The 144179-nt window shown below is 40.0% G+C and overlaps 1 protein-coding gene across 2 annotated transcripts; it reads left to right on the top strand.

Annotated features, from left to right (window-relative positions):
* The first annotated feature begins 29724 nt into the window (after positions 1–29724).
* Positions 29725–104961, top strand: STAC (SH3 and cysteine rich domain). 2 transcript variants are annotated; one of them, XM_071560596.1, is made up of 12 exons: positions 29725–29825; positions 30348–30485; positions 55412–55688; positions 76537–76637; positions 78843–78924; positions 80631–80746; positions 84577–84658; positions 88539–88603; positions 89502–89590; positions 93223–93274; positions 93397–93534; positions 101903–104961. In XM_071560596.1, exons 2-12 carry the CDS (start codon positions 30369–30371, stop codon positions 101999–102001), a joined length of 1218 nt encoding a protein of 405 aa, XP_071416697.1. In that variant the 5' UTR covers positions 29725–29825; positions 30348–30368; the 3' UTR covers positions 102002–104961. The 2 variants fall into 2 exon arrangements, with proteins under 2 accessions (XP_071416697.1, XP_071416696.1); XM_071560595.1 differs by lacking the exon at positions 29725–29825 and having other exon boundaries at positions 29980–30485.
* The last annotated feature ends 39218 nt before the right edge of the window (positions 104962–144179 follow it).

The following is a 144179-nucleotide window of genomic DNA, read 5'->3' as shown; positions in this document are numbered from 1 at the left end:
ACAAATCAAAATAGCTTCTTTATGTAAACGAAGTTTTTTTTCTTATTGGAAAACCTTTAATTTTGCTGCCCCCCCCCTCCTGCCCTACCCGCTACAATTTCTGTCAAGAAGTTATTCAAGTCAAAAATTCCCTACTGGTTCTAATTAAGTAATCTAAATATAAAATTTAATGGACACATTAAGTAAAGTTTTCAATGTTTGTGGTGTCTTTGCCAGATCCACACAGTGTGCTCCATTTTAAGTGCAGAGATAATGCTAGAACTCGTAATACCCCTAAAATGGTAATGAACTAAAATGAACTCATTACAACATTGCTTATGGCAGGCAAATATGAACAAACCATAAGTCATTCAAAATGTTTAGGGGTTGTTTGGTTGTTTAGTTTGAGTTTTGATGGATGTTTGTTTTTGTTTTGGTGGCTTTTTTGGTTCCTCTTGGGTTTTGGGGAATTTTGGATTTTTTGGGGGGGAGGGATGGCTTGTTTTGGGGGTTTTTTTGGTGTCATATTTAGGAAAAGGAGAACAAAACCAAAAAGACCAGTCAGTTTTTTCAGTTGTGGATAACATATAACCTTGTGCCTCAAAACCAAAAAAAGCCAAGCAGCACATTTCCTGAAACTGGGAAAATGAGATTTCAGTACTTAAAAGAGCCTATGAAAAGGGAATATTAAAGCAATTTCTCATTTCATTTGCATAGCACATTTCTGCAGCTGTTGCTCTGCTATGTCAAAGCAGGAGTTTGTGGTGAATGTGGTATGGAAAAGGAGGTATTAGTTAGACTGAGGTGTGATTATTTGACCAGTAAGGCACTGGTGCTTTGTAGTCTGTCTGTGAGCCATAAACTAAACTCCCCTTTCCATGGAAGGCATACCAAAGGGACAGAACATAGAACAATATCCCCTTCTAAACTAGAGTTAAAATGCCACCAGGTGTAGCTTTCAGTTCTGGGAGGTGACTTACAGGGTTTACTTGCAAGTTTCTAGCCTCTTCTACACAAAAACAGGGCTAATACTTCCTTTGGCACCCTCTCCATCCTGTATGTGGGTGTACACTGAGGATTTTAAGGAAGTCTTCCTTATCTTCATAGCATGCAACAAAGTTTTTCAAGGCAGTAAATGTTGTCCATGTGGGTATTTCAAGTGGGCATTTTTATTGTAGGTGGTGTTCTTCCACATATTTTTTATTCATTGACTTTCCTGTTTGGGGACATTTTCTCCTGCAGATTTCAAAGGCAAGGAAGCCTGGGAATGGCAGATGTAGCCTGTGAAGCTGCTGAGATGTTTAGCCTAACTTATTGTGTTCAAGTAGCTAATACAGTTATTGAGGACAATTTTATGTATTTAAAGATTGTTATACAATATGCAAAAAAACCCCACTGCTATACTTTTCACCATCATTCTGTAGGAAAAAGTATGGATTTGGCACAGCTCCATTGCAGCACAGGTCCAGCTGATCCTTTGTGCCCTTTGTACTCTTGAAGAGAGCATGACCATTTTGCATTGCAAGAATCTCCTGTCTTTAACAAAGACAAAACTTCAATATCAAAGCACTCTGCCTGAGCACAAAAAGGGAGAGGTTTCCTTAGGCAGCTCTTCAGTCCTTAAGCAACAAATAAGTTGGCAGATTTTGGACAGCACTAAAAGAATCAAAATTGAGTTTCATACCAAAGATGAAGCACACAGAGGGATGAGGAATAGTTTCACTTAAGTCTTTGGCTGGAAGTATTGATTGTTAACATAACCAGTATTGATTGTTAACTAAACTAATAAAATCTTTGGCATTTACACCATTTTAGACTTAAGGGGAAGAAAGAGCTTTCCTTTTATTTCCTGACATTTTCAGATTTGCTCAAAAACTTGGAAAAAATTGTGAACAGCTTAGCCTCTTAAATTAATAAAGGCTCTGAGAGGAACGTTGATGTAAACCCATTCGGTGCCTTCTCTACCAACACTATGATCTTTTTAATTACAGCCACAGTATGTTTTATAAATATTTGTTTACAGCTTCCTGCATGATAACATGGTGAAAATATGGAAATAAATTTATATAACTACAGTTTAATGATTTGCATTTTAATTGAGATTTTTACCAAATAATTTCATAGGAAGACAGGAATGCTCTAATAATGCTGATGTATGTTTAGGCACCTAGGGTCCAAATTCTCCCACTTTGTTATATTAGGTACTGTGAGGGCGTGGAGACAGGGGCATTCAAATATTTCTAAATGTCAGAATTTTTTATCCTCACTTCTAGCTGCAATATTCTAGAAAAACATGTCTAATTTTCTGAACAGTCAAAGTGCATTACACAATGTTTTGAAGAAACACTTTCATTAAAGCTGATTATGAGGTCTTACATGTACTTGCAAAACACTTGGCTCTGCTGCTGTTACTCTCTGAGATGCCCTCTCCCTAATTCTACTTTGCTGAAAACAAAGCCACATTTTCTTGTTTTGCATTTTCCCAGCTCTTCAGTTTCTGCTCTATTTTCCCCACTGACTCTTACTTGACAGATATGGTTACAGATATTGTTATTTACCGAACAGAGTTAAGAATGAGGTAGTAGAACTTGCTGCCAGAACTTTTTCTGGGATAATTTATGATAGTGTGACAGTTGCAGTGTTGGCTAAGCAATCAGGAATTGAACCAAGATGTCTAATGTCCTGTGATACTGCTATTTAAGCCTTATTTGGAGCTGTAACAAACACCTCTCTGCAGTTGCTTTGGTCCAGAGGACAAGCATACCCTCAGAAATGCTAAAGTTAATACTTGACTCCATTAAATATCATCATTGAACAATTTTCTAGAGCTTTTTTGCTGCATTTCCTAGGCCAGCAAAGTGTTGACAATCACAAAGTTTGGCTACCAATCTCTTTTCATTCACTTATCCATGGTAACTTTGACACCATTAGCCAATATTAAACAAACTTGCCAAACATGGAACTTCTTTTCGTGACAACAAGCTGAGTGAGAGTGTCTCAGGTTTGTGATGCTCTGGGAGAGTTGGTACCTTTGCCCTCTCTTAGACGCATCTGTGTAGGTCCTCACTTGAGACTGAGATTTGCTAGAAATCAAGTCTTGATAGGTGAGGTTATTGACAAAGTAATTACCAATCCATGTTCTTCTGCTTTTATTGTAACTCTTTGTGTATCCATATTTCAGATTAAACACTGAGTATGATACAAAATGAATGCAGATCACTGTTTTCAAAGTGGTTCTCTCAAGTATTTCTTGTTTCCCTACTACTGTGTTCAGGGTTCTCAATTTGATTTTAAATTTTTTGTTCTTAGTATAAGAACAGTAAATCCAAATGTTCTTGGCAAGTGCAGAAAAGAAAAGTAAAGCTGTTTCTAACTTCAAGTATAAATAACTCAAATATATCTTTCTGGGCATGGTCCTTTTCCAGATGTGCAGAGGGATTGCTACCCTTTTGGATTTAAAAGATCACAACTGGGCACAAGACAAACTGGAAATGTATTGAAAATTGTGTTTCAGTTTGGTTCTGGCAGAGAGAAGGTTGTGATATTGTACCTTCTTATGTGCCATTTTCAGATTTCCCAGAAACCTTTTCCTTTTCAGTCTTACCTCCAATGGGTGTTACAATGTGCCTTTTCTCTTGTAAACTTTAATCCATTTAAACCAATAATCTTAGTCTATAGAGCTATAAACAAGAAATCAGAATATTGTCCCTTCTGTGCATTGAGATTTGCAATTTGTGAATATTTGCTGAGCTCTCCCAAGTCAGAGGACTCTTTATTTGAGTGCAAACTTGAGTTGTTGTCATGTACTGTTCTCATTTATAGTTAGATTTGGAAGAACCACCTGAGTCACATAAAGTACATGACGAGCAAAAAGCTCATGCTCATTTTACTTCAGATACTTTTCCAGCTGTGTGCATGTGTAAAAATAGGTTTTGTACTTACATTATGCATAGAAGTCATCCACAAATAACCTCATTTGCTTAAGATCCCCCATATAATACACACATTTCTCTCTTTTGCATATAGCTTTTGTAATCCATGCCTTGGATATTATCCTGTATCTAATTTGACTGAGTATCTTTCAAGTTAAATATCTTTTTAGCTTCATTATATTTCTCCATGCTTTGCCTTTTTTTGTAAGATAAGTTTTCTCTTCCAGGCACAATGCATAGCTGTCTCAAGGTAGATGGTAGCTGAGAGTCTCTGGCTTTCACTTCTTATGTTTCCTTTTTTTTAACCTGTCTTTTGACCGTGTATTCTGTGCTTTAACATATGCTAAGCAGCTAGACTGCCCAAAAAAACATGCATTCACAAAACAAACTGGTAGTTAAAACCAGGAAAATCAATGTTGCACTTAATTATCTGGACTCTCATTTAACCCTATCTGATATTCTATTAAGTTTTGATTGAAGCTTCCAGCAAGTGTGGATGCACCCCAGGAAACAATTAGTGGAGAGTAATACTGCATTCTTCACCACAATGAAAACACAATCTCATCACTGCAAATAATATTATTTACTATTGGTATTCCACCTCTGCTGACAAAAAAAATGCTCAGTATCGTTAGATGAAATTCAATATGTCATGAAGGTTCTACAGGTGAGTACCTTAGGAAGGCATTTTTCAAAGGACAAACTAGTCCCTAATATATATTTTTGTCTTTCTTTATATAAACCTAGTGATCAGTAATGGAAAAAAGATAATGGCATGGAGTTACTACTGCTGTGGTATCCTAAAGATAATTCATGTTGGATCAAATTTACGTGTAACAATTAAACTATTCTTCCTGTACTGAAATCAGTAGCAGAGTTTCCAATGAGAACTTAAGTCACTTACTGAAAGCTGTATTTTTTAGGAAAAAGAAAGAGCACTCAGACTATGATATTGTCCCACAACTAAATATAGGGAAAAACTAAGCCTATCTGTCTTCTTTGAACTATTGCAGAGTCGTGAAATTCTCAGGGGATGAAAAGGACAGATCTGAGCATGAAAGTGTGTGATATTTCCTAAGTGAAGGATGTTAGTTTCATGAATCTAAATATGGAGGGTGGACAGACTGCATCAGAGTCACAAACTCCTAAATTCATGTGAGGAAATTATAACCACCAGGAGTACAAAATTGCTGTTTGTGTAACATTAAAGGAGTCCTGACCTGTTTCAGAAAGAAAGAAAACAGGATTTTCAGTAAGTCTTATTATTCACTGACAGCAATGTAGGCAGAAGGATGTGTCCTGTTGTGTGAGAATGGATCTCCTACATAGAAGGTATATATGTATAGAACATGAGATGAAGAAAATATGCAACTTTTTTTTAGAAGCCAGGATTCCAAAGATTAACTGCAGAAAGTGAATGTAAACAAAAACCATTCCACTCCAAAACTGTCTTTATACAGAGACCTACACTGTATTCCAGAGTCTTTTAGACTATTTTTCACTTTTCTCCTTGACATGCATCTGCTGATACCAGGCATCACAGAGCAAATTTATCTTATTCTTCTCTTCCTCCTCTTCAGAGCAAGAATTAGTCTTCATGTTCTCTCATGCTGACTCTTGCATCTCCTTGGTTGTTTCTGGTTTCACACGGAGTGTTATAGGAAAGCTCAGGCAGGTTATTCAGAGAGTTCTGTGGGGAGGCATTCTGTGGCCTTTTGATTGCAAGAAGGCACTGTAACTTTGCACAGCTTCTTACCCAGGGTAAAATATTACAGAGAAGACCATAAAATCAGAAGTGATGAGTGTGAGAAACTCTGTTTCAGTCTAGAGGGAGGCCAGCTATTTTACAAGACAGTGGTCTTCCCTTTTGTTATGGCAACAATTATTTTTCTGCTACCAACACAAGAGAGAAAGCAGAACTGCTCCTGGACATGTATTGCTGTCCCCATTCATTTTTCATTCTGTGGGGAATCAGGCAAGAAGCTCTTGTCCCTCCCATTAAGAGTAGAATTTGTCTGCCCAGGGCTGAGTGGAGCGATGTTGCATTGAACACACCCCATTGCACCGATCCATTGCACTCAGGGAGGGCTGTTGAATTGTATCCCTTGGAAATAAAAACTTTGTTACCTTTCTACTGACTGGGATTTTTTCCAATACCACTATCATGGATTACTAGTAAGTTTTATGTGATTTGCTAGTTAAGGAACAGTTAGAGAGAATTATTTTCCTTGAGCGTAATTCAATTAAAAATCTTTTCAAATCAAAAAGCTGTGTGTGTCCTCTAGCACTCTAATATTTTTTAACCTTTAGTCATAAAATTAAAAATTAATGATGAAAAGCTAGAGGGGAAATATTGAGATGGTGAAGAAAATAATTTGATGGTCCTAATGAGTCATATCACTGCTTTGCTTACCATCTTTTCCGGTTTCTTATTAGCAGACAAATGGACATACACACAGGAACATTTCCTCACCATGGCTTACGGCAGAGCTCAAGATTCAGCTGTTTGTGATCCCTCAGCCAGTCATCTCCTCTGCCTTTGGATAGGTGACTCCTGAGGATGCTATTGCAATGCTTGGCCATCTCCAAAATTACCCCCTGGTGAATGTCCCTCAGTTTTTAAATGAGTCATTTCAAATTATGATTCACTGAGACGTGCTACCAGGGGAAGACAATAGCTCCAGTCATGGTTAAATTCATGAATAGAAAGCTATAAACCCAAGGCTTATAGAAACAGAATTCTAATTTGGTGAAATACTCTGAACCCCAAATGGAGAGCGAGGACAACAGCTGCCTTTGAGCAGCTTCTTGTCAAGCTGTTGTCTGTGGTTTGGGGTGTTGAGCTGCAAAGCCATCCTGTGCTGCTCTTAAGAAATGGAAGTTTTTGCCTTCTCTCCCACCCAGTGTTTAGCAAACCAAAGATGGGGCACTCACATCTCATGGGAAGCATTCAGACCTTGTTTATTTCCCAGCAGATGCAACCAGTACTGACACTGATGACCATGACTTGAATTTATATTTCAGGCATGGTCTTATGAGGTACCTTCTGCTATGATGCAGAAAGGACTCCCTTGCTTCTTAAACTCCTTCTCAGAGAGGAGTCCAGATGTGGATGAATCCAATCAGCCACAGACTATGTCAATGGTATAAATTTAAGGGATTACAGAAGTGAGATTGAACCACTTTTGTTCTGCAGGTTTTAATGATTGGAAAAATGAGAATATTTATATAAAAAGAATCATTTATTATTACAAGTGATCAGACAAAAGATCTTAATCAAAATTATTTACTATACAATATAAAAGCTAAAACTACTGTGGTGTAGTATAAGATAGGATAGTGCACCATATTGGAGCAATTATTAAAGCTAGGGAAATAAATAATTATTAAGCAGAGGTTTGATGTAACTTACCCAGGCCAGTGCTCATTGGGAGATCTCTTTCACTCAGCTTCGAGGAGTATCCTTGGAGGGCATCCCAAGAATCTCCACTCATACACCATGAGAAGGGCTATGTTAGAAGAACCCGATTGTATGAAAGGAGACTGGACTTTTATAGTATAAAGGGATTGACTGCTAGTCACAAATTTCCAGGCCAGTTACCAGCTTATCTGTCACATCCAGCTCAAAAAAACCAGGATGTGTGTTTGAAGTTTGGTGAACCAGGCTGGTTTTAGCATAATGCAACACCAAAATAGCATTATGGCACCAGTGGTAACTCAGCACAAAGAGCCTGCATGAGAGTTTGCACTGTTTCCATTCTCCAGTTGGATTTTAGGTCTAACCAGGGTAGGCCCTCCTGTCACAGTCATGGCAGACCATTTGGATTTCTGCTACACACCACTGTCCTTCAGCTTCATCAGTGAATTGCAGGTAAAGGCAGAGAAATGTCATCCTATTTAATTATTGGTTTATATGTGTATGTGTTTTTTTCAGGAGAAACACATTATGGTCTATTTGCCATAGAACATACAGCCAGGATACAGTTTTATAATTCTTTTTATTCTCTCTTCTTTTGATCACAAAAAACCATATGCTTACACATTAGTTTTCTATTTTGTCTTCTTTTTTCTTTTTCATCCCCTCCCAGCCATAGTGGGGCTATCTGCCCTGTTCCTAACTCTTTTATTAACTAGCTACATTTTTGTGCATCACTACATACAGGTTGTTTTACAGTCTTTTCCAGCATTGCAATTCTGTAGAAGTGGGTATTTTTTTCAGTCCTGGTAAAAAACCTTCTTAAAATGTCCCTAAATGACACTGTCACATTTTTAAAGTGTACAGAATGCTAAGTGTGGGCATCTGTCTGTAAGCATATTTTATAAATACATAACTGTGCATGGAGGAATATGTTTTTCCTCCATGATTACACATTTTTCATCTATGATAAATTACATTTAGAGGGACCTGAGGCCAATGGTGTTAATGACTGGTGGTGGGTGCTAGTAAAATCTAGGGAATGTGCAATCAGAAAAGACAAAAACTTTTAATACACTTCTTATAAATGTGTGATTACTGAAATAGATATGATTTAGTTGAATGTGCAATTACTGCTTGATTGAATGGCATATCTGATTTTACCTGTCTTAAAGTAAATGTTAAGAAATCTGGGAAGTAAATTATGAAATGAGGTTAGAATCACTGAACTGTTCTAAACAAAATTGGATGGAGTGTTAGATTAAAGCAAAACTTTTCAGTCATATTGTTTACTAGCTGGAAAATCAATTTTTGCATGACCTAAACAATCTCCCAGTGGGGAACTGAGTTCAAGAATAAAATTCCTTCAGGAAAATTGAAGACCTTATAATATTCTTTTTCATATTTCATACAAGCATTTTCAAAGTGAAAACATTTTTTCTTTTCAAATCCACATTTTTGATCATAATAAACAAAATTAAAATTTCAGAAACAGATATCCAATGCCAACAGAAAAGTGCAGCTTTGAATTTTAAAAAAATGTGTTTGCTTTTTCTTTAATCTACTGATGAGCAGAAGGAAATAATATAGTTCAGAGCACCTTATCCATACTAGGTTTTATTTGCTGCTGACTGGTTTATGGTTTTAGTCTCTAGCCCCAGATAATCAATTATTTCTGCAGACCCATCTTTCTGAGTGCTATGATGAAAAATAGGTTAAAATTTTTGAGACTTTCATTAATTATTTCTGCAACTCTGGACTTCTGCATTCATAAAGAACTCATGAAGTAGCAGAAGGACAGCTGACTGTCTTGCTTTTATGTATGTAACTAGAAGGATGAGTTTAGGAAACTCATGAGATGACCTATTTTTATCAGGCACAGAGAACTTGTTGAAGTTGACCAAAAGAAAAAAAAAAGGCAAAACCAAAAAAGCTGTAAGAGCTTCAGAGCTATGACTGATTCCTGAGCTTATGACAAACTAGGATTCTGAGAACCTTGTTTCATTTAAACAAAATAATCACCTCCCCTCCACCTCTCCCAAAAGGAATCAGCTGTAGGGAGAATATAAATTATTAGCTTGGTTTCAGCTTTTTTGAGCAGGAAGTTCAGATTAATTATTCTATGTGTTTTATCACATTCCTCAGGAACAGAAATGCCATTTAAGAATAGCATTCTTGATTCTAAAATGATAAAAAAATTGCTATATTAGGAAGTCTGATCTTTTAATCTTCTTTTTGTTGTTTTGGCCATCTTAAAGAAGAGGTAGAGAAAAAATTCAGTAACAGGAGTTTCTCATACAGTTTCCTTGTCAACATATTTAGAAATCAGTTATGAGCTTAAAAAAAAAATAAAAAGTAAAAAGTGGAAAAAAAACCACAAAAAAACACCCCCAATCAACCAACCAAAACCAATGTGCATTCATGCTAGCAAAAAAAATCCCTCAAAAAATACACTAGAAGAGCTTATCTAGGACTTTGCTGTTTATATCCTTGTGGCTGTGAATCTGTGGAAGTGAAAAGCACTTTGACATTTCATGGTAGTGACTGTGTCAACATTGTCCTGTAAAGACATCCCCAGTAGCGAGTTCAAGGCTGAACACCTCAGCTGTCTGTCTGCTGTGAAATTCTGGGAGCTGCCATGCAAGCCTATCCCCTGGCATGCCCACCAAGGATATTTTCAGCATGCCTTGCCCCTGCTGTGCTACAGTAGGAGTTGGTGTGCACAGCGTGGCTGAAGCTGACTGTGAACAGCCCTTACTCCTCCACCCTAGGGCTGTGAACTCCCAGAGCACAGCCACGGGGCACTGATTGTGTCCCTGCAGAAACCTTGGGCTGTGCCACCCTTTGCCTTACTGGGCAACCCTAGGGCTGTGGGGACACCAGGATTTCTGCTGGAGCTGTTGCCTTTTGCAGACGCCTTCCCTACTGCCCTGACCACAGAACAAACATGTCATATCCACATGTAATTCCTGAAATTGTTTTGCAGCTATTGCCCATGGGCAACAAACTACCCCAAAAAGGTCACCACTTTGAAGTCACCTTATGAAGTCACCGTTAGAAGGTGACTAACACACTTCTGAAGGCCTCTTTGCATGGCCATGGCAGCTGCCACCTCTGCCCTGCATCTCGCCCTTCTCATCCTCATCAGCAGACCCCAAACCAGATAGTCTTAATAGTTTCAAATAGTTTTGCTCCTGGCAAAGAGCTACAGAAAAGTTTAACCATTATGATCTTCTCTGACATGCAAGAAGTCCCTCTTTGTCCAAACTGGCAAATTTTTTTGTTTCTCGTTTCAGGGTTTAATGATATATTATTTAGTTTTTAAAGTGCTTATGTCTCTTGCCTGGTTTGGCCAGTGGTTCTTAAGATGTTTGTCTTTTCAAATCTAATCTGAGCACAAGTTAGGTGGTCTTCATATTCCAGGCCAGATTCTGCAAATTGGTTTAACTCACAGTAAGTATTTAGGCACCAGGATAAGAGGCTGGATTTTCAAAGAGCTCAACAAGTTGGATTGGGTAGATGCTTAAAATTCCACCACAAATGCTACAGCAGCAAGACATTGAGAGCACTTTAGTTTTCAAAACAACACAGAAACAAAAAACAAGTGATTTGTCTTGGTAAGGGAAGGGATAATTTGAAAAATCATCCTGTGTTTGCATACACTGATTCCTAGGAATGATACGGCAAATACTCTTGCATTGATTGTCCAACATATTTGGTGAAAACCCAGTTCTTCCTATCACTAATAGAGAATTGCAAGTCTTGTGTGTTCTGCTAGCAGAGAAAGTTTATATGCCTTTGTTGCCAAATTTTATAGGTTTTCTTTTTCAAAAGTAGAGTAAAACTTGTTTTGCAATCCAAAAATTGTTCAGGCCACTTCTAGTTTAATTGGAGGGTAGTGTGTCTAGTTGGCTTTGTTTGATGCATTTTTCAATTCCTTGAGGTTACAGTGGTTTGTGATGTCTTTTACTTGTAAGTAAAGACACAGTCAGCATACCAGCTTTTTTCCAGGCCTTATTACTTTGTTATAAAACCACCATGCTCATAAAGGAGTCACTGCCTGGTGGTGATGAGCAACAATTAGTACTGTTGTGGCGTAAAGTCAACCTCTTCTGCTTCCTATCTTTTCTTTTTGTCTTCAAAGTCCCCTTCTCTCTCCAAATATTCTGCTTGGGCTGAACAGTTGCTGGTGCTCAGGGAATACAGAAATAGTGAGGTTGGCCTACAAGGTCGGATGGATCTCTAATTCATCCCTGGGTGGGCAAAGCTTTAGCATAAGCCATGCCCAAGGTACAGGATTAGATTTGCTCTTGGGATTGTAGGCCAAAATGGTCCTAGTGGTGGCATATGTGGTTAAGGAAAAGCTGTGCAAGTGTTACTTCTGGCTGGAAAGGATGACTCACTTCTTTTCAAGCATGATGTGCCTCAGTCTGATGCTGTTTGCAGCATTTCCTGAGAGATCTCTTGATCTCAGATTTACTTTATAGACTTGTGGGTATTATGCCAACCGTCAAATAAAAATTGAGAGAATGGTTCTTCAATTCCACTTACAGAGGGGAAGGTTTCAGTTTTGTATTGAGGAAATGTATCCACAAAGAGGTAGCATTAAGCAAAGGTCTCCATCAAGCAACCAAAACATCCTGTATGCATTTGAGAAGGAATGAGGACTGAGGAAATGGAGAGGAAATGTAGATAATTGAATCAGAAGACTGTAAGTCCAGAACTGAAAACCAGTTTTTGTCCCTTTTTGCTAATTTAAAAAAGGTAATTTTGAAATCTCTAATTCCTTTCCATCTTTCCCCTTGAGAAGAATGAGTTGTTCTCACCTGCTCTTTTAGAGACTTTGTTCTCTTTCTGTGTAGTCTCTGACACATTCAGGACCCCTGCCTTTCATTCTTATAACTGACATTACCAACCATTTTTCAGGAATCTTCCTGTAGAGACATCCTCACAGAAGCACTCTAAGAAGTCTGCTGCTCAGGAGAGAATTGTCAAGCAGTGAGAACAGCACAGAAGGAAAGCATTTCAAAATGGAGTCAAAGCTGTAGTGAAACGTTTGCCTCAAGCTAAAATGAGCCAGGTAGAATAGAACTAAAACAATCACATGGTGCAGGAACGCGCTGAGTAGATGTAGCATCACTATTTTATCATAAAACCTTCTACACTTCACTGTGTATTCTAAACAAAACATGAGCTACTCATCACTACCATTCCCTACTCTCTCATGACAGATTAACACCATGTGCTGGCCCAGGGCTCCCCTGGTGTCATTCAGGTACATGTACTTAAAAAGCCACTCAGAGTGAACCTAATGCATGCTGGACTTATCAGACATACTGTTCATTTGAAGTCGATTCCACAGTGAATGCATCTGTGTTTCTATCATAATTTAGTCTATTAGATGGACATTTAGGTTACATACACCTGTCCTGGGCTAAGTCTTGCTCACCCAGAGCATCCAGGCTCTGTGTATGTGTGATGTACATGTGGCTGATGCCTGTAGAAGAGTTGTTCAGACCTCTGGATTTTGGGGAGCCCACTCAGACTTAGTGCCCCAAGAGGACATCTATGTGTGTGGAAAATCCCAGGGGAGTACCTAAATACCTTGTCTCTTCCTGAACTGAATATCTGAGGGACAAGAGGTCATGCCAGGAAAATGCAGACTTGTGGCAACTATACTAGGAGAAATAGGTTCATAATTTAATATACCCACATTATATTCACTATCATTCTGATTTCAGTGATTTTTTTAATCTTATTTTTAAGTTGCACTGCCTTCTACTATCTTCTATTTGTTTTTAAACAAAAGTATTGCTATAAGAATTTTGTCCAGTGTGCCCAACAAGGTAGCACAGGTGAAATATGCTCAGCTTTGGCTGCAATTAATAACAGGGCTTTTCATAGCAACAGGAGTCCTTGGATGCTTGTGTGGCTCCCCTTAGGAGTCCATGAACTGCATGGTGACTGTCAAACCAGAGCCCTGGAGTCTAATTCCTCACAAACAGTGGAAGGGCAATATTTTTATCTCCATTCGAAGCGCTCTCCTCTTCCTGTGTGAGGGCCTGTTGTGTGGGTGGTGAAAAGAGAAGAGAGTCCTGTTGCTCCTCCTGACTTCCTTAAGCACCCTGCTTCCCCTTCATAAAAGAGTAGTTTCTGAATAACCTAAAATATGAATTTCTCTTGTTGTCTGACCTACTCAACTGGCTGCTTTTGCAGGGAAGATAAGTGCAACGGAGAGGTGTCAAAAGGGTAGATGAGGTGTTTTTTCTTTTTTTTTTTTAGTTGGAAGTATAGAAGCATAATGGCATTTGATCTTTAAAAATGTCACCACCAGTTAGCCCTGGAGAGAAAAATTTGTGCAGTTTTATGGAAATATATATATACATATATATGATGATTTATTTGTGCATCAAAGGAGGAAAAAGTATATATTCATACCTACTTTTACCACTTCTAACCCTTCTGACCATTTATAAGTAGATGTTAACTTTTGAGAGCAATTGAACATATTCTGGTCATATTCAATATATATGAGAGTAGTAGTTGTTTCTTAGATTCCCATTCTTAAATGCTCCAGCAGTACTTGAAATGACTCAAAGTTTAGTGTAAATCTTACATGCTGGCTGCCCCATGTTGATATTACTGTGGCATATTTTCCAGTAGCAAAGTAAATAACTAGCACATGGGAAGTAATTATTTTGTTAATACACAGCATACAGTGCTAGTTCATGCAATATAAAACTATTGGACCTGCATGTCTAGGCAGCACAAATACTCCATGGGGTCATGTCCTCATACATTCCAATAATACAGCTAGGGTAAGGGTTGTTTCAAGTGGCTGGAAACCTGGAAAAATGCAGGAAGAGATGATTCTACAGTCATGTTTTTACCTCAAATTCACCAATTATCAAATTATCTGTAGGGGTTTATCTGCCTCTGGACATGCTGCCAGATAAATAACAGTTAAAACAAAGGCTCTAATGAACAACAGGCATACCATAGTCTCATATACTTTGCCATGAGAATGGAATTTCCTGTTCGTCCTGTCTCAAGTTCTTCTTCCAGTCAAACTGAACATGATACAGTCAATATCTCTGTAAATGGTGCAGACCAACCTGTCACATAAGAAAAGGTAGTTTAATTTACCAGATGATGCAGTGCAGCACCCTTAGGAAAAGTTTCCAAGCAAACCCTGTGGTACAGCTGGATTTGGCTGAACAGCTGGTCTCTAATCTCCTTGAGAAGAACTGAGGATCTGGCTTTTCATACAGGTGTCATTGAGAGGAGGAGATGGAGAGTGGAGCCCACCTGCCTGGCAGACCACCAGTCAAGTTCATTCTGTGAGTGCAAAGACAGAGACTTGACTATTGAGAGTAGGATGATAAGCCCTTTTAAATTAATTCACAGTGGTCTGGATAACATTAACAGAGATGTTTCAGCCCCTGAACTTCTTGCTACTTAATGGTGAAAAGACCAAAAGCACCAGCAAATTTGAAGAGGACCCAGAGTCCAATGAATCACACATGTTGAGTTGGCATTTCCTTAAATATGAGATGAGGAAGCGGGGAAGGTGTAATGGGATAGAAGTAAGGTTCAAAAGAAATGCATAAATTAAGATGACTCCTTTCTTTATCGGACCAGTGGGGGTAAATTTCCTTTTTCTTGAAGATGCAAATTTCTAGAATTTGTGACACACTCTTGATGGCTGGACTGGATGATCTTAGAGGTCTTTTCCAACTTAGACAATTCTATGATTCTTAGGCTGAGACTTTTTAGGAATGTTTCTCTTTCCTCTCATCTGTCATGCAGGTGTCAGATGAAAGTGTAGTTGCTGTGAGCTTGAAAGTGAAGTTTCCTTTGTCTTAAAAGTATTATATCTCACTCCTCTTTGTCATTTTTTGAATCACTGCAACACGCAAAACTTCTAACCTTAACTCTCCTTCTCCTAATTAGGCAACAGCATTAAAAGTCCTTATTAATGCCACCTCTCCCAGGTGGCTGCAGATATATATACGTTCACAGAGTAATTGTTTTCTGGTCCTCATTTTAATTGGAGACCGTGAGGGGCCTGTGGAATTCCACTGCCTTCATCTCCCACTGGCTCATTGTGCCCATGACACAAATTCAGAAACAGGAAACTACTTTCCACATCTGCATCTGAAAGAAAATCTACGTGAGGGATAAAAACCCAACCCCAATATTGCCGAGTTATAAAAGGAATTAGACTGAAAGAAAACAAGGTCTTTCAATTTGGTTCCTTGTTTAACTGGGAGAAAAACAAAAACAAAAACCAAATTAATGAGAAAGCTTTCCAGCATTTCTGTTGCCTGGCTTTTATCTAATGTGGTAAACCTTGTCACTAGATTAACCAGATCCTGAAGGAACTTAAAGACCATATAAGGCTAAGCTTAAATAACACCTATTTTGCAGAAATGGCCCACAGTTTAAGGGGTCCTTGTAGTCTCGTACAAAAAACATAACCCAAATATGAAAGGAACTGCATCTCCCAATTCAGATTTTGTCAACTTTAGCTTTAGAAAAAATGTTTTAGTTTTACTGAAAGTTCATATTTCTTTGTAAATGGACCCTTTTGAAGGAGCAAAAGAAATAATTCTCCAGAAGAAAATATTTCAGTCAAAGGAACTCCAACCAACCAACAAGATGGAAGAAGAATATATGTTCATGCTTGATTACACAGGATATAGTTATAGAAGGGTTTTGTGCTTAGAGAAATGCTTGGCTTTATGCTTCAACTTTTTGAGATATGGGCTTTAGCTAGATATTTCAAATTAAATGAATTGTAGTAAAATGGTAATAGTATTGCTTTTATATGTCTTCAGAGTTAATATGTGCTGAGGTGGAGGAACTAATTCATATGCATCCAAACTATTGTTTCAGGCAGTAACTGCAGACACTTCTACTCTGTATAGTGTTCCAATTAATGTTTTCTAAATTATAGTCATAATCATAAGGACTGGAAACTATAATTTTTCAAGAAAGTGTGCAGATACAACAGCATGAAAAGAAATTCTGTCTCATTTCAACGTTTTAAAATACACTTTGTTCAATTCTTTTTGCATTAAAACAGAAATAACTTCATAATACTGCAGGTATATAATTGCCTCTTTTGGAGCTTTTCATCCAACGTCTCACAGTTTTGACAGTTTTCAATTAATTCCTGTAGAATTTAATATCCATCCTTTGTTTTTCTTATTCTGTTTGCTCAGTAAATTGAGTTACTGGATTAGAGTTTCACCACAACCTTAAAATTCCCCTGTGCCCCCCACAAAGAGATAGACAAGGTTCTGCCCCTGAGTGTCAGTCTGTGGTAATTGTGGTACTAACTTTTTGCTTCTTGTCTCAGACAAAAGGCTGATTACTGTTGCCAGCTCTGTGCACAGCTGGGTGTTTCCAGAGAGGACAGTAGCCCCTCATCACATCTTTCTAATTAGGCTGATCGGTTCCCAGTGAAGCCAGCCGGATTGAGAGCTGTGCTTGGCTCAGTGTCCTTATTTCTAACTGCTTTTGCCTTGTGTTAAATGAACCTTTGCTGAGGCCCTTTGTGAGCCACTCTTCCAGCTAGAAGCAAAGATGCATGACCAATGGAATGCTGGAGAAGTAAAACCTGGCCTGCTGACGTGCTGTGAGAAAGCTACGCCACAAACACACAGGGGGTTTAGTTTTACATTGTGGCTGCACTGAGAGAAAGAAACAGCTGTGGAGTTCACAGATTAAGGATTTGGACAAACCTTCACGTAACAGTGATCTAAACATGGAGATTAGTGCAGGTTGAACTAATTCATTTTCCATTTAAAGGTAGTTTGGCCATCCCAGATTGCTTAAATCTGTATTGTAGATGGTATAAATAAAAAAGCATGAAAAAAATGGCCTTGTTTCAGAGGCTGTGAGTGTAAAGAAAATGTAGTTTTAGGCCCCAGTTCTTCCAGCTCCTTTGTAACTCAATTCTCTTCCAGGAACTGAGACATTTGCTTAGGATTATTGAACTCAAAAATGCAGCTTCCAGTGTTGCATAAAAATTTGATTTTTATTGTAGAAGCACCATGAAAACACATGAGGAGAGTGACAATATCTTACACTGGAGCAGCAAGAAGGATGAGACAGGGTTGTGCCTGGAATGAGCTGCATGGCTTCTGGTCAAGAGGAGAACAGGGGAGAGAAGAAGGTTGCATGGTGTGAAGAAAAATTCAGAGGTTGGTTGGTCTTTTACATCCGAAACAGAGATGTTTAGATTCATGAGATTTATTCACTCTGTAGTGGTGGCCCAGGACCTAATTTTCTGCTGGCTGTAATTTTTGTAATCAAAACAATTGTTTCAGCACACCTTGCCTAGACGAGCATTTGCAACATTTATATGTTTGTGTGTGCACATGTATATATGTCTATATGTAAAATTGGATTTTGAACTCTCTCCTAAACGTGCAATTGCTCTACTCTCAAAGAAACTGTAGCTCTTACATTACAGCCTTCAAATTATTCATTGACTTTGACAGTGACAGCAATCACAGGAATGCTGTGATATTTAATATGGGCTGTGAATTTAATATGGGCTGTGAATTTAATATGGGCAAATGTTCCTTTTTTTGTTGACTCTTGTAAGGAAAATGTCTCTAAGTGTCTGGAAACCTCAAATTATCAGGTGCACTACTGTGTGCAATTTCTGTTACAGTTCAGTAACAGTTAATGTCAAGGGCATCAAAATTTGAAGAAATCACATTCCTCTAAAACAGATGAACCACCTGACAGATTTACATCAAAATCACAGACACTTCTTGCAGTTTCATTTGATTGCGTGCAAGAGGGTTTCATAATCTGATGTTCTGCTGTGCAAATTTAGAGTTGCTGCCATTAGCTTTGAAAGCACTGCATTTCCACAAGCACACTCCTTCCTCCTTTCATGTATACACATGGCTTGATTAAGCTGTAGTGACTCACAAGTTTGAAAGGCTTTGTCCACATCATCAGAGATAAACGCTGGAGAGATTTGTCTGAAGAGATAAAACAGATTGTGCACAATTCTTGAAGTAAAAGGCTGCGGTAGAGTGTATTTGGGAAAGGGTAGTTTGTGCTGGTCTAAGACTGAGGGGGGTAGGGGATATGTTTGTTGTCTCAGTAGGTAATATGGGTATTAGCCTTCAGTCTATCACCTAGTCTTCATCCCTACATGACTTAGGACATTACAACTGAAAAGCTGGGCATATGAAAGGCTCAGCAGTCTTTGAGAGGATACTTCACATTGTTGAATTAGAATTTCAAGGAGTAAAAAGCCACTTATTTCTCTTCAATTTGAATAACATGCCCTCAGGCCAGCATCAAGCCAAACCAGCCACAATCAGCCACCAAAACAGTCTATGGTAGGTAGGAGTTCATTTCTAACAAATAGAAAGCAGTTTTACCTCTCCCCTCCATCAGCTAATCACTGACCAAACCCCAGCTTTCTCCTAAACATGTTCTGAAATCTGCCTGCAGTCCATTCCTGAGACCCCAGGGTGTGAACACAGGCACACAGGTTTTGGGTAGACAAATAATCCTGTAATTCCTTGCTGTTTCCTTCCCCACCTGTGGAAGAAGGGAAGATCCTCTGGCCACAGCTCAAAGGAGCACATTCACATACAGTCAGAACCTGCCCCCCAAGAAGCCTCACTGTTGATTGGTCTCTTTCAGGTCTGCAATGAGTCTTTAATAAAGGCCAAGACACCAGCAATGCTCTCAACTGAGCAGCAATTCACCTCCTCCACACTGGGAAAACTTATCCAACTGGTTACAATATTACCTGTGCTGGCAACCATACTTCTATACGTCAATAAATCCCAATAGAGATTATAGTGGTGTGGTATAAAAATATTAGATTAAATTTGTTGGAGACTCCTGACAAACCATTTGTTAGATAAGGCCCACAAAATAAAAACTATTCTTTCAGGAAATATATAAATCATTTACATGTCCAGGATTGATACAGGAATATGAGTTGATAACCAAGGTGACAAATTAAAATAGAAAATCCTTGTTTCCTGAATTAACATATAAAATTTGAAGGAAATTAATAAGAACCCCTGAGGCTGAAATAGGGACATGGCTTTTAAACTGTGCTGAAATTTATTGGAATAGTTACACTTCTTTGTCAGACAGACCATACAGAAAAATACAGAAAATAGGAATGTGTGTGCTAAAAACAGGCACTGTCCTTCCTGCCTCGGAATGTATGACAGCTAACACAGAATGGTTCAGCTTTGTCATTTAAAATAGTGACTTAGATTTTGGTAAGTTGTTCCCTCATGGGTAGATTCTTACAAAATGAGAGCGATGATTCCATTAATTTGTGTCTCTTCTGTGGTCCCAGGTGATGTAGTTAATATAGTTTCTGTAATGTCAAGTTAATACTTGTTCCTCCTTTTAGTGAATTCTTCTATAAATTTGCCCTCAGCTCATATTATACCTTCTGGTAGTAGAGAAGTTGAAAGTTGGGAGAAGAGACTTTAGGCTTGATCTGAAAAAAAATTTAAGATAATAAAAATGAAACTTCCACATATGTCTTCAGATGCAGCTTGGATTATGGCTTACCTGCCTCCCAATGGGGGCCAACCCAAAAACTGGACATTTGACAGAATTTTCCCTTTTCTTCCATTCATATTTGTTCCCACTTTCTGTGTGGAGAGCAGTCCCACAGCATCTTGACTCAAGAGGATGACAAGGTGTTTCAGCTGGAAACAGTGGGACAAAGTTGCCAAATGCAAATGTGCTGTTGACTTGCATGGTGCTTCCCAAGAGGCCTGGTCCTCAATCCAGGAAACCTCTAGGTGGAAGATGGGAAAAAGCCTCCTAATACGGGTCATCAGAACTTCTTGAATTAGATGAAACAAGATGGACATGTATGCAGAGAAAACATGTTTTCAGGAAGAAATTTCACCTAAAATTTAATTTCTGTTTTAAATATTAATCAGAATTGTTGAGCTTAACGGTTTAACTGAGAAGTTATTTATATTATTCCATGCCTTTAGGAATTTGTGAGTTGTCTTCTCTGAGTTAAAATGAATACTGGTGTAAAACTCTATTTCACAAAATAATTTTGTATGTTTCCAGGGATGCTTCTCTCATAGTGACTGAAAGGAAAAATAATCAGGGTAATTTGGTACAGTCAGATGGTACAAAAAGCACTGGGAAAAGGCAAGCACTTGAAAGTAATAAATCCAAGGACTGTTTTTTTCTATTTTTCCATTCCACTTGAAAAAATACCCAAAACAACATAGCTAAAATGGAGTCAGAACTGATGCTTATGTCTCAGGCTAACATCTCAATGAGTGAAAACTTCAGAGGAATTTGGCTCTATTCCAGTTTTTTTTCCAGTTCTCTGCCCTTTTAGGAATTTTACTTTTTCTTAGATAATTAGATCTCTGACATTAGACGCATATAATTAACAGGGAAAATGGCTTGCATGCTGACTATAATAGCACTCTCTGATCTGTTTGCCAGATAACTGTTATGACCTGTTTTTTTGGAATCATTTTATTCCCACAGATAGCAGCAGTCATGCCTAACTGGAACCACTTAAATTTGTTTGCAGAAATGAAATCCTGGGACTTTTTACTGATTCCAGTGGTCATAGGATTTTGCATGCATCCTCAAAATTTCCCTTTAAGATAATCTTCTTTCAAAATATTTATTCTTTTGATAGTCAAGTGTGAATGACTCCCCCTTGTCAATGGAATAATAGGACCAAAACTTCATGTGCAAAGCTGTTTTGCTCAGAGAAAATGTTTCTTAGAATTGGCACAGAAGCTTTTCCTGTAATTTTCAAAATGTGACTCTCTGGGTGGGGGAGAGATGATGTGATCCCTTGAAACTAAAATATTAGCTTTATCTGTCTGTTGTTAACTGAAGTTCAGAACTCGAGGGTCATTCATGCCTTTTGGAAAATTGTCCCCAAGTCTTTTTTAACAACCTATTTAACAGCTGCTGAGCAAACACCACCTAACAATAAAGGACTGGAAAATATTGTTTGGAGCCACTTGCTACCGTGTATTTTATGCTACTTACAACTTGCTCTTTGAATTTAGATCAGAATGAAGTTTGGTTCAATAAAATAAAGCTTTCAATCCTCATTTTTTAAGGAATAAACAATATGGACATGAGGTCTGTAAAGCTAGAACCATGTTACTTTTTATTTTTGTTTCTGAGCATGGGTTGTGGGAGTAATTTCTAAGAGTCTAATAATAAAAAAACTAACATAAGAAAATAGGCCTAAACTGTTTCGGAGCAAAGTGGTAGAATTTTCAGCTAAGTGCTTGATTATGGTCCAACTTTTGGCCCAGGTCAAAGGAAGGCAGCTTTCACATCTGTGGCAGAAGAGAAATGTCCATTAAGCATTTTTGAAAAATCCCACAATCTGAAAACAGTGTATTACAGTTTATAGATAAATGACTTTTAGGATATATTTCAAACATCCTTACAAATTCACTGGGTGCAATGTATGAAAAAAGTAGATCCCAAAGAATTCAAAATCTTTACCAGCTATCTGCAGTAAAGTGTATCATCCACAGCTCTCCACATTCTTTACTTTTTTGAGTGGAAGACAAAAATAGATTTCCTACACAAAGCTCACGTTAGAGGGTCACTCAAATACAGAGCAGACATTTATTTCTAAATCAGAACATTCTCTACATTGCTACTTTTGATGTATAGGTCCTTACTGCAATGGTTCTTTCCCTTTAATTCCTGAGTGTTACCCCCTATCACTGTCTATCTTTCAACATGGCTATGACACATGAAGCCATTACTGAGCTAAGTATGCAGCATATGAACATGTGTGTATATGCTTGTATATATAATTACTGTTTTGATTCCACCTTTTTATTTCAGTGTCTTTGCTTAGGCAAAAATTTGTTGGTTGTTTGGTTTTTTTTTAAAGATTTTATATTTCTTCCTACAGTTTCTAGTAATCAGTATAGACCAGCATACTGTTTATCATCATAGAATGAGAGGAGGGGAGCAGCAAAGAGAAATTTTTTGTGATAAAATTTTTCAATACAGTCAAATATTGCACGTTAGATTTACAGTACCATTGGGAATGAGTAGACATATATTTGCTTTTTAAAATGATTGTTTATTTTACTGTAATACCAGACAGAATCCCAGCCTATCTGCAATAGATGCTGTACGAACCCAAAACAGAAGAACAATACCTAGCTTGAAGAGCTCACAATTTGCATACAAATTTTCTGTGTTTGCAGGAGTTCACATCCCTTTGTGGAGACAACCTCCTCTGTATTCCACCTTGAGTACTAGTGTTTTCCTTTTCATATTTTCCCCTGCATCAAAGTCTTTTTCTGACAGAAGTCATCTTTTTCTATTATCTCGTCTCTTGAATGTTGAATGATCGTGTAGACTGCAGAGTCTGCTGGATCTCCCTGTATCTGGCCTTCCAGAGGAATGTCCTAGTTTGAAACAAACCCTTACATTAGGAGATGATGGCTCTCCCTTCTGCTATAAACTTTGGGCTTTTTTAATTGGTCTGTTGAGTTTACATACGTCAAACCACCTGTGCTCAGTTCTGTTGCTTCTGGTTTTGGCTAAATTTCAACAATCCTGATGCTCATTGCTCAGTTGTCTTTTCTTTCCTCATGGTCCAGGTAAAGAGGCTAATAAGATACAGAAGTATTATGGACTACAAAATGAAAACAGAATTTTGAAATTATAGAGAGATATGTTAGTTAAATCATCATTCATGTAACTTTAAGTGTCTCAGTTTTTTTATCAACATCAATGAATATGTATAAATCTACAACATAGTTCAGTAATCTTCTTATTCAAAGTCTGAAATCACAGAGCTCAGTTATTAGGCATGTGAATTTGAGATAACCCTTTCCATGGAAACAGCAGGAGAGATCCAGCTCTTACTGGATCTGGTGTGCAATCCCATTCTGCCTGAACACTTCAGACAATCTGAGGCATCAGAATGACAATTATTGAGTGGTATTGCAGCAGGTGGTATGACTAACAAACATAAGGAAACCTTGAGTGATTTTTTTCTTGATTCCAGTGAAGAATACAAATAGTTATGAATGTGGAAGGTAAAGGCACTCATACTTTGGATAATTTCTCCCTCATTCTCCTTTTATTTCTCCTCTTTTCTGGCCTTTGTACTTCTAAAATCTTGTCTATCTTTTTAAGTGAAATCATTTGTTCTTGCAGCTGAGTTTGACCCCTTTGAATAATGAGAGGCTGTGATGTGTAGCTATCAAAAGAAGCGGTGACTCCAGGACACTCTGCACTGAGATTTCACATGAGCGTGAGTGATCAAACTCTCTCCTATTGCTTTAAGCAACAAGATAATACAACTGTATGCAATGGAGCACCATAAAAAGTAGGTGTTATTTCTCTGAAGAAATTAGGTTTCCAAGGGTCTCAACTACAATGCTTAGCAGTTGAAACACTGTAGACTTAAGAATTTATTTTTTCTACTTAAAGTGATCTGAATACTTTAAAAATGGTATATTTCATAGGTTCATGGGACAGTGATTGTCTTGTCTTTACCAAGAAGACAAAATTGTCTTCTTATTATAATTTTGCTCTGAACTCTAAGACTTTTTATTGCTTTAAATAAAATAATACACATCATTACAGATAACATCTTACAGTGTTTTTAAGGTTTACTTTTTGCTCAATTAAAATTTTATTTCCACTTCTATTTTGAATTGGTAACTGTGTAGAGACCTAACAACCCAGCTACCATCAGTATCTTTCAAATTTTCCATCTTATCAATATTTCAGAAACAAACCCAATATATTTGGTCGGCAAGATATTCACTTTCTCATCCCATTTATAACAGCCTGAACATTTACTTTTTTTGTACTTGTTTCAGAGCTATGATAGATCACTGTATTAAGTTACATAATTGTGGGCAACCTTCATCATATACACTTCTATTTCAGTTGACACATGTACTAATCTGATAGAGTGAAATGTTAACCTTGAAAATGATAATTTCTGCTATTTCTACAAAGCTTTTCATCCTATAGAATCCAAAGGCATTTAAAAGATTTGCTGTATGCCATTGAGTTCTAGCAAAGCCTGTAGAAAAGCCTCCTTTCCTGGCCAAGGTCATTAACACACTGAGAAATCCTTTCGTCTTCCAATGCAAAATTTGTTAGTACAGCAGTTGCAGGTTTGCAGTCAACTGTGAGGTTCGTTTTGCATTCAGCATGCATGTTTGTGCCTAAATATTACAGTGACACTCATGCTGTAGCTACCTAACACAAGAAATACTGTGAATGCACAGCCTTTTAAAAATTGGTGCATATCCATAAGAGATCTGTAGCAAAAAAATAATATCATATATATATACACACACTTGTGTTCACCACTAGCTATGCTGGGAATGTTTGCCAGATCTTATTTTGGATTCTATTTACAGTCTAAGCAAAACATTGCTCTCAGTGCATTTTCACTGATATTAGTTAAGAAATAGCTCATGATGATGGTATTCAATACCACAGTAAATGGAAAAAACAGGAACCTGAAACAAATCCAATAAAGCTCTGCAAGCTCTAATACCCAGGTCATGCCTGGAAAGGCTAGCAACCATACAAAGGAAATTATGGGGTAATTCAGGTCAAGGAAGGTCTAGGAAGAAAGAAGTGATTCAAGCCCCCTTCTTTGAAAAACCCTTCAGAAAAAAATAAAAATAAGCCTGAGATCCAGCGTGTTTATCCCATGCAGGATTCCTCCTAGCACAACCTGGAAAATTATGGGAATAGGAGGGAGATGGACCTGGCTAAGATGGTATGATTATATGAGACCCTTCTGAGTAGTACTAAGAGCCTCCAGGAGGACCCTTAATGACTATCCAAGGAAACAGAAATGAGTAAAGCAAGTCCAGAAAGAGTGGAGGAGATTATGCTGACTATCACAATTGTATTGTCTCTCTAAATATTTGCAGGATGGATACCCTGAAAGGATTTAGTACATGGCTAAATCGCCACTGCAGCAACCCATTGAACCAGTTCAGGTCATTTCTGGTACAGTCATATTGGAACAAATCAGTAAATGGCTATTAAAAGGCAGGAATTTCTAGGACCATCTGTGAGCTGCAGGAAATGGTGCTACTGATTCTATGGGCCTCTTCTTTTTATATCGCATTCCTATAAAAAGTGAGAAGGAATCTTATTGCCAGCAGAGATGTAAAATCAGGTCAGGACTGTCACTGGTTATTTAAAGGTATTGCAATGCTTTTTGTAAGACTGAACATATTACATGCTGTATCTTGGCTAAATTCCATCTTTTATAATTACATCCTCTTCTCCCCTTCTCAAATATTTCTCGCTGTCACAGGAGGATGCAATGTTCTTCTTTTTCCTGGTCTAGATATCTGTGTAGCAGTGTTTCAATCTCGTCATGATCTCTCTGAAAGACAGATTCAAGTTGCCCAAGATGCAGCGTGACTTCTATATCACTCCCTATGGCATTGTTATGGATGGAGAGAAAGATGGTTTTAAAATTAATACTCAGGTGGAGTTTCCATTTTAATTCCCACTTAAGTACAAGCACAATTCTCTTGGTTTGGCTCCCTCCACGGTTACTCATTTGCTACACTCCCTAGAGCAGTGGGAGGCTTAATACTCTAACTCTAAAAAGTACTTTGAGATCATTTTAGTCAAAACGCAAACACCAGTATTCCATTAGTACTGGGAATGCTTTCAGAGCGCTGACCAGCTTGTGCTTCCAGCATGATGCTTGATGAGCTGATGATTGTAGCCTTTAGATGGCATTTAGATAAGCAGAATGCACAGGGGTTTATTAGTATGTTAGCTGCTCAATGGGCTGCCAAGATTATACTGAAAGCAAACAAGGGGTGTGTGACTCTAAACAAAAAAACTCAGCCACCTGATACTATTTTGATATAATTTTCTATGTGTGTCCAGTGTTTGCTGGTGAGAAGAGCCCATAAATCTGTCACTTGGAAACACAGAAAAATACTTCACTAGGGCAGTGGTTCTTATAGTCTGTTAGCCAGCTGCAGGTGAAGCAGATATTTGAGTGAAGACCCTAGTGAAGACATCCAGCCGTACATCTGGCAAAATGCACCATGACAAATGTAAAAGTCCCGTCACAGATGGCATTAAGTATGTATCCTGTTGCCAGTTTAAACAATGGCAAAATGTAATTGACAAAGAAACAAAAGCTAATTCCCACCTGGAACACTCTCAGATTGGACTGAGGGACTTGGGATGAGGCTTATCAAGTTTCACTGCAAGTGGCAGAACTATAACCTTTTTTCTGCACCTAATAGTTTTCTGTGGCTCTGTTTGCATCCTCTTGGAAGTTGAACTCTCGGTAGACTTAATTCCTCTTTCCTTCAAGCTTCTGCTTTAGAGGCAATCAGACTGCAGCAACCAGACTGATTCCTCACTGCTTTGCACATTTCTAGAGAGTGGTATGTAGTAATTTAAATTAGTGTCATGTATCAGCAGTATCATCTCTACATGTACCCTCATACATCTTTGCTCAGGAGCATGGGATGGTTCATGCACCAAGCAGTGAATAATGACACCTGTATCTCCCTCTTTCCTCCTCTTTTGTTATTTTTTTCCCTAGTAAATATGTGAGAGTCTAAACAGGAAAAATATGTTTTGTAAATACTGATTTTTGAAAAGGAAATAAAAACATGGCATGGGTCAGATGCCCTACATCAGATTCATCTCGCCACTGTGGAGCTCTGCAGGTAGGACTTGGAGGTACAGCAAGTGTGTATTTATGTATTTCTGTTGTCAGAAGCCTCTGGGATGCTCTTATCATACTGACTTCAGCCAGAGCTCAGGAAGTGCTCCTGCAGCCCCAGCACAGAGGGCTGCTCTACACCACACCCCATCACCTCTGTGTGTGGGGCCAGAGAGTGAGAGGGAAGGAAGGTGAACAAGGCATGGCACCCATGCAGACAGCATGAGACCACCCAGAGGCAGAATGCTTGGCAGTTACTCCAAGCAACACACAAGTGCCTTTACAGAGTGAAACAACTTCAGCTGGGGGCTGAGAATTGGCGCTCATGTTTTATTCATTCAAATTGCTTTTCCCCACTCCAGAAATCTACACTCATCTCTACACTACAGAAGCTGCTCAATTTCCTCTTGTTTAGCACCATGCTGGAGTGCTCACATTTCCACCGAGTACCTTCACTTAGAGACTGATCGGCAGCAATCACAAGTCCAACTTCTCAGGAGTGAAGCGTGGGAGAGAGATGTAGGTTCATCTAATTTGATCAGTCTGTTTTGTTGTACTGAATATTTGATCTTCAACAGCCAGCTCCTGTGGAAGGAAATGAAAATATGAGAAATCCAGTTTCTTTTTCTTTTTGCTTTTTTGGTAAAATTTTAGATTTGACTCATCTTTCTCAGGCTAATTGTCAAGAAACTGACAGATCCATCATGGTTGGTAAGTGAGTAATTGGGAGAAGAGAGGGAGTGCAGCAGGTGTCAGTACTAATTTGGTAAAACAACTAAAAAAAATTAGTAAAGAGTGGTATGATAGTCACTTACACAGTGATGACGTTACAAGCTCTTCATACAAACTGTGTGTGGGATTTTACAACACTTAGAGCATTAACTGTTAACCAACTACTCCATGTCCAACAAGTTCACCTTAAGAAGATGTTTTTGATCCTCTTAACAGGAAAGACAGGTTCTCAACACTGCTGGGGAAACAGGCAGAATTTATTTTCATGATTCTCATCTGCTTGATTGCTGGGCACACAGAACAGTCCTTGCAGGGTGCTGGCCCCATGTCTTGGCCATGGCTTAGCTGTTCTAGGCTGGACCATGAGGGAGGGATACCACTGCCAGAGCTGGAGCATTCAATTGTCATTGTCCTACCAAGATCTCCATTGCCCATAACTGCCCTAATTCTCCCACACTGTGACTGACCAATCCCTGCTCATTGTTAAGAGGATGATTTTACAGCAAAGCCCAAATCTTTCACTTGCTGAGTGGATGAAATGATCTTTGCTCCCGGAGAATTCCTCTGGCTCTGAAGAGAACATTCTAAGACTAATGTACTTTAGAAAGAAAACCTTGGGAAATAAATTCTTTTACTTACCTGCCAAATCTGCCCCTCTGAGCTCTTTATTTCCTTGCTTCAATCTCAGTTGTCACTGCTACTGCCTCAAGAGCAAGCAGTTTTCTCCTTTTGATCCCTGTAATAGTGTTAGCGACTACAGGCAAAATAATAGGGTCTGCTGGAACACCCCTAAGACACTCTATTGCTCTGAAGTAGCTGTACAAATAGCATTGCAGCTTTTCATCTCTATTGTCTACTAAAGAATTTGGTATCCTACATGCTCTATTTCAAAAGCATAAAGATTTTTCCACATCTGAGTTTCAGTCCTGAAAATTCACTGGGGATTCAAAGAAAGTTGATATTTTTTTCCTGGCTTCTGCATAGTTATTAAGAATACAGAGGCTGCAGGCCATTTTCTGCTCTGGCTTTCATCTGTTTAACCCCTACTATCTTGTAAACTTGCCTTCACTTTCAGACACTGATTATTTGAGTTGGAGGGGGGTCTGCAACGCAGGTCAAAGTAGCAGTTGGCTTTCTAACGGATGGAGATAGAGCTCTCCCAGAGCTGCAAGGTACTAAAGCTCATTTCTGACTCAGACCTCAGCAAATAACCTCCCAACACCTGTATAGACCACCTAAGAAACTATTTTTTTCCTTCTCACTTTCCAAGATGCAAGTATTGCTATTAGAAACATGTTTGGGTTGGTTTTTTCTGTTTTCTTTAAATGAAAGAGTCATCTCCACCAGCCATATGGAGTGGCTCCTGCTCAGCAAAGCATATCTGGTGGGAAGCACATCCCCTCAACCTTTCACAATACAGAGCTCAATTCAGCAGGGAAGAGAGCTGACAGGCACCTTTGCAGCAGATTTAAATCAGAGGCAAAACCTCAAGCAACATAAAGCAGCCTGAGCCAGCCAGCAAAGTCATGATGACCTTCTGCCGGTAGTACTGCAGACCCAAACGTGACTTCAGGTGCTGCATCCTCAGGAATGATGGCACCAGGGAAAACCAACAGGCTCTTCCCAAGAGCTGCCTTTGCTCTGTTGATGCCTGATGGATTATTATCACTATGACAACCTACAGGTATAGGAAGTGTGTGGTAGTGGGAGCTCCAGATGACCCAGATTGCATGTGCGTGGCTGGGAGCTGGGCTTCCCTGCCTGGGAGGGGAGCAAGGAACACGTGGATCCACAGGTATTTCTCTCCTGATTCTGTCCTGTCATTTGCTAGCAAGTTTGGGATGTAAGGTAAGGTGGGAGCTTTAGAGACACTGCGTAGCTAGGATTTTAAATAATCTTTGGGACAAGGAAAGGGAAGACTTATTTTTCTCCGCTGTTGCTAGAGCCTTTCTTCAGGGCTTCTTTTTCTCCAGGAAAGAATCGTGTAAGAATATATCAGTGCCCTTCAACTCTGCCTTCTCCAGCCTGTTAAAAGGTAAAATGCTTCAAAACCTCATTTCCACTGCCTGCCTCTGTGAGTCTGTGTGTGTGCATGAGCGCATTACTTTCTTTCACTACTATGACAGCACATGCTCCTGCACAGCTATTCACAGCATTAGAAATACAACTCCTCCCTCCAGTGCCCTGTGTGTGTCTGTGTGCGTGGCTTGGGCTTTCTGCTTCAGATCACTCCCTTCTGATTGTAGGGTGACGGTCACGACTCTGCTCCGCACCTCCAGGCTGCCTATGGAGGGGAGGAGTATCGGGGAAGAGCAGGCACACAACTGACCTACAGAGCCATCGATAACTTACTCCCTCGCAGCAGAATTGCATAGGGAAGGGGAGGGAGGAAGCAGGGGGAGGAGGAGGAGAAGGGGAAAAAAAGAAAATCCAGAGAATTCTAGTCTTGCAAATATAGTGAAACCAAGCTGTCGGAGTTCATTTGCTCTGGAAGAGCAGAGAAGAGGAGGTTAAATGAATACTAGCAATAACAGTCTGTAGCTTTCTTTCCTGATAGTGGCAGTGTTTTAGAGGTAAAATGATTCCTCCGAGCAGCACGACTGAAGTCAGCGTGGACAGTGTGGAGAAAGAGAATGAAGTGGAGAGCCCAGAGCAACCCCCCTCTCCAGCATCAACTACCAGCCAGGAATCAAAGGTACTCATAGAATGAGATTTCTTTTTTTTTTCCCCCACTCTTTCTTTGTTTTGAAAAGAGATGTGTTGCTTTGATTTGTATTTGGAGCCTGTGCCAACCCAGCCCAGCAGCAGAATGCAATGAGCCACCTCTGACTGCAGTGCCTGCTCTAACACTCCTACTTCTGAATTCTCTGTGGCATCTCAGGAGTCTGACCTGGGAAAATACCTGCCTTTTGAGATGTTTGGGTTTGGGGATTTTTGCTTGTGTTTCCTTCTATGTATTACAGTACGGTCCTGGTGTAGTGATGGGACTCAGGGAGGGGATCACTGTCAGTGGATGTTGTTAGCTATTTTCACATCAAGCATCTGATCACTTAAAGGGTTTGATTGGAAAAATTGATTTTACTAAAAGGTTCAAAGAAGAGAATTTTGTCTCGGGGCTTGGGGTATTTCACCTGACTTACATTCTCTGGCAGACTCATCAATGAACTCTCACCACTTAACGTGGCAGCAGTTGAAACAGGGTCTAAGTGACAGTTTTAACACAATGAATCTTATGTACACCACTCAGAAAAGGTTTGGGTATTTGTTTGTTTTCACAGCCTTTTTTTCTGTTTATGATTTTTTTTAATGTGGTTCAATTTACATTATTGAAAACCAACTTTCAACTCAAATGGCATGGCCTCTGAATTTTTAATTGACTTGCATATGACAAGTTTTTCGAAATGCCAGCTTGTTGCTTGGAAGACAGAGAGGTAAAGGGGCCTTACATAATTAAAGTTCCTTGCAGCTTACTTGGAGAATGTGCTTTTACTGATCCTCTATTACTTAGTTATGATTGATACCATGATAGCATCTGACAGATTTTTCTGCAAATTTCACAGTGATGCTGTGTGCTGTGTAAACATGTGAAAATAGAGGTCCTTGTCACTAGAAGCTTACAGGTGGGTAGAGCCTTAGGAGATACTCTGTAAGCAAAACAGCTGCTTGACAGGGCCAAGGTTTGTGCTGGCCTGAGTTTAAAGGCAGTGGCTGACTGGGTTTAACACAGAAAGACTGCTACATTTTTCTGAAATTATAGCTGGTTTTCTGGAGACTGAGTTGAAATTATCTGTCTGTGTGGGTAGAGTTCTGACGTGGGCTTTGGACGTTTTTTATGTATATTTATTTCAATGCCATACTCCAAGGAAACAGCTGAGGTATTCCCTATGTAATACAACCTCTTTAAAAGAAAAGAGCTCTTCCAGTAGCCATAGCATACAATATTCACTATACATATTCAGCACTACTGAGACAGTGCTGGAGTCCTGGTTCATGGGAAATGTAAATTAAATGGGTTACTGCTTTACCCCTAGGCTCTAAAAGGATATAGTTGATTGGTACCTACTTCCCACCCGCTGAGACCACTTTTCTGGAGCTGCTGAATTGTTATTTGCACAGTGAGGTCCCAAAAGTAACTGCAGCCTTCACTGTTCTCCAAATGTGCTGGGCTATGCACAGGGCCTGGTGGGTTGTGTTCTCCATGGGTTCCCAGCTATGGCCCTCTATCTGTGCTGGAATGGTTGAGGAGCTTCCTGTGCCACTTGGTAACAGTGGTGCTTGAGGGACTTTCCCACTGGATCACAGAATGCTGTTGAGCCCAAACAAACTGATCGGCATGGATTCAAAACTGACAGAAGGTGAAGAGCTGTACAGAGGGTTCCTTCTTGCTGTTTGTACACCCATGTGATTCCAAGAAAGACAACAGGATTAAGGCACATCTGGCCAGAGAACAAATAGGCTACAAAATAGTTTTATCATTAATTTTTTCAGTCTTGTGACATTTGAAGTGGTACACTAGAATAGACAAAAGCTCTGACCGTGCAGTTTATGCCATTACTTCCATACAGATAATTTTAGTAAGCAAATAATCTGTGTATTCTCATTTTAGAGCTGCAGATATGATCATATAACATGCTGTATTGTCGTTTCAGTAGATGGAGTCAAAAAAATGTTCTGATCACTGAGGTAATAAGAATTATGTTTTGGTCCAAGTAAATAGCAGGATAGAAAAATTCTGCAATTTCATAAAGATGTTTTTTATGCTTCAGGGTTTTTTATTTTCTAAGAGAATTGATGCACTTCAAAAACTAGAGACTGATAGAGGCATAAGTCAGTGCTTTTATCCTGTGGTGTCTCGTGCTGAGGGAGCTATCCAGTCATTCACAGAAAGCTAAGCATTTTTCATGTACTCTCTGCTGCCTAGGTTAACAAGTTCATGCTTCCTGCATTTATTGCAGAACAGTTTGTGCAATGTCTAATTACTCTACAATGACTTTTTTCTGTAGCACAACACTTTTATGACTCCAAATATAGGAACAGAACCAACATGGAAAATAGTAACCTACAAAATGCATTTGAAAACACTTCAGCAGAAAAGCAATTTTGAAAAAATAATGTAGAATCAATAGCAGCAAGCTTGCTTCCTGTCCAGTGTAATGATAGACAATTGTGGCACTTTGTAGTACCAAAGTCCAGGAAGGAGTTTCATCGAGCACCCTCCAGACACTACTCAGAAGATGACAGGGAGGACTTATTGCAATTTCTGACTAGCGTGAGTTTGAGACACAGAACTTTTGGCTGCTACCAAATAGCTGAAATTTGAAGGGATGACTCTCATGTGTTAGTCACACACCTCTGTCACAGGAAAACAGCTCAGACTTTAACAAATGATAAAGCCTCCCACCATCTTTTCCTATGGATTAGGAGCATATTGCAGGTGAGCACACCCAGCTGCTGAAAGCTGAAGGACTGCACTCTATTGCATGTCCACCTGGACAGCTGCTTAGAATGAGGAAATTCAAATAACTTTCAATTCACCACATTTCCTGGGTCCTAAGAGCAAATCCATTTATGTATTCTAAGTACATGTTTACCTTATGACATAGTACAGATATTGCTACATGATGTGACTGTGCCTTTTGGATTGTGTGCCCTCAGGTACATTACATATAATCCCTCCAGTGTAGTGTCTCACTGTTCAAATAGGTGTCTGAAGAGTAGCAGACATGCTGTAGCTGAGCCATCCTGTAGCAATATGTATATATGCTACTGTGCTAAAAACCCTACAGCTTGAATAGTTAAGGATGTTGCAAAACTAATATTTATTAAATTAATTTGTTGGCTCTTGAGCACATTTGCTTCACACATAAGTGTGATTTGAGTGGATACTTAAAGTTTACTGGGAAAAATAACTTTAGGGGGTACCATGAAATACATATAATTGCTCATTTTATTACATTCATATGTTTGTAGTTATGGCTCTCACCTGTTTGAGTTCTTTGCATCTGGTTTCCAAGAAGTCAAATTACCAGTTTGCCAAAGACTTTTGTAGATTTACAGCTCAGCAAGGGAGCAAGTAATTAGTTGATAAAACCCGAGGGAAAAATTCTTCGTGGTGGTAGCAATTATAGACACACTGCACACTTGTTCAATCACTAACTTAGCAATATAAGCAGAAATCTAGTGGAAGCAATCAGAGATCATATTTCTGATGTCTCTTATGTTAATGTACCTTGGTATTTAGGAAAGAAAACTAAAACTTGAAGGTATATGGGTCTAAGGAAGAGTCCTACACATGCCATTATTTCTTTATGTTTTGACAGATATAGCACATAACTCTGTTAACTTTACCCTTCTTTTATTTAATTGACATTTCTATATGAAGAGGAAAAACCCCATCTGTTAATTTCTTTAGGTGTGAGTCAAGTCTTTATTTCTCCACTGTGAATAATGGCTGAGGTTATTCATAGCCAATAGAGTTTATCTTTCAGAATTCCCTTACCGTTTTTAAGTCTTAGGGGAGGCCTGAGAATCTACTATGTTTGAACTAGAACCAGTAGGGTTGATCAGCACTGCTAGTTCTTCACGCTGTTGGTCTTCCATCTCTAGTATGTTAAACATCTTTCAGACTTTCTCATAAACCCCAAAAGGGCTATCAACTCCTGCCTATACACTTGCAGGCAATCTGTCATGTAAAAGTTACTTTTTTGTGAATATCAGTGGATTTCTGTGGAAATAGCTTTGCCCATCTTCACCTACTTTTTTTTTATAAAATCCAACTATAATTGCAATGTACTGCAGTCATGCATCTTTGGAGTGAATCAAAATTTTCCTCTGAACCACAAATTCATGGGCCTGAAAAATTGTGTGTGGTGAGGTGAGTTAGTTGAATAGGTAAAAAATTAAGGAAAAATGATAAATTGGTAAAAAATAAAGGAGAAATGATAAATTGGATCCCCAAATAGGTCATCTGGACTATGTATTTCACAAAATAATTGAGTCGGTTTCAGTCTGACACTTCCATACACTATCTAGTGATCAATATTCAGGGAAATGCAGATCTTTATATTCAAATTCAGGTATGAGAATTCAGAAGATGTAGCACAATTTTTCAAATATGAGTTAACCTGCTATGCAATACATAAAATGGAAATTTCTAAAGAGTAGCAAGTCAATAAAAGGATTACGTGTCGTCAAGATGTACACTTTATTTATGAATATCCCCACGTGGATCAAGAAGGTTGAACTTACATTCCTGTCCTCCTGGACCAGTAGAGCAATACTGCTTACCTGAGGTTTCAAAACCAGATGTTAATGGTAGATATTGAACCTGAACTTGAAACGCTTTGGATTTAACAGGATTGAGTGGAATTTAAATCACATAGGATTTATGCTATGCTGTTAAGCAGAGATCTTCCCCACTTAAAGAGTTAATACTTTATGAGGCTCCATAGATGGTTACTAATCGATTAATATTTTAAAAGGGCAGGGAGTATGGTGTATGGTTAGTGTTTCACCCTCTGCACCAGTGATAAATATACAGTATGTAAACTGCTGTAGTCTTCAAAGGAATACCAAACAGCTTAAAAACATCCCATGAAAAGAAACAATTCTCCTTATTGATCTTACCTCTATGCCCCTGTGTAAAATGGTGAGTACATGCAGTGAAGGTAAGACTGAGAGATTAAGTATTTTTTTGTGCTTTGATTAAATGTAACAAATTATATACAGGAAGACTTTATTAAAGCAGGAAAGTAATAGTCTATCCTATCAATAATTTCTTCAACAGACTCATTCTTGTGTTTACATTTATTTTGACTTTTCTCCTTTTCTTTCTCTTGTTCTGATTAAAACACTGATATTGTTTTCACTTCGACATATATGTCAGATCAGTTCCCAGGCACATTGAGATATCTGACAAAAAATAGAAATGCGATCAGTTCACTCTCATTTATCCACACTTTTAACAGTGCCAGAATGAAGAAAACATCTATTATTTTCAACAACTAAAGATAACTTGACTGGAATCTGGTGTGGTAAGAAAATGGATTTACTAAAAAGTGCAGATTTTCACTGAAGCAGGGCAAGTTGTTTTCACACCTGGAAGGGAGTCCGCTCCTACCATCTCTCTCTCTTATGCTGTATTCTTTTTCATAAAGCAATTCTGCTGAATTCAGGTTTTACCATCACTTTTTAAAAGTTCTCCAAATGCCTTTATGTACGAGTGGCAGGGTTGCCCTCTACCCTTCATCCTCTTCTAATTCTAGTCAAAGTTTAATTTTTACCAGCTTGCGTGGTATTGTAATTTTGATAATGTTGCTTTAGGTTAGACATCTCTTTTCTATTCTTGATACAGGTTTCCATCATGTAATAGAATTTTATATCTCTTATCAGCCTTTTATTTTCTATACTAAATAATCCTGAGTCATGTAAGATAAACTCTCCATTCTTCATCTCATTCTAATAGCAGATCCATGAATCTGACTCAGGATTGAATAACCTTTCTTGAAAAAGGGTGACTGAATTTTTGCATAGTATTCTATGTGAGACCTTGTACGGTATCACTATTGCTTCACTAACTTTCCCAGAAACCTTGATTCTGACGTCTGTGTCTCCTAGTCACCCCTTGGTGAAACAGAGGTCTCCATTCTATTATTCTGTAATTTCCTGTAGATCCAGGACACATTTGTCTGCCCTCATCTAGTGTGCTTTGAATCAGGTCTCAGGCACACAAACTTGCATTTCTACAGCTGAATTTCATCACATTTCCTGACTTCATTCTTCAAGGTCTAGACCTTCTTATATGTGCCAGTGCCTCCTACTGAACTGAGTTCCCAGCAGCCACTCTGGCCAGCACTCTCACACCACCTGAGCTGGTACAAAAGCCCCTTCCCAGCTGCACGCACCACACTCACACAGACCAGGTTTCCTTACTGAGTCAACCCCATATTTCCCATAGCAGAGTCTCAGGCATCTCAATCCTTAAAGCAATTTAGTCACGGAACAATAACAAAATCACAGCTTGAACTGGGTGCCTTCAAGGAGGAAATGCTGGGATTTTACACCCTTACAATCTAAGGGTGCAAAACTCTGGAGTCTTCTGGAGTCTTTGGCTCCTGCTGTGTCTCTGAGTGTCCAGTCCCCTGGCTGGATGACAGTCCCTGTGCCCTTTGCTATGCAAAGGGTCTGCAGTTCACAGCCTCTTGCCTGGTGTCCCACCACCCAGAGCTCAACCTGCAGCTGCACACCGAGCTGTCTGCACTAAATGTGTGTCAGCAGTGTTGGAATGAAATGGCCATATGACATGCATGGTCAAATGCAGTAATAAATGTAGAGAAAATAAAATTAACCCTAAGACTCAGTCACTGTTATTCTTTGATGAACTCCACCAATGGCCAATCTTCAGCCTCTCTTTTCAACAATAAGCATTTCCCACTGAACCTCCCATGAAACTTATTTACAACTTTCCTCTCTTGTATCTTGGCTAATAGAGTCCCTTCTAGTAGCATATTCAATAACTTTAACAAAATCCAAATAGCCACAATGTACCTTTGACCTAAAACATTTTCTGTATCTAGGAAATCATACATCTTTTTCATTACAACTGGTCTAGGAGGATTTATCATTTTTGGATTTGTTTTGTTTTTGTCAAATTCTCTTGAGGTCAGATCTGCAAATGTGTATTTGCTGGGATCATGTTTCCTGCTTCTTGACAGAGACCTCTGTTTCACTATGTATCATTTCTGTCTTGATAAAGCTTGTAAAGAAAACTTGTTTCTAGACTTTCAAAGTAAAATTTAGTAATAGAGTTTAACTCTTTCTTTTCTCCCTTTCACCTCAACAGACCCAAGAAAGGCTTTTTTAACATCATACCATAAATTTCTGCAACCTCTCTCCTATTATTCCTATTACTTTTCCCCAGGATCATGGTTCTGGGAAGAAAGTAAGCTGATGTGTTTACTGAAGTTCTGAGCTAACATTTTGTCCCATCCTTACTGAACCACAGCCTTTTTCTTCTTTTTCTTTTCCTAGCCTGAATCAATCCCTACTTCCTTAAATACTTTTTGGAAGGACTTGCTCAGCTTTTCTTGCAATTAAGATTCTTAGACCTAAGAGTAGTGCTTCAAAGTTCCAGTTTTATGTGCACACCATTTTTTTTCTTTCTCTTACTCCCATCTCCACCATTCTGTGTAGACTCTTCTTATTCCAAATTTCCTTTTTGAGGTAACATTTTCATGCAGTCTTCCAGGAGCACACATTCACAGAATCACCCAAGTGCATTCAAGCATCTGATAGGTTCTGATCAGTCATGTTTATCAATGAAGTCTGTCTCTGATACCTTAAAGATAGCAAAGGCCAAGGCTGTTCCACAAATGGCCATCTGGGTTCATCAGCACCCAGTAGTTGCTGAGAGCCAGCACTTGTTATTAGGTGCAGTGACTTCTTACACAGCTCTGCTGCTTTCCAGGCTGCTGTTGAAACATTCATACCTTCCTACAGATACTAGTTCAGGTCCTTCTGGGTCACATCCCAAAACGTGATGTGGTCTAAAATATATCCCTAGGTATCTGAGAGTGCTGAAGGCTTGAAATTTCTTCAAGGGAATGGAGCACATCAAAAGCTATCCTTTTGAAATCCAAAATGTGTCTTGGAGATTCTTTTTATCCCATGCAACTTGTTTAATTTAAATGAAAGTAAATTTTAATCACCTGATAGAAAACTGTAATTCTTTGTATGGCAAGTATTTCTCCTATTACCTACCCAAGCCATTGCTGTATATTGCTGATGGGTAGAAGATTGCATATTTGATGAATTTGTACTTATGTTTGCCAGGCAGAGGACTGGTCTTTCAGATGTGAGCACTAGTTGAATATTCTTAACACAGTGCTCAGTCCTGCACAAGTTCCAGTTGCATAGGCAAGTAGTCATTCAATGTTAAATGAGCACTGCCTCTCTCAGGCAAGTGCTGAAGCACAGGCAAGCTTTCCATGTTCATTAGCAGAGAGGACCAGCTGTGAAAATGAGAAATCTGTGTGTGAATGACTGAAATAATTTGATATTGTTTTCCTGCGGCATACACCTCTACTTGAGGAAACACCTTTGGTTCGGTAGGTCAGTTGATAAAGGAAATGCACCTTGTCAGGGGATTTAACTCAGGACCCCTGTAAAACATATTTACAATGAATGTCTGGAAAACAGACTTCTTGTGTCTTTGACATCAATAGTTAAATATGACATATAGCTTGCATATCTTCTTATTTATTAAAAAAAAGAGTTAGTTTCATGTCTGTAGTTTCACATAAATGTACTAGAGGCTCATTTAATTTTTCTCATTGACAGGTCAGTCTTTCTTAGCTGACCTGTTTTTAAGTGATGAGGGTAGTTTACTAAGCACTGTCAAATGGAAGAGTTACAATTTAGGGGCTGCAGTGGTGTCAAAAACACCATGACAAAAATAATTGTGAAAGAGAGAGGTATTTCCCAGCCATAGGAGGCTGCAAGTTCAATATGGAATTGCAGTCCTCTGGATGAATAACCATGACATCTTTAATGCTTTGGTTTTTCTGTAGACATAATATGCTCCATTTCTGAGTGCCATTTAAAAGCTTTATTAAAATGCCACACATGCACTGTTTTATTAATAAAGTTCATTATAGCAGACTAATGTTCTGAATAGAAAAGGAAAATACAGCTGACCTATAGTAACTGATGATTAGGCTTAACTAAGAAAGAAGCAAAATACTGGTATTCACAAAGCTATTAAAATATGCACTTTGAATATTTTCTTTAGCTTATTCATCAGAGTAAGAGAAAGAAATGTCTGCTTTAGATGTACCAGTCAGGTGAGAGAATGAATTCCACCTGACACATTGTTATAGCAAATACTGTTGAAAATCATCTTGGAGACAGGCTTGCATCACCATTACCCCAGTATTTAACTTCATTTGTTTTTTTCTACAAAAATTTCTCATGCATAGTGAAAGGAGGCATCAGCTTTTGTTGGCCAAGGGTCAGATTTCTGTCATGATGCAAACAAGTGACTTCCTAAAATATCACTTATATAGGTGAGCTATTCATCATTGATTTACCACTGTTTTCTCTGCCAGTTAAAATGCTGTGGTAGCGATTCTCAAAATCCATATACCTTGGGATTTAAATAAGAGGTTGAAAACCTTGACACAGCCTCAATTGCCTTTGTGCATGCACAGGGTGAGAAATGGTCCTGGACTGGGCATCTCTTTCCTCACAAGTAAACAAAACATACGAGACAAAATTCAACATGGTGACTGGTTGAGTGTCCCTGTCTTCCATGCAGCTAAGTTGAGAACCCAGTTGTTAAAATACTTCAGGTTCCTATGGGTTTTTAAAATACACCTAGTGTTATCAATCAGTATCAGTCAACCCAAGGATCCAGCATATACAATTTTTGTTGTATATCTTAGTGTACTTATAATGTTTGTAAGTGAGATTGGCTCATTTCTCATTTATGCTATCTTTTAACTTAAATCATCTAATTAAGGAATTATTTGCAAATAAAACATAAGGTGACTCATAATGATTTGCCAGATATTTCTGATAATGATCTTTCCAGTGAAATGTGTGCTTGTCGAGGGCTTTTTCTTTGCTTATTTTTCAGTGTCAGAACATCTGATTTTGAGGAATTGTTCAATTCCCTGGTTGCAGGGAAATTTACAGTCAAAAGAGGAGAAAAAAAATGCATCCTCTGTTACATTGTACAGCCTCACATGTAATTAGAGACCAACTATAGGGCGATAAGTTAGTAGTGCAGACTCCCTCTGTTATAAAATGGAACACAGACCTAAACTGTTTTATCAAACACTTATTTAGAGGAAGAGCCTGCATGATGTGATCTAAATTAACTCCTCTGAGGAGAAACTTCTTTCCAGTGACTATAGTAGACAGCTGCAGCTGAGTTAAAAGCTCAAATTTAAGTCAGGTGAACACCACTGTGATTCTGTCAAAGTGAGGTCTTGAACTTTGCCTGCAAAGACAGTTGTCAGTTCCCCTGGCTGGCCAGTCTGTCTGACTTTCTCCTCTTCTGCCCTCGGATCTCTCACAGACGTTCTGAAAATCTGCAGTTGTTTTTTATGCCAACATGGAACAAAATCATTCAAACTTTGAACATTTTTGCTGAGTGGAACTGCTGTTTTCCAGCCGGTCCTATAATGGAAAGTTATGCACCTATGACAAAAAGAGAGTAAAATGTGAGCCTATACAGGCTTCAAAATGTGAAGTGCTGCTATTAAACTGCAGCCATGAGATGAATCATGTACCAGTTTCATGAAGTATGGGCACACAGGAGTCTTTGGCAGGTTCACTGCAGTTAGATCTGTCTCCTGTAGTTAGTCATAATGACAAATGGACTTCATCCTCCTCACTGTTAAAGATCCAGGGAAACGAGTAACTTTTTTGCTAGCTCACCCACTCACTCTCTGCCTTTCAATGTTTCTCCTTTTCTTTCCTCTCTGTTCCTATTCTCACACAAATACTTTAATCCATGACCAGGCTCTCTGATACAATTAGTCTCTGCAGGAAAAATTTCCAGGTTTCCAAACTTAGCCAAGTTTAAAGATTACTGTTAAGAAAATGGATAGTGGTTCTTCTGTTAGGGGGAGGGACCTTTTATAAACACTGTGTGGTTGCTGGTACTTAATACCATAAGTACACTTGAAAAAAAAGCAACCCTCACAGTTTGCACTTTCCCTTTCACCTATACCCAAGCCATACTTGCTTTATTAATGAGAAAATTGCTTAAGTTGCATTTAATTTCCTCACATTGCCTGGTTTTATATGGTCTGTTCCTCGTGTGTGGATGTCTTTTTATCTCTTTGTATAACCTCATGGTGTCCTTATATATACATATATATATATGCAGAAAACTATACATAAATTTAAAGCCTAGGCAATGAAGTAATAGAAAACATTCCTTATAGAGGAGAAATGAAGGCATCTTCTAATCTCCCCATCTTGTCCCCTCCTTTCTGGGTAGGTAGCTGAAGACGAATGCAACTCAGAAGATCCTTTTCAAATGCACTGCCAGAGGAGGGCTTTTGATCTCCTGCTTCCCCCAGCAGTTCAGGGTTCCCACAGACTTCCTCAGGCTGTAATTCTGTGTCTCAACAGCACTGGCTTTTTTAGCAGTACTTGCTTGGCATCCAAGAAAAATGGCCTGGACCTCTTCCTTAGGGATTATCAAAGCTAAAATGAATGCCAATAGCTGTAATAGACCTGCTTGGGTCTTGCTAGAGGTAGACAAATTAAAGGCTTTTCACAAAGAAAAAAAACCTAGTCAAACCTTACATCAAAAATCTTGAGAGTGTGGTTTTCCTTTGGGGAGAATGCAGCTGTGACTAGATGCTGGCCATAAGAAATAGGCACTCAATCTAGTCAAAAAATATCAGTTCTGATTTAAACAAGATGAGAAAGCGAGTCTATTTTCTTTCTGGCACTGGAGAGAACACACTGTAATACGTACAATATTCCCAAAGTAGCAATAGAGGTAGTATCACTTGGTCTTTACTGCTAGCTGCCGAATTCCAGGAAAAAACCCTCCTTTTCACGAGTTAACATCCCCCCAGTACAGTCATGCTCATTGCCACTGCTTCATATAAAAAAACCCCAACTGATGGGAGAAAATTGATATAAATCTCAGAAGTTTGTGTTGTGCTTGCTCTTTGGTACAGCAGTAGGCAGTAGCTCTGTTTCTGCTGTAATATTTCACATGCCTTGTAAGTCAGTGCTACATGCTTATAGCAAGAATTGCACCTACTCTGACAATAGCATAGACTAGACCAAGTGAAGGTCTTCATGGAACTCCCTCTTACACAGGATTCATATTCTTTAAAACTATCTCTGTTCTAGCTTGACTTTCCTTTCCTCTTCCTTCTATTTCTCTGCTTTCCTTTCTGCCTGTATCCCTCATGCAGTCCCATGCAATATGCTCTTCCTGTTGAAGTCACTGATGTTATTTTTGTCAGACACGGCTTCACAGTTTCCCTAGATCGAGATCCATGATTTTCCTCCCAAATCAGTAACTCCCATTAAATCTGTTGTTAACTTGTGTCAATCCCAACAGCTCTTTCCTCTCTCAACGCCAAAATTATGAAGCTTCATTTATTAGGTGAGCACAAAATCATGATGGTATTATGGGCTTTTTTTTTCCTCAAAATCGCTGTTATTAGATGTTCATGTGCAGGATTTCATTAGCAATAGTTTAACTTTAGAAGATTCTGAGGAACTTAAAAGGAACTCTTAGCATGCAGAACAAAAATTGTGGTTCTTCAGAAAGAGTTATAAATTCTCTACCTTTCTATTTGCAGTGTTTTGTATGTAACTATCTTTTTACATGAAACCGACTATCTCTGTATAAAACCACATTTTTGCAGTTCAAACAGTCATTATAATCTTGAAATTTTGATAGAGGTAATTCCAGAAGGAAAGCTGTGCAGCTGGTGAGGATAAAAATAAAATGTTTTTTGCTCTGCAGGGTTGATCTTGGAACAATGGCTGGCTAAAGATATATTTAGCAGCTTGGAGGTTTAGGAAAGAATATAAAAGAAATGGATTAGCCTGAGGCAAAAGGAGTCAAATATATTGATAAATCTCATACATGACAACTCTTGTTAATTAACATCTCCAAATATATGTATTTACCTTTTTGAAGCAATATTTAGGCCTTCAAACCTCTCCACGAAGTTCCAAGTAACTGTGTGCCATATATATGACAATATCATCATCAAGTCAAACTGATTTTCCATGTGGAGAGTTGGCCTAGTCTTTATGTAGGACATTTAATGCAGTTTTTGCTGGGCATGACTAATGCATAATAACAAGAAGACAAAAGACAGGCTGAGATGAAAACTTTCTGTACTACTAAGAGATTCCTTGGAAACTGGTATTACAAGCATAATTTTCCCCAAAATTTTTGGAAGTACTTTTTGAAAATTAGAATGCTACTAGAGTAGATGTGTTGAAAAGGAAAAATGCATGTCCTAAGTTAAACTTCGAAAAGTTTAAATGTAAGGAAAATGTACCAGATCTGGACTGGATCTGGAAGTAAACAGATCTTTTTTCATGGTGAACTGCAAGATCAGTGGATGCAGAACAAATGACAAGGAAGACATTATCAAGGTAGGAAAAAAATTAATTGGCACGGCATATGTGGTAGCTACTATAGGACTTTATACAACATGAAGGAATTTCTGTGGGTACCAGGTGAAGCCTTGAGAAGCCCAGAGGGATTAACCGGTTTTGCTCCACCTCTGCTGTCATCTCTTCCCCCACAACCCAGAGCTTCATGCCAGAGTGGTGCCAGGGCAGTGATGTGGACTAGGATCGTATGGGTCCTGTTAGACTTGCGGTGTCAGAACAGGGATGGCCACATGCCTTGGCCTGCAGAGGGGCTGGAAAGAAGCAGCATTCACATAATGGGACAGTGTTAGTCTTCAGGAGGGATAAAAGGCAGCAAACTTGCTACTAGATTGCAAAAATATGTGCAAGAAGAGGAAGGGAATCATGAAAAAGAAAAACTGGAAGGGAACCAACAAACACTGCTAATATTCTGTAAGGCATAAGTTCGTATTCCATCTCCCACTGAGAATGATTTGAAATGGAAACATGGAAACAAGCTGTAAAATTTGGATCTGAATCTCTGTGGACAGGCAGCAAAGAAGGGAGTGCAGAAACCTGTGGGATCAAATAAGCCAAAATATCTGTGTGGGGGCTTCCTTTAAGCCAATAGGCCATACAGCACACAAATTCTAGCATTGTGTTCTGTTTTTTTCTCAGAATGAAAAACAAAGTAATATTATCTCAAAGTTAAAGCACAGCAGCTAAGCAAGAATCGGACAGAATTATTCACACAAAGTATGAGTCGAAACAAGTGTCTAGGAAAAACAAAAGCAGCTGAAGCATACGTGTCCCCTGGATCTATCTATATTTGGTGATGGAGGAGCAGAGATTTGTAAACCATTTTTGTCAAAGAGAGGATGGAATTGAAAAGTCAAATAAAGTCAGCCATGCAACAGAATGGCAGATGTGACCAGGTGTCTTTTTCATGCTGCATTCAGAAATCCTTTGGTTTTAATGCACAATGCAAAATATTTTTTAAAAGTTTAAATTGAAAACAAACAAACCAAAACCCCAAACTTTACTTGGGAAACTTGCTTTCTGGAGTCAGCAGGAATTAGCAGTAAGCAAAGACCTTAGGATTTGGCCCAGAGACAGTAACTTTGTTGTAGAGCTGAGCGCTTTTATGTTTTCATTGCAAAGCAATTTTAACAGTGTAAGTTTTGAACCTCAGAAGTAAGGGGAGAAACACTGACAGAATATTAACTATACCGACTCCCAGTAGATCGCAGTCTTCCTTTTTGTTATAAGATGATATAAATACAGAAATACAGTATGTGGGTTGTGGTGTTCATGTTAATTTGCACTGAGTTAGTGTCAGCCTCCCTGCCAGATGTATTTCCATATTTGCTTTAAGAGACATACTACCATTTAAAGTATTACAAATCAGCTAAGTTTAAAAAAAAAAAAAAAAGGAAAGAAAAGAAAAGGAAGGGGAAAAAAAGAAGGGGAAAAACAAAGAAAACCAAATGGGTAAAATAAATTAGTGGAAACTATTGCTATAGGTAGCCTAGCATTTTTAAGCAGAACATTTTTGTGGTTTTTTGGTTTTTTAAAATGTCCAAGGGTGTCATATTAAGCCATAAGATCAACAGTGGAGATACACACTTCATAGATGGACAGAGATGAGATACAGTCAAGGATGATTCATCTTACATTCACAATCACATTTGCTCCATATTATTCATTAGAAAGAAAAGAAGCAAAACTCAGGTCCACTTATTATCATACTTGAAGATTCTCAGCAGGTGGGTACCACTGTAGCTTCCTTCACCTCAGCAGGGCTGCCTGGATTTACATAGCTCTGAAACCTTGGCTTTTTAATCTCCAAATTTCATTGTGTCACTTCCACCACAGCAAAGATTAGTAAATGGCTGAATCAGGAGGCACCAAAGGGAAATCAGTGTTCTATTTTGAAGCTGAAATGGAAAAGAGCTGTCCAAAAAGAGCTGTAAAATGTGGGATTCCCAGAAGGGACCTCAGAGATAACAGTCCAAATGCCTTCTACATCAGGAGGCAGGAGATAACAACATCCTGATGGGGACAATGGATGGAGATGACCTGCTGCTTAGCAACCTGGTGCCTGAGGTGAACCCCAAAGCACAAAATGATGTTCTAAACACCTACCCATCTTGAAATTGAAACCACAGGCTGATTTTTAAAAAATTGAAGGAAGGACTCTTCTTAACCATATCTTGGTTCTTTCATGAGCTTTTCATTTGGTTTCAGGAGAAAAGACTGGAGACAGTTTGATTGTCAGACCATGAAAGGGAGACAGGAGCCTCGCAGAGGGCTGCACCAGACACCTTTCATAATCTGAATTACAAAGGACCTCCTGCAGCTGCTGACACCCATATTGGAATAGTTATTTAGCATCAAGAATATAATCCTGGATATAGATACAGGATTTGTAGTCTTTCCCTCTTCTTCTGAGAGAAGCAGCTCTTCTTTTTCTAGGTGAAGCAGGAGAGGCGATGAAAGGGACAAAACATTTTGCAACACCAATATAAAACAAGCAGCAGGCTTTTGTTATGACTGAAGGGACCCTTAATTTGATTTGTAAAGGGGTTCAGTCTATGTCCATGTTGGCAAAGGAGGAAGAATTGATCATCTTTCAGCTCAACACAGTGAACTCAGTAGATCTTGCTTTCAGACTGTTAATGTGATTTTCATTAATCAGATTGTAAAGTTTGGAAAGTTACAGTACAGCTTCTCTGAAAGATATGGTGAGTTGTTAGCTTGAAATACTGCGAATTTGAGAAATATTCTCTGCAGAAGCAGGCTGAACACAAAAAAAATCTTGAATAGAACCTGATAGGAAATTTAAAGAAATATTGATAGAGAATAGACCTTTCAGGAAGATAATGTAATACACACTCTTTTCGTTCTAATACAACCTGATTAAAAGAAATCAAAGGAATACACCAAAATAGAGCTGTTCAGAAACAGAGCAGCAAAAATGCTGTCAGATGCAAAATTTGAGTTTGGATGTTGATTTTACTTAGGTTTTGATTAAAAAGACTTACATTTTTCTGCATTTGCATCCATAGAAGTATCATTGCATTTATTTCTCATGTTTCATCCTTTTTATACTCTGGCTTAAACAGCTCAGGGTAAGTCACAATTGCAGTGTTTATTCTTATGCATTAGGACTGAGTAGAAAGTTCAGAACATAACAGGAATTGGAAAGGATTTCTATGCGTTTTGGTGACAATTACTATGATTAATAAGTTGTGTTTCCTCAAATCTATCACTCCCTGGACTGCATTACTTTATTCTGTCATGTCTTATGCTGAATTTTGAAGGTATATGAAGGAATTTGGAGCGCAAAGGAGACCTTTTCATGTTTTCAGGCCTTAAAACTTTGAGCACTTTATTTCACATTTGTCTCACATATTTGCTATTTCTGGTTCCTTGCAATATTAGAAGACGACTCACCCTAAAATGTGGGATAAGTTCCAACCAACTGCAGTAGCAATTGTTCAGAATTAGAGGTATTTTTCAGTTTGGTTTAAACCAAATCAGAGAGTCAAAAAAAATTAAAAGGCCTGCTGAGTGAATGCACTCTTTGGTTATGTGCACAGGCTACTGCAAATTTAGAGGTCTGCTAATTAGAGATGCAAATACACAGTTGGCAAGGACGTAGGACATCAGGAGAGGGCTGAGGACATGGGATACACAGTGACATTTGTGGGAGCAGTGACACCTGAGCATCCCTTCAGATTTCATGCTTTCAAACTCTGAACCTCTTTCAAGGATTTTTACTGCCGTGCTCTGGCATATCAATCAGAGAATTTCATTGTAGTTTAGGACTCTATTCCTCTATTTAGGAAATAAAATCAAAGAAAGAGCCCTGCCTGAACAGGTTTATATCCTAAATAGGTTTGAGGATCAGTGAATGAATTTAAAAAATAATATAGGACAGGGAAGAGAACCTGTAGAGGATGATAAGTGCAGTGAGAGCCAGCCAGAGTAGTTGTACATACCCCATGAATCACTAATAATATTATTGTTAGGTGTTGCAGAAAATCTTTGACAATTCCAATACAATATTCAAGCAGAGAGTTTGATTTATTTGCTTTTCACAACAGTAACAAATATATTTGTTTTGATGTGAGCTATGCAGTCTGTTGGGGAAAATACACAAACATATCACATAGCAGACTGCAATAATAAACACTCCTTCTTTGTCTGAAGTGGATTAAAAGGATACAGCTTCGAAGAAAGCTGGCTAGAGCAGACACAACTGCATTGCAGGATCAGTTTCTCAGACTGTATAAATCAGCTACAGTTGAAGTCAGTTTAGCTAATTGAGTTTGTACTAGTAGAGTATTTGAACTATTTATTATTTAGAAATAAGAAGCTAGAAAAGGAACCAGCTTTGTATCAAACTTTATCATTGGCGTTTTGCCAATAAAAATTATGAACCCCCTTAAGCATTAGAAATATCCTTTTATTTTGTTAATGCTATAAGACATGGCACTTCTCTCATCAGTAGGCAAATACACATATTGTTTATGAAATTGCATACTGCCTTTAGGTATGTTATAATCTTATTTTTCCTCATTAAAATGCCAAGACAGTGAATTTTCAAATCAAATCCAGTAAAAAAACCCACCCTTGTCTGTCCTTAAAAGTCACTCACTTTTGTATCCCTCAGTTTTGAAAAGAAAATTAGTAACCTTCATGCTCACAAAGAGTAAGCACTCCTATTTGAGCTGATTCCTTGTTTGCTCTGAATCAGTATGGCTATCTGAAGCCCAGCAGTGCCACCAGGATAGCTTACACCCTGGTAACATCCAGTCCTTCAATAAAGCCAGTAAACAACTGAAGTATGTTCTGAGACTTGCTAACACAACTTGAATGTTCCTTGACCCAGAAAATGGGCTGTACTCTGTGGATGAGATACCATTCATCAAGACTTTTGTTCTCTCCCTTATTTGAAAGGCTTTTGGTCTGCATCCCTTCTGGTAGTATCCCAGATACCTGACATGCTCTCTAGCAAATCTACACAACATTATCTGAGCTTTATGTGTTGTTCTTTTATAACAGTGTGAAAGTCAAATAATTGCAGATTTGCTCTAAGAAGCTGCAAGGAAGGAGAAGTGGTTCTTTACAAAAGGTGGATGTTTATCTCACAGCAGAGTGAAATCTGCTGACAGAGCATTTTTAGTCTTCATACTAAACAATTAGCTATATTTTATAAGAATTGCAGAATTCAGCCTGGCTTGATGGCTCATTCCAACCCTGTTAATAGCCTGTATTACCTGCAATGGATCTAATGGTATTGTTAACATCAGTGTAAAGAAAGGGATATAGAAGAGAAATCAATACTTTATTGCTAGCACAGTAACAACACAGCAGATAGCTGATGTCTGAAAATGAGGGCTTGGTTGTATGGTCAGTCTGCAAAGTTCAGCTGATACGTTTGCCTCATTTGCTCATTTCTTCTGGAAGATTGTTGAGGGTGGAAATGTATGAAAATAATCTCCCCACACTGCACAGGAGCTTCTGCTGCTGGCAAGGATGGTGAGCAGTGACTGAGAAGGCAAAAAGACCAAGCATGTTGGGAAATAAGCGGATGTGAGCAGATTCCATTAGGGTTGATCTGAATGGCAAAGCTCACAGCCAAAGCAAACATTATGATATGATATGGTATGATATAGTATGATATGATGTGATGCTGTGATGATATATGATATGATTGATATGATATGATTTATATTATATGATTGATATTATATGATTGATATGAATGATATTGTCTCGGTAGATATGATATGATGTACATTTGGACCTTCTTGTAAGTACCATTCACTGAAATCACTAAAGAGAGAGCTTCAGGAAGAGGTGTGAAGCATTTGTGTGGAGGGAGTGAGGCTTTCCCTGAGCTTTGAATGGTGAGAAGGTGTGATGAAGAAGTTGTGCTAAGAAATGATGAAGGCATAAGGGACACCCATCGTAGCATCTGACTTTGCTTTGGCAGTGTGTTGTCAAAGTAAATCTCCCAGTAGTTGCTGCTTACCTCACTTTTGTTCTTGCTGTGATGTGTTGAGCACAGGCTGCATCACCTGGATGTTTGCTTGTGCTCCAGGTATTCAACTAATGCATGTCAGTCCTGATGAGCTGGGATGGTTCAGAGTAAAGCACTCTGTACTCTGAAATGCATACAGTATGCATGCTGGGTGCTCCATAGCCCCTGCTTCATTCTCCAGATCTGCTCCTACAGAGCCACAGTGACTGTTAATGTAGGCAAACTGAAGAATCAAGGGAAAAAGAGTTTCTAGATATCAGGGAGCAGTTAGGAGCCTAAATAAAGTACTCTGTACAGTGGATGAATATCTTTGTCATTGCAAAGTTAGGGATTATAAAACAACTCAAATCACTGATATCTTTCTGACTTCCATGGGAAGTTCTTAAATGAAAATTGTAGAAGAGCATTGGGTGCTTCCAACTATAACATCAAATGAAGCCTTAGGGAGCTCGGGTGCAATTCCCATTCACAGCCAAAGCAGTGGCACCTACCTAACACTAAGAATGAATTTGAATAGCTGTTCTTTTTCTGTTTCCTGTTTTCTGCTTATAGCAGCTGAAGAGTTGTAGTATAGGGGAATTAGGAACAGAGGAGGTGCTGATAAGCTGTGATTTGTCAGAGCTTCCTGATCCCTTGAAGCTTGAACTTTCAGGGACTCGGATGAAAATTGAGATTATGCTGCAAGATACAGGGGGGAAAAAAGGGGCTAATCAGGCTCTGAGGCTGAGCTATTGCACTTATCTCTACTTTGCTTTTGGGGTTAGTGTGTGCAGTCACTGAGAGTCTGTGTGACTGATAAAAAGCTTTTAACTAAACATAAACTTTTTTTCCTTTACTCTAATTTCAATCCACAAGAACATCCTGGATTTAATAGCAAGGGTTCATGTTTCTGAAGCCTCAGTGTTGTGAAGTCTCCTGATGACACCACAAGTCTAGAAAAACTTCTGTGCTTCTGGAAATTTTATTTTTATTTAAATGCAACCTAATTTTTAACCTTGCTTTCAGAGGAGAAAATCTGAAAGTCTTAGGAGATTAAATTCAAATAAGTTTCTTAAAGCAGTTTTGTGCCTGGTTTAAGGTTTTATTTCATTCTCAATATGTGATTTTTCACTGAAGTGTTGAAGTAAGTACTGAGTGTAGAACAAATCTAGCCATAGGTTTTTCCCAAAGTTTGGTAATGATTTTTCCTAAGACTTGACTTTGAACTCATTCTCTCTGCAGAAAGAAAGTATAAAGAATAAAATTTGCCTACATTCCTCTCTATTGAAAGTTTTGATTCCTGCCTCAGGTGAATGCTGTAGTATCTCTATTAGGAGCCAGTGGCATCAAAAGTGCTTTAAATCAGTTTACAGCAGACCAAAATCAGCCACATAGGACATACTTGTATTTAATTACATTTAAAATCTTGCAATAAAAGAATAGGGCTAATCCACAGTAAATTTTAAAATGAGGAGATGGTGATATTTAAGTAAGGCAAGCAACGCTCACTTGATTGTGGCATAATAATCACTTAAACTTTTATGGTTTTATAGTTTACTCTAACTGTATAACAACCTGCCCTTGCCCTTACTCGGGCCAACTTTTCCTGAGTAAACAATCACATACCAGTAACGTATTTCAAATTCTCTCGTGGGCCTAATATGAGAAAGGAAAATTTGATCCAATTTTAAAACCTGATGCCAATTTTCTGTTGCCCTGCATAGTCTCACTTATGTATGAAGGTTATAAAACACGCTGATCCGAGAGGTACTTTTTTACAGTACTGACCAAAGTGTATAATTATCTGTGCAAAATGTTAAATATGGCCAGTATTCTGCATTTTTGCAGTCACTTCTGTACACATATAACCTGTCTGGGATATAATAGTCCAAGACTCCCATTGATGTTTTAGGTATGCAAAGCCAAACATGTAGGTGTCTTCCAGTCTGAGTGAAAATGAGAATAAAATCTGTATTTGTCTGGAAGTTATTTAACCACATGAACACAAGACTGTGCTCAGGGAATCCCAGAGAGGGCTATTAGCTTGTACAAAGATACCTACCAAATCTGTGAAGGGAACTTTGTCAACTCATGCTTGAATGTGTCCTCTGAACAGGCTGGATGGGGATGCCTGGAGTACACACAGTGTCACGCTCACCTTAGTGTTTATGTGTATGTTTCGGCATGAACAGCCCTAATGCCGGATCCCCTCCTTTGGAAAATTGGTGACTTTTCTGCCCGGGTGAGGAAAGGCTGCTGATACCTCTCTTGACTGGCAAATGGCTGTGCACAGTAAAATGGGATGAGGGCAATAAATGCAGAGCTTCTTAACATATAGAATCATGGAATCGATTGGGTTGGAAAAGACCTCCGAGATCATCAAGTCCAACCCTTGGTCCAACTCCAGTCCCTTTACCAGACCGTGGCACTCAGTGCCATGTCCAATCTGCATTTAAAAATCTCCAGGGATGGTGAATCCACCCCCTCTCTGGGCAGCCCATTCCAATGCCTGATTACTCTCTCTGGAAAGAATTTTTTCTGATATCCAACTTAAATTTCCCCTGGCAGAGCTTAAGCCTTTGCCCCCTTGTCCTATTGCTGAGTGCCTGGGAGAAGAGACCAACCCTCACCTGGCTATAACTTCCCTTCAGGTAGTTCTAGACAGTGCTGAGGTCACCTCTGACCCTCCTCTTCTCCAGGCTAAACACCCCCAGCTCCCTCGGCCTCTTCCCATAGGACTTATGTTCCAGTCCCTTCACCAGCCTTGTAGCTCTTCTCTGGACCCACTCCAGCACCTCAATATCCTTTCTGAACTGAAGGGCCCAGAACTGAACACAATTCTCAAGGTGTGGCCTCACCAACGCAGAGTACAGGGGAAGGGTCACTGCCCTGGTCCTGCTGGCCATGCTATTTTTGATACAGGACAGGATCCCATTGGCCTTCTTGGCCACCTGGGCACACTGTTGGCTCATGTTGAGCTTCCTGTCAATCAGACCCCCCAAGTGCCTTTCTGCCTGGCTGCTCTCCAGCCACTCTGTCCCCAGCCTGTAGCGCTGCAGGGGGTTGTTGTGGCCAAAGTGCAGGACCCGGCACTTGGCCTTGTTGAACTTCATCCCATTGGAATCAGTCCATCTCTCAAGTCTCTCCAGATCCCTCTGCAGAGCCCTCCTGCCTTCCAGCAGGTCGACACTCCCTCCCAACTTGGTGTCATCAGCAATTTTGCTGATGATGGACTCAATCCCCTCATCTAAATCATAAATGAAGATGTTAAACAGGACTGGACTCAACACAGACCCCTGGGTAACACCACTAGTGACCGGCCACCAGCTGGATGCAGGTCCATTCACCAGCACTCTCTGGGCCTGACCCTCCAGCCACCTGCATTGTCCAAACTAGCAGGACAGTTGTTTCATGATAAAACAAATACTGTATTGCACAGCTTAGTTTTCCTTCTTTGGCAGAAGGAGTGTTTTGGAATTTAATTAGCTTCAAGTGGCACTGTAGAAATGGATGGCAAATCAATAATGGATGCCATTTCAGTCACCTTGTGGTGTTGTAATTCTCTGTGTTTTGCTACACTAATTAGGTCTGACTTTAGTGAGAAGTGTTTCAGGAGCAAGGGGGTGAATTATTGCCGAGTTCCTGGCTGGCTCTGGGGAGATGAAGTAATCTCAGAACAGAATAACCTCAGTGATTTCAAGAGCTGGTAACTTTACATCCAAGCAGAAGACAGAAGATCTCACATTCTGATGGTGCAGTTATACAGTGATTTCTGGGATTAGTCAGTCCATGGCTTAGCCTTCAGCTGAAAGAGCTTCAAAACCCATAAATTGCATTTACCTCACAGATGGCATCTAATGACTTAATTGTTCTTATTTTCACATTCCCCTGGAGACTGAGAGTTTCTTGAAAATAGGTATTTCCTTCATTTGTAACCAGGGCTCCTCCCCTAAACCCAACGTGAGTTGTAGGTGGAAGTGGTGCATTGGGATGGGCCCTGGAGTCTGACCCCTCCTTAATCCCCAAGTCCCTGTGGAGGAACCACTCAGGAAGTGTCATACAGTTTGCTTCCATGTACCAAACCCCAGCACTGTTAACTGGGGGAATGGCAACTCCTTGTCCATTTATTTGACTCGGGGTGTTTATTTCAACATGTTGGGAAGAGAGGTGGTGTCTCCCTCTCCAGGAGCAAGCTGCTTGTTTTTGAAGATGGAAGAGAGGCTTCCCCCCAGGATGTCTTGACTCTCCTCAGTGTGATTTCAGTTGCATTGTGAAGAAAATGGATGGATTAGGAACAGAATCTAAGGAGCGCAAGTGCTCTGAGGCCACTAAGTCAGTGTGAAGGACCAGTGCCGTGTTTTTTGGGGAAAGCATGTGAACTCCTTCCCTTTATATTAGTGTGAATTATGGTTCCCAATCATCATTGCTTCCAACATAAACAGTTTCTAATAATATAAAACATTCCTGCTGGTTACTACAGACAGCCTGAGCAGCATGGAAAATATCAGTGGTTGTATTGCAGTCGCCCAGAGAATAGCAGTGATGAAATTATTTTGCAGTCATTAAAATAATGCTGAGTGAAAGGTGATGCAGAGTCATTGCCCTTCAGAGAGAGTAAATATGAAGGAGATACAGACCTGGTTTTCTTTTTGCTTGACTTCTACTTGTGGGCTGTTGGAATTGGCAAACCCGCAGACTTGTGTGGCTGAGATATCCTGATAGCTTTTGTGCCTCACCTAGTGCTCTTCTCAGCCTTATATAAAATTGGGGGGTGGAGGGAGGGGTGAAGGATAAGAGGATTGCTGATATGGCATAAGAGAGCTTACAGGTAAAGAGTTTGAGTTAGCAACTCTAAAATAATAATGCCTTATTGTGATTCTTCATAGTCTGATAAATAAAATATACAAGAATATATATGAATGTGTGTTAGTTACACTTCTGCTTACCCTTCATTCTTAAATAAAAAAATTGCGGTCAAAACTGCATAGAAACTGTGTTTCTGCTAAATTTGAGGAATTTAGGTATATCAAATATATTTACTGAATTCACTTGTCTTGTACTTCCATGTAACAGCTGTTCCTGTAATGACTTTACAGGCTGCTTAAGTACTATTATAGGATGATTAATGCTCAAGTTCCCTCATGCTTGAATGCACAGGATATATTCTCCAATGCATACAACTCATACCTGAAAAGTGAGGACCAATAGAAGCATTCATTAGGGCTATCAAGTTTATTGTCTATCAGAAAGCATGTGTAAAGTAGTTTGTTTTCTGGTTGGGTTCTACTTTCTTTACTCAAAAATTGCCATTTAAATTCTAAAGTCAGTTTAACTGTTCAGATGGTTCAAGGTCTGCAAGTGCCTCCCAGGTTCACTTGGCAACAGCACACCTGAAAACCAGGAGCCTTGCATTGCTTGTTAAGTAGGAAAAGTAGTAGTTATAACTGGCTTATTTGTTGCAGCTGCAGAAACTGAAGCGATCACTCTCCTTCAAGACGAAAAGCTTGCGGAGTAAAAGTGCAGACAATTTCTTCCAGAGGACGAATAGCGATGTGAAACTTCAGGTAGACCTGATGCCTGAGGTGAGCACAAGCACTGGACAGCTCCCCAGTTCAGAAAGCCAGGCATCTTCCCCCACCAGAGCCCAGCAGCTGCCAGAAAACAGCAAGTCTCACATCTTCCAGGAGCACATCTTCAAAAAACCCACCTTCTGTGATGTCTGCAACCATATGATTGTTGGTAAGAAACGATTTTTTAAATCTGTGTGGGTGTCTATGCTAGACCTTGCAGGATGACCTGTCTGTAACTTCTGTGAGCCCAAATGTCTGCCTGAGAATGTTCATGCAAGGAGGTTCTGGTCTTATGTCACATCTGCCACGGGTTATCACAGGTTCTATATTTGTTGACAGATGTCTTGCCTTGTAGGCACATACTTTTATCACAAATTACAGCTGGAGTCAAATTCCTCTGTCATTCAGGTTATACTGAGCACCAGGCAATGTGCTAGAATATACTAGAAGCAGCAGAAACCCAACTTGCAAATTTGTGTTTCCTATCCTCACTCTTTCCCACAGCATTAATTCTTACTCTCTCGCTCCTTGTGTCTGCCCTCACACCCTGCATTGCCCCCAGTTCCTTTTAAGGGTGGTGACCATGCCTACTTCCTCCAGCTGTGTCACATGTCACCTAAGATACAAGAAGTAGCATCTGTGGGGTGGGAGGTTCTGATCTGTTTTTGTGGGGCAAGGGGGATGTGGGGAGGTGTGGGTGTCCACGACACATATTCTGGGAGATCAGGTCAACAGAGCAAATAGAACAGCCAAATTTGCATTGCAGGCTTTCTTGGTGTCCTTCTTCCTGATCCCTGTTATGCACAGAACATCACACTGGCTTTACACCTTTGAAAGACAGGCCTGTCTGCTCTCTGAGTATGCAAGTTCCTGTCCATGAGTATGTAAGTTCCTACCAGGGACTGGCTGACTGTCACAGTAGAGCTAATTTTATTATTCTGTCTAGTGTGCAGAGAAAAAACTCCATACTGAGCTCTGGTTTTAAGGTAATTTGCAGTGCAGTGTGAAGACCTGAAAAGCTTCATGCAGCTCATCTACGGGCTGTGCAAGGACAGGTCAGGAAAGAAGTACAAGTGGCTGGAGGTGTAGAACATGCGCGGTTACCACTGCGGGAAGCTGCAGGAGTTGCTATCCAGAAATCTGATTCTAGAAATTCACATCCTTGTGGCTGGGGTGGCTATGATTTAGTTTTCTTGCCTACTTATCATCTAGTTGTTCCAGCACAGTAGATCAGGAAGAAATTCAGTTGCAGTTTACCAGTGTGAAAGTCAGTGATGCAATTTCCAAATTTTTAGTCAGGACAAGGAGTTAAAAACTGTTTTAGCTTCATGTAAAAGTGGTACAGGCCTTTGAGTACAAAATATTGTCTGTAATTTGGATAGCTTACTGTAAGAAACTTATTTCAGTTGACATGGAAGTCACTAACTTTCAGGTAATAGTACAGTACATTCTTAAAAGATGCTGATAGGATTGCTCACTGTTTTTCAGACGAGAGTGCTTGGTTCCCCACTTGTGTGAGGAACTCATGTTCCTTGGAAAAGGCAGCTGTGTACAGAACATGCAATCAGATGCAAGACAATCCTGCTTCCATAAATTAAATCACATCCTCTCTGCACCACAGCTGCACTGGATCAAAAAAAAACTGAGGAATTTTAATCCCAAGGTTTTGGTGTTATCTTCCAGTCTTTTAAGGTTTTTTCTACTTAAAGTGGTAGAATAAATGAAAGGGAGAAAGAGTAAAGCATCAGTATCAGGGAAGTTCACAGTCCAGAGACTGAAAGCAAGTCTGGAAGGTTAGTTACTTGAAATAACTTTATATATGGAAACAGTCCCAGAACTTGTCTCCTTTTGTAATGTGAATGGATGTTCTACCAAAGCTTAGTTTCACAAATATATACTGCAAGTATAAGTTCTTTGCATTTCTGGCAGCTTCTTGTGAAGTTGTATGGAGATTAGAATCGTCACAAATCTGCACGACTCAGCAATAGTGTTTTAAAATACTCCTTCTCAAGACGGATTATTACTGGCAGCAAACTTTGCAGGGAGTAAATCCAGTTCATAAACATCCCTGCCCTTCTCCTTTGCTGGGCTTAAAGCATAGCTCTAAGCTTCAAAACATCAGCTTTAACCCCACCTGCCTTCTCAACTTTTACTTCTGTCCTCTGAGGGCTTTGCTTTTCTGCTCTGTAACTCAGCCACTTCATTAGCCAAAGAAGCCTTTTTTAATTGCTGAAGAAGCTAATGAGACCTGTTTTGTCTGGTGGCAGTCTGAGTCAGGTGAATTGCTCTGACCTCCTCCAGCTCATTGTTGCTTGGAGGTAAGGCAGAAAGGATGTTGAGAATTTTACCTTATAATGCCTTAGAGTCTGGATGCCCTGATTTTCATAGACAAACATCTTCTCTGTTCCTGTAATCTCTCTTTGATCTGTACTGCAGTCATGCCTGCTTTTGCTGTATTGTATTTTAAGCAACATGGGAGATCTGGATGTTACAGTTTGGAGTTCAATTAATCCATACAAGTTATGCAGCTGTTGGTTAAGGGAATAGTGAAGCTAAACAGGCAGCTTTTCAGGAAACCCTGTCAAAGCATGGTCCCAAAGGCAGACTGAAAAAACTTCTGTTCAGAGACTCTGGATTTACACTTGAAACGTGGAGCCTATTTTTTCATGGGCAGAGACATTTAAGAGCAATGAGTCTATGGCTTTAAATTCCTTATTGATGAGTATAAAGGCGAAGACAGATACATGTTTTGAAGACTGGAGGAAAGAGTCCAGGAAAATCCCGTTTTGACTTTAGATGGTTTTAATTTTGCCACCAAGAAGGATCCCAGGTTCACCTTAAATGGCTCTCTGGTCTATGAACTAAGCAGCTCTGGTACAGGGAGAGTGATGAACTGTGCATAGCATGAACTTGTAGTGCACACTTCAGTCTCACAGCGCAGAAGCCGTCTGTAGCTTCAGAGGGAACAGAACACTTGGAGCAGAGGCAGCAGGCTCCCTGTGCTGCTCTTCTCACAGCAAAATTAAAGCACATGAAACGTTATCTTCCTGCAAAAATATGTGCATCATCTCTCCTTGACTGTCGGGCACTGTGAGCCAAATATTGCCTTTGGGATGCAGCCCATGTGCCTGTTTGATCATTTGACAGAAGTACAGACAGAAGATAAAGGCCAAATACAGGTAAATGGTTTCAGCATTCAGAAGACAATGTTTACTACAATCAGGATAAGCCAAACTTATTCTTTCAACTGTTTTTCATGCATCCCAGAGAGCAATGCAGTATAATCAAAAGAAACTCTGTTTATTGATTTGATTTAAAAAAAAAACACAACAAAAATACCCCCAATATTGATAGTGTGTTTCATACATTTAAGGCAGGAGTCAGAGTGTAACTACTAACTGTACTAGACTGGGACTCAATTTCCACCTCAGTAGACAGAAGAAAAATTTGATACAGAAGCAGTAGTTTTCTCTCCAGTTAGACAAGGGAGGAAATTTCAGATTCAAGGCAGGTTTGAGGAGTGCAAGGAGGATACAATTTACAATAATGGTGGACTTCTTACAGTATGAAATACTCCAAAAAAAATCATCAGTTCTAATAATGAACTCAACAATAATAATTCATGTGATTTCAGAAAAAATCAATAGTATATTGGAGTAGACTGTTCTCCCTTCTCCCACTCACAGTTTTGCCTCTGTGAGTGCCTAGTGTTGATTAGTTTAGAACTGAGGTTTCAGCTCTGGGGTGGACTGCATCTTTTCCTAAACACATCCACCCTTGAACATCCTCTCACAGTATGTCTCTTAGAAAACTGTTCTTAGTAGTAGTATTTATTACTATTTTAATATCTAACCTTAGCAAGGGAAAGTTTTGAAAATCAAAATACTTGTGGAATGTATCACTAGATAATCATTTAGAAGACACTGGATTTTTTGTTTTTTATTTTACATCACAGTGAAAAGAAAATCAAGTCAGAACACCTCTGAGTTTACTTCATGTTATCTGCCATTTATGGTTTTAGTAAGAATTTGGTAAGCTTTGGTAATGGCAAATAAGGGGAGGCAAAACTGAGTGGCACCCGCAAAGATAGGTACTATTAAATCAATGTTGCATCAGATTGTAGCCTTAAATTACGCCAATTAGAAGCAAGTTCTTGCTCTTCTTCAGTCTCTAGTGTGTCATCAGTCATCTCTGTGATACTTTACTCTTGAAGAAAATATGTCAGTACTCTACATTTGAAAAACATTGTGTATTAAAAACCCCCTCCATTTGTAGACTTCTCAACATTTTACTTATTTGCAGATCATTTCCTGTGCTGATTCACATGGAAAAAATTTTATTTTCCACACATTCCAAGCGTAATACATTCAATTAATGTATTCCCGTCTAAGTCAAATATAAGTAATGCAGCAAGTAACTAAGGCACTTTGCTTTTGAAAATAGATTACTTTGAAGTCAATCTTTTAAAGCCATGTTTTAAAGAAATAGCTGCTTATTTATAACAACAACATTGTATGTTTATTTGTGTTTCAAAAGTGTACTTGGCTGTTTCATTCCAATTCTTAACCTTAGCTCTGGCATAGAACTTTAACCAAACACCTGTTAGAGTGTGTTTGCCTGGAAAGCTGTGTTAGAGGGCCATGAACTTTCAGAAAGACCAGACAAAATTGTGGTCTGCAGTGCCAAATAACAGTCAAGCACAGGTCCTGGATCATGCCATCACTGGCTGAGGTAGCTGAGATCTGTGCACTTAGAGGTGTTCTCAGAGCAGCCCATTTTCTGGTGTGGATGCAGATTCTGAAGACCTTTGCAACTCTGGAGGTAAATAACTCAGTAGCTGCCTTCTCAGGGAACTAACCTGTCTCCAGTTAGAAAATCTTGTAGAAAATAAACAAGCAAATAAAAAGATAAAACTAAAATATACCTCTAGCATAGCTTACTTTCAGTCTATTAATCAATAGTGTTAAGCAGTGAAATTGTGCTATCCCTTCAACATTGACTCACTCCTACCACCATCTGTTCTGGTTTAGGCAGTCATTCCATAGTTTCAAACAGCAAAAAAAGTACCGTGAATAATTCTTTCTCATCACATTTTTTCAAAGCAGCCTGTATTTCCTTATATCACTGTGCAGTTGTGGCTACTACAACTTTCAACCACTTTTATTCCCAAAGCTGTACTGGAACATCCTTCAGAACGTTGGGCTCAAAGTTGATAAATTGGCCCAACTTTTCAAATGCTGGAATAAAGGAAAGAGGTCTGGATTGGAGCTATGGTCCCCCTTTTTAATTAGTTGCTGCATATGAACCTCTCCTCTTAGGCTATCAGTAAGTGTGACTAATAAGTACTGGAAAAACTCCATGGTTTGAGGAAGTGTTTATATAACTGTAATTTATGTGGATGTTTATTAAATATAGCAAAATTTCACAGGAACTATGACACAGTACTTTCTGCCTCCAGTCTGATCAGCTCCCTCATAAAAAATATGCTTGACTTTTTCAAGCTTGCTGCCTCACTTCATTAAGTAGGAATTCTGTTTTGATCCAAGCCTGCCTTTATTCAGCATTGTCCAGGTAGACAAAGATGCCATAAACAGTCACAGATTGACCACTACTGCCTGGCAGCTAGACAAAGTAGAAGTACTCTGAGAGGTATGGCTATAACTGAAGCTGTTTTTCCAAGGCTATGGTAGTTTGGAGGACATTTAGTCTTCACCCTGCCCTCAACTCTTCCCAGTCTCTCTAGCATCTCCCAACCCAGGTGACCTTGGGGGAAGAGATTTGTGTTTCCACTGCATCAGTATGGGAGTTGTCCCCTGTAGAGAAGGGAAAAGAGCTACCGGGAAGGAGGAGATACCTCTGAGGCAGCTTATGGCAGCAGCTTCAGGTCCATCTCTCCAGTGGGCTTGTGCAGTCACAGTTGAGCCTTCCCAAATCTATTTTCCACATGATACACTATTATTATGATTATTACCACATAAAACTGTGTGTCTGAATGTTGTTTATTATTAAGAGTTTCCCTCCAGAAAGAAGTTTTCAAAAGCAGCTGAATCCAGCCTCCTTTTGATTGTGAGGAAAAATCACAAAATCATGCCTGACCAATCTGATAGCCTTCTACACTGGCTGAGTAGGTGAGGGCAGAGCAGTGGATGTAGTCTACCTTGACTTCAGCAAGCCTTTTGACACTGTCTCCCATAACATCTTCACAGGCAAACTCAGGAAGTGTGGGTTAGGTGAGTGGATGTTGACATGGATTGAGAATCGGCTGAATGGAGGTCTCAGAGGGCTGTGATCTGTGACACAGGGTGTAGCTGGAGGCCCAAGCTAGCGGTGTTCTCCAGGGGTTGGTGCTGAGTCCAGTCTTGTGCAACTTACTCATCAGTGGCCTGGATGAGGGGACAGAGTACATCCTCAGCAAGGTAGTTGACAATATAAAACTGGGAGGAATGACTATTCAGCAAAGGCAAAGGCAGGGTCTTGCACCTGGGGAAGAATAGCTGGGGCTGACCTGCTGGAAAGACCTGCTGTCTACCTGGAAGTCCTGATAGACAACAAGCTGTCCATGAGCCAGCAGTGTGTTCTTGTGCCCAGGAAAGCTGATGGTAACCTGAGGTACGTTAGGAAAAGTACTGCCAGCATGTTGAGGGATATGATCCTGCCCCTCTATTCAGCCATGATGAGGCCTCATCTGTAGTACTGTGTCTCAGTTCTGTGCTCCTGAGGACAAGAGAGACATGGAGCTCCTGGAGCGGGTCCCACAGAAGGCAAAAAGATGACTAGAGAGTTGGAGCATTTCCTTTATTAGAAAAGACAGAGAGAGCTGGGCCTGTTACACTTGGAGAAGAAGCAACTGAGAGGGGACTTCATCAGTCTGCTTAAGGGGTTTTCAAGTAGATGAAGCCAGGCTCTTCTCAGTGGTGCCCAGTGAAAGGGCAATGACCAATGGGCATAAAATGAAACAGAGGAAGATCTGTCACAAGATGAGGAAGAACTTCTTTCCTGTGAAGGTGATAGCACCAGAACAGTTGCCTATTATGGAGCTATCTAAAACCCATCTGGCCATAATCCTGTGCAGCATGCTCTAGGTGAACTTGCTTTACCAGGGAATTGGACTAGATGATCTCCAGATGTCCCTGACAATCCCAATCATTCTTTGAAAAAGGGCCATCCTGTAACCATTTCAACAACTCGTACCATGTATCTTCCCATATATTACTAAATTATCCACAGCCCCTGTCTCTCCCTCCTCCTTTCCTCCACTAAATTTACTTGTGGATTTGGGAGAATTAGGTTCTCACTTCAGCTGATGACAATGAATGGCTCTGGACACCTCAACCTTCTAGCACTTTTGAGAATCAATGTGATTGAGAATTGCTTAAGTCATCTCTGACCTGCTGTACTAAGGCATAGGGCAAGCAGAAGCATTGTATGTTTTTAACACACCTCTGCAAAAAATTGGTGCAAAATAATAGTTTTACCCTATTAGCTTGAAATTGAACCTGGCTTCTCCTCCAAGTTCTTTCTTGAGTTATTTGCTCTCCACAAGTATACACCTTCTTACTTTTGAGAGAAGCTGTAAGAAGGCAGCAAAAGGCTTCTGGAAATATGAATTTAAGTACTGCACTAATGAAACTGTACTAGTCAGGTATAGATAGTGTCATCTAGACTCTCCAAAACTTCTAAACAGTGGATAGTTTGTCTTTTAAAATAAATAGCAGATAAGTAGATGGAAAGAGGTGGAAACACATTGTATAGACAGTATAGGTGTGCTCCATCTACTGATACTCCTATTTTTGATAAACATGACAAAAAGTATCCAAACCATACAACCCCACATCTCTAGAGAAGCTACAGAGGGTCACACGTTATACTTGCATTAACTTATTATTTTTCCTTGGTAACAAAGAGTTAAACTTACTTTAAAGCAAATGTTGAAAAGCAAATGTTTTGTTTGTTTATCCTCTGGGAGGGCTTCCTCCTCTGAGATTAGGCAAGAATGTTATCAGTAAATTGGATAATCAGGAACTGCTTAGCTGAGAAAAGAGAATGAAAATATATTTTAAATTTTAATTTGTCCTTGAACAGCATCAAACATGTTTCACATTTGTTACTTGATAATTTTCAAGCTCACTGCAATTTTGGGGAAATTGCTATTAATATGATACTGCAATTAATCCTCAGTCAAAAGAGACTATAAAAATGCTGACCAACATTTGGTGTTTAATTAGATGGAAAACAATAACAATTTCCGGCACATCTACAATCAGGATTTTAACCCAAATGATGATTCTAAACCAAAAACTACATGAAAAACCACCAAATGCCCTACTCAGTAATGGCCATCTCTCCTGAAATCAACCCTAGTGAAGAATGTAGTGATAAGCTTAAGGGTTTTTAAGGTCTCTAGATGAAGCAGAATACAAGGGGGGGGATGGTTTATGTCCTGCTATGTACGTTCCCTGAGCTCATATGCAATGTTGGGTGTTTACAGACAAGCAAATTAAATGCATCTTCTTCAAAGCTGACCTTCTTGTAAAAACATTATTTTTCGATTTAGAGTCTTTGTCTGCCAGAGTGTCAGTGTTATGGGGATAATTACATTGCTGCATAGTGACAAAACCATTAACTGGAAGCAAAATTATTAGGAGCTTCACCTTGCCATGAGTTGCAGAATCCTTAAAATGAGGCAATTAGCAGGAATGCTTTTGCAAGAAATAGAGCACTGCCATCATGTAGAGTAAAAATGTCTACCCACAGTTACTTCTTGTTGCTGTCCTTATTATAGAAGGATGTCTCAGAGAGCAATGATCCTTGTGGCTCACATGGAACATCACATGTTTTCCTGCTTTGATAATTGCAAGTAACTGCAACTCCACCAATTATTTTCTCTAAACAGCTGACTTTTTGGTTTTCCAGGTATACACAGTGCTCTTTGACATAAGTTTATCTTACACTCTGAAGAATGCTGTAAATGCTTGGATCCTGAATTCTAATTCTGAAGACGTGCTCACTTGAAAATGACATGCAGTTGGAAATTGTGGTTACATTGTAGTTGCCTTTATAACATGCAGGGATGATCTCGAAAATCATTAAATATTTTGGTTTGACCAGTAGATTATTTTCTGTTTAATAGAAGGCTTGGAAGCAAGAAAGAAATTGGGGGGGAGCGGGGGGAGGGAGGGGGGAAAGGAGGGGAAAAAAAAGAGTAGCTATGTGTTCCCTCCACTCCCTGCAAAAATCCCATTTTCACAGCCAAGAGAGGAAGTGGCATACAGCTGGTATAATCACTGAGCCAATATGAACTACAACATCATAGTCAGTATGTTCCTGTTTGACTTCCTGGAAATCATGAAAGAAAGGCTATAGATTTAATGCACAGGAAGATCCCTCCAAGTGAGGACTGGGGGGTATTTGTAGGCAAACTTTTATTTTCAGTGCTAATATTGCCTGGTTTTCTAGCTGTACCTCTTGAAAGTCTAGCAGTCTTTCATATCCCAAGATCTGTGGCACATCAGACTCTCCAGACAGACTTTGTGCTGCTCTAGGTCTTTTTTTTTTTTTTTTTTTGTGAAGCTTAAGGAAGAATTCTTAATATTGCTGGTTGCTTACAGATCTCCATCATCAATGAGCTTGAAATGAGAGGCTGCCATGTGCAGCCTCATTTTGTTCCATTACTTTACCTTCTTCTCTAAGCCCAGGCACAGCATATTGTCATCACCCAGAGTTCATCTGCATATCTGTTTTGGAGCTGCAAGGTGAGATGTTTTCTGTCTTGCAGAGTTTGTTGCAGCATTCACAGCAACGTGGAAAGGTTATGCCAAAGTGTCTCTTCTGTTTTGTTGGAATAGTTCCTCAACACAGCTGAGTATGGAAATCCATGCCAAAACCAGAGCACTGGGAAAGACAGTCACTGAGTTTGTTGGGTCTCAAATGTCACCAGAAGGGAGGACACAGGATGGTTTCTTTTGTAGAGTGGCAGACCAGCAATAGCCCCTGATGAACAGTTGTTTACCATAACTAGCTGTTGACACACCCTGGAAGACTGGACTGCTTAGTGCTGTTCTCCAAGGGTAGCAAACTCTATGAGCTGAAAAAACCACTTAAGACATTGATAGAGTTTGAGCATGCCTAACAGACACTCTCTCAAAATGCCCCATCTGAAAATTCAGAATGATTCTTCATCAAAGAATCAGAAATTATGATGAGCTCTTGCAAAGGGAGAGACAGCATAAATTCCAATGTGGAGAGGATCTGGATACCAGGTTTTATTGGAAAAACAATAACATTACAGATTTTATCCTATTTATTTTTTACTTACACTGACTCCATCCCTCTCCACAAGCATTTCATTCCCTGTCTCCTCTTCAGGTTGGGAAGAAAATCATGTTTGTTCCTGCTGTGTTGCTGCTTGCAGTTACTCATCTCAGGTGCCCCTGGCCAGAGTCCCTGGGCATCCCCGGCTTTGATGTCCATGGCTCCCTTGTCTCCAAGATCTTCTCCTGTTTTCCAGACTTCTCCCCAGGCCAGGATCTTCAACTTCCTTCTGGGCCCCCATCTGCTTTCTGAGACCACTTCTTCCATTCAGGCACCAGATCTTCTTTCTGGAAACCAAGTTCCCAGTTCCTTAAGTCTAAATAATGTAAGTGCATCAGAACAGCACATGATCAGCCTTTTAACTAGCGGGTTGGTCTCCTGTCTCTTCATTAACTGGAGGCTTTGGGATGCATCACTTTTGTGTAGTCAAAGTGTTGTCAACATTTCCAAGCAGCCAGCAGTGGTTGCAGCTTTGCAAGTAGCAGTGTCCTGTCTGAGAGTTCAGGAATTCAGTTTCACACATTTACCCAGGCTCTTACACAGTTATCTGCTGCCTGTTCACTGTTCATGTTCACAGCTTCAGCTCTTTTTTGCCTATGACAGCTCCTAAATCTTAGTATCTGTACTAGTCCAGCTCTCTGTTAGGGACATCCAGGAGTGTGCTAGTACCTTCTGACACATTTATCTGATTTTCTCCTCTCCCCTCCCAATTATGCCTTTTAGACATCACACCAACAGCTCCTCTTGCACTGGGAACCATTTTGCTAAAAGAAAGGTTGTCTGGTGATTTTTGCTGGACTTTTGTTATATATCATTATACACTGTACAACTGTACAACAGACAGATATAGCTATATTATTGCTACCCACTGTGGGTTTACTTATGTCTGAGAGTGGTAGCACAATTATGGTCAATGTTAATTAAGATTTTTGGACAACAAACCATATAGTCATGTTGGTGCAAAGCATGTGTGTAGATGACAAAAACTATGGCTTGAGCTGGCTTCACTTGTTCCTACCCTGAATGCAGAGTAAATTCAGATAATGCTAATACATTTGAACCCTGGCTAGTTTATGAGTGATGCATTGAATTATTCCTACTGATAGAAAAAAAATCTTATAAAGCAGATTTTTGGTGGGTTTGGTTAAATGATAAAAATATTTAGAAATAGAGTGAAGTTTCAGTTTAATGTCTATATTTTTTCACTCCCCAGATTGATCCTGAGGCAGGTAATGTTCTTTTTGCTTTGCTGAGCTACATAAACTTTCATACAATCACTGAAGGAAGTTTTTCATATTCATTTCAGCAGTAATTGATGCCCCATGGAACTGTTTCTGTAGGTCCTTTCTACACATGCTTCCTACATGCTATGTGTCAAGTGATAAATTCTCCCAGGTTGTAACAGTGAAGGCTGAGATTGCCTCTTTGGGCAGATGACAGTAGTAAATAAAGTGTTTTTTCAGCCCAAACTTTGTGATTTCACTGAAAACTATAATTATTTCTGCAGGGGAAAAATAATTAAAACAAACCAACAAAAAAATAATCAAAAAACACCTGCACTTGGTGTGGAAGCTTTCATTTGAATGATTTTCCATTGGCTGGCCATTAGGAAGAATTAGATACTGGAATGGGCTTACCAGGGAGGTGGTGGAGTCGCCGTCTCTACAGGAGTTTAAGGAAAGACTGGATGTGGCACTGAGTGGCATGGTCTGGTTGTCAGGGTGGTATTCGATCATAGGCTGGACTTGATGATCTCATAGGTCTTTTCCAACTTTATTGATTCTGGAATTCTATGATTCTATATTTCCCATGTGGAAAAGAAACTTAAACACACTTTGTTATAAAATGGGATTGTAGAATTCTAAGAGGAAGAAACACATTGTGACTTACTTAGAAATAACTTCCCTAAAAACCGATTCCCCCGAACTGGTACAACTACCAAGTTCCTTATGGTGGTGCCCTGAATTATCTCGAGTCCAAGTAAATCATGCTGTCAATTACACCTGTAGCTGCTGGTGAAATCTTTCTTAGCTCTGTGTGATTCAAGGGAAAAAATGGCTTTGGAGCAGAAACCTGTGTGTGTGGCCAGATCCTGACCAGGCACTAGATTTTAGGTGGAGCCACATGTAGTTATCTTCTGTTGCTCCACTTCCCATCCCTATCACTTTACTGTCGTAGGAAAGAGCCAAAACCCTCAGTAAATTTGAACCAGCAGAAGACCAGAGAGAAACTGGCTTTTTGCATATCATGGGGCTTTTTTATTTTTTCTAACTGAAACTTTTATAGTTCTAAATGATTGTCCTGATCTTCTGGCAAATAGCAGTCTCTCATTTCAAGCCCACTGATGATGATAAAGCTATGTAGGCAACAGGCTATGTTAAAAATCCATTAGGAGACCAATGAGGATATTAAATCCCTTTGCTGAAGACAGACTTCACTTTTTTTTTTTGTTCTGTAACCCTTTTCCCACATTTTCAGCAAGCTCATAACCCTGCTCTTTGTTTCACATCATAGGTTTTGTTCAGATACTGGTTTTGTGTTTTCCAACTCTCCCATAATGGTACAAGGCCCTTGAAATATAAAGGTTTTGGCACATATAAGTTGCCCTACAAAATTCAACTGTTTTTTCAAACCATTTCAAAACATAGGAAAAAAAAGGCTGTAGCTGGAGGACTTTTCATTTCAACACATGTGAAAACACAGGTGCAAATACCTTGAGCCTGCCAACACTGAGACGTTGTTTGAAATCTGACTTTCATCATCTTCATCTCAAGAAGAGTCACCGAAGACCATAAGTTTACTAATATTACTAAGACCGAGCCATTGATCTCTGCTGGTCCTCATCTGGGACAACACACCAAGTTCCTTGTCCTGTTCTGCTCTGGTACCATCCCCATCTCTGAAGCAGTTCAGCATCCCCTCCCCTAGGCAAGTCTATCCCATCTTTTCTGAGCTATTTTCCTTCTCACAAAGCAGCCCAGTGCAGAGACCTACAAGCACAGGCTCATCAGTCTAGAAAATTGTCTGGAAGAGTAGGCATTGAAGTTGGCCAGTTTGTTCAGAGCAAAGAAGATTAGATATGATTTACCATGTTTAGTGTCTAGAGGGCTTTTTCTTTCAATAATAGCTGTTAGTTTATTTACCATGGCGTTTCAGAATCTTAATTAACATTTAGATGATCAAAAACCTTAGATGATATTTTAGGAAGTATGGAGGTGGATATTTCCTTTCAGGGACAGATTTCTACAGCAAAGCTGCTGAATATGTGAAAAGTGCATTGAAAAAAAACCTCTTGTGGCCAAATTTTTAGAAGACTTTATTTTAGCAGGGATATTTTTCATCTCTCTAACAGTCTTGCAGAAAAACCTGCCTATTACTGCCTCATTTTTTTCTCAGCATGTCATTTCTAAAGAAAACTATGTCACTAGGAAGTCAGTTCTAATTTTATGCACTGTTTTGTAGCCTGCCTACATGCAAGGCAAATTTTCTTGCTATTAAAACATTGGTTATTGTTATGGGAAAACTGGGCTAGGCACTGAAATGGACCAACATCTCTCAGTGGAATATAATCTAAAATTTATTTGTTTGACAGGATAGGTACCATGACTGATATCAAGTCCTATTCTACAGAACATAAATACACAAGTCCCAGCTTCTCTCCCCACCACATTTGGTTTAGACTGACACAAGGTGGACTTGGGGGAACAAGACACTTCAGCCAGTCAAGGTGTCAGGTTCAGTACTAGCAGCTTGGCCCCAAATGCAGCAGGGGTTTCTCCTCTAGCTCCAACATTCCTCTACAGTGTGTCCCCATCCCAAAAAACTATTGATTTAAACCACACAAAACTCTGTACATTTTAAACTGGCATATTTAACTGTAAAAAAAAACCAAAACCCCAAAAAACAACAGAACACCAAAACAAAACCAATAAACACAACCTAATAAAAAAAAAATCAATTACTAAAGAGTAAAACCTTTGATGCCAATCCTATGCTGCTATTATTAATGAATAAATTGCTTAAATAACATTTTTGCCTAGTTTTCTCTTTCTGTTTTGAACTTTTTCATTCTATACATCTGTTATTTATGCATGGAGTGCCTTTGCCCTAGTGTTCAAATGAGTGAGGACTATCTAGTCAGGTCAAAAGAGAAGGGTAGGCCTAAAGTGCAATTCCATGCCCTTACCATAGGAAAGTTGATACTTCTGAGTAGACAAAATGGCAATGCCAAGAACTGCCATAATGTATTTTCTATGGCTCAGTTAGGAGCAATATGCAGCAGACCACAAAATTATTATGTCCTTTTGTAGCTCCTTTGAACAATCCATCTAGTCCTGTATTTAACAATGGAAAGTGCAATGGTAGGATTGCTAATAGTGTGGGTAATTGTATGTGAGGTGAATATTTGTGTATAAATCAATGTTCCTGGCAACATTTTGTCCATCAATTTGAATTATCTGTCAGGCATCTGACAGCAATGACTTTCACTGTTCAGCCATTGAGGGCGGCTGGAGAGATCCAGGTTCAGGCTTTGGTCTATAGCTCACATGATGACCAGCTGAGGAACTGTGACTGTCCTCTCCATGAAGTCAGCTGGGGCAAGTGATGGGGCAGCATCAGTTCAGAAGCAGAAGGGAAAAGGGATAGTTCCCAAGGTGGCAGGAGGCATTCGGGGAGGCTGACGGACAAGGAAGGGCAAGAAAAGGATTGCCAAGCTCATCTTTGCAAACCAAATGATCTGGGGGTTTTAGGCTCAAGATTTTTAACTTTAAGGATGTGAGTGTCGTGCATAGAAAATGCCATTCTCTGATCTACTCACGGCTCTTGATTGAGATGGAGCAAGAGAAGGAGGAGGGTATTTGTCCAGCAGCCACCGGGGCAGGAAGTAGCTGTAGTGAAGGTTTTAAAAATAGTCATTCCTTTCAGCATCAGAGCTTTTACACAAAATCAGTTGATTAAAAATGGAGAAAGGGGCATGAGAAGAGGGTGCACAAAGGCTTAGAGATGACTGCAGGGGCACCAGTGCCATTTCAGCGATTTCCTCCTTCTAAGGTGACATCCTAAACCCTTCACTGCAACACTACTGGCCCAGCTTGCTTGAAATTCTCCATTTCCCATAAATTTTGGCATGAATGCAGCTTTCTGGTGACAATTGTAAATGCATTTGGGGAGAAAGGGGCAAGGCACTCATTATTTTTATCAGCCTCCCACAGCAGAAGTTGAAGTTTTATGGAAAATATGTAATTTTAAATGTATTTATTTTTGTAAGTTTTAAATCAAAACAATTTCTGACTGGCATGTTCCTCTCAGCTGGAATGGTGAAAAATAGTGGTTGGGTCATAGCTGAATTAGCTGGAAGTGGCAGTCCCTCTGTGTCTCTTTCCCTTCCTCTTTCTCTCTTTTATAGACTTGAATCTTTTTTGTTCTCCTTTCTTTTCTCCCCCCCCCCCCCCCCCAACTTTAGCATAAGTGCCTAATATAGTTATCTTTATACGCTCAGTGTAACATCATGTTGTTACTAACATTTGCAGTTTTCTTTGAAATTTCTCCAGGCTGTAGGGCTTGTTCTCCCTCTCTAGCTATTAATCTTATGCTGAGCTTTGGAACAACAGGCAAAAAACAGCAGCCAAGAGTGTTGTGGCCACAGCTGTGCTGGCCAAGAGGATGAAACAGGTTCCCTTTGCGTGTGCGTGACAAGCAAGTTCTCATTTGCTTTCCTTAGGATAAATGTCACTTTTCTGAAATGCACAGTAGTTACTAAATTACTTTTATAGGAGACACAGACATAAAGAGTTGGAATTGAATTCTGCCCTGTTTCCTCTGCCCCTCTCTGTCTCCAATTATTTCCATTCACCTATATTGAGGTGTTCTGTTTCCATTTAGGCTTCCTTCAAATAAGGCTTACATTTACAAAAGTGATGCAGTGTGTCCTTTTAGTTGTATTTAAGGTCATATTATCAGAACAGTTTAAGATTCAATTTTCCATGACTGTCCTGGAAAATCTATCCACGGGTTTAGATATTCAAATGGGACCTGGCCCAGTCATTGAATATTTCTAGCAAGGTGTTATTAAACATGACCTGCTTCTCAAAGCAATGCATCCTTCCAGTTCTGGGTGCCTGGATGCATTAGCTGGTATCTGAGGAAAATGACTGGGTAGAACCTCATTTGTAAGTTTATTTCAGAGCTACTCAGGTATTCTGACGTGAAATTTCCTCATTTGCTTTCCAGAAAAATACTGTTTCTTTTATCAATTTTGGCTTTTTTGTTTGCAAAAGAAATATCAGCCTTTACAGACTGTGAGATGATTGATACATTAATGAATAGGATACAGAGGTCATTTGTGCAAATGTCTCTGTGGTATTTTTCCCTATATGAATTTCATGACTACATTGACAGTTATATTCATGGGCACTATAAGTCAGCTCAATATACCTAATACTGTCCATTCTAAACCTCTCAGTTTTAGAGTTTGCAATTTGTAGAACTTATAACACCAGCATCTGAGCCAAAAGAGTACTAGTGAAACTTCTGACAGTTTTACTCCTTAGTTCCTTCAATGAGAGCCATCCCATACAAGTTTTGGCAAGAGACAAAAACAGTGAGCCTATAGGAAACCTCCTGAACCTAATAATCACTTTGTGTTTGGAATAAGGCTGGTGTGGTACTCAAGAGGTGATGGTTAAGGACACACAGTGACCAAGGAAAATAAAAAATAAATATGTCCTGTGTCTGCCCTGTTCAATGAATGAAGGAGTGTACCTTGATTAAAAATAGTGACAATCACATCCCTAGATTGCAACCAAAAAGTGACTGAGAAGAAGTTTGTTCTGACTTGCTCAGTATTTAACAATTGGCTTAAGTAACTTAGTAAGGGTCTTTGGAAGACAAGGTAGGTGAGGTGTTTACTTTTTGAAAGTAATAGCAAAGCTGTTAGTCTACTCTCCCTTTGAATGAAAAGCAGGAAAAAAAGTAGTTATGTTACTCCAAGTTCAGTTTAGTTCCTGTATTTCTGATTCACCAGAAACTGAAATTATTCCAGGTGTGCTAAGACATATCAGTGAGTACTGTATACCAGAAGCTTTGCTTCAGCATTGGCAGAGGGGAATATCAGCTGCTTGAAATAAACCATAGGCTGCAATCAAACTGTCAGCTATATATGGGGGCAGGAAGCAAACTAGAGTGATGATAAGGCTTGCAGGTCATCAGGGTGTGTTCAGCAGAAGTCCCTGAAGAAAGTGTTTCAGTGCCCTGGACTTCACTAGTTGAAATACTGCACCTTCCAGACACTACTGTAACCAGCTCAGATGTGAACTCTCTCCTTACTCTTCCCCTTCCCCATGCTTCAGTCTACAGAAGGACTGACCCAGTGGGAATAAGCACAGAGAGGCTTTCAATTGAGGACCTATGGCAGGGCAGTGAAATAATACAAATTCCCCTTAAATAGTCTGCCCTATTGTGTTGTTGTTGCTACTGCTATTATTATTGCTGTTACTATCTTTGTCATTGTGAAAAATTTTTTGATTTTATGAATAATTAATGCCACTTATTTTCTACTATTTAATGTATGTTCAGACTGAATTCCTAACTTTCTTATTCTCTCTGGGGGAAATTATTGGCAAATAATGTTTCAACATATTGCTATATCCTGTGCCACTACTTTAGGCATAATGTCATAACTCTCTTATATGGGTACATGACTGTAGAACTCTCACTCAGCTTTAAATAACTTCCTTGCAAAATCCATGTTCTGACTACTTTTACACTATTTCCAACTACCAGGATGCCTTCTAAACCCAGCCCCATTTAGGCTTCTGTAAAGTCAACAAGCTTACTTAAATGGGAGGCTAGAAAGGATGCAACAGATCAAACCCTGATCTTCTTTACACCTATACTGAATCTGATCTCTTCCTCTTGATGAGAGCTGTGATTGTGCCTCAGTTCTGAATCTCAGGAAGTTTTGGGTCACATATGTTGCTGATATGTAGTTGTTTAATCCCTGGCATGGAGTTTTGAAATAGCTTAGCCATGCTTTTCTGAGGTGGTTTGTTTTAGTGTAATGGGGATAAAACTGAAGAATAAAGAATTGTCCTGTGGAAAAAAGAAGATATGTCGTGTAAAAATTGCCATTTTCAGAGCTTGCTATATGGTGGTTATGTATAAGTACAGCATAAATGACCCTTCTCTAAGCCCCTTAGTTATTCCTCAGTGGGTGGCAGGAACATATACAAAAATGTTTTTCCAAGCCAGTCCCACAGCAAACAAAGTTAGAAATAACAATTAATTGAAAATCAGAACTTTTGGTAGTTGTAGGGAATTTCATTTTGATTTACAAAGATTTCTTATAGACTCAAATGTGTGACTGAAATGCTTTTCTCCTCTCTGAAGCATCTACTTAGCTACCCACATGTAAAATATGGCATTCAGCAATAGAAATACATTGTTGTTCTTTTGTAATTGTCTTAGAAATTATCACATGACCACAGATTTCTGTTCTGGAGAAGTTAGAGTTTGATTTTTGAAAGCAGCACAGATACTTTACATTCATTTTGCACATCATTTGGGCACACAATTGTGTTGACAAATGTGTATCTTCTGTGATCACATGATTATAACATGTAAGGACCAATAGCCACCTTGTAATGTTAACACTAAAATGGCTGGAAGAGCGTAACAGAGCTGTCAGAAAGGACTGAGACTGTCTTTTCCCAGCAGAACCTTATGAGTTACTTGGTAGAGCAGGTAAGAGTTACGCCAGTACAGACCAGTGTAAGAGGAGAATTAGACCCAGTGTAAGCATTGGCGTGTTACATAGGCCAAGTCTGATGTAATTTTTCTTTTGTCATTCTGCCTTATAAGTATAATAAAAAGATGTGGAGGAAGTATTCTTTTCTCAGTGCCAATTGTTGATCATCACGACGGGTGATTCAGCATTTCATCAGCAGCAGTAAAAGCACAAAGCAGCAGAAGTCAATATTGGTTTGAGCATGTGTAATTGAAAAGAAACTGTAACTGAAAAGATCTTCTCAGCCCACTAATCCGAGTGCAACCACACAGGGAAAAGAAACCAAACAAACAGGGATGTATTCTTCTAGTAAATCCTGTGTTTGCTAGGGAAAAAGACCCCATAAAAGAGGCTAGACTTCTGCATATGCTGAGAGAGGGCTGAAAGGGGCCAGGTAGGCAACAAGCAGGGAGCAGACACTGACCCCACTCCATGGAAGTCCCCAGGGAACACCCCACACTCAAGCCCATTCACTCCCCATCTCTCCAGCAGTGTCACTAGGAAGGCAGGGAGGTTCCCAATCCTACAGGAAGTACACAAGTGAAACACCTGAGCCTGGCTCACTGGAACCACCCACAGCTACTTCAGCCTACCTGATCTGGCTTGATAGTCCTTCATACACCTCTTCCCCTGAAAGTGGTCCTGTCAAACCTGGGGTTTTGGCACCAACTTGATGAAACTTTCCCTGAAGTGCTTCTTTCAGACGTAGTGTTTCACTGAATGAAGCCAGCAGCATGTACGTGGCATTGACTACCCAAATAACCAAGAGCTACATGAGTACTTTCAGATGCAGGATCCTTCTGACTAATGTTCCCATCATGTCTGACTAATGAAGGCTGGTTAAAATGTCAAGAGTTTTTGGAGGGTTTTTTACTACCTTGTTTCTTACTCACTCTCACAGTAAATTATAACGAACTGACATGTTGTTTACTCATTCCATTTATACAGTCCTATGGGGATATAGGACACTGCAGCATCACTGCTTCTGCATGGTTTAGGAAGTGTTACGGTTGTATGAATAAGAGTGACTGTTCCTGCCTGGAAGCAGACTTGGGTCTGTCATTTAAGAGTAGGTCCACACTGAAGATAATGCAAAACTACTGTAGGCCAAATGGGAGAAGTCTGTTTCTGTAAGGCAAAATTTCTCCTGTATCTCCCCTACCTGTGACAGAGAGCTTTTCCTCTGCTAGTGAAGGAGAGCAAGGTCAGACTCATGGAATCCTCTCTGCTCCACTCATGGACATGCAAGGATCCCTTTCTGCATCCTCTGAGCACTGCTCCAGGATGGTGAGAGCAGCAGACCCTGGGTACAATTCTCAATATTGCTTTGAGCATCTGTAATTGAAAAGAAACTAACGAAACTAACTAATCCAAGTGCAACCATGCAGGAAAAAGAAACCAAACAAAGAGGGATGTGTTTGCCCATGGGTGGGAAATTGCAAGGGAGCTGGCTTAGCCTTCTCACATACCACTGGAGCTACTTCTCACTCATAAAACCTGGGGCCTTCACTGATGGTCAAGCTCCCCAGGGCAGCTCCAGAGCCTGGATGCTCCTTCAGTGGCTCCCTCAGCCTTGCATAGCTCTCATACCAAGCCCTTTCAAAATAGCAAAGGAATTTTTCTTAATGTTCTTGAGGCAGAGACATCACTGATAAGACTATCATATAGCAGAGCATCATCCAATATATGTATCTAAAGGCAGTAATAGCCTGGGAAAGAGCCTGGGGGAGAAATGCCTAAAATAGAGAGGCTGTAAAGAAAATGATTATATCAATGTGCATTATGAAAGGTAGGTAAGGTGAAGAATGCTGTCAATATTTGCTCTAATGCAGCTGACCCTATCAGTTCTTCCAGGTCATTTGTTTAAATGCATGGAAACTATCGATTTTGTCTCATTAAATCATTTCCATGCATTTCACAGGGACAAACGCTAAGCATGGACTGCGCTGTAAGGCTTGTAAGATGAGCATCCATCACAAGTGTGCAGACAGTATTGGACAGCAGCGTTGCATGGGCAAGCTGGTAAGTGAGCAGCTCCAGCCAGCAAGCAAAGTGGGAGGCACCAGCTTGTACTGGAGCCACTTATTTTGCATGCCTGACCCCCAGCTGGCATTTAGCTGGTGCATTAACAGAACTGACACCAAATCACTTTACTGAGGCAGGAAAAGTAAAGTCAGGAAGTGCCCTGTTATCAATTTGGGCGGTTGCTACTACTCAAGAACCCAAACAAAACACAAATCTGGTCTGCTTTGAAGATGTGAAAATACAGTTAATGAATCAAAATTTAACTAAATAACAGAATTAATTACCTTGATTTAAACTGTGCTTGCTGTAGTGCACATCTCTTGTTTAATCAAAATACTTCAATGGAGTTTAACAAACGAAAAATCCTTCAAATTATGTTTGATTGTTTTTTCCACTGTTAAGCCTTGGAAAAAAAAACCATAATTCTTCTTAAAAAGAAAACCAAAGGATATTTCACAGCACAACATGCAGAGTTTGAAGCAATGTCTCAGTAGGAGAGACTAAGAGGAGTCTGTCTCTGTATGGACACAGCACCTCAGTTTCTGAGTTATTTTCTGGACAGCAAAGTCTCCTGATTGGCAATGGCAGTACACTGTGTCTGAGACAATTCTAACCCATCTAGCTGACTTACGGGAATGTGGTTCTTTTGGTCACTTTTGGAAAAGAGACCATTTGGAATATGAAAACCAAATACACATATTCATGTTTCAGATGTTCTTAGATTTGTTGTAGCTTGAAGGCACTTGGACAAATATGAGATAAAATCAAACAGTTTCATGCTATTTAAATGATGGAGAAATGCAAGCATTGACTTGAAAAGGGCTATAAAACCCACCTGTCACTGGAGGGATGTTTTTTACTCCAAGAGTGTTCAGGGTAAGCTGTTCTGGTTTATATGCATGGGGCAACCCGTTATGTATTTAAACCATAATGACAGTTCCAGTGTAAGGCACTTTAGTACAGGAAGCTTGTCTGTGAAGAGCTGAATGACCTCACTGCAAGCCTTGGACCAGATGAATATTACAAGTTAATTGATTAATGTATTTCTTGATTCCAGCCTCAGTTCTTGTGTCACTAGTTTACAAAACCAGAAAAATAGAGACCAAATTTACATCAGGAAGTTGTCAGCAAATCCACAGGAGTTTTGTCAGCTCATGCTGTGCTCAAATCTAGCTTGGGTGTAAACCAAGGCTTAAGAATCTGGAATGTATTCTTCTGAGAAACCAAGTTTATCAGTCCCCTCACTCTATCTCAGTCTATACTGCACCTCATTAGCTAAAGAACTAGTTGTCTATCAGGTTTTGAGGTATACTAAACCTAGGATATGGAAAATATGCACATCTCTGCTACTCTTTTCTACTTTTCACCATGGCTAGAAGTGCTCATAGCCTGGAGACATTAGAAATCTGAGAGATCATTTGTGAATCTCTAATGGCTTGAAGGGCACATGCAAAGGTGCCAGCACCTTCATTTTGGGTACTAAGTGTTTGTCTGAGTTGAGATATTAAATAGAGATCTAATGGGAAATGTTTAACCTTTTAAGAATGTTTTTTAGAGTGGTGTAGGGTACCATTATTTGCCATATTGTGGTATTCTTAAATGGTAAGGCTTGAATTGTTATAGTGCATTTCTCTACAGTGGACACCATGGGGATATCTGTTGACAACTTGAATATTCTTTTGAACTTACAAGACAAAAACAAGCAGTGGAAGCTGCAGACAGTCAGCAACAAAACTTAGAAAAAGCTATAGCATGGCCGTAAAATCCTTCGGTTTCACAAGTGTATATGTGGAAACATGAGGATTTGGAGTTAGGATGGGGAAGGATTAATAAATCCTTAAAAAACACAGTTAACAAATGCAAAACAATGCCAATTATATAAGATAGGGAGAGGAAATCTTCCCAGAATCTCTAATGATTCAGCACTTCTGCTGCAATTAATTAATGCTCCTTTTGTGTAAGACAAAAGAAAAAGAGGAGATGAAAATGAGCCCCTCCCTCCACATAAATATGAGAAATTGATTTTTTCCAGGAGAAAAAGTCAAATCCCTATTCTCCAACCCGCACAGTGACTGAACAACAGGAGGCAAATTTCCAGCTTCACCACACTGTTACACAATTATCCAAAGAGCTGAGGCTATTTCTATTACTTCAGTCAAGGTGGCAATGCCCTTCACTTGTTTTTGCTTTTTCTCCCTCCAGCCAAAAGGATTTCGACGGTACTACAGCTCACCACTACTCATTCATGAACAGTTTGGCTGCATCAAAGAAGTGATGCCAATTGGTAGGTTTTGATTGCTTTTCCATTCAGTCTTCCTTTGGCAGTGCTCTGCAACAGCAGCGGCAGATTTCCAGCCATGGTATTTTCCCTCAGCAGCCTTCCAGCTCCTTTTGGTAACTGCATGTCCTTCTGCCATCTCAGGAAAGGACCACTTCAAAGATACAAAGCTGGAAGAGGAGAGGGTGTGTTTATTGTGTGTTTCACTCAAACACCCATATACATACCTCTTAGCAATTACCCTATTTATAATAATAACTACCTGAGATCAAGGTAGAATCTTAGAAGTGAAGAAACACTTGAATACAGAGGTGAAGGTCTGAGCTGGGAAGAAAAAGATAAAAGACAGAGAGATCAAAACAGCAGGAGGCATTCAAATCACTCATCTGGCTTTTAATGGGATGTCACTGTGTTCCTGTCCTTATTCATCCACATTTCTTACTTTTGTCATATATTTTCCTTATTGGTCATGTCTGCAGATTTTATGATTACTTGAAAGACTATTTTTTGCTCACTGTTATGCTATAGTCCTGAAAAGAAACATTTTTAAACGGATAAGATAAGTTTATTCTGGAAAATAACTTTCCCTGCAGGTACTCTAACTGGGAATATCTGGAAGTGCAAAAGCCAAAACTAAGCAGTCAGTTTAAAATTACTTGTCTGAGGACATTTGCATTGTTGTTTCCAGTAGCTAAAAAAAAAAAAAAATTACAAAGATTTCATCTAAGTTTGTCTTTTCAAAAAACATCCATCATTTTTATCAGAAGAAATAGAAACATTTTGAACACTCACTAACAAATGAGGTGTGCTTTGCTCTACTCAAAATCCAAAATCTCTTGCATTTTGAAATTTCCCTCCTTTTGCATAATGCTACAAATGTACTGTATTTTACATGTTTACTGTATCACAAGAGAGGTTGAGGTCTAATAATGTAGTATGTAGAAGAGAGTTTGGACTGAGCTTGCTTGTGCCCATTGAAGACATCCTTTTTTTTTCCGTGGTAAATGACTTTTGTGTTGAACTATGAGGGAGAATGGGAGTGAGAACTGAACAGACATATGCCAGTGGGGTGGTGGCCTTTCTGGCAAGCCCTAGACTGGGCTGAACAGCCCAGAGCACATCCCCAACAGCAGGCATCTACCCATGTCTGCCTCCAGACCCCACAAAGCCCCACAGTGGGGATGTCAGTACCTTTCAGGGAAGGTCCAGTGCATCCTGTCTATGTGCAATAGAGAAGCAGGAGCACTGTAAGGGTAGATGGATGAAGATGACAGCCCACCTATATGAAAAGAATGCTCAGGCACAATGCAGAGATTTTTCCTTCAAGTATCTGCTGTTGAGAGCAACCCAAGAGGTGGAAATAAACATGGATTAAAACCTGATACTTTGTCTTCCTTACATCGGTGTAGGCACCACCAGTGGTGACTAGAGAAGGAGAATGGCAGGTGAAGAGAGACAAGACAATGACAAAGAGCTGAACAGCCTCTGAGAGGAGGATGATCTTTATGAGAGTAGAGAGGCAGCAGAAAATTGCTGGAAAAGACTGGTTCCACTAAGTTCATCAAACACTTTTTATCAGGAGAGTCTCTCAGCTTGTGTCTAAGCATACACCCCAGCATGTTGGTAGAGTCAGGTGTTCCTCCAAGTGAAGCAGGAACATGACCAGAAATATTTTCAACATATTGATGCATGTTTTGCTCCTTTTGTTGCAGCCTGTGGAAATAAGGTTGACCCTGTGTATGAAACTCTCCGGTTTGGGACTTCTTTAGCCCAGAAAACCAAAAAGGGAAGTTCTGGGAGTGGGTCTGAGTCTCCCAACAGAAACTCTGTAAGTATCCCACATCTTTCTTCTGTTTTCTTTCTGGAGGAGCAACAGATATTCATTCACATGAGCTTGTATCAGAGTTCACAAAATTTGTATTCCAAACTGTAAAAAAAATTTTTATATCTTGCTCTCAGATTCCAAAGTGAGACCAGAAACTACATTATTGTTGCAAACTCAATTTTTAAGTATCTTTTAGATGACTCTTGAGAAAAATTGAAAGGTACTAATTAAATGAATAAACTGTTTTTATTGGATTGGAAGAGAAATTATAATTCTTTTTATTTTGCATAGCCATGTAGATGTGTAACAGCAATATTTAGCTATCATACTAGAGGAGATGTATACTTTCTTTTGTTGATGGTGAGCACTTAAGCCTATATTTGAGGTTCTCTGCCTTTCCAAAGAGATCCTCCCAACTTCACCCCCTGGGACGGACAAAAAAAAAAAAGAAATCACACCTGAATACACTGGAGGCTAAAACTGATTGTCATGCCTAAAAATCAGACCGACATTATCTGACAATCTCTTCTGCACTCACCTCAGAATAAAAATCACCAGACACAGAGACATGACAAGACTCAGACTCCAGGCTCAAAACATACTTATATATTTAATTTTAAGTTGTCCTATAGGTTTGGTACAACATTTCCTTGGCATTTAAATGTGTGCTCACTTACATGGCTGAACTGTAACCACAGATAGTATAGGTGGATTCTGAATAGACATCAATTCATGTCTGGTGGGAAAGAAGACAAAAAAATTAAGCAAGAATTAAATGAACTCTGCAAGGGATGGATTAATGAACATGTCCTCTATCTATCTCTGTTTATGCCTTAGAAAGAATTTGTTAATTTCCATTCTTTTTTAAAACCCAAAGTGACTCTTACCACCTGTCACATTGTGATTACATTTCTTTCTTTCATTTATTTAATTTACTTTGAAACAGAAGTCCTACAAATGTAATTATTGCTTTCTAAATCAATAAGCATTATGTTGAATTATAAATGACAACTCAAGCGTAGAAATCATGAATGCTGTGTCAGTTTACCCCAGGGATCTGATCATAACAAGGTGGAGTGTGGGTGTAGAATGAGGAACACAAGTTCATTATGGGAATTTCTCCAGGGTATTGAAGCTGAGAGCAAATATAATGTGTGTCAGCATACAGGAAATAGAAAACATCAGAGAATTGAATAAGCAGACTTGGGAAACCATAAATTTTGCCAGTGCAAGCCTGAGGATTGAGACTAGGATAAAACCCAGGGCAGACAGAACCCTGAAACAAAATGCTGGGGCCATGGAGCATCAAAACTGATGGTGACATGGGAGTAGCCACTGACTAGTGACCAGAAAAGGGACATTAAAGCCCTTAGAACAGGGACACAGAGCCCTTAAAAGCACATGTGTAGTTAATAGCACACAGTGACTAATCTTTCATAGATCACTTCTGTGCTACTCTACTCCTCTCAAAGCAGAAGGAGCAATGCAGCTGTGAGACTCACAGCAGCAACAGGGCTCTGTGGCTGTGCCATAAACCAGCCCTGGGAGCTGCAATGTGCTTCAGAGTTCTGCCACATCACCAATCTTGGGACACCAGGGATATGGTGACACCTAGGATATGACTTTGCCTCACAGGTGGTGTCCAAGCTGGGTGAGAACAGCATGGCTGCTCCTGCTGAAGGTACTTAAGAGCAAAGGTGACTAGCTTAGGATCTGTGCCTTGCCCCTGCAGCCATGAGGCTTCCAGGCTGCATGCAATTCATGTCTGCAGAGTAGAGATAACCTCCTTTCTCTGAACTAGCCAAGGTATTTTTAACATGACTGAGCAGTATGGACGTGCCCACTATGATTTTTCAGTCAGGATTCTGCATTTCCCATGAAAGAAAGGGGCCATATGCTCCAGATTTACTACCTGCTGCTTGCTTCAAAACTGTGCTTCTGCAACTCACATTTATACAGAAAGGCACTTGAGGTGATGTAAATCTGAATCCAAGTCTTGTTAGTTTTTTGTGGATCAGCTCCTCTCAAAAGCAGCTTTGTAGCTCTATCATTTCTATTAGACTATTTGTCATATAGTTCTTGACTGAAAACATAATGATATAATATGTATAATATACATGTATTATAAATAATACATAAAATAATAATTAAATCTAGCTGAGATTACTTTGAAATGTTTTGGATGAGTATATACTGAAGGAACAGTCACTACACATCCCATATGCACTAGTACGTAACAAAACATGAAATTAATCAGCAATTATGAATATAGTCTACAAAGACTGAAGAACATACTGTGACAATGAGCTCAAAAATATCTGGGATTTACTATTTCAACAAAGCCATTCTTTTCAACTCAGGAACTAAAAATCCATAGATATGCTCTACACTGACTCCATGTCAACATTGCTATTGCAGTGCCTTCTTATCCTGAACTGACTCATTTGGGTAAGATGCAAGACAATCATGAAAGCTGAGTCTAAGAACAAGGAGTAATAGAGCAGTAAAGTAGAAGGCTCTTAAGATAGCAAGCAAAACAAGATAGCCACAAGACACCTGGGGTACAAATCTAGTTTCAACCTCTTTGTTCATTGGTTTCTTTGGATGTAGAAGTAGCTAAGAAAGAACTAGATGGGAGAAATAAAATTGCTAAAGTACTTTCTAAAAAAATGCTTTCTTGTCAACACTAGTAAAATCTATAAAGAAATTCAGATTGTGGTCCCTGAATGGAAGCAGTGAATGTTCCTTGTTTTGCTTTTCTTTCTGTGATGCAGACAAAGGTCTGCAAAGTGATAGAATGAGCCATGTGTACAGTACAATTGTAAAATGTCATAGAATAACGAAGTTAAATACTTTACCTGTCTTAAAATCCTCTTAACAAGAAATAAATAAAACTTAAAAGCATGACAGGATTTATATTTTTTTCAGATTAGAGCAAGTACCCAACTCAAGTTCAATGTTTGGGTTTTTTATGATTATCAAATGTGGAGAGTTCAGTAACTGAAGGTTTTTAAAGAACAGATTCAGACAGAGTTGTTTGGAGCAGCTCCTGGTTCCTTTCAGGCTGTACAAGGAGAAGATGACTACCCAACCAAGGAATGTGGTGGCTCATGCATAATATACTTCTGAGGCTTAAGACTGTGCCATCCCTCATTTTCCTACACCCTAGAACATTGGGTCCCTAATCATGACTGACATTAATATGCTACAAATAAAAAATCACAGTAATTCTAACAACAACATTTGAGTTTCATTTTTTCTTAACTATACCAGCCAGATGACTGTTTAAAAAGAAAGTGAGGGCAGATATTTAAAAGCTGACTTCATCAACTCCATCACACTCCAGCTTTTTCTTTTACACCATTATAACAGAGTTAAAATGACCCTTATATTATGGTTCTTTTCCTGGATAATGTATTCAGGGCTAATATGTTAATAGTCAGTAGTTTCAGCTACTGTCCAGTCTCCTCGGTAGATAACTATTTGGTATACCTGCAGAATCTACAAATTCCCTGAAGCCCTTTATATTGCTTAACATAATCCTTTGTTCCTTAACTTTAACTTCATTCTATACTGCAGAAATCTTTTTTACTTCAGACTGCAAACTTGGCCTGGAGTGGTTTTTTTCTGGGCTTTCACTGCTCCCTGTGAAGTAGGTATGTGTTGTGCATCACCAGATCCAATGTTTTCTGCAACCCCATTGGGCTGACTTGCTCTGCTCTGATGGCACCCAAGTACTGCATTTCCCAAAGTCTCTTGCTGTGGTTTTATTTCACTTTAACAGTCACTTTTTCTGGCTTATCTTGTGTCATGTGCTTCTTCTGTCCCTGCAGACAGCTGACTTGGTAGAAGTTCCAGAGGAAGGCAATAGCTCTGCAGACACCCTTGATATAAGCAGGAAGCGCAGCAACAGTGGTGAGTGCTACCAAGCCAGGACAGCATCTTCAGGTGTATAAGCTTGTGTACAACCTATTTCAGACGGGAGTTTATGACATGCTAATGTTTTAGTAATGTTCTGGTTTTCAAAGCAGGAGGTGAGTGGGTGCAAGTATTTGGGGAGTGGTTTTTTCTGCTCAAGCCTCCAATTTTCTTAATCTGGTATGTTCAGAGGGGAAGCTCAATAAGATTCAGGTCCATTCCCTATCTCCTCTCTTCACTTCATGAATGTTACTGTAGGCTTATGACTTAATATGCTTCAGTTCCACACTGGCAAAGTGGAACAAAAATAATATTTTCCTTCTTTTCCATATGTTTGATTTATCTGCCTGATTTTGTATGCCATAATCTCTTTGGGACAAAAATGAATCATGAAACAGCCATATGTCTGTGAAATATACAATGCAACTTCTTAGTACGACTGTACTGTGTGCCCAGTAATATTAATGGCCCAATTCCTTTGATTTGAAGTACAAAAGTAATCTTTTCACAGGCCTAGCATGATGGGATTTGAAGATCATCATAGCATTCAAGAGCTTAGTAGTGACATCTCAGCCACCATGTGCTGTGTTTGTACCCCTGTTCTTGAACTCGGTCATGGTGAGGGAAGTCACAAACACAGAGAGTTCTTGCTCAGCAAAACTTCAGGCCCAAACCATTGGAATAACTTCTCTAGCAGCACCTGAAATCTGCTTTGCTGAATCTCAGGAGCTGTACACTACAAAACAAAATCATAGTGAGCATAGCTTTTTCCTCATAGCACCCCCAGTGCTACTTCTATGCTGTTATCAACTCATGTAGATGAAATGCCACCTTCAGATGCCCATGCCCATATTACGTTGCCTCCCTATTCCTTGCCTCTCCTCTTGGTCCTGTCACCTCTCCTCATCATGTTCAGTCATTTCCTTCCTCTCATTTTGTACATCTCATCTCTGTTATCTGATTTCTCCTGACAATTTTTTAGGTTTTCTGCCTTGCAAGTGCAAGTTGACCTGACCTGGTTAAAGAATTCAGTTTCCATCACAGTGTTTAATCCTGCCCACCTGAGATTAAATTACCCTGTTTGAGTTTTCAGATAACTTTTTATTTCTATGGTAGTCAGTAGTTTCATTTCAGAAAGCCAAAGAAACTTTTTTTCTCTGAGATCTGTATTCACTGAATGCACCAAAAGGCATTCAAGGAACTTACTTAAAGAGATTAGTTTAAAAACTCAGCATGTGTCAAACCTCCAAATAACTTCCGCGGCACATTAGTGATTCCTTTGATCAGTGCTGGCTTTTTTACAATCCATCCTTCAGAGGCTCAGGGTATAAATTATGCATCAGTCACTCCAAAAATTTCCTCTTGGTAGATTTTTAATAAACTGCCTGCACTGTGTTCACAAGCTATGGAAATGGCAAAATCCTTTTCAGAGTGTAAGAATCACTGTTTTTTTATTTTTTTGTCTGCTGCTGCTGGGGCAAACAAATATGAAAATAGATGGATTTCTGTTGTGTGGAGATATGAGCTACATACCCTTATGGCTTTCAAATTCAAGTACCTCTTATTAATATCCAGAGATCATGCCCTAAACATAGATTAAAAATTTAACAGACTAAATTAAAAATGTTGTCACAGGGCAATTCACAACTCCTTTTTCCTCTTTTGTCCACTGCCTCTTTATCAGTCAGTTCCACATTAACACCTTTATGAGTCAGGTCCATTCCAGTTGGAGGGGTTTCTGTTGGGAGTTTTCTGGGTATTTGTTTTTTACTTCCCTATTAAAATACTGTCTTCTACAAGTAATTATTTAGGAAAATGCACATTTAATATTCTTTGGTGAAGGGAAGCAACAGAAAAGATACAGCCTGCAAAAGAGTGAAAGGACCCAGCATATGTGTGGCCATGTAATCGCTCCTGTAGATTCCTATGACAACTTCAAGGGGAGATTGTTTCATTTGGGCACTGGCATGCACCCTGTGAAGCAAAGCCTCCCAGTTTACAACTGTGAGATGGCATACCTAATTTCTAGCCCTTCAGCCTCTGCTAATCCAGTTATAATCTTTCACTGCCGTGAATTGCCATCTGTAACAGAAGTCCCACAAGCCAAAATGTACTTTAGGTGACATACATGAGCCTGTTATCAACAGGGATTTGGGCACTTTCCCCTTGAGTCAAATATACTGTGTCCTCCCACAAACTCAGTTTTGGTTGACCACTTCTCAGCAAACACAAGGATACAGTTCAGCTCCTTCCCCACCTGCTGGGTCAGCCCCACAGTTCTCAAGGCTGTGCATGAGTAACTTGGCTTTATTTTCTGTCACCAAGCAGAAATTACTGCAAACACAATAGTGAAATAATTTCCCTTCATCTGGTGAATTATTTTCTCCAAGTCCAAAATGCTGCTAAGTTACCCAATTTGATATTCACCAGAAGGTCTTCAGTTGGCCTCCCTAAGTCCCTGGACATGAAAAACAGAGCATACTAACTTGAGAAGGATTTAAACACTGCCAAATGGTAATAGAAGCACTTTACACACCTACATACAGATGTCTGACATACATAAGCTCCTATACTAAATATGGGGGAAATTATGTTTGTTTGTGTGATTCCCCTCTTGTATTTTTGGCAGTCTGCAGGGTCAGAGTCCCTTTGCAACAGGACTTGGTGAGGAGCATCATGATGTCCCAGGTCAGCTGCAGTCAGGCCACCTGGACACAACTTGTGGCATTTTGGGGTTAAATGTGTAAAGTATCACCTCACACACTGTTCACATTCACACATTCAACTTTATGACTGCAACATTGTCTTGCATTTGATCAAAGAACATGAGCTTCTGTGTGCTCATAGAGGCATATGTCTTTGTACTAAATATTTCTCGTGCATGCTGTGGCTGCCATTTTACACATCTTTTATCTGTTACAAGAACACTGTCTTGTTTTTCAGTGTTGAAGTACAACTCTCTACTATCAAAGAACCTTACTATTTCCCCCATAAAGCTTCTTCCCAGACTCTCTGTTAGGTTGTCACTTACAATGTACAATAGTTACAGAAACATGTGTTAATGGAAGAAAGGGTGAGGAAGTGAAGGAGCCGAGTAGAAAAATTCAGTGTTTTGGTGTTCCCTGGATCTTCTTTTCCCTGAAGGCATGTAACTGTATGACAGAGAAACAAAAAGAAGATGCACTCAGTCAGCTTGATACTTACTACCACTTTGCTTATTTTTTCCAAATTGTTAGAGACTACAAAACCCAGCATCTGCTCGAAACACCCGCAGAGGTAAATGGTGGGAGAAGACACTGATGGTTCTAGCTGATCACAGACTCCAGCTATTATATCAGAGACAGAGGCAGCATACCCAGTGCAGCCCAGGCATGGACTGCTAGGGAGAGGGATCAAAGAAGGCTATCAAACATTTAGAGATAGATGTTGAAGATGGGAAGTAAGGGGTCTTGCATACAAACCTGCCACAATATTGCTCATATATGATCATCAGGTTTTGCAGGTGCTTTTAAATGAAAATATTGCTCATCCTAAATATGAAAATACAGTATTCAATGTGAGAAAAAGGCTGCTGGACTTTAAATAGTAATGGTCTTGGAGTAGCTAGGTTCTGTTCCTAGTGCTGTACTTGTATACACTCATCTGATCAAAGTGGTTTATTTATTACAATTGTTAATTCTTGAGGACAGAGATCATTTTGCGCCATGTGCCAGCAGGATATGTTTTTTTGTGGGGAGTGTAGAAGGGTCCAGAGGAGAGCACAAGAAATCAAAGAAAATAAGGAAGAAGGGGAAGAGATCAAAAAAATCAAGGTGATCCTGTTAAGGTGAAGAGTCTTAAACTACTCTTAAAATGTCATGTGTTTGCTTTATTTCAGTGTTCACATACTCCGAAAATGGCACAGAACACTTTGGAGAAGAACCAAAAAGTATACACTCCCCGGTATGGGCACAAAGTTTGTGAGAATGCAATGGGAATGAAGAATTACATGAAAGTCTTGTTTTCATAGCTGTATGAAGACACTGAGTAGGTCTGCTGGGGCATTGACATCTGACAGTCATGTCCTTACACCATTTCTGGGCCACTGGGCACAGCTGGAAGCAATATACAGTGCTGGATGGCTTTTTGGTTTACCCTTTTTGGTCACTTTTACGTTCTTTTTATTTCTGATTGATATGGTGCATAAAATAGATCCAGTGTGGGGGCCATATAATTGCACTAGAACTGCTGTAACATGAAGATTACAGATTTGATTTAAAATTATTTGTTTTAGCTGCTGCTTTTGGTTTTTTCCTCCATATTAACAGTGGAAAGAGTGAGGAGAGAGAGTAGCCTGTCTTCTCTGTGGAAAACCCACCACAAAAAGCTTTCACACATTAAAATCACTTTAAGAAAGTGTGATTTTCCTACCCTGATTTTTGGATCTGTGCACTGTACAATTCTAGCTCCATCCATAATGAGGACTGTATAATAGACACCTTATATAATGCTAATAGTACACTACTGGGCTCATAAGAGCCATACACTACAGAGAGCAAAGGCAGACTCATTTTTTAAGATCTCCCCCCAAAGAGCAGCTTGTGCAGATTGTTGCTTGTCTTCTTTGGAAGCCTTGAGTTTGATCTAAGGGTTCAAATAATCTATTTCTAAATGAAGCTAGTTACTGCCTTAATGGCCTGCAATGTCTCTGGGCCATAGTCCTCCACACTGTGAAAGGAGTGTGATGATTCTGGCTCATTTGTTGTAAGATCAGGTCCTCATTCCTCTCTGTCTAGCTAAGCAAACCAAATTCCTATACAGAAACAATACTGAAATTTTCTCTTTCTGTTTTGTCTTAAAGGGACCATTTTATAAAAGCACGTTACAAATGAACACCTATGTTGCCTTGTACAAATTTGTACCACAAGAAAATGAAGACTTGGAGATGAGGTAAACCCCAAAAATATTTGCTAGTTGATTTGACCTGCAGGAACTCATGCTCATATGGTTATATGTGACTTTGTGAAAGGAAGGGTTTGTTCTGGCATTTTTTAATAAATATTTTTGTAGTGGTATCCACTTGTAGATACAAAGATATTTTCACAGTTAAAAAAACTAGTGACCAACTGTTTTGGCAAGAACACAGTAGATTAAAAGCTTCAAAAACATTTATGTCACTTCAGGAGCAAGATGACTTTCAGCTATAAAATGTTCTGGTTACACTTACTTTGTTTTTCAGTCAGAAGTTTTCAAATAGGAATTCATCAGCAGTGCTCATGGCAATGCTGAATGTTTTACCAGTCCTGTTTGATCATCCTTCATATTCAGCTTAGGTCTGAGAAAAGAGAATGATGTCCAGCTTCTGGATGGCAGTGTTTTCACAGGAGAAAGACATATTCTGAGCTTAGCAAAATAACCTTGTTTATTTTTATTTTTAGCACTTCCTTTCTCAGTTCTGCATCAGTTGCTAGCATTACAAGGTCTTATGCAAGCCCACTGAAGAGAAAGGACATAATTTCTTTCAGCGAAATTAGTTTGCTCATGCTACTCAGATTTTGCATGGTCTTACTAGAGCTCTTGTCATGAGATGTGTCAGCTCTCTTCAATGCATCCTTTATATCAAAATAATCATGCATCTGCCACAAAATTTAGGGAATTACCAGACAAATGCTCCTCTCAGCAGCGTCTCCTTCACTGAAAGCCCTTTTCCTGTTCTCAGCTATGCCTTCTTATCACTCTGGAAATAAAGGGTGGAATTTAAGACAGAAATTAGAAGCTTTCCTATCATCCTGCTTTGCTGGCATTTCCTGATCATTCTTTTAGGAATGTCAGCTCTTCAAGAAATAACCACAGTGTAAAGTAACCTTTAGTGCAATTTGCCAGCTCTTCTGCTGGAGGGATTCCACTTTGCCTCCTGCTCCTTTCAGGGTGTATTCCAGCTTGCGTGTTTTTTCCATGAAGTAGAACATCACTCAGACAAGCCTGCACTGGACTGCCGTCCTCATCCAGACCCAGAAATCCAGAAAACACATCATCCTTCAAAATTCTCCTGTCCCTTTTAGGATAAAAGGCAACCTGTGGCCTGAAACCTGGACTTTTGTGGCTCTACCTAGAGACACTAACCAGGTTTTAGACTAACGTTACTCCGCTACAGCAGCATTGCTTGTCCCATGGTCAGAAATTCAGTAATACTCTGTTTCTTAAGGAGTGCCAAATAGCTGGCAATGTTTGATCACTGCAGAGGCAGGCAGGATTCAGCTCAGTTACATGAATTTCCATTTGTCAAACACAGTTGAGGTGTTGGGGGCGTGTTTGGCATAGCATTGTTTTATGACTGACAAGCACTGTCCTGGGACCCCAAGTCAATAACCAGCCAGGCACTGATCAACCCTAACATAACTAAGATAAGTAGCAGGAGAAGGACCTGAGCTGGGAAGAAGAGTTAGGGCAGTTTTCTGGAGATCCCAGCTCTACTCTGAGGGGCTGCAATGAGTGGCAGATTACTGCAGTGGAGATGTGAAGCTCTGATTTCAGTAGAAATTAGTACTTACCACAACCTTGATTTCTTCCTCAACAGCAAGAGCAGCCAGTCAGGTTTTCTGATGCTCTGGTATAACTATAGCAGGGCATTGCAGTAATACACAGACTCCTGGAGACAAGCAACCTCAGATTTCAGACAATGCCATGAACAGAACAGAACAGAATAGAATAGAATAGAATAGAATAGAATAGAATAGAATAGAATAGAATAGAATAGAATAGAATAGAATAGAATAGTTGGAAGGAACCTACTTCAGTGCCTGTCTTGCCACCTCCTGAAATCTAGATCACTGAGGTAGAGCAAACAACTTATCAAGGGTTGTGATTTACAGGAGAAAAAGATTAGATCTGAGAGTGATTTGAACCAGTAGTAAGCACCAAGCAGGTTACTCCCTTTCAGGGATCAGCAGCCTAAATCTACACAGAAAGAGTAATGTAAGTCCAGCTGGGATTTCTATTTTGAATCCTTTTTGGAGATTAGAGACATCTATATTAGCTCTGTCCTAAAGAAAAATATCAGAAAATGAAATCAGTAGGTCATTGATCTTAAAATCTTAGTGCTTAGACCAGTGGCATGGAGAGAATTTAGGTTCAGTTGCTGTCTTTCTCTGACAGTCAAATACCTTTATATTTTCTAGGCTATTTTTCTACTTTTCCAGGCTGCAGGTACTGGATAGATGTGGCTCTGCAAATCCTTCTTCTTAAAACTGTTCTTCCTTGCAGAGTAAGAACTCCATTCACTTTGAAGTCATGGACTCCCTTAAAACCTCTTTGAGTGCTTTGTATTAAATATCAACTGTCATAAAGGACTCAGATGTTCTTTCCCATGGAAAAACAATCTTTCACCACTGGGATACCATTTTCTCGAGCTTCCTTTCTCACCTCAGCAACACCAAACACACTGAAAGAGGTTCTTGAGGAGAGCTTGAGGAAAATCCTCAAGCATCTTTGAGTGAAAGCTGAAAAACTGTGTTTCAGATTGCACAGCATTAGAACACTAAATGCCCATTTCTCCAGCTGTCAACAGCAATGATATACTCTTGGAAACTGGACCAAAGAGGCCCACCATTGTCCCCACCTCCAGATGCATCCTGGACAGATCCACATTTTCTGCATATGCTCTGTAACAGCCTGTTAAATGGGACCTGTTATCCATCATATGCTCCAGATGTGTTTCCAGGCTCTTGTGCTGATGCCTCAACAATACACTGAGCCTAACACGGAACGCAAGGAAGGTTGAGTAATTGGAGGTCAACAATTAATTTTATTAAATTCAAAGAAATGTCTGTTATCAAGCAGGCAGAGCTTTCTGAGGTTAATCCATTTGAAAACAGGCTACCACCTACTTTCTACACACATCACTATTATAATTACACAATAATGACGAAGTGCCATCAGTGGGGGGAAAGAGGTCAAATGACTGCTCAACTACCTGAACAAAATTGGCTCAGTACATTTTAGTATTAGCATTTCCAGCCCAATTATTCTTTTAGCTCTGCTTTGGAGCTAGTCAGCTGGATGCTGATACTTAGCAATTACAACCCAGCACCACACATTATAAAGGTAAATATGTCCCATTGAGATCAAGAGGACATTCTTGGACAGAATTATACCCCTGCTGACTAATTGCCATTGTCAGTTAAATAGAACTATTTTCCTGCTGCCTTCCTTCTGCAATCACAGCTTGAAAACACAGATGATGAAATAGTGTGTCCCAACAATGTGAAATGCCTTAAAGTCAAAAGATAATGCTTGTAACAAACAGGGACTGTATTTTAAACAGTTTCTTATTAAACAGGAAACAAAACTTCCAGTTCACAGATGTTGTCTCAAAATAAAGGTATAGCCCCAATATACACCCTCATTCTAGAATACCATGTATGACTGAAGAAAACCTTGCCACTTGATTGAGTCTACCTGCAGTGAATGCTCAGGAAAAATACCCATGGAAGGATCACCTTCCTATTAGAAGCCAATTGTGGAAGCTGATTCAAAATGACAATTGAGAGCCATCTTAACTGCTATTCCTCTTCTAATTACAGGCCAGGGGATATGATCACTCTTCTGGAAGACTCTAATGAAGACTGGTGGAAGGTATGCACTAAAAATTTTATATCTGTTTTCTTTCCAAAGGCAGAAGTATCTTTTTTCCAACAGTGAACTTGCTTTAAAGCTGCTAGTGCTAACAATTTTCTATTGATACGTTTTCTCCATAGGGAAGAATTGATGACAGAACTGGATTTTTTCCTGCTAACTTTGTTCAAAGAGTGCAACAAAATGAGAAGATCTACAGGTGTATCAGGACATTCATTGGCTGCAAAGAACAGGGGCAGATAACTCTGAAAGAGAACCAGGTAAGATCCCTTGTGCTGGACCCTCAGCGGACTGAAGCATCCAGCAATCTTACCAATGACTGAAGGGAAAATTGTGCAAGATGAGGACAGGCAGATTCTTTTCACTACAATTTTACTGCAAGATTTATAAATTTCATGGTAATAGTGTCTAATACCCACTTAAGAGAAGTGTTTGTCTTGTACTCCTTGCCTAACATAGCCTAAATTTTCAGTCCTCCATATGTTCATACTGATATTTTGCATATTATGCACTCTCTTATTGATTCAGAGCAACAGCTTGACAAATACAGTCTTAGCAGGGGCTTTGTGTGCCTGAAAAATGATCTGTTTTCTCCTCACTATTTAGACTAATGTAGTAAAAGACAGGGGCTTCCTCCTCAGGCTTTAACTTACCTAAGAATCTAAACACAGCTCATTGTTTTGGCTTCAGCAGGAGCAGCATTAAGACAGCATCACACAAACCTGTAAATCTTAACTCTTGTTCACCGGTTGCAAAGCATATTAAATCGTTATTTTTTGTGTCACCACTTATACCTTCTCTACAGGCTGTAATATATTCTAAACTCTAAGTGCTGCTGTGAGCTACATCACAAAGAGTAAGGGCTTGCAGGGTCCATTTACCGTGGTGTACTTTCAGCAGCTCCTTCTACTCTGTGTCCTTCAGGTGGGTTCACTGGGCAAAAGCCATAACTCAAAACCTGCGTTAAAGGACAGCTTTGTGCCATAAGCTCATGCAATCAGGAGGATGGCTGACTGAGGGTAGTGCACAGCTTGAGTTCTCTGGCACCTGGATGTAATAAAAATCTAGATTTTTCTCACTGCACTTTGTGAAGCCTGATGTTCTTCTGCCTCATTAGGTCTTTCCTTTGGCAACTGATGTCACATCACCAGGAACTGTTTGCCTGATTTTAATAGAGTACAGCAGAAGCCAGAAGCAGTCTGGACTTCAGGGCCATAGATTTTCCAAGTGGAACTTCCACAACAATTAACTCCACTGGTGGATAAGATTAACATGTATCTTTGCTGCTGCTGTCTTGTGGCATAGCAAAACATACAAATGCACACAATCCCTGGGTTTACACAACTTTTTAAGGTACAGAAATACAGTGACCAGAATATATTTTAGCTGCCCCTATACACATACTACTTTGGGCAGCCCTGAAGTTGCTAGAAAGGAATGATGTTCTTAAATTCTTTTTACCCAGAACCTCTTTTAATTTTTTTAATGTATGTGCACACAGAAAAAAAAATTACCAAAGCAGACCAAGAACTTTTGCAGGCTTCATACCCTAGAATATGCAATACACAACGGCAAAGCTTTGGGGAATTGTAGTGTTTGGATATTGCATGTCAACATGAAGGAATGGTCAAGATCTGTGTCCCTTTCCGTTAATGGGCATACCAGATAGTCTCTGTTCATGTGGCTACTGCTGCAAGCAATAAGAACCCAATTTCTTGTCTCAGTTCTCACAAAATCACAGTTTCCAAGTAGGGCAGGTCTCGCAGGTTCATCTAAACACAAGGACCTTCCTATTGTCCCTATTTAATGATAGGTTCACAAGGGAGCTTGAAGTCAGGGGTGCCTCGTCATCTCTGACAGGGCAGGAGGTAAAGAACGGGATGAATCCATCTTGTCTGTCTACTACCTCCTCTTTTTTGGCAAACTTTTCCAGCTCTGTCTCAAGCCTGCACAAATGCTGAGGTTGAATGTGAATGCTGTCAGGTGCTCTCTCCACATGAGAGAGGCTTCAGAGGAAGAAAGAAGTAAATATTTGTTGTGAAATACAGGGCAGAGATCAGACTGCAGAGACATGACAGTTGTGCAGCAAACAGAACCCACTCCACTCTCACATAAGTTATGCAAAAAGGGAACATTTAAGTAGCTTGAAGGCCATTTTGAGTAATTTCCAGGTGGTACAGTCACAACAAGGCCATAGGCACTCATCTGCTTCCTGCTGTTCCTCAACACAGGCCACAATTGTCTTTTTTTTTTAACAGAACAACTCTGCCTTCCCTGTGTAAACACATTTTATATGTAATTGGGAATGTTTTACTTAAAAAAATTATTTTATATTTCCAGAGTCAAATTTCCTTTCTTCTTGCTTCAGGCATTTCTCTTACTTTCTGTCCTTTATTGCGCCATTGATTTCCATGTGAAACAGGGGTAGAGGTGCAATAGGGGAAACCATAAAAAAAGTCATCCGAATGAGACTTGTGGGAAAACTTTGGCAGATTTCTTTGTTTGTTTTTTGTTCTATTGGGAATTTCCATGGGATGTCATCACCCATTTTAGCTGTCTCAATGCACAGTCCAGAGTGCTGTGAGTGAAATGTATCTACTCTGTGCAAAGCACCAACTTCTTCCAGATTAGCAAGAAGGGGAGATTTTTCATTGCTACCAATTCCTGTCAAGTCTCACTTTAGCTAGAAAAACTCATTAACTGGTCTAATAAATTTTTGTGACTGTAGTACAGCAAATAGTCTCAATTTTATTGTTAATTCATTGAGTCAATCTCTGTGTGGTCTATCAAGAGTCCAGAGCCACTCTGACAACAAAGGCAAGGATGATACATCAAGAGAAAAACTTATACAGTGAGAGTAATATGAATTTTCATTATATTGCTTGATACCATCCATGGTTTATACTGCAGGTCTGTATGCCCTTTGTGCCTTTTAAGAATGTTCCCAGGTACACAGTCTATTCTTGTAAGGCAAAAGGCAATATATTCACATCAACAAAGCCACATGACTACCTGAAGAAAAGCTACTTTAGGCAAGCAGAGATGTTTTCAAAGTTTGAGGTGCAGTGAGACCTCTGGAACTGCTTGGCAGTTTTCCTGCCTTGGAAATATCACTTTGAATTTCAGCCTCGTACAAACCTTTATGGCAAAACCAATAATCAAGGAAGGACCAAAATAAAAATGCAATTTGCTTACTCATGTCTAGCAATACGCAGGAGATGGTCTTTACAAAGGATCCCTTGAATATTTCACTATGAAATGTGAAACCCAGTGTGGAAAAGAAAAAATATGCTGCTTCAGAGACCCAAACATCTTGGAGTTTAGGGTTCACTAGCAGATTTGTGAGTTGTAAAACCAATTTAGAAGACGACTGGGCACCCCAGGGCTCAATCAGGAATCAGTGGGAGGGAGGCAGACATAGCCCCTGCCATCAATAAAGCAAGACTATTAACAGGGAAACCAAACCCAGCCAATTTCTGTGGCTTTCTGCTCTTTTAAGCTGTCTTACAAACAATACTAGCTGCATAATTTCCACCTCTGATTAATTGTACCATCACTTTGATATATAAAATTTTCTCCAGCCTGTAACTTCTGCCCTAGCCTACCTGAATTCATTACCATACATTATGCAAATTCTTCCTTGCATGATTCCAGGCTCTGATTTGACCTCTGTTCACAAAATAAAAAAACAAAAATCACTATATCTACTTTATCATCAATACTTGGAAAAGCATCTCTTAAAATGTCTTTAACATTTTGAATCATCCTTATTTTTAAAGAAGTCATAATAATCTACTGTTTGAATGTCTGTTTTTTCTCCTCTTATCTAGCCTAAAAACCCTACTCATATCCTTTCCTGGCTGCCTCTGACATCTACAGTTACACTAATACAGACAACTTTAGTGCTGGGCTTTTTGTGATTAAATAAGACAATTTATTTTAAATTTTGGAAGTGATCTTGTGCAATAGAAATGACCTCAAACCATATAATTTGTAACAAGACTGGGAATCAGAAACCCTTTTCCTCACTCAGATGTGCACTGTGAGTTTACGTAAAAGTCCATGCAACGGATCCATTTTGTGATGGATGTTTTGTAAAGGTCACTGATGTTAACTAGTCCTGTTGCTTGAAACATCTCCCAGCCAAGTTCTGCAGTGACAGCAAAGAGGCCACTACCTTGTGATGGCAACAATCTCCAAACCAGAGCTGTCAACCTTGCTGTCCCCTTGGCACCACAATTCAGGGGACAAACTTTCCTCCTATCCCAACACCCCAACACAGGAATTTCCAAGAGTGGCTTTTAGGCACATGTACATTAGCAGCTATGTGCAGGTATGATCCAGCCACCAGTTCTGCGCACACTGAGCCTCACCTAAAATCCACTGTGCAGGCTGGAAGGGCACACCCACGTGGGGACAGCCCTTCCCAAGTCTTCGTTCGCGAAGCCGAGCCACACACACACTTCAGGAGGGGCTGGGAATGGGCTTAAACATATACACAAGACTAGACTTAGCAAGGCAGGATTGCAGGACAGGTCTGCAGATCCAGGAAATCCACCTGTCTCAGGTCTTCTCATTAGTCTGGATGCTTTGTTTCTACCTGGCTTTTCTCCTCATTGTCTTGGAGTTACTTTATGTCCCCACATTCTTGGGGTATTCTAAAAGAAGCTGAACATCTAAGAGCATGAGTCAGCTGCCTTTGAAAATCAGTTTCATTACAGTGGCAATGTATTCAGATTACATCACTTAAACTCAGTTCTTCACATGCTCCCCAGCTGTAACTGCTGCATGTCCCAGCTCGGTGAAAAGGGAACAGGGTCTTTTTCCACCTGTCTCTGATTTCCATTGGCATCAGTCTTTCTGGGCCTGAATAGATGTCTCCACTCATTCAGAGATATTGAGTGGCACTCAGCATCTGCAAGAGCCAAAACAAGGGCACGGGCCATTTTGCATTCAGTTTAGTCCAAGTGTACTTTAAAAACAAAGTCTAGTGAAACAGCTGACATAAAATGTGTTGTCATCATTTGCAGTATGACTGAATGGGTATGAAAACTGAATTGCTTATCATTTCCATCCACAAAGCTCACATAGGCAAGAACTTCAATGCACTGGCAGCAGCTCACATTGCTAGAAACTCAGTGTCCCTGTGCTGTCATTCTTACAAACAGAAGACTTGAACTTACAGAGAGCTCTTGACCTGGCGCTGCCTGCAGGCTCCAGGTCAGCTCTTGAAACTGTGGTGTCTTCATAACCAAGTTCCTGCTTCATCAGAACCAGTCTATGGCTGACAGATAGTTTAAGTACATGGAAGAAAGGAGAGAAGACAACTGCAGAAGACTGGGGCAAGTTCAAAATTACTCCCAAAGACAACTGGCTACTTGAGGCCAGATTCAAACCACAGGACTTAAAAGAACAGCAAAGTATTAATGACCATGCAGCTTAAAGGATCTTTTATTAACTGCTCATGTCCCCCACCTGCTCAGGACTGACTGACAGATAAAAAATTATCAGGGCAGATGTTGACAAGTTCAGACAACAGTCATGGTCTGAACAGTTGTTTGATGGGGTTTTTTAGTGTTTTGATGATTTTTAAACAAAATTAGATGAAAGAATAGGGAAGTGACTTTATAATATTAGATTTCACTTTCAGATAATTCTGAAGATCACTTAATTACTGAGAAATATCCCAAACTGTGATTTCTTAGCCTGTGGCTTACTACACTACTAATTTCCTGAGCCAGACTGCAGGGGAAAAAAATTTGTCTCCATTTGTGTTCCTACCAAATTCACTGGAGAGTGGCTGCTTTGGCTCACTTTTTCTGTCAGGCCAGCAGCCTTCCCCCCAAAACATGTCAGCCTGAGTAGCTGCAATTTTAAGCAGTTTCCAGTTTCATCCAGGAAACCATGATCACTTATGGTAGCTGTGGCACCCTGTGCTTTAACAACCATCATCTTTACCATCTGTCATCACTGTTAGTCCTCAACAATAGCCAGTTCATCAAGTGGAATCCCAGACTCTGGATACTACTAAGCATTTGTCTGTGGTTACATTACCTACACAAGAAAGTCAAGAGCCAAATCCTCTGGCTTACAACTTGTGGCTGAAATCTTCAGCAGCATTCATAAAAGAGGATGAGGGCAAAAGTGGCCCAAGATGGTGTTGTGTTCACTCTTTCCTGAAACTGCAGAATTTGGAGCAGCTTCAGGTCTTTGCAGAGCTCCAAGAGCTGTCACAATCCCAGAAGACCTTCTGAGTCACCCAGGATTATGAAAGTGTGGCATATTGTGGCCAAGCTCACTCTGCCCCTGAAACTTACCCTTCATTGGAAAATAATGGGAAAAAACTTTGTCTGGCACATGCAAGGCTTAGTGTCTTAGTGTTGAGAGAATTTTAGCTGGAATTTGGAGGAATTCAGATCTATGTATTAGTATGTAGAGTGTGAGAAGTTATTACATAAAGGCATTGTACTTCTCATGCCCAGTGAAGATCTGAAGTTATTGCTGTAGCAGAGCACTACACTCAAGGAACACTCAAACCAGCAGGAAAATCGGCAGGAGGGGAACAACAAAATCACCTGGAAAAAGAATGCATCTGTTGTATTTTTCACTCCAAAAATACAAAAATGAAGAAAAGCAGTGTTCAGAAAGATCAATATTTTTCTTTTGTCCACAAACCATTCTGCTGACAATACAAGAGGACATGGAAAAGCAGTCTCTTCTTGCAAGGTGTTCTACACAGCACCAGAGAGTTTAAACAAAAAAATGCAGAATGGTTAGTGAGCAGTGTAGACCTGCTGGCCATGTGATTATTTTGTGGATTCTAGCTAAAAGCTAGATGTCTTGCAGACTTCTCCAGTTCAGAGAAAAGCATTGAATGAGGCATTTCTTTTAAGCAACCAGGTCTAGTTATGGAGAAGTTGCAAAGGCTCACAGCACAGGGATCAACTGAGAGGGGCGTCTTACAACTAATGCTCTTTCCCACACTTGTATAGTCTGCCATACTTAGCCATCCTTAGTCTTGTACTTCTTTTCTGGCTTTTTCGTAGTCTCTCTGAGAGACAGAGAGCAACACATAACAGTAGTCAGAAGCACCTTCCTATGTACATGTGCTTTACACCACTCTGCTTTGAATGGCAGTGTGACTGCAAGGGAAGCAGATGCTGTGCTGGGGATTCATGGCATAAATGAACTTGGCTGTTTTGCAACAAAACCTAATCTAAACATAAATTCTATACCTCTCCCATGCTTTCCATGTGATTTAGCCCAAACAACAATACATTATTCTTTTAAATTGCATGTCAGACCTGTTGGTGTGCTCAGTCATTCTGCCCCAGGGATCTAATTCAGTTACTGTTGAGTAGGTAAATTTAAGTAAGAAAATTAATGAGTTTATTTACTTTCCAAAACTCTGTTTGCAGGTACAGAGATGCAGCTCACTATTTCCAAATACTGGAGGGGGCAAATACAAAGCAGCTTCACCTCCCTCTTATGACATTTTATTTCCCTCTGGCAGCATCAGTGTTGCTAATAAACTTTATGTAGGTAACAATAGATTCAGGTGTGGTATTTAGATGTCACCCATAAGTCACACTGAAATGCATTTACCCAGGAACACTTCAGAGCTATTCATACCCTCTGAATTATTGTAAATAAACACTGTAAATAGTTAGCAGACAGAGATGAGTGTTAGTTGGGCACTGACATCATGAGAAATCAGTGACTCGAGTAGTCTCAATAGGCCCATCAGTTTTCCAGCAATATTTTAACCTTGTTTGACTAGTAGGAAATATATAGTTCTTTGGCACAGATGTTTGAAAACAATTTGTTATTTTGTGTGGTGCTCTGCTCAAGTCCCCAGTCTGAAGTATCTGTGCCCCTAAGCTTTCAAATGGCTCAGCCATTACCAGATGTCTCAAGAAGGGACTTAAAATGGAAGTGCCCCAGACCACAAAGGTCTTCAGAAAAAGAAAACCTTTACTACAATGTAATACTTGTACTATTGTAAAGACCATATGATTTCACAACAACTGCCTCTGTTTGGAGTAGGTGTCATGCAAACACACTCATAGAGCTGGATTCGGATCACACAGTTTGGTATCCAAAAGAGTCATCTGTAAGAGCAAGGGCTGAGTAAGTAACCTCATCCACTGCTCATCTAAGAAGTACCTAGGCTCTTTAAACTTTCAAAAGAGAATATGCTTCCATTCAGGTCAGTGTGTACAAGTGATCCACCTTGGCATCATGATCACTTTTCACCACCAGCTGCTGAGGGAATCAGCTGGCTCATGATCTGAAATATCCATTCCTCTCAAATACAGACAACTAAAGCATAATCATTACAAGAGACTGAAGTCATAATTCAGGTTTCAAAATCTTTTATCAGCCACAAAGTTCTTAACAATATTAACGTCTCTCATGTATATGTGGCACTTCAGGAAGACGGGAAAGTTAACTCTCTAAATATATGTGTCTGAGATTATTATCAAAGCAGTGAGAGTCCAAAAGGGATTGTTCTACTTATAGAAGCAACTACCGGGATGTCTAACCTACCTCATAAATACCCTGGAATAATTTGTCTGTTTGATCGTGGCAAAGAGTTTAATATTTTCATACCTTCTTTGTATTCAGATTTGTGTGACTTCTGAAAAGGAACATGATGGCTTTATCAAAGTATACAGTGGGAAGAAGAAAGGTTTTGTCCCCATAGACGTCTTGGAAAACATCTGATCTGAACAGCCCACTCACTGCAGTAGGAGCCCTTTGTTGGCAATGCCTGTCTGCCTCATCTCACACTGTGTCAACCCAGATGGGCTGTCTTGCAGATGTTCAGGGAAATAGTGAGAAAACTGCAACAAGAAGAAAAAGACATTTAGACTGCCACATCAACACTAAGAAATAAGAAAAGTTGGATGTTTGAAAGAAAATACAGTCAGAAACCAACACAGAAATGAGAGGTCCTTGGATACTAACAGAAATGAGGTAAGGATAAAAAAAGCCTGGGCTGATTTCTGGTGCAAGATGGCTGCTACAACCCTGATGGATCCAGACAGCTTGTTCTGAAGGACTAAACTTGCATCCTGTTCTTGTGTCTTAGAAAACTGTTGGACTGCTTTCTTGTTTGAAGTGTGTATTTCAGGGGGCAGGGGGCAAATACCGTTCAAACTGTCCTTGTACTACAGTCCAATGCTTGTAGTAAAGTCTGGCTGTGGTTCTACAGTTCTGTCCCCAGTATCAGCTAACGAGTTTAAGCGTTTAGTCCTGGTATTTAGTCTCACAACTGGTTAGTTTGGAGACACCATGTGAATGTCAGTTTGAGAAATGCACTGTGCCCTGGAAGTCAGCAACTTTCTCTTTCTGTACAATCTTCTCATATGAAAGAGTAGGGAGTCTGTGTGTCCTTTGTTTTCTCTGTACATGAACAAAAGCTCTCAGCATATGTTGGGTGTGATGGCTGCTCTCATAGCTCACAAAAATAGTCAGTCCTCCTATTCACAAGCCTGTTTGGAAGCATACCTCTCTGTCTCCTTCACCTTTATCTGGTGATACAGAACATGAGCTAAATGCTGGGAGAGAGCCACAGGCTTGAAACATTTTATATTTTTCTGTGTTTATTGCACTAAAAGATTTTATATATTAATTCTATTTATAAAAAATACAACATTTAACTAACCCCAGGAAGACTGAAAGTGCTAGAAAAGGACAGGCTGCGCATAGGAGTGAAGTCTGTAATTATCAAAATGCAGAGCTTATGACAGAAAGCTACTGAGTGTCTTGGTTGTAGTGGTCACACACCAAAGCTATCCTCTTCATTTGCTACACAGCAGGTTTGCAGATTCAGCAGTTAATAGACTGAAATGGATTTCTCTTTGGCATAAACCACCATGACCCTCTCTTGAGTCCTCTCCATCCTAGTGAGACTTTGCAGACAACTGTTTTGTTCATGCAAGCCTCCACCTTCAAACACATTTTGGGCACATGATCCTTCCCATACCTGGAGAGCAATCTGTGGGACCTGAGGGTCTTGACCAAATTTCACAAGTCAGTCGGTGTCAATCCTGTCATCGAGCAGCAGCCCTATGATGTTTGAAGACAGGGAATCTAATTTCCAAATATTTAATTGGATGTAATTGTACCAAATAACACTTAAGCAGCTTAGCATGTATTATGACATAGAGATTAAGTCCTATTCTAAAGCTCTCTGCTGAATTCATGCCTTCTTTGACTAGCTTGAAACTGAATGCCTGTCTTTTCTTTGATTAAACCCAAATTGACGTCCTAAATCCTGATATTGTAAGCTAGGCTAGTATAGGACTTTGCAAAGTTGAGGCTGTTTCTAGAAAAGAAATTACCAGTCCTGCTCCCATACCCTGAGGTAGTTTAAGTCTGTGTTGCATAGTCCAGTTCTCAATAGTTGAGTTGCCCTATTCAAATAGCTGATCTTGCTCGAAGCCTTATGAAATCCATGGCAACTCTACGCTTGACCAGAATTTCACAGAGCAGATCAATCTTCAGCCTCTCAGAGACATATTTTGCAGCTCTTATGTACCATTTAATTGCAAAGGAGGACGTTGCAGGGCTGTCAGCTGCAGAAACATGGACCTTTGTAATGTAAGCAGCCCATACCAATTATTAACAACCTCCTGGTTGATCAAAAGTATCTGATTTTGTATCTTCTGTGGGAATATCAACAACTATTTTTTTTTATTTCAAATATTTGCCCCTCTCGTTTTCCTAAGTAATCAATAAACTCAGTGGGAGAGGATTCTGATAAGCCTTAAGGATCAAGAGGAAAAGCAGTAGAGACATATTAATCCACTCTGCTTTATGAGATTTTTTATATATATATATACACCTGTTCAAAGGAAAATCTCAAGTGTTTGTTATAATTAAAATATTTGCTACTTTTGATCAGGCCTGTCAAGTGAACAAAAGGAAATCTCTATTAATCTATACATATGTGCTATTGTTTACATGATTGCATCATACTGTGATTCCCTCCTATTTCAGACTTCTATGACTTTGATTTATACCTACAATGTGTATCATACTATTCAAAGAATTATATGAATATTACCTACAAATCACAATGGCCTTTAATCAATGTCAGTTTTATTCCTTTTGATACTGAGCAATAAATAATAAAGTGACTGAGGAAAAACAAAATAGGCCTTATGTGGACTGCATTACATCTGAGCAACTTTGCTTCTGAACCAAAGCTTTCATGGTTATCTTTAATTTGGGGGGGAGGTTTGTTTTTCTGAGTTTTTTTGGTTGATTGGGGTTTATTTGCTTTGGTTTTTTCTTTTTACTGGGCTTTTGCTGCCATTTGATATGTAGATGTAATTTATGCCTAATTTAGCAAGAATCACATACCATACATGAGTCTTACTTTAAGCATGTGATTCATTGGCTATTTACATGTTTAAAGTTGAAACACTTTGTTGAATTAAGGTCATTTTACTCAAATTTATTTTGGATGCCTTACTCTGAATCCAGACGAGGATGTCATTTTTTTTTCCTGTCATCTGCAGTTGCAAGAGGTACTGCTTTAGCAAGCAGTAAAAAAATCAGACAGAAGATGGAATGGACTTTGTCTGACATATGCTCAGAAAAATTGAATTTTAGGAGGTAAATGCTGTTCATATTTAATTTAATATTCTGCTTAATAAAGACTATGTGATGTTTGGAAGGAGAATAGAAGTGTATGTTTTTTGGATTCTTTGCATCAGACTATATAAACTTTCAGTTATTCACCTTCAAGAACATTCACTAAACTCACCAACAACAGATGTTACCGAGCATTTCCATTTAAAATCTACAGCACTTGTATTTGCTGCTTTTAGCAAACCATTTCTAAAGTAGTTCTTCCACAACGTATGTAGCATTGGGTAGACTCTCAGTGAAGTTTAGTGATGGGGCATCCTGAACATTTGTTTCTGGCAGATCAGAATGTATTTTCAGCCACTCAGCCTCTCACCACAGCTGGCTGCAGAATATTCTGGCTGCAGAATATTGTCACAAGTTCTAGGAACAGCTGATCAACATGAGTTGCCTAAATCATGATCTCCTCCCATCAGTAAATAACACAGCATCCCAGTTTGCCATCACATTCTTCTACACTTGTCCATTTTGGCTCAGGACTGTCTCTGGAGATGAGTGCTACAACACAGCACTGAGTGATTGGTGGATTCACTGCCCCAGGAGAACTAACTCACTTATTCCTGCAAACATTGTATATCTTTAGAATTTCTTTCAGGCCCTTTTTCTAATAATTTGTTGAGATTCAATCTACTATGTATAGCACTCAGTGCCATCAGAGGAACCTGCACAGGGTCAGGAGTCAGTGATACAAGAGGTTTGGAAGAGCTGTGACCTTCTAAAGAAGCCACTGGAGACCATGTAGGTTGTCTAAAATGGAACTAGACTGATATCTTTGGAAAATGAACCCAGCTCATTTATTTTAAATATGTGCAGACAAGTCTGATTTATTGAGCACTTAAATTATGTCTTTCTTTCCATAAGGGATGCTGAATAAATGCAGTGTGCCATATCAATCTTATCCCATTTAAATCCACACTAAAAAGAATCTTTGAATGCCACAGGGACGAGAGTTCATTATCTTGCAAAAGGCTAGCCAATACTGCTGTTCTCCCAAAAGCCTGTGATGCAATTTGTTTGATCTGATTGTAAATGTCTACAGCTAAGCTAGTAAATTAGTTTGCTTTCTCCTTTCCCTGGAAAGAGACTAACAGGCACTTCAGTACTATGGTTCATCTGACTGATTTTTGCATTATATGGATTGTGCCTCACAAGTGCCTGTTTCTACCCATCATCAGCCATGGTAATATTGCATAGCTGGGACAGATGTAGACCTTCACATACATAACATCTTCTACCAGAGCAGAAGAATTTCTAGTCCTAATTTCTGGATATGTTGGTATAACATATATATATCTGCATCAGATACACCTGACTACCACATATCTTGTACTTTTTACAGTGTGAAGTTACTGGTTATGGTTATTATTAGAAATGAGGAAAGAGGTACAGTTCCCCCCCCCCCTTTTTCTTTCTATTGAATTTTCATTACTGGCTGGTGGTAAGGGTGGCTTCCTAAATAGAACACTTAAAATATAAGGAGGGAGGAGTGTGAATTATATTCCCATGCATATTCCTCCTATACTTTGCTTTACTACAAATAGGATCAGACCAACACAAATGTTTAATTTCATATTTGAGACATTTCATAATAAACATAGTCCCAAATTATCATCCAGATTTTGCATACTACATTTTGTAAAGCAAGGAGAATAAATATTTCCCCCAGTGGGAATATATGTCATCACCACGTTGAGTTTTCCATGGCTAAAAAAGAGCATCTGAATCTAAGAGGTACATGAGGGTTATTTTTAAAACCATTCTTTATATAGAAACCTGTTATGTGCCTGGAGAATGAACTCTTGGCAGGGTCTGTACAAAAAAGGCCCATAAAAACTGTAGTAGAACTGCTGCAGGTCAGGATGTGTGTCCATCTCCTGAGTGCCCAAGGGACTCTATTACAGCACTTACCTAAATTAATGTAATTTTTTCAATCAAATAAGCTTAAATTAATTACTTATTTTATCCATGTACACACAAGCAACACATAAACATATACAAATATGTTCGTATGTCTTACATTCATTAACATCCACCCAACTACAAGAGCACATGCCCTTAAAAATCTGCCTTGACTGAATTTTTCCTTATCGTACTGTGCTCAGCACCTAGTTAGGGTGGTGATTGGTGTCCAGTATGTACTGAGGCAGGAGGTTAAATGGACAAGTAAGTCTAGAATTTGTATATAACACATAAAGCCAGAGTTACAGCAGTTGAACTGGAGATAATGCAATACATGGATCACAGTCACTGCTTCAAAATGCATGTCATTCATTGGGCAAAGATAGGACTGTATGCCACATACAAAGTGACAGCCTGAAAGCATTGTCAGAACATCATGTAAATCATATTGCTTTGATCTGGGTGCCTCAAAATAACTATATATAGAAATAAAGAATAACATAACCGGGGAGGGCTGAAGGAGAGCAAGCCACAAGGCTTTAAACACTGCTGGTCAGTCCCACGTGCACACCATGAGAAAGGCACATACATTTACCTTCATTCATTCAATATCTGATTAATTACTATGCTACCAGTGGTTTGCCATCTGACAGGGTCAGGAACTGACAACACAAAACTGAGAGACCATGAGACTTGTTTCAGCTTTGCATCACAAATAGTAAAAAAAAACACCAGATGACTGTGCTCAGTTTTTAAAAGAAGCAGTGTGCTGTGGTACTGAAGCAAACCCTTCAATGTCTGCTATCTGTAGCCCTCTCTCTTTGGTGGGGCCACTCTGGGTGGCCATGGAAGCAGCTCCCACACCATGTTCTCTTGTAAAGACAACATGGCAGATACATGGGCACAACTGCAAAACAGACCTCTGGGCTCTTCCCAAACTGCCCACCCCATGCCAGCAGAGACCCTTTCCACCTGCTTTTCCTTCCAGGGGTCATGCTGGTTCAGTTGCTGGCTGGCAACTGTTTGCCCTTGTGTCCTAAGCAAACAGCAGCCAAACCAAGCAGCCAGTGTGTCAGCAGCAGTCCTCAAACCCCTGGAGTCTGGCCTCCTGCAGACCCCTACGTAATTGCAAACTGCACTGTGGAAAGTGGTGGTTCTTTGTGCCTCCCTGCAAAGTATCACTCTCCTCCTCTGCTCCTGATCCTTCTCTGGTTGGGCAGGCTGCAGCATCTTTTTCACCAGCTATCCTTGTTTTATATCCACTGAGGCTCACACTCTGTCTTGCCAGAAAAAACCTTTCAGGCCCATCCAATGCATCTGCACTGTTAAATGTTTGCTGTCAGGCAAGTTGCCCCAAAAAAGGCAAGGCTGGCATTGACCATGGCTCAGCAGCCTTCCCACATGACCATCTATTAACTGTATGGAAAAATCTCTTACAAAGGTATATGGGACAGCTGTGAGCTGTATCCTCACCAGCACTAAAGAGGAAGAAGGTCCATTCCCATGTGATCAAGAATGGAAGGGGAAAATTACCTTCTTTTGAGCCTTTGGAAGAAATCTAGATCTCTAACGCCCTAGTATTACATGAGTGATACTAAACATTGGAGAATAACTTCTGCTTTTAGCCCATTCAGATTATTCATTACTCTCTGTCCCCATATTTTGGCTCAAGAAATGCAAATTGAATGCAAATCTCTCCTGCTTTCTCTTTTACTCACTCCACATCCTAATCAGATGTCTTTGTGCTCAGCCTTGTAAAGGTCTCCCCTCCCTGGCTTTTCTCCTCCTGCCAAAGGCGATGCTTCCTGTTTATATTATCCAAGGTACAGTCAGAAATTCACCTCTGCAGGAAGGTGTTGCCACACTTTTCCGTGCTGACAACATTCCCTGGTAAACAGCAGTTCCTTACAGACACCCTTTTTCTTTCCATGGGCACCAACAGTCAAGCAGAAAGAAGAGAGGGAGGGCAAAGGTCTTCATTAGCATTTCTGTGGAGTGACTTGAATGGAAAATCCCTGATCTCCAGCTGGACAACATCTGCCCCCACTGGTGTACCTGTGCATCTGTCAGATCTGAAGATGCACAGCAGAGCCCTCTGGTTTGCAATTCATCCTGCTGCAAGGAATCATAGAGTCTTGTGGGTTCATAGTAGACCACTTAACCAGAACTCACGAGCCCCAGATTTGTACTGGGAAGCTGAATTATTTGATTAGTGGGATTGAGTGTGATCAGGCTCCTAATCAACCACAGCAGACTTGCTTGCCACTCTTCTGTGATTGCAGGCAGGGCTAAAGTACATCATCCTGCTTTAGCAGGCACAGGGGAAACTAAGCTGTCAGTACATGTGGTATGTATTTCTGAAACACAGCTATCCACATTGGCTTAATTGACTAAGCCATTTGAAGTTCAGTCCTGCCAGGAATGAGGTATCAGCTGCCCAGGTCGTTATGTTTAGCCCATAAAAATAGTACCCAGATCCCATATGTTCAGTTTCTTGCTTTACCAGGATGAAGTAATTCATCTAATGATACTGGAGGTATAATGATACCTAATACTGTGATGGCACAGTTTAGAAAAGCCCATTGGAGCAAGTAGGGGGGGTTTGCTGTTTATAGAGTTAGCAGCATTTAATCATGTAAACAAAATGGTAAATACAGAAAAATAGTCCAAGACAAAATGAATAGCTTACTCTTAACCTTCATCTTATACATGTAGCTTTTAAACTGCTGCAGCTTTCTGTAGAGACATGTACAGTCCTATGGCTTCTAGAGGTTACTGTAGTACAGATTATTAGTACAAATGGCAGACATATCTGCTTTACTGACATCCTGAAACATCCGCAGGTGTATTATGAGAGGAACAAAAGTCAGTTGAATTCCTGTACATAAATCTTCATTGGACTTCAAGGCATTTCCCACTTTCCCTTAGAAGACCAAAAGCACCCACATGCACAGGCTGGAAGAAACAGAATGCTGGATGAAGAATGCAGCATCAAAATCACTGCCATCCTCCACATTGCTTGCAAGGCACTGGTCTTTGAAGACCCCAGAGACACCTGTGCTGGCCCTCCATCTGAGTCCCAGGAGTGTGATGGGACATGCAAGCGTACACACAGTGTTAGCTGGGACAGTTTCTATATTCTGCACACTAACATGGGTTTTGTGCAAATAACAGGTGACAGGTGGGGCATACCTGTATTCACAACATGCTTCCTGCAGGCATAATGCAGTCTTGTTTATAGGCTTGGTCTCAGATGTGCTGCAGCAGGGGTGGGGAATGTTAGCTGTGCAGAAATCACCACTTCCCTGTCTGAGGTTTGGCAGCTGCTGCCCAGGGTTGACCATACTTTATTCATGGGTCATGACACTCCAATTTGGTTTCTCAAAAATCCCAGTGGCCTTCATGCTGGCTTTTGTGACATTAGTAAAAGTTGTAAAAATGCTGTCTACTTCTCTACATAACACAAACACACCCCAACACACAAACCCAAATATCATAACGGATCAGCTGAGAGATTGGATGCTGGAGCAGACATACAGTTCTTCATCTGACTGCACTGTACTCACCCCTCAGACTTGTTACACCAAGTCTGCTAATTGAGAAGGAAGCTCCTTAATTTCTTAAGTTTTAAGAGCTCTTTGAGAAGTCTTCATGCTTTAGTGCCCCAATTAAGGCTGTCATAGATTTAGCTCACTAGTCACATTTAATGCTAGGAATTAATGAAACCATTTGCACCAGCCCAGAGGCATCAAAGGAGCTTCTTGCCTGCAGTGCTGTACCTGTGAGTGAACTCCTTTGCCTGCCTGATCAGTGCAGCACTGGGTGGTAAAGGTAATAGGAATGGTCATTTTTCTCTTGTTCCTGTTGGATTGTTCCGCCTCTAGACTAAGCCATATCATCCTCAGCCCCAAAAAGTCCTTTTTGCAGACACCACAAGGTAGTGGTCTTGGCATGTTTTAACTAAAAAATCAGGATGACTGCCTGATCCCTCAGAGTAATGTCACTTTCATAGCAAAGTTTCAAAGGTGTTGCCCTCTTGTACGTAAGATTTCACCCTCTTTTAAGCAACATCACTGTGGTTTTGGTCTCAGATCAGTCAAGGAAAGACCTGAGAAGTCCATGGAGCAGCATCTAATGTAATGTTGCAGCCTCTGAGTATTCCCATGAAAACATGAAGATTCTGCACCCACTTAGTGAAATCCAAACACAGATATGGTAAGCATCTTCCCCTCCCCACTGTCTTGGGAGCAAAGAAGGAAGAGCTGCCAGTGCTAACAAGATATATAGCAGTAGATGTAATTATCATCAGAGAGCCTGGGTGGGATGAGACAGATGTTACATTTAGGGTTCATTGCTTTAATAGTGACACCTGCTAAGCAGCTTTTGTGATAGCCCCACAGGAACACCAGATTTAGAGTAATATTAAATCAACTGGTTTTAGTAAAGCCAAAACACCACCGAAAATATCAAAGCCATACTTTAGGCAGCCCTAAAACAGTGAGTCTCAGTAGGAATTGAAAACAGGTACACAAATTACTCTTAAATAAACTAAATATGCCATTCCTGCTTCTGGAGAGTCTGTTTCTAATCTTTCACATCACCACAAGTCCCTTAATGCTGAAACAGGATTATCAGCTTTGTACTGAACTGTGGAGGAATGGTGACTCTCTACTAAGCTGCAGGCTGAGGAATAAGCCAGGTACTTATCCATGGGTTTGAGGTTACTGTAGGAAGGAGGATCCAGCTAACATTTCCCCAGCCAGATCCAAGTGGTGATGAGGAATGGAGACAGCACTCATCCTAGTGGGAATGGCACAAGGAGACTTGGAGTATGTAAATAGGCACAGTTGCATGCCAAATTGCAATCAAGCACTTACAACAATGCCCAGTGTGACAGATCATCACTCAAATAGGCAGAACTTGTTTGGGAAGTTGGTTTTGCCCTAGGGAAGATGAAGGGAAGGGAGAAGACTCTATGGATCAGTTTAAACCCCTGCATCCCTCCCGAGTGCAATATCACAACAGCTGTATTCTGTGTGATGCTTGGATCTGTGTTGACCCATGCTACTGAGGGCTGAGAACCAGTGGACAAGAGTTATAAAAATCCATTAAATATGGTAAGTGAGTAAAGATTGTAAAACGCTTTGTATCTTGTACCTCTAGAGCCCAAAGTGTTACCACAAGGCAAACACTGGGCAGCAAGCAGTGCTCTCTAAATCACTCTAGGCTGACTTAGATTAACTCCAAGGTGTGCTGGTTTAAAGGTGAACCAGCAGGGGAAAGGAACTCACCACGAGGGAGATTATAAGTCAGACCTAAAATTTAATAATAATATTACAATAACAACACTGACACACAAGGGAAATTGCTTTCAACTCACAAAACCCCAGCAGTATAACCCAGTGTCCTGGGGCACAAACCCAAGGTGGTTTGTTTGCCCTTGTGCTGAGACCCCTGTGGTTCCCCCAAGTCCAGAGCAAAAGGAAAAGAAAAACCTGTTGGTGCAGGCGAGGGCTGTGGTCTGGGCGAGAGCGGTGATCTCCTGCTGTCGAGGTCCTGCTGCTGCTCTGGATCCGACGAGAGGTTCCCGAGGTCTTCTTACCCACCCCTTATGTACCCTCAGGGAGCACTCAGTCCCTCACCCTGGGCGGGGACTCACACAATGGGTGATTAACTCTGGGAGCCAGGGGGTGTTGAGCTGTTGATGGCCCATTGGCAGCTCCGCCCCCTCAGGCTGGGTGTGAAGGTGATAATGGCTCCCTGGACAGCTGCTGCTAATGGCCCATTGACCTTGGGGAATGAATAGAGGGGGTAGAATACACAGCTTTGATCACCCCCACACAGGGTTAGCTGGTCCCTCCTGCTGAACTAGGACACAAGGGCACACAGGGCTTAGTCTAAAATGGCATCCACGAAATGTGTTGCTCTTGTTCTAAGGCTTGTCTGGATTGTGGGGAGCAGCATAAAAACTTAACAGGAAATGGTGTAAACAGTGAGATTAGCTCAGTTGGTTAAAACTTGGTTGTAACAATGCCAAGGTCATGGGTTCAATCCCCTATGTGGGCCATTGACTTAAGAGTTGGACTCAATGATCCTTGTGGGTCCCTTCCAACTCAGAATAGTCTGTCTGTCATTCAGTGTCAGCAGGCACAGAATAAATGTATTTTGTGCCATCAGTTCAACTTGACCAAAGAAAAGGACTTTCTCTTTGCAAGTTGTGTTCCCTCATTTAAATATTTTTTCAGGTAATTAACACTGGGCACCAACAGAGCTGATGTTACTTGAAGAAGAATGAAACATTTATTACCCTTCTGGTCTTCCTTCCTGAAATGATTGAGGTGAAAGAAAGGTTAGAAAAGAGACTCTTTTTTCAGTTGTCTTATTTCTCTTTTGTCTTTCACATCAGTTCCAGGAATGGAAAGTCATTAATCACCTATCAAAACAGCGGATAAGAATTGCCTTGGGGTTAGGGAGGATTGTAGAAGACCATTTAAGCATGACAATTAATTGAAATGAGTAAGATGGGGACAGACTCTTTATTCAAAGTAGCAGGTGATAGGCAACAGATTTGGACTAGTATTAAGAAAAAATGAGTGAGGAATCTTAGCTGGCAAAGATGGAAAGTCGAAAATTAGTTGTAAGGTAAAAAGAAAAAGCAGTAAAAGAATGGAGGAAGCTGTTTACAGTGATAATCCCAGTTTATTTACTGTTTTAAGTTATTCAGCTGGAAATCTCTGACTCTGCCTTTCTTCCTAATTATGTTAGCCATGTCAGTACCACACAGATAAAGCAGTGAAAGCCAAACAGCAGCCACCTTTGAGGCTCCAGAAGAAGAATGTTTCAGGCAGTGGTTGCGTTGTGCACCTCAGTGACAAAGTTTTCTCTCCCAGTCAGACTCAGGGGCACTGCAGGTGTATATTCTGGAATGCTGCAGCCACTTAATTGAATGAGCTCTCTTTTTACCCTTAGCTGGTTCTATACATCATATGCTTTTGGCACAGCCACCACCAATTCCACCCTCCTCCTCACACAAGCTTTCCTCTGTGTGAAGAATTTACTGGGAGGCTCCTGATGACCACTCACCTCTCAGATTTGCCGCACACTCGCCGTGGGATTTTTGCAGGGCAGACAATAGACTGAAGCATCTCCTGCTTTGGTCTCCTTTCTGAAGGAAATGCCAAAACCTGAGGAAATATCCTGCTTTGGAGAACCAACACAACACAATAAAATCTGCCCACTATCTAAAAATACAAAAATATTTGTGAGGCCTTTCCTTTGAAATGTATTACATTAAGAACAACTGGAGATGCAATGCTTTTTACTGTGTTCAGCAGTAAAAAGCCTGCACTCATAAAAGTTACTGGGAGATATGATTTGACCAACATATAATCTTTTAACAACAATCAGTTTTCAAATTGGTTACTTTCACCTCTTTGTTAAACTCAAAACATTTTCTACTAAATAAACTTGATGCCTCATGCCTGTGGAAAAAAATTTCTGATGGCATTTTCAGAGCTGGAATCTCAAAAAATCCCAACTTCAGTTTCTAGAAATTGCCATTTCTATAGCAAAAGGGCATTAGGAAAAAAATTTAACATGAAAAATAGATGCTGTAGGGATGTAGTAGGGCTACAGAATTAATGTGGTGTCTATTTTCAGGGTCTGTTATTCTTCCTTGTGGTAGAATATTTGGAGACTATTTGGATTTTCTGTGAAGGTCTGGTGCAACACAGTGAAAACACACATGGGAACAGGCAGAATCCCAGTTGAAGCAGCTGCTGAAAGAAAGCTTTGGTCTCAGAGGAAATCTGACAAAGAGAAAGGTTGCCAGGAGGAAAAATTAATTAAATTCACTGATATTAACAGCTGGCTACAAATTGTTACCATCCAGAAGAAAGGAGGAAACAGGACTGAAATTGTGTTTCAGAGACAATCACACTACTTAAACCGAGGCAGAAGCAACCAGGACTAAGTTTTCACCTTCTCTGTGCCCAGAATATCCGTTTCCTAGTGAATCCAGAGAAGCAACCACCAAAGATCAGGGCTAATTTGGTCCTGGAGTGATGGCTTCCAGATAAATTAGCAACCTCTCAGTCACCACCCTTCTTTTCACCTTCATTAAAAAAACAAGAACAAACAAACAAACAAGCAAAAATAACTGAAAAGGTTCCCTCAGAGTTGTGATGGATGGCAAAATAAAATGTCAGCCACCTCTTGGAGCTAACAACTGATTCCTTTTCTACAAGTGTGAATAGTTACTTTTTATTTCCTGCAGAATAAGAGACCAATGTTAATAAATATTTCATGCCTTCTATTCAAAGTTCAATATTTAGTGCAATTTTTTTTTTTGCATAAATATCCTGTTCAGCTGCTAGTCTGGAGCACACAGAGCCAAGTTGATCTAAAGCATCAATCTTGAGGAAATTGGAGAGGTTCATAATAAGCTCTCAGTCATATTTGCAATGCAAAGGTAAACACCGTTTCTGCATGACTTGGCTCAGTCTAAGTTTTGAAAGACTGATAACACCCAGAGCAGCTGTGAGTGAAGTTCACACACTGGGCTGTCATTTAGTGGACATTATACTAATTACAGTCCTGCTGGCTTCACAGAAGAATTGTTCTGCTGTCTTTTAAGATGTTTTTAATGCTGCTGTAACAGCATGTATTGAAAATAAATCTCTAAGAACTGAAATAAATCTAAAAAAATAGTTCAGGTAGCAACTTCATTAAGATTCAGAACTTGAAACTAGCTCTGCTGCAACATGGCAGATTCCACTTTCTAAAAATGATGTTTTCTTTAGATATGTTGGCTGGTACAATTCTCTTTGCATGCACTATTACTACTCAGTATATGGGGCATGACTCATGATACATCGCAACACAGAATGGTAGCATGAGAAAATTAGGCTTCTGAAAAGTGAGATTAAAGGGGAAAAGCCACAGGAATAAATAATAAAACAGACAGGGCTGGAGCATACAAATGAGATGTCTCAGAGTAAGTTTCACCCTGTCACCCAGACCCTCCAGTGGGCTGTGGACATGCTTTATCTTTCTAGCATCCTAAGGGAAGAGTCATATAATTATAAGTGAAGCATGAGGCCACCTGCTACCAAGACCAGGAATGCTGGTACTTGAGAGTCAAAGACTTGTCTTTTTCCAGCATCCACTTGTTTTTAGTCTTATGATACACAGTCCTAGACCACCAGCCAGCTCTGCCAATCTACATCCTGCAAGGATGGACACCTACAGCAACTCTTCTGTGATTCAGATCTCAGCACTGCAACCCACTCCCACCCAGCAAACTTCCCACTTGCCCTGGATGCAGTGGGTCCAAACACAGCCATACACCTTCTCTTGAGAGGAAAGCTGCAGCCCAGCTTTTCCCCCTCAGCAGAGACATCTGTGGTACAAGTGTAAGTACCACAACTTTTTATATTTGGGGGGTTTGGAGTGTTGGTTTGGTTTGTTTAGTTTTGTTGGTGGTGGTTTTGTTGTGTTTTTGCTTAATAATCTGACTTGACATTTTGTCTTACAGTTCTTTCTATGACTTTTGTCTTGCTTTAAAGAAAAGACTTTGTGTTCCTTTCCAATATTTCATGCTCTTCCATACCTAGAAATGCACATACAAAACACAGGGAATGAGCCAAGCTGTGCACTCCTTACCATCTCTGCTGCTTCCCTTTGGGAACAGATAAGATGGCAAGTTTGGCAATTGGAAGGAGAAATAAGAACAGGGAGAGATCAGAGAGCAAAGAGAATGAACAGTCCTCTCAAATTGCTTGCTGTTGTACTGGCTCTGTAGATAAACACAGAAACGTAAGTTAATTATGGGGCCTTTTTTTTTCCTCAAATGACTATCTCTCATTGTTAAGATGCAGAGGCTGATGTTCTAAAAGCATGGATGGTTTTAAATTGTGTTAAAAGAAGACAATAACTTCATAATGGCTTTTCCAAAACATAAGTGTTCTTCCAGCGGAAAAAAATAATCGGATGGTATTGTAAGAGCTGATAAGCTTTCGCACCCAAATTGCCACAACATTGCAAACTAAATCCAGGCAACTCATGTACTGTTTGTTATCCTTAGCTGTATATGCCTTTCGCTGGGCATGCCACTTGCCCTTTTGTTCTGCCTTGTTTTCCATACTCAGAAATCAGTGGCTGAAGATCTTCTCAGAAGTGCTAGGATATATTGCCTACGAAAGTCATCCTGTGTTGACCCACCCACACACTTGACAGACTTCTTTTGTTAAATCAATACCAACAGAAAAGATCACGTGTTTCTTTCTGCAAGTGCATATAGCACTTCAGTATTGATCACCTTCAAAACAACTGGGAGCAAAATAACCCCAACAATGGTCTCTATTTTTCTGAAGAAAACAGTGAAATCCCCGAAGAGTAAATGAAACATCTGTGCTCCATCCTTTTAAATGATGGCCTTCATACCCACTGAGTCAAGTCCCAGATGTAGGTAAAATTTTAACTGTCAAGGGCTCATGGCTCTAACTAAACTGCTCCTAGTCCTGCTTCCATTGAAGTCAGCTGCAAGACTCTCATGGAAAATATTATCTGACCTCTCACTGCCTGTGTTTATCACTGGAAAGAGTTAAAGACCAGATTGGACAAGATGAATTAAGAATATTTTTCTTTTAAAAACAGGGTGAAGGAAGAGGGAGAGATTGTAGAGATGGAGATTGATTCATTTGGGAAAAAGCTTAAAATTTCAAGACAACAAGAGATACATCAATGAAATGTCATCATTAATAATTAGAATGTTTAAGGTGAATGCCTACATATGTATTCCTTGAAGAAAAACATACTATCTGGTGAAATTCACATATGTCCACCTAAGAAGATGTTACAGCCTGGGTGAGGGTGATGCTGTATAGATTGTCAGTAGAGGAGAATGAGTTCCCAAGTGACTTCCATGTGAGATGAAACATTCTGGAAAAAAAGGATGTTAACCTAAAGACACAATCAAATTCCTATCTGTATATGGAGGACCTCCAGTGCAACAATGTGAAAGCAATCCCTTGCTAAATGTGCTCTCTGGTTCTCCAATAAAGGATGTACTTGCCGATATTGAGAACAAGGAAGAAAACTATAAACCAATAGAAATTAACATGGAACAAATTACAACAAATAAAAATTTATTATGGATTTCTCCTCAGTGTCTTTAATTTTCATTTCTTTTATGTTCTACACATAAGAACTTTCTGCTGAAGATACCAGGGTAAGATCTAGGACTGTTAGGACTGGGAGAAAGGAGTTTTCAAAGTATGCTCAGATCAACAGAAATTGTCTTAAGAATTGCCAGTGTTGATGCTGAAGTTCCAGTTCAGCACTAGGGAAATACAGCTCAGATCTTTTAGGAAAGTTATGGTAAAAGATATTCACAAAGAATGAATCATCTGTAAACAGACCCATTCAAACACAGTATGTGCTGGTGCCCACAGACACAAGGTCTCTCCCAGGCGGATGAACAGAGACACTTTTTATGCAAGACAGAGAAACCACAGACCCTCTGATCAGGGCAGTGACATCCGGAAACTCACTGGAAAAAGTATAAGCTCTACAGGTTTCCCACCCAGCACAAAAGCTTCAGCAGGATGCTCTAGGGATTTAAAAAAAGATCCTAGGATACATTTAGAAAATAAGTATGTGACCTGTGGTAAGGCAGATAGTGTTTTCTGTGCAGGCAACACTGATAAGCTGAACACCAGCTACAGAACCAGTTACAATTTAGATGCTGAAAAACCTAGTGCTGGAAAAGGTATAAAAAATTATGCCAGACACATCAAAAAATACTTTCAGCTAGATAGTCATTCAGAAGCTCATCAAAATGGTAGTTTCTGAGTGATTTGTTCACTTGGTGTTATTGCTTTCAGAGCAAGGCCAAGGCCAGTGACCTGTTCTTTCATTCAAGACATAAAAAGCATCAAGGACTCAAAGACAAATGAGAAAAATTCAGACCCATGTTTTGAGGAGCAAGGATAACTGACTGGTTGGGCAAGATTCCAGACAAATGGCAGAGTCTCAGCTAGAGAAAGAGATGACTTTGAAAACACTTTTCATCCTGAACTGAGGCTACTAGCCTCAAGAAAGCAGTAACACTGCAAGACCAGGAATAACCCAGGAAATATGGAAGACAGTGATCACATCAGAACTCAACCTCTCTGAACTGTTGTTGAAAATTACTATTATTAATCTGAAACATAAAACGGGAATGAAACTCTAAAAGTCTCTGAGAGATGTTTCCTTGCACTAAATCATTTAGTCTACTTCAAAGCAACAAAAAGGAACAATTCTTCAAATCAGGAACAAGGGGGGGGAAACTATCTTAAGCATTAAAAATGGAACTTATTTTTTCAAGAAGTGCTGCTCAAGTGTTTGCAGCATTAGCCAGGGTTTTCAATTCTCTGATCACAGTTAATCTCAGCCTTGAATCTAGTTAATAGTCAACCAGTCACTGGGGAGGTCAGGGAAGGAGGGGAAAGGTTTGGTGTCACACGGCACCAGTGCAGAGCAACCTAATGAAGCCAGAGAAATCACAGTAAAGTAAAACAAATCTAATGCAAAACACATATATATTGTAAAATACACATATTCTAACTCTGGGGATTTCACCCATTCCAATGTGACTGGCACAGGAGCAAGCAACACTGAGAAGAAGCCTTGTGTGCCAAAAGATACCCCCTCAGCCAGTCCTGTAATATGAAAAGTTTCCCTAAAATCCCCTCTCCTAGTAGGTGAGTGGCAGCAAGCACTTGCAAGACTGGCATTGAAGGGCAGTATCAGAAACTAATCCAATAATGCTCCTTTACCCTGGGGCACTGGTTTTATGGAGGAAAAGATGGTGGGGTCAGGCAGGTTCCCTGGGTAACCACACCTGGCATGTAGTGATCAGCCATATGAGTTTATATGTCCCTGATGTGAGCAGAAGACATGGGTGGTGTGTGTCTGCTGGAAATGATGCAGAACATTCCTCATGAGTGCTTTGAAAGCAGCTTTTCTCCTGTTTTACATAACTATGTAGTCTTTTAACATGGGAATTGTCCTTTTTCCAGTACCCTATTTGACTTTGTTGTTGATGTCATGGAAAAAAAAGCAGCCAGTTGTTTACCAGAGCATTTGATTTCTTATCAGCAGATCTGGCTATGAATAATTATATCACATATTAATACCATAGTAAGCCAGCTAATGGGCTGCAGACGCCTAACAAATAACAGGATGAGAGAAGAAGGCAGATTGGCAGGAGGTTGTTTGCCTTTGCGAAGGTTGAATTATAGAACTGGCTGGGCTTCAAAACTATGAATCATTAAGAACATGCACACAGCAGTTTTACATCACTGAGCTCTATTGACTGTAGAGGAGCTAATATTGATCTACTACACATATGGGAGTGGGGAACCAGGTCCCACATAGTTAAAAAAGTGTTTTAATGTCTGTCCTTTGAATTCTGTTGGTTCCCTGAAACAGCCCTGCATTTCTGACATCCCCCTGCATTTCTGACATCATGACCAGACCTCCCTCAAAAACCTTTGAAAGGACAGGTGTTTCTTTTCAGGTTCACAGTGACAAAAATGTCTGAAACATAACTGGAAACAAGCTCATTGTGAGTTACAAAGCTTATCATGTCTTGTATGTCTCTTATCACATTAACCCAATTTGCAGTACTTACACTGATGTTTCAATTAATGGAGATGTTTCTAAATACAAAAGGAAAAAAATACCTAACAAACTTGTCTTTCCTTAGTAGTTGGGATTTATCTTCATCTGTGCAAATGGGACAAAAATTTTGTCATACTAGTCTGCAGACAAATCTGATGTGACTATGACATCACAAGGAGACTCTGTGCAGCACTTTGTTTCACTCCTGGAAGGAAGGAAGGAAGGGAGGAAGGATGAATGTTGCAGACCATGATAAAGCTATGAGGACCCTAGGAAAGGGGAGTCAGACTATGACTGCTTTTCTACCCATAAATACACTTCATTGTAGAGATAGCATCAGTCAGCCCACTGCTATTAGAGACTATTTCAGGGAGCAACAACAACAATAAAATTAAGCAGAAATTATATTTAGCCTGCTTTATTCACAGGACTTAGACAACCTGGACTAACTTGAATTGGACCATGATCATATGGGCTTCCACCAGTGTGTTGCATCACATATGTACATACAATTACAAATAAACATTTAGCATGCTGGCATATAGTAGGTGAACAATGAATTTGGGAACTTAGATATAATGTGGATTTTCTTTATGCTCTCAGTTCATGCCACTGGTCATACATGGATCATTAACAGATGCTTGCATCTCTTACCAAATCTCAACATTTTCTTGAATTTGTTCATAAGACCTCTCAGCTGCATGGCCTCCCACCCCCAGTGACCTGTTGCTGACAGCCTCTTAGTTTATTATTCCAAATATCACATCCCTGTCACTGTGAGCCAGAATACAAGGCTAAGGGGAAAAAAAAAAGGAAGTTGATGTGGTCCTCTTCTTTCACTCTGATAAGCAGGGGCACATCCATGAACACTTAACTGTCTTGGCAGCCTTCAGCCCTGCACCCTGTTGAAATACAGAGAGGAATCCCTCTGCAGGGTACGGTTACTTGAAACACAAGACATTCTTCAATTCAAATGCTGATTTTCCATCTCTCCACTGTAAATAAGTAGCAAGTGTGCAATATGCATCAGTTTCAAGGCAAAGTCTGTTTGCAACATGACCTCCAAACACTGTGTCCTATGCACCGATAAACAAACTAAGCATGATGGAAATCTATCATTTCAGGTTTCACTATTGAAAACCAAGAATAAGTGTGATTTAATTTTCAGCTGTTTACAAAGAGAATGAATAAGGTCCCAAGCCCTTTCATTTCTCCTGTTCATCCAACCTGCCTCATAGAGAAACTGAGCCATTGCCCTTTGTTACCCTTTTCCTTTGCTTTTATGTATGAGAAAGAGAGGGAGACCAAAGGAAATTAAAAAAAAATGAGGGAGATAAAGTGATGTCTCAAATGACCAAGACATTGAAAAACATTCAAAACCAGCAACTCACCTTGAAGTTTCCAAGACTCCAGTTTCCCAAACCCTTTCAGGGACTCAAACTTCATACCTTGCTGTGGAGCACAATATTATCAGCCCCTTCTTCAGAGAAAGCACATCAGTTTTTAGATGATGGCAAACAAATAAATATTTGCTCTAAGATTAATCTTGCCATGCAAGGTCTCAGGGAAGGACTAATTTGGCTGCCTCCCCTGCAAAGACATTTAGTATTGTGAAACTTGGTCATTTTAAGTCACTCAGTTATAATCAAACTGAAGGTCCAATCGCATCTCTGTTTTCCCTCAAATGCTTCTGGAAACAAATGAGATCATTGAAAATACAACTTAATGCAGAATATATTAGGTATCGACAGTCTATGTGCAGTCAAGAAACTATTTCGCCATAGAGAGGAGACTGTAAGCTAATGGAAACGGACTGGGCATGGCAGAAGCTTTCATTTAATATCAAGTACATTCAATACAACTATTTTATACCTCTGAATAAAATGCAGTCTTTCTGACTGAAGTAGACTTGCATCTGCACAAATAATAAGAAAATCTGGCTTACAGAGCAAGGGATAAAAAAATAAACGGAAACCCTTATTTTACTGAAATAAGGTGTGAATACTTCACTTAAGGAAACTGAGCAGCTTCCAAGAACTGACTGAAAGTTATTTATGATACTTACACAATGTTCAGATTCCCACCTTTTCTATATGATACATCCTTATGCAGATTGATTAAAAAGCAATCTTTGGTATAGTGTCTTTTAATTTGTTTTGCATGGGGCTTCTAGTATTTCTAATTATTACTGTGGTGCTCCTAAGACCTATTTACTGTCCTCCCTTCCAATTGCACATTCTTGAGCTCAAAAAAACCCTAGTAAAACTTTCACATCAACTTTTCTCAAGCACTGTGGCTATTGTATTTGATCCACTGCAATGTGCTGAGCATCCTCAGTTTAACAGGTCTTTCACCTGATGAACCTTGGTCCAACTCTATAGAGGAAACCAAGCAAGTCCAATAGTAAAAGGAAACCTGAAAATTGTTCTGCCTGAGGCTGTGGGATATCTTCTGCCACAGTGCAGCCTTGTCTTGCTGCAAGGGAAGAACTAACCAGGAATGCTGGGCAGAAACCAGAAAAGGCAGGACCTTCCCTGCTTTGCAATGTAAGGCAATGCAGCCCTTCAATAACCACAGGCCGGGGGAAGGTTCACTTTAAAAGGGATGACAATTTTTTCTGAAAGAAGAACCAAGAATTGTCTGGTCATGAAGAAGTGAAAGAAAACAAGGCAAGATTCTTACTCTACTCCATCTGAGCTCTGGAGACCCTGGGGCTACCCCAATTTCAGTCTTCTATTTCTCAGGAACAGTCCATTTATTCATTGCTGTCTGAAGTAATACAGTCCAGTGAAATAATATATCCCCACAACTCCATTCCCCACTGATCCTGCACTCTTCTTAGAGCTTGGATTTCAAAGTCTCATATTCATGCCCCGTACATAAAGCTAATTACCTTGGCTAGACAACAGACCACATTACTTGCAGAGCGACACTGGCAAACCCAGCAAATTAACAGAGGATCACATAACTTGATGAATCCTATTTGAACGAAAAACTGGAAACTCTGAAATGAGTTGTCATTCTCTGGCCCTTCTCCACCTCCCAAAAGAATCCTGTCCAAGAAGGGAGCTGCAGAATGGAGATTGCTACCAATAAAATCAAATTTGCAAGAGAAGGGGCTACACTGCTAGCTGCTTAATGGGATGCTTTGGTTACCTGCACTGTTCATTTGGGAGTTTTAATAGCAATATGTGTGTGGAACTGAAATAGAGATTTGATCACAGGAACTAAAATGAAAACAGGAGCCTGTACAGTAGGCTTCATGTGTCATTATTCATAATAGAAGCAGAGATCCTACTGCTATTTCAATTAATGACCATTAATGACCAAGAAAAACCTGAAACTAATCCCCGCAAGAAAAGGATGTACAATGCTGTCTCTCTCTGCCCTCATTTTAAGACTCAAACTGGTTCACACTGTTAATGGGATAAATATTCAGCATTTTTCTCTCCTCTACCATCTGCCTCTCCTATTTTTACCTTGGTAGGCATCATTACCATAATATAGTCTCATTATGTTATGCATTGGACTCAATTTTGAAAGTTTAATAAGAAATCCTGTCTTTTCCATGTACTGCTGTTGAACCCAAAGGGACTACTTGTGGGGTTTTTTGCATAATTAAGGATTATGCTACAAGATGTGGAGTTGACTTTGCAACATGTACTGTGTATTTAATAATTTCTCTTAATATATTTATTACCCAAGTAAATATGTTGAAGCATAACAAAATTGTTATTATTTCACTGTCTTAAAACAAGCAAGGGATGCAGAAGTGAGGGGGAGAGAATCCTACGCTTACAAAAACTGCAAGGAAGGAAGGAAGGAAGGAAGGAAGGAAGGAAGGGAGGAAGGAAGGGAGGGAGGGAGGGAGGGAGGGAGGGAGGGAGGGAGGGAGGGAGGGAGGGAGGGAGGGAGGGAGGGAGGGAGGGAGGGAGGGAGGGAGGGGGGGAGGGAGGGAGGGAGGGAGGGAGGGAGGGAGGGAGGAAGGGAGGAAGGGAGGAAGGGAGGAAGGGAGGAAGGGAGGAAGGGAGGGAGGGGGATACTGAGGAGAATAGATGCTGAGGAATATTTAAAAAGTTGTATGGACATGGCAGAAGAGCAACTGTGATATCCAACAATTTTGCAAAACATTGAGTACCATTTTACAAAATCTCACTCTCATAGTCAGTTCAATTGCTTTGGATGTGAACACTGTCAGCTGGACAGAAATTTTATCAACCAGCTATGAATTCAGGGTGATGACAGCAAGCAGCAACATGAAATCAAGAGATAACAGAGTCATAGAATCGTTAAGGTTGGAAAAGGCTTCTGAGATCATCAAATCCAACCATTAACACAGCACTGCCATGTCCACCACAAATCATGTCCTTGAGTGCCACACCTAGACATTTTCTGAATGCTTTCAGGCCTGGTGATTCTACCACTTCCCTGGGCAACTTGTTCCAATGCCCAACCACCCTTTCAGTGAAGAAATTTTTCCTAATATCCAATCTCAACCTGGTGCAACTTGTGCCACTTCCTCAAGTTGCACGTTCTGTTGTCCTGTTGCTTGTTACTTGGGAGAAGAGGCAGACACTCACCTCACAACTTGAACCACCTTTCAAGTATTTCCAGAGAGCCATAAGGTCTCCACTAAGCCTGTTTTTCTCCAGACTAAACACCCCCAGTCCCGTCAGTTGCTCCTCATAAGACTTCTCTTTCATCAGCTCCATTGACCTTCTCTGGACACACTTCAGCACCTCAATGTCTTTCCCATAGTGAGGGGCCAAGAACTGGATATAGGATGCAAGCTATGGCCTCACCAGTGCTGAATGCAGGAGACCAATCACTGCCCTGGTCCTGCTGTCCTTTTCCACTGCAGAGCTTTCCAGCCAGAATGAAGTGTACAGTCGGATTCTGCCCATAGCTGAGGTTTTGCAAGCTGGGATACTGTGACAGTGTACTACAGAAGGGAATTTAGAACATAGATTGAAAAAACTGAATGGTAATGCCAGATTTGGAAGAAAAGGAAAAAGGTTGATGAGGAAACAGAGCAAATATTACTTGAGGAGAAACGCACCCACTGGTCAGAAAGAAAGCACATGGATTTAGACCTGTTGCAGTGTGTTTATCACTGAGGTATTTTAGTTCTGATAGTGTGACAGTATTACACTTCATTTAGTTCTATGTTTGGAAAAATCAGGATTGATGTGCAAAAAAAAAGTATTTTAGTATCCATTTCAGCAAAATAACCTCTGCAAAGGGTAAATGCTCTGAAACCAAGGGTAGCAAGGAAACAGGTTTCTTGACCAAGTTGTCTAACAACATTTGCATAGACTCATGGGGAAACACCTCAGACCTGAAAGCTGCACACACTTTGGTAGCAGCAGATTGTTTCTGTCTCCTACCCTGGGTCTGTGCTCACAGGGACACCTCTTTGCTTTCTACATCAATATCACAGCTTTCTGCCATGCCTCATTGACTTGGTTCTTGTCACCTCTGCTGTGCCTTCCCCCTTCTTCACCAGAGGCCATCAGGATTGGGTAAATGTGGGGAAATTCCCCCTCCTCCTTGCCCCAGGATGTGCTTGCTGTAGGATGGGGGACAGTGTCTTGACAAGAGCAGGAGTGCCCCTTTTCCAGCTTCGGTTACTTCCCATTAAACTCGAAGAAATACCCCTGACTGGCTACTTCCACACCATAGCGGGAAAGCAGAAATTAATTCCAGCTTGACTTCAGTGCACTTGTTAAGAGTGCTCCCCGCCTGCCAAATAAAAGCACCATGGTAACAGCAACAAGCAAATTAGTGAATTAGAAAACACTGATCTTTGCAAATTGGAGCTGTAGCCACAAAGCTCCATACAAGGAGAAAACATGCAAATTCAGAGCCACGTGTCACAGATCTCATGCAACTGAGACCTCCCTTGCCCAGCCAAAGGATACCAAATTACAGCTAAATGAAGGGATCTGAAGGACTGATTTCAGATGGGGTACCAGTGTTTTGTCCACTCTGGTTTTGTGCTTTTGTTGCCGTCAGACTATTGCCATGGGAGATCTTTGGGGGTAGAATTAAATCTCTTGTTATGAATTTGTTGTGAAAATCATGGGACTGTTCTCCATTCCAAATCACACTGCTTTTACAAGTGTCAGCTTCTTGCTAAAATACCGATACAAGCAAATTTCAGAAAAATTCTGAATAATTTGGGCCTCAGCTTAGGAAAGCAAGCACAGGAAATTTTAGGTATTCATGAGTTGCTTACATTTTTTTTTTTCCTTTTTTGGAGGGGACAGATTTTTTGGCCTCCCAGCAGAAGGGAGTTTTATTGGGAGAGTCAACAAAAGATCACTTTTCTGGATGCTTAAGGGATATCTCTCAAATGAGAAGAAGCTAAGAACAAGCAGAAACTTTGAAATGTTTGGAAAAATACAAGAAATAGGCAACCTACCAAACAGCAGAGCTACCCCAAAAGAGGAAGATGTTGTTGATTAACAGCTAATAGTAGTGATGAAGGATGAACAGCTGAGTTTTAGCTTTCTTGAACTGGAGCTGAGGATGACACATCAAGAGGAAATGGCAGGCAGACAGGATGAGATTTCATTTGGACACAAGCAGATGGATCTGGAACAGAGGGACTGATCTGAGGCTTGTCCATATAAAGACAGTAATTAACTTTGTACTTATAGATGAGTCAGGTACATGGGAAAAGAGAAGGAAACCACAGGCAGGCTACCCTACAAGATTCAAAATGTGCACTAATATTTTCCTTCCCTGTTTTCAACCCATGAAATAATGCATGCGCTTTAACGTTACTTGCTTCAGTGACTTCTTAAACACAGAAGCCACATTTTCCACAGCCCTGAGCCTTCAGAGGCATCCCGCACTACCAAAACAGGGTACTGGAAAGAGCATACATTTCCAGAAAAATAAGATGCATTCCAGTTTTGGAAATCTAAAGGGTTACTGACAGAAGTATGAACAGTAAGTTATGCATTAATTATTGCACGAGAGTGAAAAACTATTTCTATTACACTTTGAGAAGAAAAAAGTAAGTCTTACTAGTATAACTTACTGAGAGATGTGGAGACTAAGCTACTGATATTCTTTTTCTCACTGACTTCAAGTTATTTGTAGAGCCTGTCGAGTGGGTATCAGGCTGGTTTAGATGACAGAGGATAATTTCAACACAGAACTAGTGTGTGTGATGTAGAGGTTCTTTGACTCCTGTGGATGCTCAGGAAATGAGCGTCCATCACAAGACTGGATCTGATGTGCTCTGTGGTCAGCTTATCTTCACAGAAATGGAGTTACTTCAATGTAGTTCCCAACAGGACACAAAAGATTTGGGATGATCATTCATAGTAGCAGTAGGACACCTTGACTACTACTTGAACCAAAACCAACAATCTATTCCATCATTTCAACATCCCACACTTGCCTTATTCACTGGCTTGGAAATAAGTCTGTCTTTAGGCTGGTGCCTGGAAATGCAGGCTGTTTACAATACCTCTAAAAATCTATGTTCTGTCAGAAACAGGCACTTGCATGTTGACTCTCATCATCTCTGTAGGTACGCGTCTGCATCATGCTTTTGCCAAAGCCCCAGTATCCACCAACACGAAGCAACCCTCAGCTGATCTTGGCAGCTGCAGTCCTCAGTAACCACCAGCTGGTCAACACCAATGAATACTCCCACTGCTGTTGACCTCTGCACATCCCCTTTACTGCCTCTTCACCTGCAGCCCCTTCAGGTGAAGGCAACACTGGAGCCCAGACCCCTGTGCAGATGGGCACAACACACGTGCACTGGCTGTTCATTCTCCAGGCAGCACCACAGCAACCAAAATGGCTCAGGGGACACCAAGGCTGCATGATGGATAAGGTGTAGGGGTCTACCTGTATGACACCTTGAAAGGCAGATTCTGTTACAAGTGAATTTTTCAATGCAGGGCTGAATCTTTTCGATAAACATCAGGTATATGAGACCCAAATTAAGCGTATACTGATAATTTAGTTTGCCATTAAGCACATTTTGCAGTATTCTTTATTAGGTCTCTCTTGGCTAAATGTAACTATTTTCACTCAAGTACCAGAATTTTCCTCACCTTCTTTGTCTTCCCTTTCCTCCTCAGGTCATTTGATGATTGACAGCTCAATGTACTGCAGGAACACTGGAGGGTAAGAGATAACTCTGTGCTGCCGTCAGTATTCTCCTCATTATTACCTATATGACAAAGATTTAAGAGGGTTTTGCAGCTAAGGGCCACATATAAAAAGACTACAGATCATTTTGAAATGACAAATTGCAAAAAGTTTGGCTAATTTACAGTGATATACTAACCTACATTAAGAAGTGGATGAAAGTACATCTGCAGGGTGCACCACCATATCACAGAAAGGAAATTAAAATAGCAGACATCAGCACAGCTGGATGAAAATTCTAGGAATTACATATGCTTCCATGGTAAAGTGGGAATTTTTTGAACTGGGAAGCAGTAAAACCTCCAATATTTGTTTGTTTATCTGTTTTACAATCAGCAAAAGGAAAAGCACATATTGTGCCTGCAGCTCTGTGAAAAGCAAAATCTGTTGCCTTTGGGCTGCTGCAGAGCACTGCTGGAGTCATAGTTCATTTCCCCATTGGTGTCATTTTCCCCATGGATCCTGAGCCCAGCTGGATCAGATATCCCTGAAGTCACATCAACCTTCCTGAGACATTGCTGAGCAGCACCCCCTGTACTCCACCTCCCCAGCAAGGCAAGGGAGAAAATGTGTCATTGGAAGCACAGCCCATCTGCCACCAGTGCCAGGAGAGAAATAAGCAGCTGCTCTCCTCCTCTGTCGTCACCTTAATATCCTGGTGCTGGGCCCAAGAACTTGTAATTTCATGGCCGACATGATCGCATGTGGCACAGCCTGAGAATCAGTGCTTGGCCAGGGAGCAGGAACACAGCAGGGAGGAGAGCCAGGGAGCAGGATCTCCCATGAGGGTAGATCCAGCAGATGGATAAACTAGTAACACATCATAATGCACAAAGCACTCAGAGAGAAAGGCAGTTTGACATTCCTCTGTGCTGATACAGATTATGGGAACCCACATTAAATTCCTATTTAATGCATGATGGCTCAGTAGTACCAGCCAGCAGGAGCCTTGTACACTCCCTGGTTCATCTGTATGATCCAAAGGTGCTGGTAGTGAACTTTGATGACCTGAGAGGTCAAAAAGATGCTAACTCATGATGCAGTAAATCACCTTATATTTTACAGAAAAACTAAAATTTGTGAATGGTCAGATGACAGATGCAATTGAGAGCTATCAACAAGCTTTCGAATTCAAGTTGATCCCAGTGATACACATACCTGAGTCTGTGGGCTCCTTAGTAGAGCTCCTGTATTTAGATAAGAGAAGCCAAGCACAGCCTGAATGCTCCATTAATCCAGACTTGCCTTTACAGGGAGCTATCCAAGAGCTGTATTACGTTCTCCCATGCTTGCTTTGCTTTTAGTGTTTGGCTTTGAATTGAAAGCACCGAAAATGTGTGCTTTCATCTTTGCCACTTTGCAACATCAAATCAAAACCAACTACTATAAACAATATTACACATAAATGCAGAAGAAAATAAGCATGTCATTGGAAAATTCTGCCTCTTGCCTAAATGGCAATGATTCTACTCTAGAAGTAATTCCCATTAACAGTGTTTCCACCATAGTGATTCTCTGGTGCCTTTGTAGCACAGGCTTACTGCCTCTCCTCTGTGGATGCACCATTCTCCACACAGATGCTTTCATAAGCCTTGCAGGACATTTTGATCTTTGAGACTAATACACCTGTGTCACATAGGCATGATGTTGCCAAAGAATTCACAGACAGGGGGACATGCCCCCTAAAGAGTGTGCTCACACAGCCTTATTACCATGGGGACCAAAATGAAGGGTGAACCCTGGTGATGGGAGGAACTTGCAGCCAGACTGTGATGCCATCCCATCAACCTACATACCTGAAGAAGGTGGGCTACTTGAGGAACCTACAAAATACACAGTAAAGGGGCAGAAAAAAGCTAAGAAGTCAGGATGAGCAATGATTCAATTGTTTGCTTTGGCACACACAAGGGGATCCACAAACATCCTTACTCACAGCAATCCCAGTGCCTGCACCAACTGCATATTTGCCTCCTAGACCTCCGTTAACCCATGTTCACCTTAAGGCAGGAAAAGAAACAGGTAGATTGGCTCTCTGATCTTATATGCACAGCTGTCCCCATTGTCCTGGCTAGCCAGAGCCTGGACAAAAGAGGGGAAGTGGATATCTGTCAGAGATGATAACACTATGCCTCTCTGCTTTGCCATGCTGGTGACCTTTCCCAGCCCCAGTTAAGAAACTGTAGAGAGAACATCTGTTGGGGGACTGGTGGTGAGAGTGGGACTGACACAGCACAACTGTGAGGCCACTGAACAGCAGGAAAGATGAGCATGATGAGTGAGACGGGTTGCCAGAGGGCAGCTGAGCAGATGGCACAGCCACCAGCTCCAGGAGTGGCATGGGAGGCTGGCGTGTGGGTACCATCCTCACAGATCTGTCCATGTTTCATTTTCCTCAGATCTTGTGATGTTATTCTGTTCTTCTGACTCAAAAAAAAGGAAAGCACATGAAGAAAGGAAGAGACAGGCAAAGAAGAGCAGCTCTAGTGCAAAGCAGTTACTGAGTAACTTGAGAGACTTCATCCTATTAAAAAGGATCCAGCTTAGCTCCCTCTCAAGCCACAGGAGAGACTCTCATGCTCTGATCCCCTTCTCCTTGCTTAGCAAGCTACAGCTCTACAACCTGGTTCCAACTGTTTCCATTTTTTAGTTTTTAAAAAATTCTCTACCATCTTGAAGTTAAGTCATCAAGAGAGATGGATTTTCAAATTTTCTAAAAGTGTTACCTCCCAATCCTGTGGCCTTAAGACAGACAAAACTCTATAGGGTCCACTAAGCTGGTTTCTGTGTTTCTGTTGTGGCCTGTGTCCTTCTGCCTGAAAATACCATCCTGTCCTGCCCTTTCCCCCTCCCAAACAAGTTCAAGTAGAGAAAAACAGAGTAGTGGTTTTTTTGGTAGGAAGAAAGCATATTTTTTCTGTGAGCCACCAAAACACATGAAGTTGTCTAAAAAGTCCCAACAACTCTAAATTTAGCAGGTGTCAGAGCATTGCTTATGCATTGCTCAGGGGATGGATGGGGTGCTGAGAGTAAACCAAATGTCAGTGCCACTCTGAATACCATCTGCTGAATAAGCTACTCATGTCATCAACATCAATAGGCAGCTGCATTAATGACAGCACCTTGCCTTGCTAAAATCAGGGCCAAGCTTTAGTCAAGCAAGAGCAGTAAGTGAGACTACAGCCTGAAATTGCTACAGCTTGAGCCAGAGCCCAACTCAATGAAGGAGGATGGAGATAATGTCCTAGCTTCATTCCAGATTCAGTAAATCTGTGCTCAGCTCAAAATTAAAATTATATGATCCCAATCTGATGTTGGCAGGACTACTTCATGCAGGAAAAGGACCATACTAATGCAGCTGTATTTGCTCCATTTGTTGGAGCATACAGTGTTTTGTAGTAACAATCTTATCTTAAACAGGCTTGAGTACTCACTGGAACAGAAGGAAATCTGGAGTTTTCTCGACACCGACATTGTTGTTACTTCTTTTGTCTTAACCTAGAATTTGAGAACAGTAATTAGAAATACATAGTTAGGTCCAATAAAAGAAGTGTGGAGAGTTATATTTTATCATTCCTTCTCCACCAGTTTTTCTGGATTTTGGTTCCACACAGAGCTGTGGTCAAATTGACTTAATGGTTACTCTAGGTGGCCCTTGTTCAGTGCCCAAATTAGTCCCCCAGGGGTTTCAAAGCCTTTTGCATTTGAGAGAAATGCATCTGACTTTGGATCTCTGTTAGGAGTAAGTGAAACAGAAATGCTATGTCAGACCACACAGTCGGGCTGGGAGGATGAAACAGAGTCTCAGGTGTTGTTAGAGCAACAACCAACATCTTGTCTGGGTTCCTGAACATTGTCACATACTCTTCTGGTTCTACAGCCCTGTCATCCAAGTAATTTCTCCTATCATTACAAACCAAAAGGGACTCCTGGACTTTAGACTTTGCCAGTGAATAAGAATAAAATCAACCAATGTTAAAGAAGGGTCTTACTGACAACCTCAACAGAGGGTGGAGAACAGGAATTCAAATCAGCCAATAATTGAATTAGGATGCATTGGTGGGAAAGCATAAGCTGTTCACAACACCACTGATGATACCAAAGTAGTCAGAGCATGTGCTTGACCCAAGATCCATGTCTGAGACTTTCCTGAACTGCTCCATTCACATATGTAAAGAAATAAAAAAGATATGTTGCAATAAGATAAAATGAGTACTAGAAGATGCACTTAGGAGAGAAATAAAGAATACAAGCACTATCAAAGCAGTGCCTAGAGGATAGAAAAGTTTTGAGGAGTTTTAAAATCATGTCAGTGAGTGTGAATGTCATGTTCTGTTTGTTAGAAGCCTTCAAGTCTCATCAGGAAACAGTTCATGAGAAATTCCTCTGCAGCTAGGACAAAATGTCCACTCCAAATGACTCGAATATTCTTTAACCTTATTAAAAAGCTCCAATATAAGTACAGTGTGCCTAGAGTTGCAGTGGCAGACATTATAATAGTTTTTAAAGTACATGTATAATTAGCTTCATGACAAGTGTTGTAATGTTAGCAATTAACTGGAGTGCTACTAGTAATGCAGTGTGATAGTTTTGAGTTCAGAATTTCTAGAGAGCATTTTATCTACTTAATAGATATCTAGGATACCAGCATCAGATCAATATACCAGCCAAAACCACCACTGTAAGTTATGTGGTGGTTGTTTTTAACTTTCTTTTTCTTGGTGCCAGTATCAAATTCCCTCCTTCACGTCTTTGACATTACAAATCAGATCTTAACTTGGTTTGTTATCCAGTGGAAGGATGTGGACAGTGTCTAGCAGGGAGTTAAGTAGTCCACATTCCCAAACACAGGAACATCAGGCACATACACTCTACACCACAATGTCTGCTTTGCCATCTCATCCTGTCATCCTCTTTCCTTCCAGCTGTAGAGTGGAATCCAAGTCTCACTGTCTAACATCCTGGTACCCACCTCCATAGAGCACCTTTATTCCCTTCTTTAACTCCGTTGGTACCTCCAGGTGCCCCTGCCACATAACTGGAAAGCAATCTGTGACTATGACTGACATAAGACATAACTGCAAGCTTGTGCTTTTTGACCTTCCTAGATAGTGCAGAAGAACAGATCTCTATTTCTTATTTGTCCTTGAACAAAGAGTTAGGCAGTAACTTTTCATAGGATGCCATTGATTTAATACTTCTCCAGATTAACATCTGACTTGTATAATTTTGGGGGGTTGGAGTTTTTTGGGGTTTGTTGGGGTTTTTTTCCCCTTAGTAAAATTCAGCAGAAGGACTCACAGCAGATACCTTCATGTACTAGAGTTCAGATCCTGTTGCCATTCATTTTATCTTTCCTTTTCAATGGGAAAACACAAACAATAACTAACTATGGGCAAGGGTAGAATAGATTGGTGTTCCTTATTAACAGCAGGCTTTACACTGCTTTCGGAATTTTGGCTGCTGCAGTTTCATTAAGGTTTGTAAATACCTGTGTTTTCAATGGAGGTTCATCTCATCCACCACCAGAAAATTAAATGCATACTTACTGCTCAAAGATACAGGTCAAACATCATATTTGCTCTAGCTAGTGGTCAGACAATCAGGAGCCATAGCATCAAATTTGGGACTAACACTTTTCACATACCTCAAATACCCAGTGCTAATTGATTTCCTCCCTGTAGAGAGATCACAGGCAATAACAACATCACAGTCTGAGCAGCTTTCACGTGTTTACAGTCTCCTTGCCCCAGAGTTCAATGAGTTCTGGAACAGGCTGATGCCCATACAATGGGACATTAGACTTCTACCTTTCTTTTTTTTTTTTTTTTTTTTTTGGAAGTGTATTAATCCTTCATTACAAATTACTTCTAAGATACGAACACTTTTCCTTCATTGCTCATCATTAGCCAATTAGATTAATAGAACAGGGATACATCAAACATCATTTCTGTAACCTCTATGGGCACCACTGCATAAGTTTTGCTCCTAGATGCAAATATTACCACACCCAACACTGGAAAATACAGGAAACTGAATAAAACTCCTGTGGTCAGCAGCTAAGTGACAACTATTTAGACCAAGACAAGCAGAGAAAATTGGATACAGATGAAGCTCAGGGGAACGTTAAATATGGATGGAATACCTTGAAAGAGAAAAGATAAGATGATGTGTCACAATCTTAAAAAATGCACTAGGTTGAAAGATTCACTGCTAGAAAAGTCCAGTACAATCAGAGACCTGCTGCATTACCTTGTGAAACATAGCTTGACAGTCTTTCGACATATTTCGGGATAGACCTATTCATCTGAAAGGGTGAGGCCAAAAAAAGGAGAAAAGAGAAAAAAAATCAACCTGGAGAGCTTTTTTTAGTGCTTGTATTTCAGAACAATGACAGCTAATTATAGCAGCTGCTCTCATTGTGGGTGACCTCTGCTCACAGTGTGGTACCTTGTTACTGGAGCAAGCCACGGGAATGAATTCAGTCACTTCGGGCTTAAGTCCTCACAACTTCAAAGCATAGCAGAATCTGACCCCTGTTTAGCTGTGCAGCCATCCTGTCCCCCAGAATCTCCACTAGAAAGGACCTACTGCTGTAATGGAAAACACTGCAGCAGTACATCTCTGTGTGGGCTCCCTAAGCCTAGAAGGATACAAAAGAAACCCTAAATAAAGGGAAAACTTATTTGACAAACCTCAGGTCTTACTTCATATTACTGTCAGGGATACACTCATGACTGGTTTTTTGATAATGCAGTAATGCTTAAAGGAATGTCTGTATTCCTGACTTGTCTTTGTCTCCATGAGTAAATTCATGTCACAGACTCATGCCACAGCTCACCTGGCTGGCAGACATCAAAGAAAACATGAAACTTTCAGTGGAGGGATCAAAACATCACTGTGAAAGGTAGGCAAGTGATATTTCTCTTGTATATTTGCTAAATGATCATAGGAATAAAATTAAACCAACTTACCTCTTTTCTAGACAGATGAGGAAAGTTGTTCATACCTTTCATTGAGCTAAGGAATCAGAACCTTTCTATCAGGACACTGAATACTCAAGCACTTTATAAGAGCCACATTTAAACCCCAAAATATAATTTTTCTTTGAGAAATATTGAAATGGTTATTTAGACAATGTGATATTTCCTTCTTGATTTTTTTTTTCCAAATAGAAAGTTTCCATCTCTGCTGCTGTTTTGCTACAGTCCAGTTTGGCCTCCATTTTCATTCTATACAACTCTCCATTGAGCTCTAGGCTTTACTTTCTTATTGTAAGTCAAATTAATTGAATCATATTGCAGACCTCTAACTTTTCTTCAATATCACAAAAGAACTATGATAAAGCTAAAGCAATCTGAATGTTGTCTAACTGTACACCAAATTACATTCTAGCAAAGAGTGGAGTTCAAAGGCTGCACAAATACAGACTTCTTTTTCTTTCTTTTACAATTCCTGAAATTGCTTAGAAAGTTCATGCAATGTTCAATATCCCTATTCAGTGATAAAATACTCAAATACAATGATGCACACATGAACTTCAAAAGTAGTTTAAAGCTTTGATGGAGCACTTAAAAGGTTTTGCATTCAAGCAATGCAAAGGGTTAAAAACTACCAATTTGACCTAAAAGGGGAACAAGTATGCTTTCACATTTATTGTGCTGCACAACAAAGCAACATGTCCTCTCTTCTAGAAAGGCTGGGACAAATGTTCAGAGAATGTTAGCAATGCTATCAACCTGAAAGGTTAAGAGAAGGATTCACTTATCTGCAATGATTTATTGAGCTGACAAGATGGTGTACAAATGGGGCTAGAAAATTCATGGGCAGAAAATCTTAGAAGAAAGTCCTTGTGTCAGGGCACTGAGCAGATGGATCCTTTCAGTAATGAAACAAGTATTCAAATTCATAAATCATATTTGCCAGGAATGAATAAGAACAGAATCAAAGTTGGTACTTTCTGCCCTCAACACACTAAGCAAAAAGGTTCTCTCCTCAGAGCATAGCAGAGAAGGAAGCAGTACTTGTTGATCTATTCCAGCAATCCATGTCTATGTGTCATTTTCCACCCTTCATGTTGTGTTTGTGCTGAGTATTACCAATATTGGCTCCTGATGCCAAGGCCTCTGTTGTCACCCAAGTGCTCTGCTGTGACTTAGGTGTTAAGTGGAAAATTGTCAATGTCCCTCCAAGAGAGGGACACTGCAGTAAAACTTGTCATTTACTTTAATGGCCCAGATGTCAGAGAAGTTTTGTCCTGGCAGATGAAGCTGTCTTTTGATCCTCCCCATCCACACTGAGACTGATGGGATTGTGTTCTCACCCATCCAGCAAAGCTCCCCACATAAATTAGCCCAAGCAATTTCCCAGAGCATGATAAACAAGTATCCACCTCTCACTAGATGACATTACAGATGAGATATATGCAAGGACACATTATTTTGCTTCAGAAAATTTTAACCTTGGGGCAAGAGGAACACTTGACACAATGCGAGAACTGTCCAGAAATACTTCCCAGATGCACCTAGGATAACCATGATCTGAGTGATATACTTTTTATTTATTGTATATAACAGCATTCATACAGCTTAAATCTTGAGCCGGTGCTGGATCTTCACCTGCTACTAACAGTGAGCAGCTGACAAATTTTACTGCAAAAAGGAGCCATCTCTCCTCAGTTTTATGATTCAAAATTTAGACACCTATGTTAAGGCATCTCTCTGGTCACCCTCCACAGCTCACAGTTATGTCCATATTGCAGTTCATGCTACTTCTTTTATATATTTCTGCTATAGTGTTCTTCAAAGTTCTTCTTTTACCTTTGAAGAGGAAAAAACTTCACCCACCCTGTTTGAGGTGATTTAATATAAAAATGCAACTCTGCACTTGAGCAAAAGACACATTTTGTTTGCCCAAGACTGCTTAAGCTCTGGAAGTCTTTTTCAAACAAGAAATGCAAACAACTATGTTGAAGCTATTTAAAGCTGAAGAACAAAGATACTGGGTCAGACAAAAAGTCTAGCTAACATAATATCCTGAATCTAACAGTGCTCTCAGGAGATGGTCAGGGACACGTATATAAAAAAGAAACACAACAGGACATAGTTTTATATTTCCCTGAATTGTCTAGCCACCATCATTTTATTCTCAGCACAATCATACTTCTTCAGGTACACTTTGTGTCACCAGAATTAAATCAGTGAATTTTTAATCAAAGCATTTGCAGATTTTCTGTATGTCTAATTCGTCAGTAGTACAATTTCTTTTCTTCTAGCCTGCCAAATCCTCAGTGCAGTGACACATTCATGTACATTTAAATGATGTGAGGATGTTTCTAAAAGTCCTTGTTTATGGAAGCTGATTTTATTCCTTTCCATGTCCTGGCACAAAACAAGACTTAAAAAGACTACCTGTACACCAGACTACAGGGCGGTATCATGACCTCCATACATTCAGCATAACCAGAAGTGTGAAAATGGGAAGCCAGACTTGAGGGAAAATGCTCAAAAATACAACTATCCTGCACCAGTCCTTGGTTTGGAGCAAAGGTACTCAAAAGTTAAGATGTATTAAGATGTTAACTGTTTGCCACTGTCTTAGATGGTCTCACCTCAGAGAGAGCATGAAAAGGAAAAAGGCATTCAAAGTTAATCTCAGCTTCCAAATGGTAAAAACAATTACATATCATATAAGCCATAAATAACAGGGGAAAGACAGGTTTGAGACATCAAGAATAACCCTTTCTGTGAACCTTTTGCCTTCACTGGACCTGCCACTCCTAATAGGGATATGCCCTAAAATCCATAACTTTGGAGGTTTGGGGGCTCTATTTCATACGTTGCTGTGTAAGACAAGACTGAGAAAACTGAGTCGATGTCTCCCTTCATTGAAGGGAAACTTCAGAACGACTCTTGTTAGCTTTGGAACAGGTCTGACTGAGGAGTCCCAGAAAACACTGTAAGCATGTACAGATGTAAACACAGCTTGAGCTGAAGACGTTGCTGTGTTCTGTCTTTACTCAGGACATGAATATGTAGAAAAAGGACACAGGGTTTGCTGCATCACAGACATGGCAAAAAATGTCAGGAACTGAACATTTAGAGCTACCAAGGACTGACACTTTCACAGGCGAGAGGCATTAGCCAGAGAAAAAGCCAGCACCTCACAGATGTGTCCTTGAACCAGACAGGTACTGTTTGCAGATCAGGGCACTGTCTGCATGCTGTTCCAGGTTTTTACCTCCAGTGCCAGCAACCCAGTTCACAGTCCCCTGATGATGCTCCCAGGGATGATTTACTGAGCCGTTGGCAGGGAGTATCAAAGCACACACACTGCACTTGTCAGTGAGGAGCCATTACGGAGAGCTGTGTCTGTCACCCTCCTGCAAGGCACAGAGCCACATTCAGCGTCCGTGGTCAGCAGGTGAAGCAAGTCAGGCTTTTATTCCTTCCCTTCTCTTCCTCACAAACTTTTCAATAGTTAGCAAAAAAAGCAGTGCTAGGAAGCAGAAATACTTTTGGATGACATTGTGCAGGGATGTTCTGTGTTAGTCCTGTCAATAATGTGTCACTTCCATTCTTTCCAGCCAAGAAATAATGAGCCAGAAAACTTTTTGACTATTCTAAAAGACTTTCCTTACCCCGGGGGCACCAGCCACACATTGCTCCATACCATCCATCACTGTTTCTCACTGGCCACTGTATTCCAAAGAGCACATACCCATTGCAAGGGTGACTTAGCACATTTAAAAACTTCATGCAGAATTAAAGCTCTTGGGATAATATACAGTCCACTGGCACTTTAGAGCAAAGTAAGTCGATTTGCATATTATGTGTGCTCCCCTTCAATCTTATGTTTGGGCAATTCTAAAAATATCATTATTTTAGGCTCAGTCCCTCATAGAAAAGCAATCAATTTATTTGCTTGCTCACAAATGAATTGAATAATTAGTTTTTCAATTAAAAATCCGGTTCTGAAAAATACAAACAAATTATTATGTCTGAAAAAACACTAAGATGTCTCCAAACCTTCCCTTTTGACAAGGGGGTGGAGATCTTATTCCTTCTGTACGGCTTTCTGGAGTCTTCACTACAGGAAAATTATATTGAATCAAATTGGAAGATAATCTATGCCCATTTTTTCTTAGTATCTTTGTCATCCTTTGACAAACGCAAAGTTCTGCAAGTATATTTTTATAGCTTAAATAAAGTAGTTCTTGACTAGTACCTTCATATAAAACCACACTCACAGAGCTGAGATAAAACAACAAACCTACTAACAAAAAAAACTTCCAAAGCAAGCAAAAATAAACAAAAAACAAACAAGCCAACAAATTAACTTTTTTAAAAATTCAAAACAACAGGCAAAAAAATAAAATCCCTAGCTAAAAAGAGTTCCACAGAATGCAAAAGGATACTGTGTTGTACTATCTCCATCTCTTCATGAATAGCTCTAAGAAATGGTAGCTTGTCCATTACAAAGCTCACTCAAATCTGTCATTATTGCAAAATACTAAGGAAACTATCAATTCTGTCAGATACTCAGTTTCTTCACTTACAACCAGATGCCTTTATGCTTTCACATGTAATTTCACTTCCCAGCCTGCTGGGACTAGTCACTAATTGACACTGCCTATTGTTAAACTTTATGGTCAGTAATATAACTTTGCCTAATTAAATAGGACAAATGCTCAAAGGACACATACCCTTCAAAAAACCTCAAATCAGTAAGTACCTTGAGAGCTGTTTTTATAGATAAACTATGGAGGAATTGTCTTCAGAGACAAATCCTTTAAACATTCCTTTAGTGGAACACATTTCAATGCCCATCTCCTCTCAGAGCTTGCTTTCTCACTTTACTTACCTTCACCGGCAAACCCACAAAAGGGAAAGAAGAAGGTAAAGTGAACAGCCAAATTAAACCTTTAAGACACATTGCTCTGATTGGTGAGGGAGATATGTTGACAATAAAGCAGCTGGAAGATGAATAACCTCTGTGATGGTTACTAGAGCAGGACAGGACATGGGAGCAGCTGTTTGGCACAGCTGTTTGGGAAGCCCAAGTGACTGCCACAGCACCAAGGTTCACACCCCCTGGTGGGAAATTAAAAACCCTCTGTGCACCAACCTCCTACAGCTTCACAGTCCTCCAGAGGCAAGCCAGGTGTGTATGTAACCCATACATGTGTCAGTCCCCAAGCCAAGGGTGAAATGCACGAGGTGCTCAGCTCTCATGTCGGTTGTTGCTTGGGGATCCTCTGCTTACCTAACACCTTCTTGTTCATGGGCTGTAACTGCAGCACTTCCTCAGCAATCCTCACTGTTTTAAAGAGTTCAGTCATGCCCAGTATAGGGGAGGCTGGGATTCAACCCTTCACATCACCAGTTGCAAGCTGAGCTCCTGGCATCTTGCAGTAAAGCATCTTTGCTTATCAACATCACTGTGATTTTCACCTTCTTCCCACAAGGTAAACCCAAACCAGGGATTTGGAAAGTGTTGGGTTGTATGGAATGAACACACTTCCACTACAAGAAAAAGTTTAAAAATTATTAATGTCAAGGTTAGGGGCATGGCAGATGTTGGGGTTTGTGTTTTTGTAAAACCACCCACTCCCACTGAAATGCCACATGGTGCCTAGAAGTGCTTTGCATGACTTGCATTCTTAATTTCTTTCAGAGCCCATGATGGCTGGATCAAGCTAAAGCTCCCAAGGTTCCCTACAGTATCTCTTGCTGGTCTAGAGGGACTTGAGATCACAGCAACTACACAGCAGCTTTGGGAGACAAGGAACCACTGTGGTGCTGGAGAGGAATTTGGAGCTATGTGAAGAGTTCCAGAGCTATGTGAAGAGTTCCAGAAATGCTTTGAGTTTAGGCTGAAACATTTCAGATTGGAAACAAGAAGTGCATGTGCATGATCTTAACTTTCATTTGGTCTGTTTTTTGAGTAAACAAAAGGCACTGAAAGACATACATGGAACATTTTGATCCAGCAGGGAGGAAAATGTGTAACAAATCACTATTTTTTAATAATGCACCTTCAATAACTGCCGTTCTGTTAAAAAAAAAAAAAAAGGAAAAAAGAAGAAAAGATAAACAAAAGAAAGAAAAAAGAGATGGCAGGATAGAGCTGCTTTACAGAACCCTTTCACAAAAAGGGGTTGTGCTCTTCCTCCTCCCCACTGCATCCCCTTGCATCAGGAAACTTCAATTGCTGTCAGACTTAGAGTGACACAATTATCATCCTTAAGAAAACCAAAGAGGAAGGTATTTTCTTGAACCTGATCCCTTCAGAGCTACTGCCATACCTGAGTAAACACTCAGTGCTCCCACAGCTAATCCCTGGGAACACTAATCCTTCCTGTGAAGTTTTACCCAGGGAGTTTGTTCATAGGTGACAGTGCCCTTTCATTTCAGCTGGATGGGTAGTGCCATCACACTGCCCTCCAGGCAGCCCACTGCCCTACATCCACCCCCAGGGAACCACCAGGCTTATTTCAGGAGTACTGCTTATCATCATTTAAGAACTACACGCTGTGAACCTTAACCATTACTGATACCTGAGTGCAATTACCTTGTTTGGTGTTTACATGACAGATCAGTGGCCAATCCAGTATTAAACCCCCAGAGTTCTGATTCCTTGGCTCCCAGTTTCCTGCAGTAACTTACTCCTGGTGTAGAGCACACCCTTCAAACAAGACAATACTATTGCTTGTAGTTTTCATGACACAGAATGCAGTTAGATTACATTTAACAAAAAGTTACCATTCATAAATTGTTAATATCACTTACATATCTTCTAAAGGGATATTCTACCAGTAACATGCCTATCTAGTTATTACTGCATAGTTTTAAGGCAAGTTTACAATCAACACATTGAATTACTAATTTTCATGCCAAACTGTTATTAAACTATGAGTTACTGACACTTGAACAACAGAGCTTTCTATGAAATGATAAAAACAATCTGTTGGACATAAGGTTTATCTGGGAGAATGCTGGAAATTCTGGCTTTGAAAAAATGATGTTGCCATCCTGAGGCTACAGGACTCAAAAATATTTTCAAGGAATATTTCATTAAAATTGGGCTTATTTTAGGCAATATAATGGCCATTCTGTCCTTCTAATGTGTGAATCAGGATTGATACTAACTGAGAGAGTAATTGGAAAGGAAGAGGAAATATTTCAAGTGAATGAATTTGTGCAGAAGTTTAGAAAGCACTATCCTCAATTAAGATTTTGAACGGTGATGCTGTCATCTCACATTTTCCCAGCTGGCTAGGACACTAATGTTTCAAAATATTCCTAACCATTAATATCCACAGAAAAAATTAAAACTGAACTGTCAGGAAATATCCAGGACACTCTAGGGAACACTGCGTATGAAGCAAGTTGCTGTGCTCTCCCTGAGATTTCTGTGAGGTCACAGAAGCCATTACACAAAACAAAGAATAAAAATAAAGGGACCCAGCTGAGATTTAACAGAGCAGAGATGATATTCTTGCTGAATGCAGATATTACAAGTAGAGAAAATCATCCTCCTTTAGCAGGTTATGGCTTCTCGGCCATGGGTAGCCTCACTGGACCAGTCTTGCACCTAACGCACTTTGCATGCACCAGGCTGCACTCAGGGCAAATGCCTAACCCATTTTTTCTCCCCTCTCATCTCTTCTGTGTCTGCTCAGTGCCTTTTCATTCCCCATTGCAGACTGCAGGTCTGTGCCAGTTCCTTCCCACTCACAGTTTTTTGGAGGATAGCACATCATCACTGCCTTTCACAGGGCAAAATTTACCGCTGGGCTGGAGAGCAAGAAAGGGCGAAACTACAAAAACTAAACACGCAGCAGAACACACCTTAGACCTGTGGTTTAACTGCATTGGTTTGTTCAGAGTTATGCCTGGCAGAGCCAGGAACAGCCAAGGAAAACAAGGACTGGAGATTTGTTCTAAACATTAGTAAAATGCATAGGCTTCTTCAACTAGCATTTAGGGAGATTTTGTTGCTCTGCAGCCCATGGTAAATATGATTTTGTTGTTTAACACACACAGCTTGGTAAGAACAGCACCTCTTGTGCTGAACATTAATAAGGTCTGTCCAGAATTTTTCTTTGTAATGTTTTGTGTTCATTCAAATAATTAAAAAGGTTATAGCCTTTGTAATAATTATCTCAAATAGAGACATTAATGAATCATTCATCAAATGAAAGGGAACAACTGTTATATAAAATGCTTTAGAAAACTTGCCTTTGTAATTTAGCAGCTGGCAGCTGCCTTGTCTTCACTCACACACACACAGAGGGATTAAAACAAGATAAAAACTGGGCTTGAAGATACCACAGGCAAAAGCTTGGGGATCAAATTTTCAAAAGACCCTGTGTGGTTTACACACTTGCATCCTACCCAAGAGCACAACTTCTGAACTTCCATGACACTTGTCTCACAAAACCATTCTGTAGAAATCCAGTTTCCCTGTTGGCACTGCAGCCCCAAGGCACAAGGGCAAT

The sequence above is a fragment of the Pithys albifrons genome, chromosome 7 (assembly GCF_047495875.1).
Source record: "Pithys albifrons albifrons isolate INPA30051 chromosome 7, PitAlb_v1, whole genome shotgun sequence".
NCBI classification, from domain to species: Eukaryota; Metazoa; Chordata; class Aves; order Passeriformes; family Thamnophilidae; genus Pithys; species Pithys albifrons.
Note: the sequence above shows the minus strand (reverse complement) of the source record. Positions and strands in the feature narration are given on the sequence as shown.

Coding starts and splice junctions, on each gene's coding strand:
- STAC (XM_071560596.1), top strand. CDS start 30,369: ATGATTCCTCCGAGCAGCACGACTGAAGTCAGCGTGGACAGTGTGGAG. Junction 80,747..84,576: donor AGTCTCCCAACAGAAACTCT/GTAAGTATCCCA, acceptor CTGTCCCTGCAG/ACAGCTGACTTGGTAGAAGT. Junction 84,659..88,538: donor CAGGAAGCGCAGCAACAGTG/GTGAGTGCTACC, acceptor GCTTTATTTCAG/TGTTCACATACTCCGAAAAT.